Genomic DNA, 144,179 nt, shown 5'->3' with positions numbered 1-144,179 from the left:
AAACTGTTGGAGGGAATGCTGCGATTTTGAGATATTTTGTATTCTCAGTGAATACAATAGCAGACAGAATTGACAAATCTAAGGGGTGGAGATGAGAACGATGGAGCTCTGGGGCTGCAGTGTTTGAGATTTCAACCCACGAGTCCCAAACTCACACACTCCTCATTTACCAGCTCTTGACGTCCGTGCACTCACTGTTGGTTTAAACAGATGAAGACTCACCTCCATCGATCCAGCAGCCGCTTGGACAACAGGTAATTGTTAGGCTGGTTGTAATTCAATGTGCATCTTCCTTTTTCTGAGCTGATTTCTAGGTAATGTTACATAATCACTAATAATTCTGATGAAAACAGATATTGGTGAGTAACAAACATTTTCAGCCCAAGGTCTTGAATCTTGTTTCTCTTCCCGCTTGCACTCGAAAAAAAACCAAAATCAGGGTTTTTGCTTCTAATCATATTTAGCTTGTGGAAAACCACCTCATCATTAAAGTAGTTCTCTCAATCACCCTGAACATGGACGCAAATCAGTTTCCATGGTAACATTTTTTGAACCTTCAGATTGCATCAGTATAATTTCAGCCCCCTCGCTGTTTCCTGAAGAGGCAGCTGCGTGATGGGAGGGAGCTGCCGAGGATGAGGAGGCACACAGGCGCAGAAGGAGGATAATAGCAGGTCTTGAGTGGGGGTGCATGTGCCCTTATCAAAGTCTTGTCGCGTTTCGAGGAAGAAAGCGGTGGAGATGAAGCTCCAATGGTGCTGAGTGCTCCCCATGTGTCCGTTTCATCAGCCCCTTCCTTCTCCCAGTGGTCTGTGAGTAATGAGCCTTGGGCCAGTCTGGCTAATTGAACCTGACATCACACCACAACTCGCTCACCGTGGGTCCTCTACTCTTCTTGACCCATTTAGATATTCATTGACACACAAACACACATGCAGAGCCAAAGCATGCACACACAAGCACGTGTGCTCGCCTGTCCGCACACAGGTAACGCCAACACCTCCTCATGTTTCCGTGAGCGTGTCGGACCCCCAGCCCCTCAGAGCGCAGCTTTCATCTGAGTGTTAAACACGTGACTCTTTTCTCATCTCCCCGAACTGTCTTCAGTCGTAATGGGCGAGCCACCCGCAGAGGGCCAGGAGGAAGGGCGGGGGAGGCGAGTATCAGAACTCTGAGCTTAGAAAGAGCACAGCGTGTCTTGGAGCTGAGGAGTAGTCAACAATAACTAATTGGTGCAAATAAGTCAGAGGGTAAAACCCTTTTATAGCAGCTGTCAACACCAACATGTACAAAGATTGACCATTATAGAAACACATTTATGGGCGTTACCCAGCTCCTCTCTTGTGGAAAACAGGCATAATGTTGCACGTGTCTGTTCATATGAAAAGTGATGAAAGTAGCTATGTAAAGAATGAAAAGAGCTTTCAAAGCTGATTTTCTCACGTACCTGCTGAGTCGCGATGTGAGATCGTTGTTTTTGAAGAGTGACAGAAATCCTTGGATCTCAGTGCCTCCAGATGGTGACGCCTGAGTGGGCAAGATATCAGACTTCTTTTGGAACGTACTGGTACCGATGGCTATGTCCTGTATGATCACCATCATTAGAGCAGTGTCACCTTATTTTAGTTTGGCGACATTTTAGTGTGGACGTGCAGAAACAGAGAAGATTTTCGGAACGATAACTCAGTCGCCCATGTTATCTTCCTAACACCATGACCAGTGGTGAATGCAAAGCGTTGCTAACACTAACGCCTACTAACACTTTCTCATTCTTAGTATTTTCTGCAAACAAAAAACAAAGTGCGAATAGTCAATCTGCTTCCTGTTTCTCGTAAAAACCTTTGAAACTACAACGTACCAGCGTTGACGTAGCTTCAGTAGCTTCCCAGAGCTGCTGGCGTAGGCTGCAGCCTGTGCACTGAACTGAAGTCACCAAGAATGACGTCCATGTTTTCTGCATGCTGCCGTAATGCAGTTTAAAGCTATGCAGAGTGACACACCATCTGGTCGGAAGCGAGGAGGACACACCTTTTAGCGAGTTCGTCTTTGGGTGAGGGTAACTGAAATGTTTCGGCCTGCAGGGACTGTTGCCGAGTTGTTGTGACAGGTTGTGTGGAGGCTTGGAGCTTATTTGAATCAGCCGTTGCAGAGCTACTTAGACACGTGTTGTACACTGGAGACTTGACTGTTCAATTCCACGCATGGGGATCTGGAGCGCACGCATCTGTTTGAAACAGGTGATGTTCCATTAACCCATGAGTATGCTCCTTCTGTATATTACCTGATTTATTCTCCAATCCAAATGTTTACAATGGGGAAAAAGAGGATTAGTGAGGATTATTGGTAGGAAAAGGCTTCCGGGATTCTCTTCATTAAGACACTGATATAATTTAGTAGCAGTGCTGTAGGGATTTCATAATGTGGAGACTTTCATCACTGGTGTTACCGACTACAATGTACATTTTACCAATAAGATGTGTCGGCAGTGTTTCCTCCAGATTCACCTTCACCTTCATCAGACAAATTAACAAATCGTTAATGTAAATGATCGTTATTATTGACAGGCTCCCTGTTGGAATTTAGGTTGAATCAGGAAATGATGATGCCAAATAGATTTTCATTTTGTCACTAAATCCTCTTCCCTGCTGGTCGACTCTCCTCTCCTGCATGAAGACTCTCTACTGAGACAACGCTGTGATGGGATTGTGTCTGACTCCTAGACTTTATATAAAAATGGACGATGACTCTTCGTCCAACAAGTGAAGCCGATGTGGACGTGCCTGAAACCTGACTGACAGATGGCGACTCCACTGGTTGTAAAAATAAGTCAGTTTCTATAAAAGTCTATGAGAAAACGAAACCACTTCTCACTTGATTTATAACATCAGTTAACATTCTCATTTTAGGATCGAATTTAGAATAAAATGGGCTCTCAGTCAGGCTCAACCTCTCCTTCATATATGGCAACTTCTAGTTTCAATAAACCAAGATGACTCTGGACAAAACTACAAACTTAAGGCTTCTAAACATCATCTCAGAAACCAATGGGTGACGTCACAGTGGGTTGCTACTTGGTCCAACTGAGTGTTGGTAAACAGTATTTTACAAATTGGACTTTTGTTTTTATTGATACATTTTATCTCGATACACGAAAATGTACTGAATGGGTTCCAAGCCTATAAGAAAGGAAATAGTTGGCGGGGGCAAATTATGTAATGTCACAGCAACTCTACAATCCTGTAGGAAGTTCAGTGAACAAAGATAGACTGTAGAAAGATGGACGACATAACAGCTTCCCAAAAGTGAAGCCAAATAGCCTTGACTACAACCTGGTGGTTGGCTGCAGTATAGGTCATGAACCCCACATCGACTGTGTTATTGGATGGGACATGGACCAAACTAAAAAGTCATTTTAGTCAAATACATTTTTCAAAGATGGTTTTATAATCACTTATCACACATATCGATGGGAACTTGCTCTATTCCCTAAATGCTACAGCACAGACTCTGGCCCCAAATATATATTGGGACTATTTTAGCTTGACGTCTGGATAGTGGGAGGAAGTGGAGACATGTTGTCCGGCTCTTATTTACAGCTCCAGTCCACCGTTGAACCTTCAGCGAGAAGGCAGGTTGTTTTCCGTGTGAAAAAACAAGTCATCCCACACAGTACTCACACAACACTTAGTGCAAGGTCTGAAGTTAAACTGTGGAAAGGTGCTTTTTAAGGTCGGGTTTTCTGATTGGACTGAACCAGTTTGTACAACATGTGTTGTTCAGAACGACTTCACTCATCGGGCAGAGTGTAAAGCCGGCTGTTGTTTACATGAACTCTGGCAGAAATAGTGCTGTGAAAGAATGAATGAAAGCTGGAGAGAAAACCCTGGATTGTCTCTCAGCTGTGCACAATATTCCGTGACTAATGTCATAATAACTGAAGATCGTGTAAAATGAATTGAACTCTGCACTAGTGAACTCGGACCTCACCCTTCGCCTCAAAGCATGAAGAACGCAGCAGGAGATCGTGTAGGTCAGACACATTCACCATGATGGAAAAACAATTCTGGAACATTAGACAAGGATTCCGCTGCAGAAATAACAGGTTTTGGTTTAGAGCCCATCATCACTGCCTTTGGCCCAAAAGCTCTTGAATCTTATCGTCTTCCAAGTTCACATCTTTGTCTACATCTGCTATATGTCACCTCTTTTTTATCCTGAGATTTTCATATTCTTCAGGAAAACTCGTTGAGCATTCATGAGGCAGGATATGATACTTTCCTGCTCAGGATATTATCTAATTACCAAAAGCTTTTTGTGTTTCTTGGTAATCTCGGTTTCATTGATCACAAACAAGATCACAGACAGCAGCTTTACGGTCGTCATGAATACTGATCGCTGGCTTTTATTTTGCACTCTTAACTCTCTCGCTTGTTCACAAATTGATTGTGAAAAGTTGCACTCTCTTTACAGACCTCATCAAACAAAAGTTCTGGCTTCAGTAAGTCTGAATTTGAAATTGGGACTCGCTGTGATATTTTTTTTCCCTTTCATCAAGAATCAAGGCCTGACGGTGCCTGTGCCTCAGGACTGAGACGCTTGTGTTTTGAAAGTTATTTTCTATGTCTTGTGCTTCGAGCTGTTCCAGAGGTTATGTGGGGAATGTAGTCTCTCTGCTTACCAGGTGGTAAGCAGCCATGTCTAAGCCGAGCAATATGACAACTCTGAAGCATTACACTGTGGATTCCGCATGACATGAAGACCTGTCTCTGTAATATCTGTGACCTCCGTTCTGCCAGCTGCCACCCGCTGGATATTACAGCTATTGATTTATAAAGTACAGACTAAATCACTGGTGTGTCTCAGCATCTTGAACTCACCACCTCTGGAAGAACATACACTTACGGTAAAACAGCACATGAGGTTCTGGCTAATGAAGAGGGGAGGGCCAACACGTCTGTGGGAGATAATGTGTTGTCCTGGTGACTTTGCTCTTTGAGCGTCTCAGGATAATTGATCTGCACCGAGGAGCCGAGATGCAGTTCATTCTTCCATCAGAAAAGGGAATCTAATGACTGTGACAGTGGCCATCGCAGCGCCATTGATTTCTGCTGTGCTGTCTTCAAAGACCCAATCAAGAAGGCGAAGGGGGGGTGTGTGGAGAGGAGTCGTGGAGGAGACGCCTACGGGAGCATCAGCAGCTCCGGGACTCAGGCAGGAGGGAAGGAGGTCGGCTCAGGCAGGGAGAGAGGGGGGAGGTAAGGGGGAGGAGAGGAGGGAGGTTCTGCTCCCGGTGATAAAGGTGCAGCTCCTGTGGCCTGTATCTGTGAAGGAGGCTGGCACCTGGTGGAATAATGTGCTTGTTGTTGGTGGTGTTCCAGGCTGAGCTTCAGGGGATGTGGCAGTTCATGCACACGTTTGAATATTTCCATGTATCTACAACACAAAATGATAAAGAGGCGGTCTTGTGCTTGTTTGCATATCATGGTTTTGTTTGTGTGTATGTGTGTTTGTGTGTGTGTGTGTGTCTTGTGTGTGTGAGAGTTCTCGGCTCACCACTCTGAAGCATTTCCAAGCACAGCTCATCCGTGGTCATCGCTATAGCAACTCTCTGCTCCCGTCAGGACTCCTCGATATGCTGACTATAATTAAATTCTGGCATGAAGGAGGGGAAGACGCTCAAGTGTTTTTAAATGAAACTAAATGTTCTAATTGCGCCCTATGCTTTTAAACACAACAGGGGGACATTTAATTAGAGGGAGAGGCGTCCCGGCCTGTGCCATCCAGGGGGAACACGCTGTGGAACTTGAAAGCGATTTGCTCACGCTCTTCCTTCATTCCTCAACCCTGAAACGACTCTGATAGCGCAATGAAATTAACGTTTGGAATAAATGTTGGTGGAATTTAATAAAGACTACACCCCCCCCCCCCCCCACTACCACCACCACCTTTGTACTTTCCTCTTACATACACTTTCCATTAATTCCTCCTCACTACATCCCTCCCTCCCGTCCCTCGGTCAATAGTAAAGCTGTGACATTAGGTTTGTTGGTTCCTGCTTCACTTCGGAGATTAGTCTCTCCGCTGTGTGAATACGACAAGTCATTGTTCAGCATTTTTTTTTTTTGTGTGTGTGTGTGTGGCCGGGAGTGAAGATGAGTTTGGAGTTCCATTTTCATCAGCGCCAAACCCTGACATCTCACGGAGCTGTGAATGAGCTATAGTGGCCGAGGGGGGGGGGGGGGGGTTGCCAGGCGATGAGGGGCTGCAGTCTCCCGCCGTACATTTACAACAACAACAAAAGCGCCTGCATCCCGCTGCTTTTATTGAGAACTTTGAAGTTGAGATATAGTGGCTTATCAAATATGAATGTCACACGCCTGCTGCAGCAGAATTGCATTTTTCATTAGGAAATTAAAGTTAATTTACGGCGCGCCTCATTCGCTCAACTGGGACGTGACGCTGGGATTCGCTCCAGGAGAAACCGATCGACCGGCAAACATCTTAAACGGGAGAGAGGAGGAAAGAAAAACAGAAAGCAAAACAAAAGCGCACGTGGCTGCAGGGCTGAAGAGAAACACACTGCAAATGAAATGTTCCTGTTATCGTAACGCAATTACTTGACTGAATCCTCTGCTCCCAGTCAGAGCTGAGTTCGTTTCAGTTACTTCCCCATTAGACATTCTCATCATTTCACCGAGACAAATGTAATTAAAAAAGGATCCATCACCTTGTAATAGGAGCGGAGGAATTGAATCCAAACATTGGCAAAACCTTTTCCCATTGCACCACCGCAGAACACTAACAGAAGAACTGAATGTTTAATCTGATAACATGACAATTAATAAATATTAAATCCACATACTCAGATGTGCAGTCGATTAAAACCAGTTTTATCACATTTTAAAGTGTGATTCCATCACGATCAGTCTATTTTACTCACTGCACAAATGTTTGCAGATGATTATGTAACTATACTCTCTGTAGATTATTAATATTAATGTATTGCTTTTAAAAAAAAGCCGCAAATGCAGATTTCCTCGTGGGATACCACTTGTAGTTGGGTTGTCCTCATATCATCAGACAGCTTCACTCTCAATCTCTGGATCTCTCTCTCACAGGATTATTTGTAACAGTGCGACTTTATTATTTTGAGCCTTTGTGCAATGGACTTTTTGACATTTCATTTTTTTACCCTGTCACAGGCATATTTGACGAATTGTGGTTTTCTCTCAACCAAGTCAAAATTCTAGAGACGTATTTAGAGACGTATGAGCCATCACTGCTTGTATCAAAAGAAAGCTAAAGAAAAGGTTGCTCCATGATCTGTCATCACTTCATCAACTCGGGGGTTTCACTGTCTCATCCTGCTAAAGTTCATAGTCTTTTGTGATCTATAATAATTCAAGAAATCTCTGTCTGTCTGTAGAGGCTTTCACATCTTGACTGTTCATCTTGGAATGTGCTTGGAATGTGAACTGTTTAAGTCTCGAGGATGTGCAGTTTCTGCTTCTGGGTTGAGCTTTACCTGACTTTGACAAAACAGGTGAACAGTTTTTTGTGCGGCAGCTTCAGGGTTCTGTGGCGTGCGCTCTGCAGCCGGACTTCACTTGTCCTGCCTCAATTACTGCAGGTCACCTTTACATGAAAGAAAACTGCACCCTGCGTCGCCACAGGCCAAACAACCCGTTCCAAACAGACAGGTTCAGAACGGGAACTGCACGAGTTAGAATAACACATTCTTGGCCTTCATCCAACTTTCCCTTAAAAAAAAAAAAAATCAAGATGTTTTCCACCGGGTTACAAGGATGGCCCGCGGTGCCGGCTAATTCGTCAAATGCTGTATGTGTGATGGCTGAAAATGTCACCTTCAATGTTCTGCCTTCCCCGTCCCCTCCCCCTACACGGCCCTCCTCCTCACCCACACCCTCAGGTCATTGTGGCACCAGAAGCCCCTGCTAATGAACGAATCACGGCCCTGTGTGCAGTGTGCCGCAAAAAACAAAATAACGCATGAAAATATGAGAAAAAGAAAAAAACGTTGCTGCCGGGAGCTGTGAAAATGTAAGCTAAGTGCTGACCTTGGTGGCCTAATGGCTCTAAATAGCATCTGAATGTCAGCGTGGTCCAGAATAGGGCAGCTCCTGCCCAAGGGTAATGGTTAGAGCAGCGCTTTGAAGTTGTGAAAGGGAGGACAAGGCGGTGGGAGGTCGCTGTAGATGGATCAGGAAGAATGGAGCTGACTGTGGTGGTGGAGCCAGTAGGGTGGTGGTGCTGATGGTGATGGGAGAACTGGTTCTCTCCTACGGGAGAGCTACAGCTCCTCCGCTCTACCGCAGAGAAGAATCAAATCATAGCATTAAACCAACAGAAAGGCAGAAATAAAGTTTTTGTGGCTATAAATTCGACTTCGGCACAAAATCACTTGTTCCATTAACCCTGCTGTTATATTGGAAAGTGCTCAGCGATGGTTTATAGCACGACCGTATTTCTTTTATCCTGCCACATATTAAATTCTCCATCCTGCTGCTACTAAAGAAAAACAAATTTTTTCACCTGGGACTGCAGGAGAATTGAGTGAGTGGTAAGATTGTGGCAACACCATCACCATGAGTGCCCAGAGGCATCATGTTCACAGGGAGTTTATCCTCCTTCCTTTCCATTCCTTTAAACACGATATCTCAGGAACACCTTGAGGGAATTTCTTCAAATTTGGTACAATGCTCTTATCGAAGTGGTGATATTGAACATTTGTATTGTCCAAGCGTCAGAGGTAAAGGACCCTGTGATCCCAGAAAACATGTTTTTGCCCTTGTGAATACGATATCTCAGGATGAACTACAAGGATTTCATTCAAATTTTGTGCAAACATTCACTTCGATACACAGCTAAACTGATAAAATTTTGGGAGTCAATGGTCAAAGTTTAAGTGCAAGGTATCCTCGTGAAACCTATTTATGCCGCAAGAATACGCTTTATCTTGAGGAGACCTTTTAACTGATAGATTTCGTAGTCTGTGGTCAAAGGTCACGTGACTTTTTTGATGTTGGGAGTTAAACAAAGCTGATCTTCTTAATTAAGTTATGATCAGTCGATCAGTGTTCAGGTGAGGGGTTCAGTTCACAGAGGGAGGTCAGTACAAGATAAAAAGATTCCTCTCTTTACTCTGTTGTTGTATTCAGTGTTTACCTGCTTTAATGAGCCTTTGTCGGGATTTGGCTCGACACCTAAACTGGGCTTGGAGACGACTTCCCAAAGTGCCTTTTAATTAAACAACCTTTCTTATCAGTCCCGAGACAGCTAGCGAGGGAAACGGTCTACAAACCACCGCTTGTGAATTTATTCTGGGCTCCGGCAGTAAACATGATGCCTGCACTGGATACATGATGAGGTTTGCAGATGTGAAATCTCAATCAGCGGGAAGGCAGTTCAGGAAAACACAATGAGGTGGAGGCCTGGCGTGATATATGGGACTCTCTCTCAGTAATCCATCTCATTTTCCCCTCGCATGAGGCAGTAAAATCAAGCTTTTATTCCACAACAAAGAGCCTGAGTGAGACATGGAAATGAAGTGAGCCACCTTCATTGACAGCAATTGAGTGGGGTGTGCAGGGGAGAGCGACAGGTGCAGGGTTCTAGTGCCATTGTGCCAGATCCTCTTCACATCCTTAATAGACCCGATCACAAACAGTGCTCAGTAAAAGTGATGCTCACACGGTGCAAGCGATTCTTTTTTATTAAAGCCAGATAATCATTGGGGATTCAGCCGCCTATGCAGGCGGTTTGTTTGAAGTGTGTGTGGGTGTTTGATGCTGCAGCTCTTGTTTGGCATTTTCTGTTCCGCGGCTAGTTGGACTTGGTTTGTATTTGGGACATTGATGAAAAAGGATGGGGACAAAACGTGCCTCTTCCCCATCTGAAGGCATTGTCTGTGTCATTGGGCTTTCAAAGTGTTTTATCAGCAGAGCGCAAAATGGTTGTGTGAAATTTGCTGCGCAGGCTTTACTGAACAGGCCGTCCAAGAAGTCTATTCTTCTCCAGATGTCTGGCTCAGGGGCGTGGAATTCTCCCCAATCGCACTTTGCTTTGCTATGTATTTCATATTTAAATGAAAAAGCCTATTGATGTGGATCTCATTGGGCCTTCAGACATGGAAGACTTGTTTCATGCTTTGTGTCTATCTGACTTCTCACTGAGGACTTTGAAGTGTGACATTAATATGTAAATCGGCTGCCAGGACCTATTTATGAGCCAGATAGTTTCTCATGGTGAATTGCAAAGCCATATTACACGAGTATCACAGCGACTTTGAACAGGTGTAGTTGTTTAAGCCTGAGGATTAAGCTCGGCATTCTGGGAAACACGTACAATTGATATCAAACTGAAAGGCCATTGTCTATTAACCCAGTAAGACCAACGGTTTCTTCGCAGGAGATATTCTTAAATAGTTTAGAAACAACTTTCGAATACCTGCGGCTTTCCTGGAAAACCTGACATTCAGTAAAACCTTTATTTCTGAAATGAAATGAAAATCATTTCAGAGCTGAAACCTTCTGCCTTTATTGGATATTTTTGCCTCTGCCTTGGAGACTGGATATGGCTGAAAGCAACAAGCACATTTGCTGATACTTTCAATTTGATTGTTTTTTGACTTGCTGAACATTATACGGCAACAGAGGGAGTTGGGTTAAAACTTACAAATACATGTGTGTTCATGAGTTAAGACAAGATACAGAAATATAAAGATCTAAATAATGAGAAGGTAGTTTTTTCCCAGATGTTGAGCTTGTTTCTTAAAAGGTATCCGTTCCCCTGCAGGGAGAGGCATTCAAGTAAACATCTGTCAAACTCACCACAGGTGTGAACTCGGATGAACGCTAGAATTTTTCTTTGTAAACGTGATTCGGGTCCAATATTATTCCTCCATCTGGAACCTGCTTTATCTTTATGGAGGCGATAGATACATTTTCCCTCTAAGCGTTAATTTTCGGGCTGCTGTCCATTTCCATTTTTAATTGAATTCCAACTGGAAACCCAAACCTACCTTGAAATATGTACGACGTATGTGGAAACTACTGATAAGCAGGAGAACAACTTCCAACCACACACATTGATTGAGACGCATCAGACACAAACGTGCACTGAGAGGCAAGAGTGGCTGGTTTAGTATCTAGTTGGATATTTAGTCTGGATAAGAAGTATATATAGAAGTATATTGAATATATATTTATACATGTATAATATAAGCATATAGCCTACTACAGAAAGTGGTAGAAAATCTCCACACTGACAAATACCTTCCACCCAACTGGTCCCTATGGTAATAGGAGCATCGGGAAACAATATCTTGTCTCACCAACTCCATGTGAGAGGGCTGAGAAGGTTTTATTTTAGTATATAAGATAATATATAATGATGATTGAAAGCATAAAGTTGATTGTCCCTTTATGTGATAATTAAAGGAATTGCTTAATTAAGGCTGATGGCTCCAAGCTCCTCTATTTATGGTATTTTTTAAATGTTACAAATCAATATCTGCATTCCAATCTTAGTCCTGAAAATCCTTAATTTAAATTCTCAAACTAAAACTCCTTAATATGTTTCATGTTGAAATGTCTCTTGGTTTCGTGGGGGGTGTAGGTGGATCTCAGGGAGCCTCGTGCACTGTTTCTGTCAACATCACTCAGCCGCATTTAGCCCAACGCAGTCTGTTTCTTGGGTCCATTTCAAGGACCCAAGTGTAAAAGTGGAGGCATTGGGAAACATATGACGGGTTGCGAGGGGGAGATAACCTGGTGATTTGTGCAGGGAGCAGCCTGCAGGAAGTCTTGTAACATCAGTGCTTTGGTGATAGCGAGCACATTTAGCACAAGGACAAGGTGAGGCAACTATGTTTGTCCTGAGCCAGACTCCTGACAGGTTCCAGGTAGGAGGTGGTGGGAGGAGGTGCAGCGGCCTGATAAGGAGCCGCTCATTTCAGAGTCAACATGACAGCCGTGATTGGATTTAGACGTTAGAAAGTAAATGTAAGAGGAGGACTGTAAATCCCACATAGCAAGAATTCTATGTGTGTGTGAACAGTGTGTGTGTGCACGTGTGTGGGTGTTTAAAAATGAACCATGTGCTAAGATTGCCCCTGTTTCATTTCGTCGGCTTTTGAAGGAGAGCGGCTGAGGTTGATGGATGGAGGATTACTTTTTATTTGTAGTTCTTTCTCGTGAACACAGTCTGAGGATGTGACCAAAATCAGGAATATGTGATGAAAACGTAACTTTGCTTTCTAAAATAACAGCACCAAAGAAATGCTATGTCACCTGGCTAATATAGATCGTTAATGCAGTACCCCTGTTTAAAATGTTTAAAAAGATTACGTAGAAGGAATATCGTTGCTTTTAATTGACCATTTCTAGCATTTTTTCAGGGGAATAATAATCGTAAATAAAAACGTTAGCATTGTTTGCAGGTATTGTGTTTCAGTCTTTTGTCAAGGGGGCATACATTGGGTTTAAAAAGCCCCAAGCAGGGATGTTCCAACAGGGAAGCCAGGTTCCCCGAGTTGAGAACCCCCCCAGAGAATGGCTGATCCACAGAAACAACCTAAACTTAAATTCTATAGCTGTCTATGTACAGGAGACGGCATCGACTCTGTGGTCAGAAATCCCCAAATGAGGCACCATTCTGTTGGATTTCTTGCGCTGTTTTTTTTTAAGTTTGGTCGAATACTAGAATGTCTATCATGTAACATGTGTTTGTTTGAGCTCAGTTTGGTTTGAAGTAGGGCCCCCTGTAGGGTATTTTTGCCGGAGGCCCCAAACGTCCCTTGGAACACCCCTGCCCCAGAAGAACATCTTGATGTATTGCTCACTGTAAAGTTAACTCTGAAGCGTGTGTTATGTAGGAGGCTGTGGACGAGAGAATGACAGACCTAGATGCTGCTCCTTGAAGACTGAATTGCTTTGCGCATGAATATAATACAAACAGATTCATCATAAGGCATCAACAGCATAATTCTGCATACGTTTTAATATTTCTGCATTCCTGATGTGCATTACTAGGATTAACATACTGTTACTCAGAAATTATCGAGGACATTAGCGCTGTATGTGTGTGGTGGAGGGTGTTTAGTCTGATCAAATCTCTCGGACAGACATCACACCTGTGTGGTCAAAAGATGAAATGTGAAAAGATTTGAGGACTTTGACGGTTTTGAAGCTGCTTCTCTTTCCACAGTTTTCTCTGTAATACGACTGCATTATTTTACATCCCTCCTTCTGCCCTTGTCTGGTGAGGAGGAGGCAGTCTCTGCCCTGGATTCATCCAACTCAGTGCAACAACACTTCCTACATCTTGTTCTGTCATTTATTACATTCTGTGGAGGAGGAAGATGACTGATTTTCTGCATCTAATTCTTGGAATCAGGACAAGCTTTTCACACTGGCTTGTTTCCTCTCTCTGGGGTTGAGGAGTCTGTCTGTGTCCTGCATAAATCAGGCTCTTCTTCTTATTGCACGGTGACCATTATAATAAATTAACGTGGCCTGCTGGTTCGTAGCAAACACAAACAATGGACACAGTGAGGGAGCTCCCTTCCATTTTCAACAACAACTAATACCAACAGTAAGTGGGTCGCTGACATATTTCTGCTGCATCTGTGGGTAATGTGGCTATTAGCTGCAGTGGAGTGGTGCTAAGGCCAAGTGTGAAAACAAATAGGAACAGCACAGATGGTTTCGGTCGTAGCACCTGCTTGAATCCTGCTCTACACTTGTCAGGTGGTTAATGTTGTAGCTAATGATTCAGGTTGTGACACATAGCAGTTGTGTAAATGATGTGAATCGTGTGATATTTCGAAATAGTTTGGAGTAGCACCTATTGAAAAATAAGTTTATTTATTGTTTGTTTGGCCATCGGGAGAGTGCTGTGGTTGCTTTATAAGATTTTTAAGCAATCCTTTTACCAAATATGCAAGTTGATACTGGACAACTTTGCAAAATGTTGATTGTCATCGACAATTTCTCATTATTGCCCGGGGAAATTGGTGAAAAATGTCAGTGTTAAAGTTATACAACCAACCACATGGTCCTGCCAATGCTTGACCAATATTGTTTCTCTGCTCCTGGGAGAATTGAAGCCCCTTTTAGTGGGGTGATTTTGTTTTCCTGTCTGCAAAGTCCATTCTCTGACATTTCACCCTGTTTTCAAAGCATCAAATAACTGATAAGAACCAAATTTACTGAAAATATGAACACTTGAAGAAAACGTCAGTAAGATGAGAACAGAAACCATCTTTGAAACATTGCCCCGTCTCCGCTATGTCAGCAGAAATCTTTCAGGCTCCTTGGCAGCTATTTACTCTATTTGTCTGTCAGCTGTTTGCTACTGGGCAGGTAATGTCCAGTCATTTTAAAATGGATTTTCTTTTTTTTGCTGAAAACACTTCACCTGCCACAGTAAACTAGGTCGGAGAATGGACTGTGCAGACTGGAAAACCACATCACTCCTCTAAAAGTGGCTGCAATTCTCCCAAGAGCTGAGAAAGAATATTGGATGATTCTGCAAAAACCTGATTTACAATTTAAACTAGATTTCTTTATTTCTGATGCCAATGATTGTAAAGTACTCACTATATAAGTTATGGTTAGATATATAGTGGGGCCATGGAAAAACAGACTGTAGTTATTTTCTGTCCCCTTTATGAACGTCCATCACACAACATGACCTTGACAACTGTCTGACCTTGTATATTTAGGTCATGGACCTTCATCATTGAGCACTGAACCTTGGTAATGGACATAATTCATGAAGTGCAGAATCTGTCTGATGTGAAAGTACCTCCTAGATTTATATTGATTTGTACTTAGCTCTAAGTATCAAAAGGTGTATGTTCGTTTCTACTTTAGCTTCGGGGAAGAAGGTCATTTTGGTTTTGTTTGGATTTTTGCATATGACGAATTAATCCTCTTAAACCCTGAAGCTTGTTGCTTCAGAGGATCATAGTGTGGTCACTATACATGATAATTTATGTTATTTTTTTACTCCATTTGCCCTGGATTTGGGAAAATACAACAGAATACGTATTAACCACTGTCCTCTCAGGTCGATACAGCCTTGAGGTAGCACTGCACGTTGTAACCCATCAACCAGAGCGAGATAACAGTCTATCAGAGTCAACAGAAAGCCCATTACAGCAGCATGCTCGCTGATAATAAAAGAAGATAGGGGGTCTTAAAGAAAGGACTTCTCCTCCAGTTTCTGAGTGTGATCCCCCCGGGGCAGCGTGATGCTGACCTGTGGGGGTAATAGACCTGGACGACCCCCGGGGATGAGCGGGAGACGACCTCACACAAAGCCGGTGACTTCTCCTAAAACTGGAAACCTTCTCATTGATTAAACACTGCACGCTTATATATGAGCTTCATAAAAATACAATTACATCTAATGGCTTTTACGGTACAGGCATGAATTAGGCTGACATGGGCGGCTTATCTGTGTCAAGGTTTGTGTAGAGCACTGTTAGAACCTACCTCTAAACTGTTTTTCAGCTCATTTAAGGTGCATGGTAAGCGAGTCCATGTGTATAGAGCACAAAGGCCGGATGGGAGAACATAAAAGGCTCTCACTGATGGTTAATGAAGAGATGTAGGCGAGGTGAGCTGATACTGGAATGCCGCCTGAGGCCGACATCTTCCTGAGGCTCACGGTGGGGAGGGAGAGGATCCCCGTGTTGTTCAGGAGAAAACACATTGTTCAAGTGAAACCCATTATACCAGAGCTAAAAGAAGAGGTGACGAGAGGGATTCACTCCATGCTTTTAGCGAGCTCGGCAACATTAATATAAACCTGCCATTGGGGTACATTGTTATTCAGCTGCTGTGTATCAGGGGCCTTTTATTGTGGTTGAAAACAGATTTAACGGTCCTACTTATCGGCCAAGGTATCAGAGGTGGACTCTCAGTGGGTGCAATGACACATGGAGTCATCATAGTTATTCATGAGGAGCTGTAAAGTTTTGTGGTTGTGTGTCAGAAGTGGAATAAAAAATGTATTTGAGAGGGACAATCAGCATGAGGAAGCTTCCTGTGGATACTGCGCCCCTGGGGCCTGCTCGGTACTCAGACAGGGTTCATTACCAGAGAAGATGGCCTGCGAGTGATCTCTACACTTAACCCTCTGGAGAGCCCCAGTCGCCACACACTCAAGGGCAAAAACCTCATGTCTGAATGGACACATGCGCCGCATGCAATATCCTCACATTTGAAAGCTTAAAACGCTCAAGAGTTGAGGCACAGTGTCGCAGCAGAGCCAGGGCTCGGTCAACGTATTCCCAGAGGCTTGTGATACTGAGGCACATGTTAAATATTTCTACCTGTAGGCGCCATGTTCTCAATCACAAAAGCTCAGCACAAATACGTTCCTTTAGAGTTTATAGCAGTTGTCGGATATTAACATTTCTTTGTTGCTTTTCTCGCAGCAGGAGAGTATCCTTCTGTATGAGCACAGGGTTTTTGTTTATAGAACAATAACATCAGTGTTGGCACCTTTTTTTCATCCTGAGATATCGGTATTATTTTAGTTTTTTTCAGTTTGTGTCCGTTGTGGGTTAGACATGTCATCAACACGCCAATTCTCTCACGGTGAATCCTCTGGAGAGTCTCCTGCTGTATTCTCACATTCACTAGGGGGCTGGCAGGAGAAACTCTGTAGAATGTCCACAGCAGCTCACATGCAGCTCCTCCAGATACTTTCAGGAGATTATCTGGAATTCAGTTCATGTCTGAAAACGGTTTATGATCGGCTGTATAATTCCACTGCTCAAAACATCATTATCCAGAAATTGAGTTGTGCCGTCTTCTAAAATTTAGAGAAATCATCTCTAAGCCATCAAACCAGATGACTAGTTTCAAACATGAATTATCTGATGATTGTGTTGCTCCACTGCCAATTGAATATGTGACAATAGTACCAATGAGACATTTTAGAGAACGATTGAAACCAAGCTAAAAACAAAAAAATCTCAGAAGAAACTGGCTGACTGAGTCACCGGAGCTGAGGGTGGGTGGAAATACACATTCAACATTCCTTTCTCTATGTTCCTGCTATACCAACTTCCGCTGACGTCTCCCCATATACAGTCTAAAGAAACATTTTCCTCTTATTGCACCGAGAATGTGTTTTTGAATTTTTAAGATACCGGGCTCCTGAACACCAGACACTCACAGCGTCGCGGCTGGATTTAACTCTCTGCTGGTGAGCTTAATGTGTAAAGCCTAACGCCGAAGGTTGTGATTCTGAATCACACCGCGGCCATCCAAGCTGAAGTCTGTGCACCATATTCTGCCGTTATTCATCAGGCTCTGTAACCAGAGGGCAGCCCCCCCTTCCCCTCCTCCTATATGGCTTCAGCAGCACCGAGCAACTCTGAATCGTCTTGTCTTTTACCTTTGGATGACTTTAAGCCATGGAGTATGAATAATAGAGAGGCAGCAATGTGAGAGCAAGGTCACAGAAATGGAGAGGACGAGCTCAGAGATGGTCACTGCTGGGCACCAAGCTGTTAGACTGGTGGGGACAGATATTTATTAGATTCTCTGCCAGTGGTCTGAGCGCTCTGAGGAAGTGGTGCAGATATGTTGTGCTGTTGATAAGCTGCTTCATCGTGTTGAATAAATTCAGGAATTCCTATTATACACTTTACCTACTGTATGTTTCAGATAAAATGTTGATAGTAAACGTGGATTCTGCTCATGGGTGATGAGGTTACAGCTGTCTGTGATTACTCCAGATTTCTGCTGCCTGGCAGGACTGACGACTCGGCAACTGCAGAAATTGATTGACGCTGATAGCAGAGAAGGGAATTTCACATCTGAGTGCCATGAGAGAACAAAGCGTCCACAGCCCATCACTGGCTCTGTGCTGCTGTTTTTACGATGGTCGAATTCATGGTTTAGCGTGTGACTATTTTAACACGAAGCAGGAAGTACAAGAATGTCATCAGTTTAGGTAGTTGGCATTGATGAAATATGAAAATGAATGGGACATGGAACAAATTAAAAAGTCAAAGCACAAGTCTAATACATTTTTCTCAGCGATGGTTGTGGTCATTTCAGGTATAGTTCTTATCACACTGATGTATGTTGTTAACTTTTTAAGGTAATTTTGGTTTTAATTTGTTATTTGTTGCTATATAAACGGGGTGAAACTGAATAAGTAACAGATGATACCGACTCATGATTGGTTGTGTGTGTGCACTGGCAGAACCTTGACTCCACAACCCCACACCCCATCACCTCTGCACTGACTCAAAATGATGTTTAAAGTGCAAGATGTATCCAGGGTATTTTGGCTTCATTTTCGTTCAACAGGGGAAGTGGAATCGCGTTGTCCATCTTTATGAAGTGTATGATATTAGGTCATAAACCAAATTCTGAGCCACCAAACAATCGCTGCTGCTTTCATAAAATTAATTTCTATATGAAGAACTTTGAATTAACAAAAGTATGTCGCTCTTAAGTTGTTACTATGCAACTTACAGACTGTTTTGCCATGTAGACACGGAAATGCTGGGTATTGTTTTCCAAAACCAAAACTGCTGGAATGTTCGGCTCCGTCTCTCCAGGGGTGTGTGGTCTGCATAAACTCAGAAAACCATTTCTCTACAAACCGCGCTTTGTGTAGTGTTATCATATTAATAGAGCATTTTTGCTGCACACTTAAATATCTTAAAATACCATCATGAGAGCAACATTCATATTTTCTTTCATTAAAACTCGGGCTCATAAAAAACCAGCCCCAAACAAAAATTTAAATAAGTATATGGACTTAATGGCTTTTTTTTGTCTTCATCTCCTTATTGTATCAACTCACTGTATGCGTTTTATAGAGATTAGTGTTTCTGTGTTCAGCTTGCGTGCTTCTCTAAGTGGCCCCACTGGGGATGGAGAGATATTGAATTGTATTGAATTGAAGTGAAAATCTTCTTTAGAAAAACAATAATGTTGACAAGCCACCGGCGTTGACACAGTCCTGCACAACTGGCTCTATTAAGGCCTCCTTAGCAGCACAGGAACCTCAATACTAATACAACAATATTATCTTAACAATCAAATTACAGTGAAAGGAAGAAAAAAAAACATAGACCTTATGTTGAACTCAGCAGATTTTAATTTAGTATTTGTTTTGGTCATTGTGCTGTGTAACTCCACGTCTCAGAGTTAAGTTCCAGTGCTCCTGGGCCCAGCTGCTGGTTTATGGTAAAGATAGTTCTCATTCCAAGCAGCGGCTGCAGGGATCTGCTTTGGGATCGCTGACACACTTTTGAAATGAGCGAGAGTGACAGCGAGTCCTCCCAGCATTTCACTTCACATTCCACACACCTTCGCTTAATAGGAAGTGTTGGACCAAGACTGCTGCCATGTTCCTGGGATCTAATGTTGGATGTGCTCAGCAATTCTCTGTCTCTTATTCCTGCTCCAAGAATATAGGATATCCGGCCAATTCATTTAAAATGCTCTTTATCCCCGATTCTCCATTCCCTATTTCCACTTCCAGAAAAACGCCACCATTTCTCCCCCTCCTGCCCAAGTATGAAACTTTCTTTCTCTAGCATGTCATTGTCTTTTTGGATCGATCTCTTTATCATCCTCTGCACTGGGCTGCTCCAGCTGTGTGACAATTAATTTGAGTTGTATTGGAAATCTTAGAAATACACAATGTACATCTTTGGAGAGCACAGTTGGATTTATCTTTGTCCCAAAACTGAAAATAAAAGGAATTTAACTTTGGCATACGTGAATAAGAACAGCAGCAAACCCTCAGATCCAGAGAGTATTAAAAATGTCCCACCGCCTTAAAACTGTAGAAGTGTGCGATCGGTCCTGTCTAATTCAGTGTGTAAATGTATTTTCTGTATAGTTTCCTCAGAAATTCCACAGTGTATTGAAAAAGAGTAGTTTTCTTTCAACAAAACAACCCTACGTATAACTATATTGTAATGTATAACCTTTACAGGATATTATTAGTGTCTGAAATGCTAATTTCCTGCTGGAAAGTAATGAATGAGAGAGAGAGAGTGACTCATGTAACACAAGTGCCAAGAATAACAGCAAGAGGTCATCTGACCAATGAGTCCTATGTAACTGATGGTGTGACTGTATTTATTTACAGCAAATATACAGAATTAGGAAGAGGAGTGAGAATCAGATTAAACTGATACCAGTGGTAAATGTCGCTGCACATGCTTTGTAATTTCAGGTATATTGTTCTGCCCTGGTTTCATTATTAAAAAGCATATTTACAAACTGCTGTATCAGATATGTCAACCATGACTTGATTTTATCAAAAAAGACATTAGTTTTGTAATTAAAGTTACATCACATCTTTAATTGGTAATATTCAGAAAGAACTACTCTGCGTATCAGCTATTTTGTGTGGTGCCTGTAGTGACTTATGTAAAAAAGTTATCTTTGAACGTACAAACTGTAAATGCAAGCAACTCGTTGAACGTCTTTGTTTTAATTTTCTCTCCGTCCTCGACCTTTTGCTTTCCTTCCTCCCTCCTCTTCCTTCTGCTATCTACTACTTTAAATTCTGCTCTTTTCTGAGGGAAGAAAACATTTTGAGCTCTCAGCGTAAACACACTTTAACTGTGTGTGTCCATGATTACCCCCGTGTGTAGGTGGCTCTTCCTCCTTGAAGACAGGCTGCCCTCCCCCTCCCCCCGATTGCTTCGGACCAACAACCAGATCTTAATCTGTTGCCCATTTCCATACATTTCATTCAATTAAGCCAAACCAACCCAAAAAGCTATTTCATGCCTTCGAAACATTACTGAGACTTTTTCTGTATGAGTGCACACTCATTCCAAATGACAAAATGCTTCATTATCTGGCCAGCGTGAATGTGACAGAGAGGGGGGGGAACAGCAACTCTGTGGATGATGAATTGTGTTGTTGAAGTGCACTTCACTGTGCGGTCCTATTTCAATTGACAAGCAGCTGCTGCAGCTATATGACTAAACCTTTGTACCCATGTCCTGGGAGGGGAGAGCTGGAGGATGTATGAGAATTGCTCGGAGCGACGAGTGGCCTCTGAAGACGGAGACGCTTTGACAACCTGGTGTCCTCCTTGAAAAGCCTGGACAGACCCAGATCGCTTTTGAAATGTTGTTGTTTGAGGCTGCTAAACACTCAGGGTCACTCGGTGGCCACGGGGGAAGTGAGGAGGAAACAGAGGGAGAAAGTTGGTATTCAGTAACACTTCACGTTAGTGTCAGTGTTGTGTGTCGGTGAAGGAGTGACACAGCTGCACTTAAGGTCTCACCATGGTTCTGTGGGCCTGTCTGTCCGTCTCCCTGTCTGTCAACACAAATCTGTCAAGGACACAACAGTTGGCTCGCCCACGTTCCTGAGGCAAAAGGTTTTTATGGATTACAGAAAAATTATGAATAAACTTTCAGGAACTTTTTCCAGAAATAAGAGCAGTGATACTCACTTTCTGTAGAAGTGTGTTCTCCAGGATTCTGCTCATTTTGTGACGCTACTTTTTCAGAACAAAATACAATTCCATCCAAATTTAGTAGAAAAAAAACAAAAAGAAAAATTGGCAGGAAATGTTCATTAATATGTTTTCCCACCCACTGCTCATTGAGGTCACCAAGGTCGCACGCACACACATACACACAGACACACACACACACACACTTTGAGCCCTTTACATACTTTTCAACTTTAACAGTGTTCCATTTCCAAACTTATCTCCCACGATTCTACAAGACGAGGATTTTTTCTATTTTTACTATACAGCACATTAACACTGGAAAAGTTCAAGTGAGAAGAAGCAATGAAAACCATGTCGGAGCTGCAGCTGCTGAATAAACAAACATCATCGTGGATGGTTGATTGAAATGTCAAGATTACAGATCGCTACATAAATAGATACTCAATTAATTAGGGAAAGTAGCTTGAAGACACAGAGACATTCAGAAAACAAATCAGTTTGATTACCAAACAAACCAATGATCGTTCATGGGAAAACTGACTTTTAAAAGTTGTATCGCTGCAATAACTATATTTAAACAAGTATGAAGGAGTGGATCACTTTCAATCAAGGTAAAAATAATGAGTTAATTACTTATTTATGTAAATAACTCATCCATAAATCATGTTGATAAAAATCTAGCTTCCAAGTACTGAAAATTATATTAGACAAAGACGGCCAAACACATCAGAAACGTGCTCTAAACTGCAAACACTCTTTAGAAGGACGTGTCTGTACCAGGGACATGAGGTTAAGTGTCTAGTACAGTTTGAAACGGATCAAATCAGCTGTAGACGTGTATAAACCGGGAGGTGCTGCTTTAATCACTCTCTGGTGGATGATATGTTTTTGGCCCACCAGTCCTTCCCTATACGCCCATTACGCACGTTGCTTCTTCCTCGTGTCCGTCGAGGTTTTGATCAACTTTGAATAAAAGATGAAGCTGGATTATTCTTCAGGGCAGGTGAAGAGGACAAGAGACGCGGTGGGAGTGAGGTGTGCGGGGGGGGGGGGAAGCATCACTCAGGTAAACACGTGTCCTCTGCAGAGTGAAGAGCAGTCGTGTGAAGTGGATGCGTTAGTTTGCGGTGCACCTCTCCGGTGATGAGAACCTCCCTGAGGGTAAATGCACCTCCAGGCGAGTCGGTCGGTGTTTGCTGGCTTTGCTGCGCCTGTGAGCGTAAGAACAGACGCCACGAAGGGACGCCGTTACTTCTTATGGTTGCCAACCATTTCAAAACAAGACCACCGTCATCTGTTCAGTTTGAATCTAAAACGTTCACTAGCTGAGAATACTGGAAGTGTGTCTCTTAAAAACCTATTGGTAAAAAATACCCATCAACTATTCAGCCATTCTTAGTTGAGAAAGGAATGTGTTGGATTCTTTTTGATTTACAGATGCTGCGTTTCAGTTTGTAAGTAGAGGAGATGCTGGACCATGCAGGACTAGGCAATATCGCAAAAAGTGATCTTGATATGAAAAAACATTTTCATATTAATCAATACAAAAATTATTTGAAGTTTAAAGAATGAGATGAGTGAAGGTTGTGGTTTTACAAACAACAAAACATTCAAATCTGAGTTGGCTCAGTTATGTGTGATACTACCTCAATGTTTTTACACAGCGCATGAAATATAAATTTGGACTTTTGTTGTATTGCGGTTGATTATATTGTCGTAACTATTGATATTGATTTATCGCTGATTGGCCCCTGGTCTAAACAGACTTCATGAGAACTTTGTGCACAGATCCATGTATGGATGATTGACATGGCTCACTGGTTAGGAAGGGGGGCCCTCAGCAGAGTTCAGGGCCGGCTCTGAAGCCAGGTAAACAGTAGAGATGTATCAAGTATTAAGTGCTTTGGTGGATGAAAGTGGAGCCAGACGATCCAGAATTGTTTTCCTTGAGTCGCTGCACCAACAATCTGGCTCCATTCAAATGAATCCGAGAGCTGTTTTTTTGATGGAGGGCGTCTGTGAGTCTGAGCGCAGCGATTGTCTCTGAAAAACCTCGTATACACTATGAGTCAAAACTACGTGGTTGGTGATATAGGATCACCTGTTAATAGAATACAACAGGAAAAACCCATCAAACAAAATAAACAATTCAGTGCCTAGATGGAAGACTTGTTTGTGTTCAGTTTAATCTGTGTTTTTGTGAATTGTTTTTATATGAGAAACTACACATCTCAGTTTTTTAAATTAAACTCAACACAACACAACACTTTCCTTCACATTCGGATCAGCGCAGCGTATATACAAATCAGCCCGGCTGAAGATTTAAGTCCTCCCTGACTTTTTATACTTTTCTTGCTTTGGGATTTTTATTATTACGATCCAATCTCATCATGGAAGATACACAAATCAAATGTTAAACAAAAGCTATTTGCTGCCATCAGTGTATTATAATGGAAACCTCAGGGATCTCTTGTGGTTTTATTGTCCGATTCAGTAAAGTGGACATTGGGTCCACTTTACTGTTATTGCCTTTACCGTGGTTATGATTTAATGTTCCTGTTTTTATTTGAGACGAAGGGCGTAGCTTGAGATTCTCCGATCTGTGTTCTCACAAACAGACTCTCTGGACAATGTCAGGAGATGGTCGGAAGTTCAATGCAGATTTGTACTAACATTGGTTTTGTTACTTTGCATTGATAGATGCTTGTTGCATGATGTGTTTAAATCTGTGTGCCTATGAAATCTAGCAGATCATAGATATTTACCTCTGCCAATGGGATAATGTTTTTTTATCAGTGTTTCTTTGTTCATGGACGGGACAGATTACCACTAAACTTGTTGAATATGGTCCAGGATAGGACCCATTTAAATGTTTGGTTGGTGTCCGGATCGGACAGGGATGTTTTTTCACATTCTCTAATATTGCACGATTTTTCACCATTTTCCCTGTTTTCCCAGGGAATAATTCATGAACATAGAGTAAAAACATCAAGCTTATTAAGGGACCTGATGTCGTTTGGTCCAGCCTGTTTGAATTTTAAGCGACTGCTGGTATGAGCTCTAGTGATTTGTATTCAAGTTTCAGATTTGATCCATTTCTCTTTGTCTGGACATTTTTTGCATTTGAGACAAACGATGATGTAACGGCTCGGTTTATCTTCCTGTTTCTCACCTTGTCCGGCCGTATCTGTGTCTCACGTGTGCAGAACATCCTGATGCAACGCTTGATTTCACACTTGTCTTCTTTCTTTCTCCATGGCTTGTGCCCCCTGCTGTTTCCCCCCCGCTGGGTGGTCCGGCTTTAACTAAACGAATATCTATAGAAACCTTTGATCATGTTAATATCCCCACATTATTTCAGCTCTTTATTACCCGTGAACAAGAAGATTTAGTTCATTTAGATTGGGAGTCTGGAATAGTGGTGCTCGGTTTGTGTGTTTGGTTTTGGAAATGAAAAGCTTCTCACACTCTGTCTGCTGCTGTTGTCGCTGACGTAACGTCAGGCTGATTCATTTAGATTTCATTCTGAAACCCTCACAGGCTGCCGCTTGAAATTCTTGCATATTCAGTGTGTAAAATAAATGAAATATTCTGTCTTTCACAGAAATGTAAATACACACACACACACACTCACAGACACAGCTCAGCCGCCAGTGCTGCACATTGTCACAGGCAGTGTACAACACAGTGGAACAAGACAATGAGTAATAAGGAATCTTTTATTTGCTCATATAAAACTATAATGTGAATAATGAATGAAACTTACTCCTCTGAAAATAGTTCGGCTCATTCCCTTTCTGTCGGCGGCTTGCTGCTAGCTCGGCATTAAACTTTTATATCTGTTTTGAACTGTGAAGGAACTGCTCGCTTTTTTATTTTTCCTGCAAACCTCTGCACTGCACCCCCACCGGATTTATTGGAAGTGTAACAGATCTCTGAGCCAACCTGTTTGAGGACAAACTTTATATATTTCTAAGAGCCCTTGTTCCCCAGCTCCATCTGTGCTCGACCATCCGCTGCAGGCTGCCTGGCCGGGCTGTATCAAAACGCATCAATGTGGTTATTATTGGTGTTGGTTAATGGTCAGGATTACAAGCTGGGAACCAGAGAGTAGACTCCAGTTGCCTCTAACATGGCTATCGCACCAGAGGCCAGGAGGGAGACGCTTTGCAGGGGCAGTATTGTTCCGGAGTGGCACATGAAACCGGTGGGAGGAAAAAGGGGGACACTCATTGGCATTCATCCTGCATCGTCTCGCTCCCCCGATTCCTCCCAGCGGCCAGCACCCAGTGTGTCAGCAGTCCTATATTCCAGTGTGCTGTCTGTTGATAATAAACAGCCCAACAATCGGGGCCAGAGTCATAGAAGGTTTGCGGTTGGATTCTGGCCGCCGTGCTCTTGCTATCTGCCAGAAAGGTCTGGGCAAAACCTTTTTGCTTTATGCTCAAAGTCGGCGTGCTGGTACCACTCTGCTCCCGGGTCTGAATGTCACTGGGCTCGCTGGGAGGAAGAAGGGGAGCTGAGGAGGGACTGGGGTTTAATAAAGGATTAAACTCCAGAAGACATCTGTTAAACGCTGTGCCATTTTCAGCCTCTTATCAAATCTCACCAGGGAGGAGTCTCTGACCCTGTTCTCTCTATTGTAGGTACCCCCCCAACACTTTGAGGAGGTCGCCGCCGCTGCCGCCACGGTTCCTCCACATCCAGGCCTCCCCCGCCCCTCCTCCCCCTCCGGTGCAGGGCGGCCACAGACGCGTCGGCTCGATTCCAGGGAAGCTCTGATCCTGCAGCCACGTCAATCACGTCTTCACCGCTGGGTAACTATCAAGCTGCTGGCAAACACACGGCTCCTGCCTTTTGAATCTTTTTGAGTGTGAGACACGAAGGCCTTTGAGATTAGGCAATGTTTGTTTTTGGGAGAATTTTATGGTTTGTTTGTTACTTCTGGGGTCACTCATGTGTACGTATTCCATGTTAAAAGAGGCATTTTCTCCAGCCATGCATGCAGCACTTCTCTCTCTGTCTTCAACACACAGACACACACACACACACAGACACACACTCACACACGCACACACACACGCACGCACAGAGAGAGATGCTACAGGGCTCATGCAGGAGGAATCTCGAGAGGCTCGATCGGAGCTGCTGTGTCTTTGTCTTTTCATCGACGAGTTCGACTCCAGGTGTCATCCACTGAACTATGTCAAACTCTGCAGCTGCTTTTCAAATTACGGGTTGACTGAGGTGAAGAAAAGGAGAACACAAACCGACACGGCGTGTGAAATCTCACTCCGCCTGAAGAGAATATAAAGTAACGCCACAGACCTACAAGCCTCTTACACTGTTGAGCTGATGGACATGAAGTCTTCAAAGACGATCGATCAGTTGTCCATTTCCAGAGAAATTTCAACCCGACAGTTCAGCTCTACGGAGCAATTATAGGGTTTTTAGTGACTCTATTTTATATGACACTGGGCGACTGTGGCTCAGGATGTGGAGCGGGTTGTCCACTGTCAGGGGTTCAGTCCCTGCCTTCCCCATTCCGAATGCTGAAGTGTCCTTAGGCAAGATACTAACCCCCAAATTGGTCTTGACGGCTGTGCCTGCAGTGTATGAGTGATTTATGATAGAAAAGGTGCCCACAGATGCACGGTATGAATGTGTGGTGAATGTAAAATCTGTACTGTGAAGCACTATAAAAAATACAGACCATCTATAACGGTTACATTTTATATTTACTGTAATTCCGAACTTTAATTTACCTTGGATATAGCAAGTCCATGACTTTCTTGTAGAAAATCCTTGAAAGCAAAGCATCCAGTGACTTGTATTTTAACCTGCATAAGTTCTCACTGGCCTCAGACCATTGGGCCGTCATTTATATCAGACCTTGTGCTGAAAGGTAAAAATCTGTTTCAAACTTGTGCTTGTTCATTCCTAGACAAATTGAGTGCCATGTCCAGTGAAGACTGAAATGTCCTTCTGACCCTAATATCCGGACTCCTTAGCTCATTTCCACTGGAGGATGAGACACTGGACTCCAATTTCCATCTAGTATTTGAATGAAATTTCGTTCTCTATTTTTGTCTACCCTTTTTTACTACTTTTCCATCCACCTTTTGTCCGTCTCCTATTTCTAGGAAGACCTTAAATGACCTTGGTGACGTAATTGCCCCTGTGGGTTATTAAGTATTTTTAAGCTCACATGAGCTCAAAGAGTAATGCAGCCATGAGATCCTCTTGTTTCCCTCTGTGCTCTCCCCTCCGGCTATGGTGCATTTCATCATCAGGTCCGCCTACACTGAGCTGTTGCTGTTGGCCTGTCGTCCAAGGCTCCTCCGAGTTAAATAAAAGCGTCCTGGTTTTTCCGCCGAGTTGTCATTTAGGTGTGTTTGACCATCTGTAGTAAATTCAATCACTGTCTACCCACAAGTAATCTCCTCCGCCTGCCCTTATCTGTGGCTGCAAATTACTGAGCTTCAGGCCCGGTCTTTACATCAGAGCGCCGCTGAAGGAAGAGAGTGAATGAGGACAGAGCTGAGAGGAGGTCGTGAAAGGTAGACGTTGGCCAGAAAGAGAAGTCAGGCGCTCGTATATACATACGCAATGAGGCTGCAGCGATTCTGAGGTTGCAGGTCCAGCTCAGTGCGTTGAGTTGGCTAGGTCGGGATTATGCTGTACAGTGCTCACTCAGTCATTCAACTGGTGTGGCACGAGGGGAACTTTCCCTCGCTTCGACGGCTGCACATAAGAGATCGGGCTTTGGAGTTGCGGCCTTTTAAAATGTTTGTAGCTCTAAGTCATCTGAGGGTTCACTCTTTGTTGGCGGTATGGTATATTCTGGGCAGCCGAGAGGTCGATGTGGTTGTTGAAGTTGGTGATGATGTAGGAAACTCAGCGGACCTCGTTCTTGTTTGTATAATATGTTTATTACACAGAAGATTTGCAGGTCAGGACAGGCACCATGGTACCCCGGAGAAATCACACGCCAAAAGTGAAGTCTGACTTCCAGGGGTCGGACACACAGTATATATAGAGAGATTGGTTCCGCCCATGACTTCAGGTAAATGCCGTCCCCCACGGGATTTCTGACTAAAGAAAGACATGTTTTTGTGTCCGAACATGAAGACACATTGGTCAAGAACATTCCTTCTACACCCATCCATTAGCTAGTCAGAGGTCATTCCCAAAGTCAAGGATCATTTCGAAAAGGTAGAGAAATTCTAAGGTAAACATCTGGAGGACTCTCTGAGAATGTCTGAGAGTCCAGAAGACAGGTATCATAAACGTAAGCCTGTCATTATGTTTTGAACACCCACCAAAAGGATCTACTCTAACGTATATACGACAGCGGTGAGGGAGATTTTCTCAACTTTTCCCTCCTCTCTTATCAGCCGCTGCAAATGTACTCCACGCTCCTTTTTTAATATCTTGAAAGCGTTGCAGCGTCTGCACCACAGGCTTTACGCCCTGATGTGTTAATTTGTGTTCATCAGCCCCTCCCCTTGCTGCTGCTGCGCTCCTCTGTCACAGAACATCCCCGGCCGAGTGTGCACGACAATAAGCGAACGTGGCAGCACCCACGCCGCTCTATTCCTATATGCTAATCAACAACAGTGTAGCATGAACAGCAAACATCAACATGTGTCCCGGAGGTTTATCCCCCTTCAGAGCTCCCAGCCTCTAATTCCCCTGTCGGTGCTCATTCCCACGTTTTTACCATATAACCTTATTTTTTCTGCTTTGTAATCATAATCTGCGTGTTAATAACGTATAAACCACATATACAAGTGGCTAAATACATCACCGTCACATTAGTGCTTTAGGTTCATAAATCCCTCATGTGACTGTATAAGGAAGTCGGCGTCGCAGGGCTCAGTGTTCACATCCCCATCCTGTGGCTCGGCGCTGATCTTCGTTCCAGGCGGCTAAGCCTGCTCTCCCACCCTCAACATCCCTGACTGTGTCACAGTGTCAAAGACCCCACATGGTGGCTGCTGGGAGCAACATCTCCCACATCCCATGTTCTTCCTCCACTCCTCTCCCTTCTTCCTCCTCGGATTCTGTATTTCTCCTCCAGATATCGATTCCTTTAGCTGGACTTTGCTTATTGGCTGATGTTAGCTGTTTCTTAATTCAGGGGTAGGACGCTGCCCACCCAAACCCAAGTGTCCTTGGGCAAGATGCTGAACCCTCAATAGCCCCCCATAGAATAACAAAGTGCTGCAAGTAGATGCACTGTATGAATGTGTGTGTGTGAATGGGTGAATGTGAAACTGTACTGTAAAGCGCTTTTCTAGTCTTCATCAGACTAGAAAAGCGCTTTGAGTTTTCTTCATCAGACTAGAAAAGCGCTATATAAATACAAATCCATTTACCATTTACCATCCCAAGATCACTTCCTCCTTAATGGGTAGACCATGGAGGAATTAGACGATCTGGTCTGCTGAAACTTTCCCTAAACGGCTCTCCCAGCCCGGTCACACATATCTACATGCACAGCGGATATTGCGTGTCAGAGGTCCCCAAAGTTGAACTCCATGCAGAGCCATGTTAGGGTTTGTTTAACCACAGGAAGCAAAAGTCTTAGTTGCCTCCTCGTTCTCACTGATTGGATTTTAATGAAGGTTCGGCATTAAAACGTGTGTGTGACTGGACCCTTATCTCTGGGAAACTAGGGTACATACATTTAGGAAGTCACCGATGCAGAACCTTGTATTTTCACCACCTCTAATTCTATACTCCTAAACCCCAGTTTCAACTTTTCCTTCATTTGAGTCGTGTTTGTCCCTCTTTCATTTGTTGGGTTCTCCCTGCCTCCCTTGGTGTCCCGTGCTCTGTGCGCCTGCAACATGCTCGATGCTTCTGTGCACGTGTATTGTCCTCCAGAGGACGGGCTCCTGGTGTGTAGCAGGGCCTGAGGATGAGCCTCTCCTATCATCCTCTCCCTCTTTTCATTGTCACATCTCCCACTCCTCCTCACCTCCTTTATTTCCCATTTCACTTAGCATGTATGGCTCCCTCACTCTTTTTGCCTGTCACCTCTGAGAATGATGGGTGGTGCTCAGGGAACGCGGGTGGCGAAGGAACAGAGATGTAGCTTCTCGACGGAGTCAGCTTTACCATTTTGTTCTTCTTCTGATGTGTGTGTGTGTGTGTGTGTGTGTGTGTGTGTGTGCAGTTGTGTGTTTTACTGAAGTGTAAATGGGTAAATGGATGGTAGTTAGTATTTATGGCGGTGTGGGAATATGTGGGAGGTAAAGATGTGTTGTTGATGTTTGCTGCATCTCAATGATCCCATTTGAGGAAATGAGAATTTATGTTGTGTTTCCACGGGTTGAGTGATGAGCTGTGGGGTCATTGGTGTGTGAGGAGCGGGTTTTGCATATGTTTTCCTGCAGATGTGGCCCCGAGGTGAAAAGCACAACAACATCACAGAAAACCAAGTGCTTCAGATAATGTGTTTTGTTTTTTTTTATAGATTTTTCTAATGTCGTAACGAAAAGCTGTTGTCTCTACCATTTATTATATTTTTTTATTTGTGTTTCTTTTGTTTTGTATTTGTGGTTTAATTTTGTAATTTATGAACATCTTTTTTTTCTATTTCTTTATTGCCTTTTTTGTTTTTCTACAGATGCCATGGAGGTTGTTTTCACCCCTTTTTGTTTATTTGTTAGCAGTATTACATAAAAACTCTTGGACGGATTAACAAGACGAATGGTGGAAGGAAGCTTTACGAGTCAGGGAAGAACCCATTAAATTGTGGTGCTGAAGGAATTTATTTTCTTCTTTCTTTAACATCATATTTTCAGCTTTTCCTTGGATTTCTCAGAGAATAATTAAATTCTGGTTGAATGTGGTTTCATAAGGGCAGAGTTTGCAGAGATATGAGCTCGACTGAGTGTCATTCTATCTTTGGTTGTGTTTTCCTGTGAAAGGTTACGGCGTTTAACACTGCATGTGCTATAAATGTATATGCATGTGTGTGTACAGTCTGTCTGGTGCATGCTCACACAAGTCAGAGCGGCACTCGTGTAAAATTAAGTCCACGTCAGCAGGCAGCCGTTCAGATAAGATTAACAGGACCTGACGTCTCCTTGGTTGGAGAAAGATGCTTGCTCCAGTTCCTCACGACGTTTCTCCCTCTCTCCTCACCAGCCTCCATCCAAATAACATTTCATCTCTGTCCGAGGATGCCTCACCCCCCCCCCCCTGCCCACCGTTCATTAGATTTCTGATATTGTTATTACAGCCAGTGTGATTAGATGAGCATGAGTCAGATTAAAGGTTTGTTTTTATGCCATATCGGAGCCAATTAGCTCCGAGTTCACACTTTCACCTCAGTAGACCGCAAACGCTGATATTATGTGCTCGGGCTATCTCGCTGGTTTAGCAGATTTCTTTTCAGCTAAGGCCCGAGGGGAAGGTAGGTATCTTTGTCGTCGTATAAATGCAGTGTTTACACAAATCTCCATGAAGGTGGATGAGATTAAAACTCATCTGGCTGGTGCTTAATGGACGTCCCTGAGAATCACATGGTGCTTTGTCAGTTAACTCTGAAATTGCAATACTATTACCTCGGCCTTACTTGAAGTACAACCGTTATGATTGGATTTGAAAAATGGATTATGTTACTGTGCAAGAGACCCCTCGATGTAGGTATGATGAAATTACACACAAATATTAAATGCATGTGCATGTTTAGCGCTCTGTAAAGTGATAGAAAGATTTATGCAGAGATGCAGAACATGAGGAGGCCATACTGTGGCTTGATGAGTAACACTTAAATAGATGTGGACATAATTTATACATAAGCACAGTAGATGTCACAGGGATGTCACCAAGGGCCACAGTTAGGAAATGTGATTATCATTTATGCATAAGAACCATTATTGTGTGGGAGTAGCAAACAGGGGGGGGGAAGTAATAACATAAGTGTTTTAAAGCAGTCGGAGCAGGAACAGTTCCTTCATGTCTCTTCTGAAAAAGCTTCTTCAAACTATATATTTTGGACGTTTGCGTGTGTGTGAAGTTAAGCAAATGTTGCGAAGTGACTGGTAATCGTGTACATTAGTTGCTGTGCTCGTTATTTAATTGTAATCAGTTAATGATCTACACACAAAGCTGTCGAGCAGTCTGGTTGGTTATCGTTACTTTAAAACCTGAAGCCAGAATCTGAATTGACAGTCCGCGATAAAAATTGCTTTTTTATTGCGACGGGAAATTGTACGTTGAAATTCTGCTTATTGACTGGAAACAGTTAAAGTAAAATTGCAAAATTCTTCGCAAATTCACCTAAAAAAATCGCTTAATGAATAAAACCCAACCCAGCTACAATAAATAAACACTACATAACAGTTTCAGTGCTTAATAAAAAATATTCTCTCTGCTCCAAACTCTGCAAACACAGCTGTCCTCTGCTTTTTAGCATTTTGTTGTTGTGTTGACAACTTCTACTCGCTAACAGTAGGCTAACATTACCTTTGCCAGAGCCATGTAGAGGGTGTGTTCCCACCAGAGTTAACTTAACTGGGTTGAGTACATCCCTCTATAAATAGCCTACTGGTTATTATCAGTATTACTAAGGAGAAAAAGGTCCCTTACCATTGCTAAACAAGTCATTTGAACACAAGTCATATTTCTGTAAAACTCACGTCACTGCTGGTTCACACCTGAACCCGACCGAATCTTTGCCGTGGCATTGTCACATCAGGAAAAAACATATTTGTGGGTTCAGAAAATGGTTTTATGTCTTAATCAAAAGCGAGGTCACAAATGGTGAATTTTGTTGTTTACTTGACTTGTTGACTTAACCGATATTTCCCCAAATAAACAAAGATTAGAGTCATGCACAGAAAGTGAATACAAATTATTAGATTTCTCTTCTGTGCCCAGCGTTAATTCATGTATTATTTATGTGGCTGTGATTTTCTGTCTCCATACTGTCACTAGCCATTAGTGGGGCCATGAAACCGGAGCTCAGAGGAATCAGTAATTTTATGTATGTGTGTGTTTCTGTGTTTCATACATGTGCTCCTATAAGAAGACCCGTGCAGTTGTTTAACCTCTGCAGCTGTCAGGTTATATGATGGTGGGTGTTGCTCCGCCTGGTTGTACATGTGCATAGTCATTATCACACCGTCAGGGCTAATCCCGGAGCCCTGTAATTGTCAGGGTGAGGGACATTGGGTTTTCTTTTGGTCCTAATACCAGCAGTGAATTTCCCCGTCATTAGAAAGAAGTTAATCCCTGCTTACAGTGGTGGAGGCAGACGCAGACGAGCGCCCTGCGGAAGACAACACATTGATTACTGCCTAACCTCTGCTGCAGAAGGGCATTTCAATGAGGTGCTGAGTTCAACAGTGAGGTTTTTCATTCCAGAGGCGTAGCTCCTCTGTTTACGCTTCAGGTCAACAGTTTTTAAAACACCCTCATTTTTCCAAGTTGGAGTTGAGTGAATAACCTTAAATGGTACAAAGGTAAGTGTTAAACTGTCTGAGGTAAAAGGGGAAAAAGAAGATAAGTTCACAGGAAACTGATGAAAACAAAGCCCTGTTTTCATGGAAAATTACTAGTGAATTCAGCTCGGCTTTTTCCTGCTTTAACTCCAGCAGCTGAAGCTTTGAAAGATTATGCAAAAAATTCCTGCAGGAACTAAAACTATTGTTGATGACTTTGGTACAAAGGGGAGTGTGGTAACAAAACGTGTTACCACATCCTCTGATGCAATTAGGACAGTGTTGTACTACGGAACTTGTCTGGAGGGAATTTAGATAAACAGTCATCTGGACTCAAGAATAAACTGATTTAGAATTTGGTGGTTAAAGGTCGTCACTGTGACCTCACAAACTATGTTTGTGGGTTAGGGTTAGAATTTCCACACTAATTATTAAAAATTTCCTCCAAATCCTTTTTATTTTGTCATATTTTATATTCACAAGGCCAACGATCAGTTTCACCGGGACATCACTATTTTCTGAAAAAGATTGTGACCATATTTCACACTTGATTGAATATTGAATTAATGGAGCGACGCCTGCGAGCAGAGAGAAATTTCCCATCATCCCATTTGCTCGCACTGCTGCTGAAGTATTGCTGCCAGTTGCTTCAGCCCCTCCACCCCCCCAGCATCCACCTGTAGGCTCCGACGGGGGGGTTACAAGTATTTGCTCATCACTCCCATCATTCCTGTGTAATCATATGAGGGAGTGATTAAGTTGGAGCCTAGATGCCAAACACTAAACCTGTTCTACTTCTGCAATAAATGTTTGAACGCGAGTTGACTGACTGAAATGGTGACGGATTTGTAGCTTTTGGAATTAATTTTATTTAATTTGTAGCTTTCATATTGGAGGTGTTTTCTACCATCACGGCTACAACTTTGTGTTGAACCAGAATCAGCTCAACTGGCCAAACATGTGAACACATTTAAGGCAACACTGTGGAATATTCAGTTCCTTTACAACATATATTATGTGGGTCAGGTTCAGTGTGTATGTTAACCGCAGCCTCACTGGTAGAAGAAGCTACAACAATTGGTGAATTTAATCTCTTTATATATATTACATTGGGTTTTTTTTATGACATAAATACACCTGGTTGTCATCACCTACAAGGACCTTTCACACCTGGTATTCTGGTTTCGGACTAAAGTGAAAGATTTGAAGGTCCAGACCAAACGGAGAAGGTGTGAAACTGCACTGAAACTTTGTCTGATTTTCCTTTTCTCTTTTCCACGAGGCCTGAAGTCCAAAGCCTCTCTCAGCAGTGAAACACTGAAGGCTGCTTGCCACTTAATCACAGCGCTAATGCGCAACATAAAACATATTCACATTCATATCGTTCCTGTGGGTAAACCGGAGCCTCTAAACTGAACCTATAAACCTGAGAAAGCTCATATTTAAATTCCTGCAAACCCACACACACACACTGCTGTGCACAGATATAACAAACAGTGCAAACCTTCAGTAGCAATATATAAACTGAAAGGTTTAATAAGATGATGAACTCTGGCAGAAGATGCTTATGTGTCCTCATCAGGTTTTTACTCCAAACTCTCTCATCAGCTCCATTTGTGGGAGTTGGGAATTCAGTTTTTTTCCTTTATTGGTTTCCTTCATCTGTTTATATGGTCACAAAATCCCTCTGTCAGCACATAAACAACCAGGAAATAATGGACCTCTGCCAATTTAAAAACTAGAACAAAAATTTACTGTTAATTTCAGCACTTTCTGCAGGAAATTAGATGCTTATCTCTTTGTAACGCGTCAGCTCGAGCACCAGCAAAAAAATGGTGCAATAAAACATGGATGAATCTTCTACTTCCCCCAAAATTAGTCAGATGATTTGTCATGTCTTGTGATACAGAGAGGGATTTGTTGGTGTTCTAAAAGGCACTTACAGTCTGGGACCCCTTTGCACCATGTTACAGGAAGGAGAAGAAAATGTTTCCCACTCACAGGGGTTGGCAGGAGCGGAAAGAGATAATCAGCGATATCTGAATGCATTTAAGAGACATCCGGAAAACTACCCGTCTCCAAGTATCACTTAGAAAAAAGACATTCATCTCCTCATCACTAATTAATAAACTGCAGTTTTTCTCTTCAAAATTACAGAATATTATATTATAATAATATTTTTTTTCCCCTACAGTATCAGTGTCAGCCATTCTTTAGCACCACAGCTAAATTTCTCATTATGTTCACACAGATTATCCACCGCTGACTGGATAATTCGTGTCACACATTCAAGACAAAACTGTGGAATATTCAGTTCCTATACAACATATAGTATGTGGGTCAGGTTCAGTGTGTATGTTACCTTCAGCCTCACTGGTAGGAGAGGCTATAACAATTGGTGAATTTAATCTCTTTATTTATTTATATTTATCTATGGCACATTGTTTTTTATGACATAAATACATATGGTTGCCATCGAATACAATAACCTTTCACACCTGTTATTCTGGTTCGGACTAAACTAAAAACCGCTCTGAAACCTTTTTCTCCTCAAAATTACAGAATATAGCTTTTTTTCCCCCTACAGTATCAGTGTCAGCCATTCTTTAGCACCACAGCCAAATTTCTCATTATGTTCACACAGATCATCCACCGCTGACTGGATAATTCGAGTCACAGCGTTTTGTACCCGGCTCCAGCCCCAACGCCCAGTGAGGTAATACAGTAAGTCAATGATTTGAGTGGTATCACACTACAGGAGGAATGGAACTCACGTTACCCACATCATCAGAGAGGCAGAGTCATGAATAACCCAACATATGGTGAGTGACAGCTCTCTCTAACGTCTGATTAAACGGCGAGCGCTGGCGGTGGGGCAGCTGCGAGGGGTCACATGTTAATCCATCAGCCCCGGTTGCACCAGGTAAATAGCTTTGCAGAACTCTCCCCACTGTGTCAGCAGAACGCCGTCGCACTGGAATTTACTCGTGGCCTTGAAAGATGACGGGACACATCTGAGCGGCCGGGTGGAAACGCACACGTCCCCCCCCGCCCTCACAGGCTCTGCTGCTTTGAGGAGTCCTGTGTTCGTATGTGTGGTGGCGGCAGGAGTTATGTGGCTCTGTGAAATTGAACAAACAAGTTAATAAAATCCCCCGGCTATCTGTTACCCAGGAGTGTGCTGTGGGCTGACAGGCGTGAGCTGATATGTGTGGCACGGGTCGTTATTTGTGTGGCGGACGCCTCGGACCCTCCGGCTTTCATCCCGAGCGCAGAGCCGCCAAGGAGCAGGGACTCCCGGTGACTTAATGTTTGGATTAGCTGGTGAATGGATGCCTCACGTGGGCCTCATTCGGCTCCTGAGCCCAGTTGGACGGTTGGGTTTTGCCCGTGTCACGGTGGGGTCGGGGGAGCAGACGGCGCGGGCGGCTGTGATTGAGAGCGCTGTCACAGCACCTGCGGTCACGGCCTCTGACGAACTACGCCGGGGGGGCATGAATAATGTGCACCGTGGGCCTGAGTGATGGGCGCTGTAACAGTGCCAGGCAGAATAGCGTGACCGGAAACCCCAGCGACAGCCAACATCTTCACCAGCGAGCCAGCCAACACACACACACACACGCCCACCAGGGGAGAGATGTATTTAACTTGCAGTCTGCTCCTGCGCAGTCTCGAGAGTGTGCGGCTTTTAGAGTGAAACTGTTTTGCTTTCCTTTAACATCTGAAATTTTTATGATGGTTTAGAAACATAGCCAAGCTGCTCAGACGAGCTGGATCTTAGAGTTGTTAGGTTTGATGAAGTGGAACCCGGAAAAGCAAGACTCCCGGGAAGAGGCAGCTTTTGCAAAAGAAACGGGTCTTTTATCAAACGTTGGTCAGCGCAGGTAAACAAGTGTTATGAGGATAAAGGCACAAAAACCACAACACCAGGAAGTGTTACACGAGCTGCTGCAAACATTCAGGATTCACCACAACGGGGGGAAACAGACAATTTGGCAAAGAAAGCGGGAGACTGAAGGAGAGCTCAGAAGAAAACAGGTTCGTACGGTGCAGTCACCACATCTGAGGCAGGAATGTTTTTACAGCTGCTGTGCACGTCCTTGGTGGAGGTGGAGTGAAAAGCCTCAAGTCTCAGAGAAGGGCAAATACGCGTTGATGGTACAAACAGGGATGTGGTTAAAACAGCTTCTCTTCAAGGTCACTTCCAAAAGCAAAATACGTCTCTCCATCGCTCAGTCACACATTTTAAAACGGAGAAACACATTCAATCCAAAGACGTGTAAAGAAGACACAATGAGATGAAATCGTCAGATTCGTCTTAAGAGGGAAGGAGACTAAATATAAAAAATATAATTGGGTTGAATTGCAACGCATTTGCTAAAAACCTTCCTCTCGTAGGTGTTTTTAAGCATTTGGACATTTTGGCTCATGAAAGTAAAAGGAAAGCGTTGGCTCTGCTCTGCATGACCCTGAAACTGAGGTTGCTAAATGGAAATCCTTCATCGATTTTATTCTCACACCTGTGCTTTTCCTTATTTCATCAAAAATACCTTTGCTAAAGGCTAATTGACATGTTGGAATCTGCATCACATGACCTTGTTTTTCAGTGCTGAATGGGAAACTTTCCACCGGAGATATTTTACTTCAGCTGATATGAATAATAACACAAATGGTTAAAGCACTCCAGTTTCAAGACCCTGGTATTGAGCATGATGATGGTTTTTTAATGGCAGAGGCTTTGACAAGTTGAAGTGAGACCACAGTAATGTGTAATGTGGAAGAGTTGTGAAACCGGTGTGTCGGAGTATGACTCGAAATTAAACAAAAAATTTGGGAAAAATGCAAGATAAGCGAAACCAAGAAAAACGGAGACAGAGAAATTCTGTGACTGGCTGGAAAGAGGTGTGACTTCCTGTCTCAGAGCACTAAGGTTACAACATTGTTTTTGTAACCAAACTAAAACATGTGTTTTTCTTTGCTTAATTTTCATTCTCTCCTTCTTGTATCGTCGTAAGATCTCTTTCATTCTCCTCCTCCTTCTCCTCCTCTATCATCCTTATAAAAAAGACTTTGTCTAAGTGAGTCATTTTCCTGGATGTGTTGATCTGTTTCTTCAGAGACTGTGCATCCTCCAGTGGGGCTTGCTCTGGTTGATTACTGCTAAGCTCTTTTTGCTCAGTTCCTCGTCTCTCATCGACTGTTTCTCTGTCGTTTCCCCCCCTCTCCTCTCTCATCGACTCCCCCCATGTCCCTCTTCACCACGCGTTTCCCTGTCACTCATTGTCTCTGTGTCTTTTTTCCCCACTCTGTGCAGCAAACAGTTATGCTGGTGTCAGGTAGTTTGCGTCAACCCGAGGCTAATGGGAATAAAAAGGAATTTGAGAGAGAGAAGGAAACCGTCCTCCCTAACGTCTTCCATCTTCCTTGGCACTGAGTAAAAGATCAGGAGGTAACGAAGGAGAAGAAAAAAGGAAGTGGTGCAGATAACTGGAGGAAGGCGGTGTCTTTTTCTGGGGTGTTGATGGTGAAGGGAACACTTTGCTGCATGGCAGCAATGGGATCTTCAAAGCCTCCTCTCCTGCAGTCCCTCCTAACTCCCTTGCTCCCATGTTGTCTCTCTTGAGAGAGGCGATATATCTGCTGGCTGCAGGCGTCAAGCTGAAGCTTTACACTTGATCCTTTCATTACACCATAACCTTCACTGTGTTACTTTGTTAACAATGTACCTTTTCTCTTTTGCTTACTTTTGTTCCATAATAGTAACTGGGATACTTGGAGAGCCCACACCTCCACCAAGGCTGTGTGTTGAGATCAGATACATTTATCTACACCAAGATTTTCTGCAAACTGCCTCCAATTTCACTTGTTCATAGACATTAGCTCTGCATATGCCTGATGCCAGGGCTGGACTGGGAGAACAAAACGGCCCGGGCATTTTTTGGCTCAGACCGGCCCACATAATTAGCGGAGCACATCTGCCATTAAATTGACGTAACTTATGTCTTCTAAATGTACAAACGTTCTGGCCTAGTGGAAAAGGTGCACAATTTAACTAAAAAAACTCTCTTTCAGGTACCAAAAAAACACCAGGAAATGTGCAGTGACTTCACACTCAATTGTTTATTTAAAATGAATCTATAAATTTGTCATGATAGCTGGCAGAAAACCTGGACGTTGAGAGAAGAGAGCCCCTGGCAGCTGCCGATGAACTGGCCTTATCTGCTCAATAATGATTATAAATGATTAACAATGACAATGTGTGATAATATTAAATATTTCTCACCTTATCAGTGGAGCAGCTTTTTAAGCAGCTCACTCTTCTCTGCAAGTCTGTCTATCACCAAGTCAGAGTCCAAGGCCATGAGAATGTCTTTCTCTGTGGCCATCAAAATAAATGCCTCCAATTTGTCAGGTGAGAGGGTGCTTCTGAGCAGTGGTGTACAAAGTACTTGAAAGCCATACTTGAGTAAAAGTACAGATATCTTACCTGAAAGTGACTTCGGTAAAAGTAAAAGTCACCCGTCAGAAAATGACTTGAGTAAAAGTCTTAAAGTAGCTCATATTAAAAGTACTTAAGTATCAAAAGTATCTGGTGTTGAAATGTACTTAAGTATCAAAAGTAAAAGTACAAGTACTAAAATTAAAAATGCAAAGTGCTTTTTATAGTAGGCCTATACAGACACAAAACAACCCAAAATGTTTCTCCTCAAGATTTATCTCAACTGACTGAAAAATTACAACAACAATATGCATATAATGTATAATTTTACCAATTTTGAACCCTAGATGCTGAGGTTCAAATAGTAATGGACCAGTGCATCTAGAGACAACAAAGAATTAACTATAAACAAGTGCCTCTTGTGTCTGCCCAAGAACATTAATAAACCACAGTATAACCACTAAAACATTCTGTAAATATCACTAAACATGGACCTCTCATCAGTAGCAAGAGTGATACACAATGCCCCTTATGATAACTCAGCAAAGGGAAACCAGATCTAGGCACACAAAATAAGACACTATCTCTTATCCTATTCTAGAGGAAGTATAGACCAGAGGGATAGACCAACCCCCCCCCGACGGCAAACACACCACCGGGACCTGCACATCTCAGGAGGGAGGGGGCAGCGAGTGAGAGAGAGAGAGAGAGAGAGAGGTGCGCCGTGGGTAGAGGCGTGCGACGCCAACCTCCGCTGCTCAAGTAACGAGCCAGTTTGGAGAATGTATTGAAAATTGAAAATGCGCGCTCACATGTCTGCCTCCACTCGCTCATCACTGTCGAGTCCTCCTCGCTCGTCTCCCGGCGCACCTGCTGCTGCTGGGCTGGTGAACCCGGCACCACATAGGTCCGTCAGTTTGGCACATTTAGCAGCCTCCACCTCCAGAGACTTCAGCTTTTTTTCCCGATGCGTTTTTTACTCTTATTATCCATTTTAAGTTTCTGTCTCAGCAGCAGCCCGTCCCGCGACTCCCCCCGCCAATGCCATGAGGTCCCGCCCCACCCTGGTTTGTGTTGTGATTGACAGCACTGTCAGGGCTCTCTGAGCCTGTCAGCCCATGATTGATTGACAATGACAAGCAATAGACCAATAATATGTGTCGATGCTGGCAACACACTGCTAGCCCTCTGTAGCCAATTGGCCGGCCCAATTGGAGGGAATTTAGAGAGGAAGAAGAGAAAAAAAAAACAACAACAACATAGCGGACCAGACCGGCCCACATTGGGTCAACGGCCCACCGGGACTATGCCCGGTATGCCAGATGGCCAGTCCACCCCTGCCTGATGCTAATTTCTATATAGTTTGTTGAGAAATTTGGATAAAAGTGAGAAAAAAAAATCCTGGATTCCACTGTCTTAATGGAATCCACTGAAAATAGTTGATGGATTCTTTCTTGGCCCAACCCCACGATTCCACCAAGTTTCAAGACAATACTTTTGAGTAGTCTTTGCTTAATCCTGAAGGAGGTAACTAGAACGATAGTCAGTAGAGTGCATACTTCAGTCCTTGTCAATTCTGAACTGAATCTCCAAGGTTTGTTTGGCCAAAGTCCTAAAACGATTGGAGATATACGTATATATAAACTGATGCCCAAACTGCAATGTTAGAGAAAGTAATGAAAACATTTCTGGATCGGCCCTTTGTCCTGAGATCTGTGCCAAAATGCAATGGGTTCCGTTTTTGGCTTATGCCCCATCCTTCCACTAAGTTTTGTAGAAGAGTTCAGTCGGATTTGCGTGAACCAACCAACAAACAGACTGGAATTGCACTCAGCAGAGAACTCCTATGGTCCAATAGTGCCATTAAATTCAATCAAGCTGCACCAGATTGCAAACAGCCATGAAATCAGTTCCCTTAATGCTCCTGATCTGATCGATATCTCTGAACGATTCCCCTGGAAAACTTGTTAATGTAAGAAGGTGATACTAGACAATTCTAGAACTTTCTTTGTCCACATCTGTGCCAAAATTGAAGGGGTTCTTTCTTGGCCAATGTCCCGTCCTTTCACCAAATTTTATGAAAATTCGTTCAGATTTTGCGTAATCCTGCTGAGAATCAAACGAGTCGAACGGGGCTGAAAACACAACCTTAAACAATATCAAGGTCATGTTGTTTTTCTCCCAAGCACGATGTTGGCCTTTCCTGAAAAAGATAGAGTTTCATTCATTAATGTCTCCATGCCAACCGTCACAGCACGTTGCTCCCTCACTTCTTCATGGCTCAGACCTGTCTCCCACAGGCCAGCGCTTTAAAAAGAACGAGACATGTCTCCATGCACCGGCTCTCTTTTCACTTCTTCTTCACTGACGTCTGGCCCATGAAAGCCAGACGTGCCACTGTGGCCAATGCTCACATCGGAAGCAGGGCCACTGCCTCGGTTTTTCAGAGAGGAGCCAGGACTTGCTTTGAAGGCTGTTTTTCTATTTCTGTGCTCCGCAAATACCTTCCGTGTTCCGTTTTCAGCTTTTGAAAATCCCCTCTTTTTAATCCAGTTACCGCTCACTGCAGGGGGAACAAAAACAGGACGCAGCATTCCTCACAGAGGTGTCACTCAATATTTATTTAATCAAAATGAAATATTGTTCCAGGCCCATATACAAATGTTAATTGCATGCATGTGGTAATATCTTAATTCGGGATCTTGACGGAGTGATGGTATTGTTTACCCAGCAAGGTGCCTAAGGGAGTTCTCTCAGGATGTTTTATGAGTCTGCTTAGACACTTGATTAAGGACGTGCTTTCCACTGGGGCTCCCTTCCCAGTGAAACGCACAAAAGACCCAGTGAGATTAAAGTCCTTCATCCATCATTTGAGAGCGCAATAGTTACAGGACCTACATTTGCATGAAAAGGTGGGAAAGCACAGGATTCAGCCGCATAATCTGACAAGTGAAGAATGCATATGTGTCTATTGCTTACAGTCGGTATCCGTTAGGTGCTGGAGAGGAAGCACGGCGACGCAGTGAGCCACAGCTTAGTGTTTAAGCGATCTTTACAGGCGGGCAGTGTCTGTCATGTTTTCACTCTAAGAGCCACTAGTCAAAGTCGTAAACCTTTTATTCCTCCTCCCTCAGCGTGGAGAACCGTGATCTAACTCCAGAACAGAGCTCCTAACAGAATCCGTTTGCACCGCTGTTAAGACGCCGGAGTGGATAAATAAGAAAGTACCTGGGTGGATTCCATGTCCTGCTTGAGCTCTGTCTAGGTTTGGCCCGGGAATCGGAGCATAATTATTTCATGAGGACTTGTCAGTGTCGACCCTAATGTGCTCCGTGTGTGTTAAGACTTCAGGATGAGCTGGCACTAAGAGGGCAAAGTGTACTAGTCAGAGAGGAGCAGCGAGTGTATATGTATTTCAACAGTGATTGGTTCCTCACTGTCAGGTTGCATTTAAAAGAGCTCCTGTCACCGGCGTGGTGGTAACGAGCAGTGGGAGGTATAGATTAGAACTGGCACCTTAGTGCTGCACAGGTCATCTGGGCTGTCACCGGACACACTGTGCTTAATGTACCTGTGGATGTCGCTCCACACTGAAATACAGTATCTCAGCAGCTACTGGACGGATCGCCATTAAATGCCGTGCAGACGTTCATGGTTCCCAGAGGAAGAGTCTCACTGACTTGATTCTCTGACTCGTCCTTGAGGGAAGACGCGAGGTGGATATTTGTGGGTTTGGGTGAAATACCTCAACGGCTGCCGGTTGGACCGCTGTGACATTTACAGTAGCCGTAACTATGTTTTATGCCTGTTTGCAGTGTGCTTGTCGGAGCGTTGTTATTGGGGTAATGGGCTCATTTTTCAAATTCACAAAGCAACGGTCTGTGCGGCCACTGCGAAGTCATCCCGTCGTCAACCTGCCAGGTTTGAAGTCTGCTGGATGAGAGGTTGTCGAATGAAACTGAAGGACAGACGGACAGAAAGATGGAGATTTCTGGTTTCATCAGTCGTTTATCCAACTCAGAATCACAAGTCTTTTCTTGACTTTTCATCCCAGCCCTGCAAGATAATGTCTATTATCTCGGTTCATGTCCAAATTCCAGCAAATCTTTTGGGGAAGGAGACTCTGTTATTATCCGCTGCAAATTATTTTCACAGTTCCTACATCACTTGCAGTGGGTGCACATGGGGGGGAGAGCACTTGTTGTGACCCGTGGCTGCACTATGTTCTGTGCTGCCTGCTGATTGTGTTGATGTCTTTTTGTGAGTGATTCTTTGATGAATTGACAAGGTTGTGATGTCCTATTTTTAACTAATCGTTGTATTGTGGTCTGTGTCCATGGATTGCTGTTCCCTGTCTGCACAGCCAATTTACTCTCGGGTGCAAATAGAGAAACCTAACCTAACCTGACCTACTCACACAACAACATCACTCAAAGGAAGCAACTACTAATACAATCAGTCAGATAAATAATTGGTACAACTGGCCTGTTTACAACCCTTCTGATAGCCTTTTTGTGTCAGTTATATTATATTATATTTCAGGAACAAATGTTGTACTTTCTACTCTGCAACATCTAATTATTAATTTTATTCGTAAGGTTATTTATAAACGAGGTGAGACAGAGGAGAATCACAAAGAACTGTCAGTATCTTGAACTGCTTTGTTCATTAAACTTGTTTGTGTAACACAACTAACCATCTGATAACTAAGCCCAGAGAGGTGAGAGTCCGTGAATCCATTATTATTGGTAATAGCAGTTTCCTTGCGCTTTGAAATGCAAATGTTCAAAAAAGTAAAATGGTGAACCCACGTTGACTTCACTCACTAATGAGACCTTGTTAACATCTTACATTGTTTTCATCAGATATTACATGGCAGCGTACAGCACACATACAGTCCAGCTAAGAGTGAGTAAGAGAACGTGTTGGAAACGACAGTGGTCGCCCATCCCTTCACTTCATTGTGTTGTCGAACACAAAATCATGGCGGACCCGTTCACGCCTTTTATAGATTCTGAATACGAATGAGTTCCATCTGGTAGACGTTTCGGAGCCACTGTGTATAAAAGTAATCGCTTTAAGCTTTCCTCTCTCCCGACGTCCATTAAACGACTGAACAAACAACCAACTAATCCTTGTCTACATCAGCGTGTAATCTTATGGTTTAATCACTAGGTTTGGGTCTTTGATTTCTCAGGTCTGACCTCTTCTGGTTTGATGAAATCTTCCTGTGTTATGGTTTCATGACTTCTATTAGTTGCATTTTGAATAAATGTGCAGTTTTGTACTTTGCCGTCATACTTTCAATGTGTACAACTTCGAGTGTATGTCATCCATATACCATTTCTCTATGACTCCATTGTGGTGTGACTGAACAGTATGTACTATATGTATGAAGTGTCAGCGGCGATGGCCTGACATGCTGTTAACATTCGAGGACGTTCTCGGATGTTCTCAGATGAATCACACAATGAAAACTATTGATTTAGCAAAGGGGATAAACAGCGGTCTCCTCTGTGAATGTCCTGTGTTTTGTTGACCACTTAATGGCTCTTTATACTTCGTCAACTAACTCCGTCCTCTGCTCGGCTCGTACACGGCTGCTGGAGGTCACCCAACAATAAAACACAACTATGGGTCGTAATAAGCAGCTTGCACAGATGACCGGGTTTTTTTTTATAGGAGGACGACGTGTTTATGCACCAAACTTCTCTCAAATAGTGAGAAATAATTCTTTCCAGAGTTTAGTCCCTCTAGCAAGAGTATTTTCAATTGCTTTAAATGTCAGGTCAGTTGTCTCCAGTCCAGCTCTCTGCCTACTGCCCTTCACTGAAAGGACAGTTTGTTTAGGATCGCGTTTGCAAGGCCGGCTCAGCGTTTTTCTTTTTCCGACAATGATTTGCAATCCTGTCCCACGTGTGATGACATACCGCAGACGTTGTGTGGGTCTCAAACAGGGTTTACTCTCCTTGAAATGGACTCTCAGGAATAATCAGAGGAGTCCGTGTGAGTCGAACCTTGAGTCGAGGCCATAATGTGCAGGTATGTTAATGCAGGTCTCAGAGTAGCAGCACAGAGGAGTGCTACCTGAATATTTAAAACTCTCCTTTCATTAGCTTATCATAAGCTTCATTCAATGGAAAAAAAATCTTTCTGTTTTCCTTTCCACCCTACTTGCAATGTACTTCCAAATACTCATACAAGGCCTGGGCATTGATTTTTATTCACGTCTGACTTGTTTTCAGGGTTTAAAAAAGTACAAGATTCAGCTCTTTGGTCTTCACTGGTGTTTATTCGCTGTCCCAGTTTCATCACAGTGTTTTTTCCCGTTAGTTCGTCCAGTTTTTGTGCATGTAAATGATTTTTGAATCCTTTCCTTTTTTTCTGAATTTATTTGTGTTCACTGAGAGGAAAACAGACATGACCCTGTTTACAAAAACAGCTGCTTTCACGCTGGATTTGTGCCTGTTCCAATTACATAGTTAGTCAGCCATGGAGTTAATGTCCCAGTGTTTTGTGACACAGGCAAAGCATTAATGTTGCATTTTCTATTTCTGTTGTAATGTTTGTTGGCTTTGTTCGTCTCCTGTGTGCTTTGCGTCTCCTCCTCTGTTTGGCACTGTGCTACTCTTTCTTAGTCAAACTCTGATTTATGCTGTAGCTGCAGCTCATGCTGGAGACTGCAGATATTCTGTGGAATTCATTGTCACCTTTTTAATGGACAGCAAGCTGTCAAGCAGATTTCCCGTCTACTGGAACCTCTATGGCTCCCTCAGCAAATAGGAAGTGACAGGTTTGACAGCCCAGGGAAAGTGGACAGTTGAGCAGAGAGCCAAATGTCACACATTCCCTGTCAAACGCCTTTTTCTTGCTGTTATAATGAGATTTGTGCTTTCAAACGAGCCTCGGTGGAGTGTTGCATCCATTAAGGTGCCTTCCCTGTTGATTTGTGCTCTCTGCTGCTTTTATTTCCGCACATATTTATCATTAGCACTTACCAGCTTTCTGTGCACAGTTGCTGGTAAGTCTGCTTTATTATGACAACATAATTTTTAAAAATCATTTGTAATAATTTCACAGCTCTTGAAATGAGACGTTTTGCAATATCTCACACATTTATATCTGCTTCCCACCTGTCAATCTTTCTGCCTTCACTATACTAAACATGCAGGTGCCCATGCAGCCATTCAGGAAGCTGAACACACTCTATGAGTAAAAAGAAATAAAGTAAGAAGTAAAACATTGAAATAAAGGGGGAAATCCCTCCAGGGCCTCGCTCCACAGCACATATCCAACATACCTCCACCTCACATCCTGTCCAGGAAACTGAGCTCCTCTCACCATCCACAACACCTGATCTTGGACTTTAGGGGACAGAGCTTGTTCCCTCCCTCTGGAATACTCTGCCAACCAAGATTTGCAGTCCAACATCCATCTGGACATAAAAAAACCCTCCTATTTAAAACTGCATAAGACCTGACTTAATGCAATCTGTCCAGAATCACTCCCACTACTGTCCTCTACTATGCCTTCATCTTTGTCCCCTTTAATATGTCCTTGTCACTTGTGTGAAACGTCCATGGGACCCTTGAAATTTGCAATAAAAATGTTATTATCATTATTATTAATATATACAGCATGTTACCTAGATATCTGGCATGGAAACCTTTAACATTATTCTTCAGACTTTACTCTATCTAGCTCATTATAATATGTGTCACAATGTATTAATTGATATTTCCAAGCTGAAGCCCAGTTTGTATTACACCAAACAGAATCTGATTTATTGGCAAGTAGGTTTCTCAACAACAAGTCATTAGCGATAAGCGAGTACTGAAGTACAAAACTGAACAATCACACTAAATATCTAAAAATAAAAGCAAAAAACATAAAGTATGTTCACTGTGAAAATATGTGCAATATGTGTGAGTACGAACAAGTAAACAAAGCTGTTATCTGTGTTAACGTTGCAAATGCATTACTTGCAACTGGGGTCAGGTAAATGGTAGAGTGAGTTAAGACAAAGTCACCCTGTGATAATTAAATGAAAATATGTATTTCATCATCACCTTTACCGTGTATTTTGACATGTTTTCCTTCCTCTTAATTATTAAAAACTTGGTTTGGAAACTGCTCGCTTTGGTTGCCTCATTTCAAGAGAAGCGCAGCTGTGTTATACATGCGCTGTTAATCTCAAATGCTACACGAGGCTATTACAAAACCCTGGCTTTTAATTTCCATCATTTTTATGTGTTGCTGGCCGCCGTGCTGTCGCTAAACCAAATTACTTGTGACTGTTTTTGCGGATGGATGGAAGAGCGGATGGATGGACTGATAACTTTGCATCGGGTGTACGTTTTTCTGACCCATCCAAGTACAGAAGCATTTCATTCAGCCCACAGGTCACAGTGTGACTGCACTGAAAGCTCATGTCTGTGGAAGTGCAGAACTCAGTGTTTATCAATGGAGACTTGAAATAACTTACAAAGTGGTAAAATACACCGTTTCCATGGAATGATGATCATCTTGTTGTGAGGGCACCTCGGAAGAAAAGTGACTGATAAACCAGAAAAAAGGAATAAAGGAGAGAAACTAACAGAAAGAGGAAAGTAGCTCTTTCATTCCCAGCTGATTTTTTCATCTCGTTCATTTCTTTGCAGTGGAAGAATCTCGTCTTAATTAGCAGGGATTTTGACTGGGGTTTGGTAAATTACCTCTTCTCTGAACCAGGCGTTTCCTCTCCTCACATTACTGCGCGCTACGAAGCAGTGCCGGGGTTTGCTTTTAATCAGCACTGCTTACTCTGTAATTGAAAGGCCTGTGCGGGCGTTTCTTTCTGTTAATTGTCTTTAATTAAGTCCAAACAGATGCACTTGTTAGTAAAACACAAATCACTGATTTCAGTCATTGACTTTGTGGAATTTGTAACGTTTTTTTCTTTTCTTCCTGCGACACTCTCAAATGCAGCTGGGGCCACAATATGAACTCCTTTGAGATTAATCTTCTTCTCTTTTTTTTTGTCTCAGCTAATCCCTAAAATGCCTTTTGATATAGTTACAAAGGACTTACTAAATAATCTGTTTAAGATGCGGACTGATATGGTTTAAATCCTCTTTAGTGGTGCTAGGCTTTGTTGTTGTGCTTCAGTTCTTTGCCAGTCGCCTTGTCACATTCTGCATATATTACTCCACTGTAGACCACAGACTGCGAACATCCCTAGCACAACATGGCATTACTAAACACTTTCTTTTGCAGGAAAATTACATTTTAGGGCACTTAATTTTCGTTATGCGGTGGCTGGATATCACCAGTTCTGTTGTATTTAAAACGCACTGCAGGATCGGATTTCTGAGACTGCTCGGTCCCAGAGCTGTTTCCCCAAGTCTCTCAGTCCCATTTATTTTTCAGTCTGCTCTCTGGAAATTGCTGAGGGTGTACTGGAAGCCTTTCACCCGGGAAAATCGTATCCCAATCTGCAGAGTTAATCACCGTTTTTGCTTTTGCTTAAGTAATGAGCTTGAACGTCCCTAAAGTGAGCCGAGTTAATTTTTCTAATTTCTTCACTGGTAATTTCAAGCCCTGTGGTCTTCTGTTTTAATTTGTAACTTTGATGCACGTCTCCCTGCAATTCTCAGGAACTGGTTTACAGCAAAGGAGATGGTTGATGCAAAATGATAAATATCAGATGTCACTACTTCATAAAAATAGATTCAAGACTAGAAACAGCTCCTTAAATCTTAATTCCACTCTGTTCATTAGTTATTCACATAATTGAACGGATGACATATGAATCTCAAGGTGGATATACACACACACACACGGATTGGAATACATTACAGTTAAATAAGCTATACGTGAAATTGCAGCTTTCATTAAGGTTGCACAGCTTTAAATCCAATCTTCTTCAAACAAAAAACAGACAGACGGCAGCAGCGCCCGAATTGACTCTATGAAATAATAATGGAAAGTGTTTACAATAAGCTCATTAGGATTCTGTCTCTACCGGTGGCATCAACCAAACAGCTGAGTAAAGTGGACATTTGCTTGTGATGTATTTCTTGCCGGGGGATCTGTGATCTGTTTGAACAACAGGGACAATCAGAGAACACTGCAGATATATTTTCATCCTACCAAGACATCTTTGTTCGCTATCGAGTCCAGAAATACTTGATTTGACGCTGGTGAATTTTTTTTTTTTATGTTAGTGAATTGAAAATATTCGGGATGCGGGTCCTCTCCACGGAGGCTGCCATGTTTTTTACAGTAGCCCAAGCTGAACAAACTAAACATCTTTTGAGTTTTTATGACAACTGAAGGTTACCACACGTTCTCCTTCATGCTTGGAAGGGGAGGGTGAGGTGACATGAAACTTGATTCTACACACTGAACGTTTTAATCATCATTAGAAAATATTTGGAGGTTTAATGATAAGCCTAAAGCAATAGTCTGATTACGTGCAAAACTTAAAGCTGCTGTGTAAAATAGATTTGTGGATCAAATGGTTACGTTTAATGTGATTGATGTCCCATGTATTGTCAAACTGAGAGAATTATTATTTTGGTTTCATGGCTGTAACCGCTCTAAGCATTTATTTTCCGAAAAGTTTCCAAACGTATAAAACTAAACTACAGACAAACAAGTTAGCGACGAACTGGTGAACACGTTTGAGCATTTAGCAACGACAGAGCCAGATATTTACCTCCAGAGTCGGTGGAGACCATAAACGGAGCTAAAATCAGAAAGGATAGTGAGAATTACCTGGGAAGAAACTTGACTCCAAACAAATGTTCATGTTGTTCTATGTTAGTAAATATGAAGTTGTAGGTTATGCCTCATCAACTGTATAATATCTGAATAGATAATATAAATGAAATAGTGTGAGGCCAACTATTAGAATTTCAATATGAAACATCGAAACAACAAGGTTACAATTCTGTTTCATGCACCATATGAGTTTAATTCTCTTTGCAAAAACACAATAATTAATTCATCAGTTTAATTTCATATCACTTTGAGATAATGTGACTCTAGTGCAGTATTTATGCAATGACAAAGTTTTCTCCTGCTCTTTTTGCTTATCACAGTATTTTAATATTCTAAGTATAATTATGTGAAAACTCAATAATGTACAAAAAGAACCTAAATGAGATGGGGATTTTTCCTGTGCACATTTTCATGAAGGCTACTTGGCAACTGCAGGGCTCCTCCAGTCACACACTATCAACACTGGGCCGGGCCAAAGGATGACACAATGAGGACAGCACACAAACTGTAGCCTGCATGAATACACGCACACTCTGAAACAAACACACACACACGCACACGCACACACACACACACACACACACACACACAAGTAATATTAGTTAGTTGCTGCTTCACTGTTGCTTTAGAAGAACGGCCCTCATCATAAATATTATGAAAAGCATAAACCTTACTCACCTGATGCTACAATGAGCTTCCAATAGAGTGTTCAAATAACTCCTCACAACCTCCACCCCCAGGAATAATAATGTTAATGTCAGCTGCATGTATCCTCTTGAAAAAGAAAAAAAAGCAGAGAAAAAATAAACTCTGGCACCAAGTAAATATAAGTAAGTGCGCGGATAACATGTTTTCTCCAGAGGGAAATTACTTTGGCATTGAGAAGGTAATAAAGAAGGAAGGGTAATGAAATATCTGGTCGGAGGGCGAAACGCCGCGAGCATGACAATGCGCAGTCGTGATGGGAACACCGGAGGAATGTGTCAGGAGGAGTGAGAAGTCTCTCGGTGCTCCCGCTGTTTGAGGTGGGAGCTTCAAACAGCAAATCAGTGTTGCGCATATCTGCAGACAAAAGGAGTCGAGCTCGGGAAGTGAGTGGCGACGTTTCGGGGGGGAATAGAAACAGTTTGACAGCTGCCTGTGCCCAGCAGGGGTGGCAGGGTGTAGCTGGAAGTTTGTGTGTTTGCGCGACTATTTAATAGACAATATCGGATAGTGCCTATGAGAATACCTGTGTGTGTGTGTGTGTGTGTGTGTGTGTGTGTGTGTGTGTGTGTGTGTGTGTGTGTGTGTGTGTGTGTGTGTGTGTGTGTGTGTGTGTGTGTGTGTGTGTGTGTGTGTGTGTGTGTGTTTGCTGGGTCATGGGAGCTCCCCCGGGCTCTCCTGCAGTGTGTGACAGTCGCAGCTGTGGTGGGAAACTCAGATCCCTCATCCTGCATCTGCAGCAGAGGGACTGAGCACTGGCGTGTGGTGGTGTGGTGGTGTGTTGGTGTGTTAGTGTGTGTGTGTGTGTGTGTGTGTTTTCCTCTTTGCTGTCTAACTAGTGGCTGTTGAGGAGCTGCGGGACAGAGCAGCAAGGAGGCAATGGTCCAACCTCCGTTTGATCAGGCTCAAAGCCAGGAGCTTGCTGCTGAAACACACACACATCATAGGCACGCACGCACACACACACACACACACAAACATCCATCCATAGAAAGGCCCGAATTAACTTGCGCCGGCTTGTCTTCATTTACCAGCAGGCCTCATGGACACTGATGCTCTGAGTCATTGTTGGCTTGGCTTTTGTTTGTTGAAGTTAAATTGGTGTTTGACACATTCAGCGGAGCCCAGCCTGTGAGTTCTGGGCGTCTGTATCAGCGCTTGCCAGTTCTTTTAGACACTGCATAATAGCTTTATCACTTCTGCAGAGTGCTGTAATTGTGGGTGTAAAAGGACTACAAATTGTCGCTGGGTTTAGCCTGCTGACAGAATGATGTGTTCCCAATTACGGTATGGAATTATTTCCATTTCGGAACAATGACTGCGTCTGTCACAGCTTATGTACATTTTAATATGATTTAACTATGAGGATGAAAGGCTGTTGAGTAAACCTCCTTTGCCTCCTTTGATTCCCTCCGAACCATTTCTTCTTCATTTTAAACGGGTGTGGGGAACAGTCATCAGTTACACATTGGTTTTGGGACCTGTCCACAGGATCTCAAAATTAAGATGATGATGATTTAAGAGTTAAAATATGAAAGTAAGTTTATGTTTTTTAAGTTTACCCCTCTAAGCATCTCCACTCTTTTAACTGAAGCAACATAAAAAGGAAATTTTTCAAAATGCATTTGAATTCCTTACAAATCACTCAAGGCCATGACCTGTTGTCTGTGAACCACAGCGACTGATGGAAATCCTTCAGTTTCCCCTAACTTCTCTGAACCTGGCAAGGCCGAATTCCAAAGAAACATGTCTCGACTGGAGCTCTCCTCTTCCAGAGAATATTCCCGTATATTGATGGTAGTGGGTACAGCATCATCTGGCCCATCTGCTGAGCGTAAGGACCACAGAATTTGATCAATGTCATCAAACCTTTCAGTTACTCCATCTATGTTGGTATTGTCCCATTATGAAAGGAACATTGTATCACAGGGTCAAGGTCTGAAGAACTTTGTATTCATTTGTAGTTCAGACCCAAACAAAACCAGCAGAATGGCCCGACAGCACAACACAGCCACGGGATCCCCTCAGTGTAGAGGTCAAGCTTTCAGGCCTGAACCGTTCTTATTCACATGCAGCTGCACACTTGTTGAACGCATGGTGCAGAGTGACTCATCGACCAAATCTCATGACTGCTTCTGTGCTTTTCTATTGTACAGTAAACTTAAGCATTGTGATGCCTCAGTGCTGACGACCCTGGTGAGAGGCCTTCTGTGTTTGTTCATATCTCAGGGAATCCTTGAGGGAACTTTAGTGCAAACTTCCACATTGACCCAAGGGAGAACTCATTCGATTTTGGTGGTCAAATGTCAAAAGTCATGGCCGAAGACCTCGTAAAGCATTTATTTTACCCTTTAGTCAAGAATTAAAACAGATTAGGACACAAATATCAAACGGGATAGAAAATGACGACAGGATATTTTTGTTAACTTCACTGTGACATCTGTAAAAACAGTTTTCTACAATCATTCATCACCATAACTCGGGATCAGAAGGCGACATAGAGACCATATTCAATGTCCACCTTGAAACTGTGCTGACTGTGTGTATTGTCTGTGCTGCCAGGTTGAAGATGTGTGTGGTTGTGTATTGTCATGGCAACAAGTTTTAGCTTTAATACTCACATATGAACACATTTGACTTTGTTTCTCAGTTATCTTGCATGCATATGTCAATATAGTAAAGTTCAAATCTTTTAACATATTGTTTCCTCCCTTGCTGTTCTCCTTCACTTCTTTCTCTGACCCTTGCTCTTCTTTCCATTCATTATAAACAGTGGGAACATACTGTAGGAGCTAAAAGCCTCTGCTGTGGGAGTGTAAGAATTTATTTTGACTTCTTCTTATCCTCTGACTTGAGAATCTTTCCGATGCAGGTTGTTTTTGCTGTGGTCAGAGTGCATGTGTGGGTCGAAGGACATCGGGCAGATGGCCTTTCCTTTCCACTGGCCACGAGGAGTGGGGGCATGTAGGTGTGAGGAAGGAATGTGAAAGGACAGAGACGTCTTTGACCGAGAGAGAAGTCTCTGCTTATTAGGTCACACGTCTCTGCCCGTCGTCCCCTCCTCACCCTCCCCACCTCGGCCCCTGTTTATTTCCTCAGGCCCAACTTATCTCCTCATTCTCTGATAAGCCAGCCAGCAGACAGGATGAATACTATCAGCCCTCGTTTAGCCCTGTGTGACAGGTTTTAACAACATGACACTGAGACTGGAGTCGTAACGGCGCCGCGAGTCTGTATTATTAAGGTAGGCGCAGCGCTTTGTGTAAGAATTTGATTTGTCTGCACAGCCTCGGTAATGAATCTTCCTGCTTCTCAGGAATATCCGAGATGCAGTCCTGATTCCCTCAGATTAATATCAATGTGTAGACACGCTGCAGCGGCACAGAGGCTTTGATCGTCTGATGCTTTATCTGCTCAATTGAACTGTCTTTTCTCCTCTGCCTGTGAAATCCAGAAAGGCTTTGTGTGCCATCTTTCATAATCTTCAGACGCTTTGATTTAAAATTCACAACTCGTCTGAAAAATGTCTTTTTCGGGTTGCCTCTGCTTGAGCGGTCAGAAATAAGAGTGCATTAGAAAGACAAGAGTCAGATATTCTCTCTGTGCTGTTCATGTAATTGGGCCAAAGTGTTATGGCATGATTTCTGTAGGGAACCGAGTCATGAGCACGTGGAGGTGAGAGCTGTAGCCATAGCAGCGGAGAGGAATATCGTCTGTGTCCTTTTGTGGCATGTCAGTGGAATCTCTGCTGCATCTTGTCAGCATCTTCTCAGTTATGTATGCTTGACTGAGAAACGCCACATTCGATCAAGGCCGTGAATAATGAATGTTTAAAGCTTGACTCATGTTTTGGAGGTTTGAGGCGGGAGACGGACTCACCTAATGTCTCACACTGTGGGCTGATACATGCCCATGTGATGAAGACACGCGCCCACGAGACAGAAACGGGAGAGACATTTGCACGAAATGATGACAAGTGTCTAGCATTCAAAATGAGATCTTTAAAAAAATATATTTTTAAATATTTAAACAAGTATATAAATACATTTTTCCAGGTGCAGCGATGCTTGACTTTGTGTCTTTATGAGAAACCCTTTTATATCTGCAGGAAAAAGAGATTTAAGGTGGATGACAGAGCTGTCTGTCACCCGGTTCCCTCTTTGCTCCAGAAGCAAACCTTTCTTGGAGCTCTCGTTCAGCCACAGGGGATTCTCTTGGAATCTTAGCGCTGGTGCGGTTGATGGTTGTCATTGTTCAACACCATTTCACATCTTGAAGCGGCGGCTTTCCTAAGCAAGCAAACATCCAGTCTGCTTCAAAACTTCATTGCATCATGTGTTTCTTCTTCTGCTGCTTTGTTTGCATTCACTTCCATCTTTTGTCCACAAACACGGAACAGAAAAGTGACTCAAATCTAATACAGAATATGAAGGTGCGTATTCGCTTCTTTGTTCTGAGCTGTTTGAGCTCGGGTGACCTCTTATTACCAGCGAAGGTAAAGAAGACGGTGAGAGTGGGAGAGATGTGCAGGTTGTTGCTGATTCATAAAAGACCTACACTAACAGGCGCTGTCTGAGGGAGACGAGAGAGGGAAGGCAATGGAGAGATAACTGGAGACGGGAGCAGCAGCGAGACGATGATGATGATTCATGTGAATAAAAAATAAAAAAAGTAAAACATCAGGGCAATTTGAGGTGAGTTGGTCTACAGAACGAGTAAGGAAGGTATAGAGAAGAATGAATAGAGAGGGGGAGGACAGAGGAGGGTAAAGATAAAAGAAAAAGAGATGAGTGTGCTGAAAGCAAATCTCTTTCTCTCTCTGTCACCGTGGACGTTCACACAGATGTTGACACTGCACAAAAGGGTCCTTGTTCGTTCTGGGCTCAATTTGTTTTAGATAGACATGAGCTGAGGGAGAAGAACGTGAAAGGAAGTGATGTGTAGGACGCATTAACCTTTTTATGCCCCCGAACAGAAAGAGGTCTCTGCCCAATTTCTAAAGTTCCCTTTGGCACAAACTTTAAATAAAGACAACGCAGCCTATAAAACAGCTGGGTTGTCCTTTTATGGTAAATGTGCATCATGGTTATAGATTACACTCAAAGTTTGATGATTTTTTCATTTACATTCATCAGAATTCTTATTTGTGGTCAATGTGTAAAACTCCTGAAGTGAATGCAAACATAAGAAACCATTTTCTTTATTGATGCATCTTTTCATTATTTTCTTGGTTGATCAATAAACCATTTAGCCTGTCAAACATCAGAAAGAAGTGAAAAATAGAGATTCCTGTTTCCCCAAGGGTTTAATGTTGCATCTTCAACGGTCTTACATCGAAATTGACATCAGGCTGGAACCAGAGAGTGTTTGATCTGTTCTTGAATCAAGTGACTCAAAATTAATAATTGTTAATCACAACAGTTGACGTTCAAGTTTCTGATGATCACCTGATTGTCTAATTGTTGCAGCTATAATGAGCATGAAATAGTTTTCAAAGACTAGTACATCAAATTAAAATGCACCTCTTTATATGACATCGTGTTTATATATCAAAGCAGTAAATTGTCTGTATGATGGCTCTCGAGCACAGCACGTAACTCTTATGTGTCAGCCAGTGGCCAGAGGCTTTATGTTTCCAGGTCCTATCCTTGTGAAAAAGATGGTTCTTTTGTGCTTCATGTAACTCTGGTGAATCATTTGTACCAATCTCATCTGAATCACCATGGACTTACTGCTACATTGTGAAATCACACTGTCAGAATAACCTCACCAAATATATTTAATTAAAACTGCTGTGCACCCTGGGAGTTTTTTGGGTACACTTCAACAGAGAGTCCTAAATTTGGCTCAAGCAGGTTCCATCTCGACATGTGCTCGACTCTAACAATTTGATAGTGAAGGGCTTGTCTTTTAATAACTGTATTTGTGTGCGTGTGTGTGTCTGTATGTGTGTTTTGTGTGTGTGTTTGTTGCATTAGATGGATGATAGCTGCTGCAAAGGTTAGAGGTTGTGACCTACTGCCGAGAAGAATCGAATCGACCAGTTTAAGATCCGATTAGAGTCAAACACAAAGGGAAGCTCCTGGTTATGGTGTGTGTGTGTGCGTGTGTGTGCGTGCGTGTGCGTGTTTTTGTGTGTGTGTGTGTGCATGCTGAGCGTGTTAGCTGAGAGCCTATAGCTGCAGCTAAGGTAAAGGATGTGAAAGGAATAGAATAGACAGAAATCCACTCGCAGGCCAGTGGCCAAAGACAAGATTTATCATGGCCTGTGAACCTGGGAAAGCTTCTCCTGCCTGGAAGCCGCGTGTGTGTGTATGTGGCAGCGCTTAGTGTGTGTTGGCTGCCCCCCCCCCAGGGTTTTGCACCTCTTCAAGTGTGGCCTCACATGCCCCCTCTCTCAGGAGGTCTGTGGAAAAAAACAGGCTTTTTGTCTGCGTTTGTTTCCCTGGGTTTAATGGAACGGAATAACAGGATAAAAGTGCTCTTGTCTCATGATTTCTGTTTTCTGTCCCACACACAGGACAGCGTTACAGTTAAGGAATAAGGATAATCTGACTCTAAGATTTAACCCTTGGCTCCTTTATTGCTTAACTAATTGTGATTGATTAACTATCAGTCGCCTGCTGGCAGATGGGTTGGAGCTTCTGCCCTCAAAGCTCTATATAAATCTTCTGGTCTTACTTTAGATTATTAATATGCTCCAAGGCTTCCTCTCTCTCTCTCAGGTCTTGTCTTAAAGAGGCTCTGACTCATCTCTGTAGAGTTTTGCCCTCCACTTTTTTTAATCACAAGAATTCTTTTCATTTCCTTTCATTGTTATGTTTTATTTATTTTATTTTGAAAAAAATACATCCCTCTAGCTATCCTTAGTTTATGTCAAGTATAATAATCAATATGAAACATGAGTGTACTTCAGTCTGTTTCCATGGCTCTGTTTTACCGAGAAGTTTGCTGTTGACCCGACGTCTTATAAAAGAAATGTAAGTTCATACAAATGGGAACAGGGTTAACTGCACAGTATGTGCTGCTTTTATTTATTTGAAATCAGTGTCTGTTATCAGCCCTGGTGCTGTGTTTGGAGCATGTTGATACAGACAATGATGAAACAATACGTTTCAATAGTATATCCATGACTTTTATAGGCTTTAATCTGTTTGTAGCATTAAAACACAGAATTCAGAGTAACCTAAATACTCCTAGCGTGTATTTGATTGGCCGTTAGATCACCTGTCACTATGTTTACAGAGTGGTTTTATTGTAATCAATGAGGAGGAGGACGTGTGGGTTGTCAGTTTGGATGAAGTGTCCATACTAGGTTGGATGAAGTGTGGTAGTTGTGTTCGGTTGTCTGCCTCGCTGTCTATTTTTTCCTCTTTTCACTAGAAATCCTGCCCTGTGAGGGTTGAAACATCTAACAGCAACTAAGTATTATTCATCAGCAGTTGACCTTAATACTCGCTGTTGATTCTCTTTGTTGTCCCTGTGTGTTTGTGCTTCCAGCTGCGGGGCGGCCCTCGTGGCCGGGATGCCACTGTGTGCCGTGCCAGTCCACGGTGGACGGTGAGGGGCAGGACGAGGGGACAGAGTGCCCGCGGCTGAGAGGAGGTGGCCCGCACCAAACGGGAGAAATGAACCTCTGCTGGAACGAGATCAAACGCAAGTCCCACAACATCCGGTAAGAGGCCATTCGCCCTGGTGGTTTTTACAGGAGGACAAGACATTTTCGTAAATAAAAATCTGTAAGAGCCTGGAGGGATGGATGTTTTCAGTGCCGTGGAGCTGTCGGAATCAGAGAGATGCCAGTGGAAGGGTTTGAGGTGAAGGAAAGTTACTCGGCGCTATGGCAACACAACTGCTAATGGAATTTCTGAACCGACAATTTGGCTGTCAAAAAAGAGTTGGGATGATTTTCACAAAAAATTCGATCCATTATCTCAACCGCTTATTCTTTATAGGGTCGATGCGGGCTAGGGCTGAGTTAAGCCGGTTTTCAACTGGTCAAACAACCCACAAATATTAACGCCCACTTAGATCTGGCTTCCCTGCAATGGGAATAGTTAAAATCAGCATTTACTGCCGGGTTAAATGAAACTGCAATAGACTGGGATAGCCGGGTGAATGCTCTTGTTTGACAAGACAGTGAGGTGAGAGATCAGAAGACAAACTCCTAGTGTCCAAGGGAAGGGAGTCAATCGCCTTTTGTGTGTTTTACATGTGTTTAAAAAAAAACCTGCCTTTACCTGCTAATTTTAGTCTTAAAGAGATAAAAAAAGAGATAATCAACCGTTCACGCGACAGACTTTTGAACAATTTAGAGTTTCAAGTGAACATAACCCCAATCTCAATGCGTGTGGACCATGGAAGGAAGTCAGAGAACCCAACATGCCCCTGCCAAGTTGACAGCTGAACCAGGAAGTGCTAACCACTTCACCACCGTGCCGCCACACATTTGATCAGTCTCGGGTTTAATACAAAGTGTTGGTTTGTAGCAGCTCACTTTGCAGTGTTACTCAAAACAAATACTTTTTGACAACACTTTTTTAACCCAGCTGCTGTAAGTTTGCCCCCCCCCCCCCGAGGTGACTGCAGGCTGTAAATGTGTTATTGAACCAACAGAAGCCTTTTAACGTGTCTCTCATGTTAAAGTAGCCACTCTATACAGGCTCTTAATTGCCGTAATTAACTTTTAAATATTAAATAAGTAATTAACTGTGACAGTTGCCCCTCTGTGGGTGCAAACATTATGCTAATATGTGTTAGGTTTATGTCCAGCCAGTCACACAGTGGAATAGAGACTAATGATGTCTATATATAGTTTCTCTGTCGCCGTCTTTGTTTCTTTTTCATGTCCCTCCTAACGATTCGTCTTGCTGCCAATCACGGTCCGTTTTTCAGGCAATTTAAAGTTTTTTTTTCTTCCAAAGCGCAGTGAGGCAACCTTCTTAATTATTAATATAATATGGGTTAATACTGCCATTACGCTAGATACACTCCGGAGGTTTGCTGGTGCAAAACAGTTAGAGGGCATTCATGTTGTTCTTTGATGCTTAATTGGAAACTGTCCAGGCTCGCCGCATCGTCCCTTCAATTCAAAACGGCGTCCTGTTTAGACAAATGGCCCTTTAATTGCTTCCTTGACCCTGATGTATCTGGGAGGAGGGGGGGCTGGAGGGGCGGGGGTGTTAAGGGAGGCTGGTGGTGAAATTGCTTAAGACAGTTTCCCCTGCAGTCCTGTGTAATGAGATCACTATGGATGGCCCGCAGTGGCTCTTTGTACCCGGGCTGCACTCTGACTTCATCAAGCTGAGAGAGGCGGTTGGTGGGGAGGGGAGCGATGGAAAGGAGAGAGAGAGGGATGGAGAAAGAGGTAGAGAGAGAAAGGGAGCGAGCAGACAGCTAGTAAGAAATCATGGCAGAAGAAAGCAGGGATGCTGGGAAGTGGGAGGGGCGCCGGAAAAGAGGAAGGAGAAGAGCTTCAGTGGAAAGCTGTCTAACCTTGTGGGTGAGAGCTGTCCGGGGGAAACGTCTGGCTGCCTCCAGCGCCGGCGGCTGGACAAGAGCAGACGACCGGCTCTATAATGGCCTGCCTGGCAGTGATTGACAGGTGGCCGAGGCTCTGTTACAATGAAAGTCACGGCTGCTTTATTCCTATCCTTTAAAGTCCCTCATGCATTATCTCCTTTAACACACTGTGCCCTGACTGGAGTTAAATTGAACTTCTCATGTTGTATTTCCGTACCAATTACTAAATAAGTTTTGTAAGGGAAAACTTAATCTTTCATCCGTAGTCCTACATTTTTGTTGAAAGGCCCCTGATGTGCCATTTGAGTATAACTGTTCTCCATTCATGTCTCTGGGAGGCTGCACTGTGATGCTTTGAGGCTAAATCCGCTCTACCATACCATTCCTCACTACTCCAGAGTCTTTGAGCTGCAAAAAGTTTTGGAAACGCAGCTCTCCCCTTTTTAGCTTGAAAACTCTGGCACTGTGTTTTAGTGCGGACAGGGAGAGGCAGGTTGGGTTTAGCAACCACTTGCTGATTGGCTCTTTTTTGCCATGAGCAGTCGCTGATTCGTCCGGCTCCTATCACATGACCCTCTGAATCTGAAGAAAACAACCAGCATGAATCTCAGCTACCAGTGTAGAACGCAACTTTGACCATCAATACAAATGTCGTTGACCTTGTTGTCTTTGCTAACAGCTGTTGTGCTGTTACCTTCTGCTTTTTTACAACTGCTCACATGTGCAGGATATGGATTGTATGGACAGTAATCAAAACTGATACGGAGCCAAAGTGCTCATGTGGACAGAGATCATTTTAGATAAGCCGACAGTGACAATACTAACATGTTGCTGTGTCTTATAGCATGCTAGCATTTGCTAATTGGCCATGAAAATAAACTATGACTGCGGCTGAAAGGAATGTCATGATGAAAGATGTGTGAAACCCAGAGATTCTATTCTTTATCCCGTCGTCTGGGTCACCAAATTGTTAAAGCATGTTCGTTTATCCTTTAAGAGAAGATTAGCCGAACTCAGTTTAGTCAAACAAAATATTTATTTAGGAGAGCAATGAACAGGTTATAGCAAAAACAATGGGTTTCCAGTACACTAGTTGTATCAGAGCGCCACAAACATCCGGCATCTGTCCATTTTATAATAGTAAATCTTCGTTCCTCCTCCTCGGAAACGCGCAGGCGTAATCCATCCTCCTGGCATTTGGAATACGGAAGTAGACAGGGAGACACTCCCAATGACGCTATAGTTGCTCGGCAACCTGTTTACTTCATCAAAGGCCTTGACTCAGCAAATGCCATGACGGGCCAAAACTGTTGTCCAGCGAAGCAAAGAATATTATGTTTCAGCTATATCAAAACAAACCTGACTGTGTAAACATTCGCAACAACTGAACCCAAAAATGTCCCAAAATGAAGTCAACAGAGTCGCTCTGTCCGACCTCCAGACTTATCAGACAGCTGTTCGAAATCTACGCTTTAATACAGAACGAGAAATGAGAACAAGTGAAACATTCATTCTCAATTTGTAGATTAAACCCTAGGAAGGAAAAGGTTATTATTAAATCATTTGTACCAAGGCCTTATATCTAACTAAAAATACTTCTATATTTATTGTTAAGAGTTCTGTCAGCAAAGACTATAGTTAAAAAATTTGAAATCCTAACAGATGACAAATCAGATGATAACCAGAATCACTACAGACCATTCTGTCTGAGTCTGAAACCGATTGTATGATATTAAACAGCAGTTGTGATATTTTGAAAATGTAGCTAAAGCATCACAACCTCATGTTGGCACTAATGGCTGCTGCCCACTAGAGGATTATTGGCACGATTTAAGGTCTGATTCAAGCCTCCAGGCGATCGGGGGGGCGTTGCATGATCCTGTAGTATGAGGGGTTTACAAACACTATTACAATGTCACAGACTGAATAAGAGCTCCTCCGAGTACAGCACCAGCAGATGTTGTGTATTTGTGTATAGAACGGAAACATGGCTGCCTACAGCGTAAATAAGACTTTAGTTCCCCTGTGCCAGGTGGACGGTTGACGAGGTTAAACTTGTTTAATTGGCGGCTGTTTGTTTAATGTGTTCTGTTGTGTGTAATGCAAAACATGAAACACACAAGAACAACCAGCGGACTAGACCAGCAGTATTTTGGATTTCCCATGTCTCAAAAATCGTCTCACATAAATAATTTTGTTTGAGTGGTCTGGCGTCTCGACTGGATCTTCTAGCGTGTGAATGCTCATGTTACATCCGTTGTTATGTATCTGGTCTCCCACATATTTAACCTTTTCAGGTAAGATTTGAAAATCCTCTCGTGTGCAGCAGGCATAAAGGAAAAGTCAGGAGGATAGCCGTGGAACAAAGATTTCTGTACAAAATTCCAGAGACATCCATTGGTCACTGAGATATTTCAGTTTGGAACCAAAATGGTGGACTGAGCGACACTGCCCTCCCTAGAGCCAAAGAAAAAAAAACGTGAAGACGTGAAAGCACCTGTGTGCCCTCGTTCCCGAAAAACAAATTAAGATAAGGAGTAAACAGCAAAGCAAAATGCTTTCTGCCGAACATTCACAGATGGCAGCGGCCCAGAGGATTTATCAGTGTGACACAGTGTCACTCAGCTAATTGCTCTTGCCCTTGATAACATTAGGTTAGAGGTTTTCTTTTTCACTTTTCTTGAAGCAGGCAAAATCATAACACTTTGAGTCGCTCCACGCAGACACACACACACACACACACCCAGTGGCTGTTTGTGCTGTATTGACACGCGAACAGCACCTTGACGACAACTGGCAGGAAATGTAGACACGCTGTTCTCGTCTTACATCAACTTGTGGTTTAATGTCTTTCGCAAGATTGAGCTAACGACCCCAGACAAGTGGACCACGGCAGAGCACTGTGCTGTGTCATGGTAATCACCAATGAATGATTATGAATTTATATATTAAAGTGACAGTTATTACCAGGAGCATATTGCTGAGGCCGTTCAGCCATCTGCAACTAAAATACAGTGCGAGTGTGTGGGAGGTTTCAGTGAATCTCGCTCTGTGGAGACGCTATTATGGAGGAGGATGGTTTATCCTTCTAGCAGCGGTGTAATTGATTCAAAGGACGGTCAGGTAATGATCTGGCAGTCCTTCCACTCTCCTTCATTTGTGTCCATTTACCTGAACTGAAAATACCTTCAGCTCGACTGCAAAGTGAGAAAATGAAGCGACGTCTTCAACTCCTCGACTTGTGAGAGTGAAGCTTCTCTTTTAGCTTTTGGATAAGAAAAGAAAACACGTGAAGCTCGGTTGTCGCGTTCCATTCTTCCTTTTGTCAGACAATTGAAAGGAAGAATGAAAGGAAGAGTGCTTTTAATCTGTCAAGCTGTGTGTAACTTCCAGAATCAGACAAACTGAGATTCGCGCCCACTTAACACAACTATTTTTGTCACTTTTCATGTGCTCAGTGGTACACTATGAATTTACTTGTAGAAAAAGTTTTTCCTTTTGTTACTCCCCCCCCTGTTAAGGGTTATTATTAAACTTGGCTAGAACAATGGAAATTCACTCGGCACAGAATGATATCTACAATTATTATGTCCTAACAATCTATCTACATGTAATTTCTCACATGATTACACATCCTATGGTAATATTTTTCATCGAAAATTAGTAATAGTGACCAAAGTTCTAATTACAACAACAAAAAGCAAGTAGGCTAATGGAAAGATGATTCAAAGTCACCTAAATTAAGCATTTTGTAGAAATAGTAACTGTATCAAGAATTTTCTCATGTGTTTATATGCAAATCTGTGATTGGAAAACAACACATTTACATTTTGATGAGACATTTAGATGGAATAAGGCACAATTTCCAGCTTTGAAATGCTATTCCACAGATTGATCATTTAAAAAGTTTCTATGCATGACAATTTTTGTTTCAGACTAGGAAATTGGACGAGACGAAGGTACATTCGTAGTTTTACGCTTTTGATTCCCGACGTGGTCAGGCCGCTGCCTAAAGTCGTTCTGTCAACCTGCCTGTCTTGTTTTACGTTAGTATTAGAAATGTGATTAGCTTCCGCAATAACACCAGCTTTAATGCATCCTATTCCTGCTCTGACATATGCTGTGAATGTTGGAAACTAAACTGTGTGCGGCTGAATCATCACAAATCTCATCCTGTGTGGAATCAAAACACAGAATTTTAGGTTGCGGTTATGAACTTTCTTCCTTTCAACAGAGCTTTCATATAAGATATCTAATCCCAGTATCATTCACACCAGGATATAATGCAGTCTTTGTTGAGGTGTGGGCTGTTCCACATAGGGAGGTTCCTGCTGTTTTGCTCTGCAGGGGCCCGGTGTGGGTGTCTCGTGGCATGCCATGAATTTATTTGCCACATGGCTCGGATAACTGCGGAGAGCCAAGCCACCCACGTGCAGCATCTGTCTGAGGGCAGGGGCAGTCTGTTTTTGAGTCGGCTCACTTCTGTCATTATTCAATTCACAAAGCTTCTGCACTAGTTCTCATTCAAGGTCTCCTCCGTTCCTGTTTACCCTTCCATTCAGTCTTTGCCCTTTCCCTCTTCCTCCTCTTCCTCCTCTTCTCTGCCCTTGCTCTTCTTATCTTGTCCTGTTGTATTTCTTCTCTTTTCCATCTCCTCTCCTCCTCACTAGTGCCGTTCACAGAGTTTCCCAGGTTCAGTGCGATGCCCCTTGGTGATTCTGTGCCCCACTTTCCCCACGGAGCCTTCGCGCACGTTACTGTTCACCGCCTGCAGAACTAACCCAGCGCCAATTACACGTTAATGATAATTCTATTGTTCAAGGTCAGGGATGGAAACCTGCTGCTGCTGCAGGGGTTGGTGATGCGATGGCAGGTGGGTGAGACCCAACCATCGATCATTCTCTGTGAGGGAACAGGTTTTTCTGGATGGATGTGTTTGATTTGAGTCTTGACGTGATTTGGATTTGATGGATGGGATTTTTACCTGCTGGGTCAAATATCAAATACGACCTACAATTCCAGTTTTTGATTCAACCTGACACAACATTAGTCAGCGGGTGACATTTTTGATGTCTAAATCATTTCCTTCAGACTTGTAATAATTCATACAGCCCTCACACAAAGCCACATTGTCTTTTCCTTGAGGGACGGCCTCTGACGTCATGTGTATCACGCTTGGTAAAGGCTGGTAAACCAGGGAATGGAGAATTACCGTAGAAGGAATCACAGCTTCAAGACATTTGGGACAGACACCGTATCTGTTGGCGGGGCTGACGAAAACAAACTCTGACACACTTTAATGATAAAACAAACCACTCAGGATTTAGGAGCCCCATGAATAATTTGAATTACCGCTTTGTGTGTGCGGGTGAGTGTATGTAGAGCTTGAAATTAAACAAGAGTGAAGCTGTGAGGAGAGCACTGAACTGTTCCGTCCCACCCATCATCTAGTGCAGAACAAATCAGAGGTGGTCTAACAGAAATTAGAGACAGCGTTGGACTTTTTGGACGCTACAGTGTGTCTGCTTGACAGGTCACGTCCCCAAAGGACTGAAAACATTGTGCTGTTGGAGCCGTGAGAACAATGAGGGCTTGAATAATGTAGACACGTCGCACAATGCGCATTAGTGCGGTTTCCTTGGTCGACCTGCAAGTTATTAATGAAATATCAGCTTTTTTTCTGTTTGTCACTCGATCTTAATTTAACTTTCCAGAACAAATGCACAAGCAGATAAACGGAAATAACATAAACAACAGTTTGACCATGGCTACACACTTCTTCACCAGAGATTGTAGCCGCTCAAACCAAGTTCCATAGGGCAAGACAGTTGCTGGGGAATCATATTGGACATTTAAGTGGCAACATTTTCCTTATTACAAGTCGTTTCAGGTAAATTTGTTGCATAATGTTGTTTTAAATCTACTCAAGTCGAGAGTTGCTTTTCAAATGACAGTTTAATAGACTAGCAATGGAGAAGACTGTGTTCCACTCTAACTGAACACTGGTAAATTAGTTTTTTTTAATGGGATTTGGAGCTTCAAAGTTCTTCCAGTGACTTTTAAATATCTCTGAATGAACTAACACTCAAAGGAAAGCTGGATTTGCCAATGTAAGATAATTAGTCTGGAGCCTGTGAAGTTTAGTTGTAGGAGATGTTTCCAGACCAGCCAGATTAAAAACAAGCCCTGTTAACACTTCCCTGATTTTACACCACGCAATTTGGGGTACTGGTGTTTACTTCTGAATTCCTGATTTATATATTCTGATAAATCTTATTTCCTCACCTCATTTGGAACCACAAGCATGCAAACTTCTCCGTTCTGAAGTTGTAAAGAATTCGTCACATGAGTGTGTTCCCCATGGGCGTGAGATGTTATAAATCATAAAACGTGCACTGTATTTCCAGCTGTGGGAAACCTCCCCAGTGGCTGGCCTCCTCTTCTCGCTCATTACATATGTTTCACTCGAACTTCACTTAAATGGCTGTTGGGAGAAACGCTTTAGGCGAGGCATCAAAAAAAAAAAACACCCCCCAAGTCCCTAAAAGCATCACATGCGACAGGAAATCCAAAAGGGACACGGACAGACGGGGAGGTTGACAAACATGAATACTCCATTTGCAGTTCACAGCCATTACACTGTGTAGTTTACTGATATTGAAGTTGGATTTATAACTTATTTACTGCTTTCACCTGGGACCATTTGCATCCGGGCTACATTAATTCAGTCCACACAGCGTTCTTTGTCCAGGTGACAGATGGCAGCGGCTCCAATTGACAGCGATCAGGTCTCTGGGGTCTGATGTTGACTTTTCATTTACACAGGGATAAGAGCAGTGTATATGCAGTACAGAAACTGGGCTCAGAGCATGTGGTGTGTGTCAATAATAAGTAAAGGTTAAGGTAACCAGAGGATATATAGTTCGGGTTCAGCCCCAAGGTAAAGAGGTTAAAGGAGTGTTGAATAATTCAGGCAATCATTCACTTATCTTATTTCAAACAGTTCAAGGCAACAGTCTAATCATCTGACTTTTCTCTGCATTTGACTTTTTTTACTGTGTAGTTGTTCATCTCACATCATTTGGAACTGATCCGCAAACAAGAAAACAAACGAAAAGGACAAAAAATTCGCTCTGTGTAACTGAGAATGAACATTTACAGCATAATACCATTTATAACATTTCTGGATCGTAAAAACAAATATATATTGAATTATATACAAGATGTTTTTACTTTTTTTGCAAGGTGAAAGAATAGTACTCTGTTTCCCTCTTCTTTGCTTTTGTGGTTTGTCGTCCAATGATCGAGTGCACAATGACTGAAATTATACAAACAATGTTGTAAAAAAATAAGTGCGTGATAGGTCCTATGTTTTCTTTAAACAAATTGAATTAGCTGAGTCAAAAGATCATGGGCCCTAAAAACACACAATCATTATAAGCTACATATAAACTGAGAACGTGCAGCCACATATGATGACGCATTAAAATATCCATATCCATATTTACTTTGCAGAGAAAAGGAGAAACTGTTTATTTGACATTGGTTCATAACATGCTGCTACAGTCATTTCTTATACACAGCATCGTCTGTTATTCCTTTCTCATCTGTTTGAAAAAAGAAAAAGCCCTTGACATTAACGGTTCTCTACAAGGCTGAAGGAAGCTGACCGTGAGCGAGCACTGTTTGCGGAGGGTACATGACGTCTCACTCATTCTCTTGTCCTCGACCTTTGCTGCTGGTGAGTGACAAACCCTGGCAGACAGGGAGCTGCTGCCTGACAAAGGTGAAGGGAAGCTCATCATTTTTGTCATGGCGAAAGAATCCGTGGTAGAAAGACCCTGTGACCCTTGTTTGTGCCTCATCTCATACTAATCCACAGATCCTGGTGGAGGCTCAGCTCAGGACCTGCTCATGGGTTTCTAAGCAGCATGATTCCAAATAGATCTCTATTAAATGACATGTTGAGGTTACGCACTCCCCAGGATGTCGGTGGGTAGAAGAAGCAGTGGGTTCTTGTAGCTGTCCTCCAGAGCCGAGTTACCCAGAAACTAGATCCTTTCTTTTCTAGGGTTACAGCAAAACACGTCATAGACGACTTTGATATCGTTGTTCAGACCAAGGCAAATTCCTGTATGTGCAAATATACTTGGCAAATAAAAGAATTCTGATTCTGATTCTGATTCTGAGATGAGTGTATGTAGCTTTTAAGAGAATTGTCTCTGGCAACGCATCTTTAGTGGAGGTCACAGAAAGTCTCAGAAATAAGAGATTCAAGTATTCTGATGGGATCAGGAGCTGAAGTTAACTTTCCTCATGTTTTTGTTTCCCCAGTATTTAAAGAGAAAGTGTGTTTTGCTCCAACATCAGTTGAGTTTCTGTTCACCACCTCACAAATTGTAACAGTATACTAAATAATTATTCTGTGACTTGATATTTGGTATATTGATTATGCTTTTGTCATCTTAACGTATTGTCAACTGTGTTAAACCTTGAGCCTGGTCACAGTATTAGCTACCATTTATTACAGCATATAAACCAAGGGAAAATAACAAATTGATTTACCAGGAACAAGATAATGAGAATAAAGAACAATAATCAATTTCTAGCATCGTACGTCCAACATAAGCCAATGCTACTTCCATAGTAATCCAAAAGATTACAGTGCTTTATTGTAAAATATACAGATAAACCAGAGATTAGCTTTGCTTTACACCATATGTATGTACGCGTGATTAGCTTCATGTACATGAGATACATTAATCCTCATACAGTTTTATGTGTTCACAAAATCTATGTTTCAGAGTCTCTGTGCAATGCACTGCAACCATTATACAACACATCACACCAGAAATCAGTTCAATGCAAATCAACACAGACAGGGCAGGTTCTACTTCTTTCCTTTTCAGAATAATGCACAAATTCCCAAATCTGAATCTAATCTTAACAAACTAAGAGAGAGAGACAACATGACACTGTAAATATGTCACTTCTCATTCTACTTTGATTTCCTGCTTCCACAGTTAGATTCCTGGGAGATTTGGATAAAAGAAAAAAATACATGGACCTTTTGTACACGTACCGTTTTAACCGACCGCAGTGCTGCTGTGCCATTGTGGCCCATCACACACACCCTGGCACATTCTTTTCAGCCCATCGTTTCCACATTTGAGAGAGAAAAAGATCTAGAGAGAATAGTGGGGAGAAAGGAGATGTGGGCTGTGCTCAAAGCTTCTCTGGGCCCCGAGGCAACGCGCTCGCTCGCTCGCTCCTCCATCCTAAAACGGCAGAAACGCTGCTCCTATCTCCTCTGCATTAATTAATCATTGAACCGAGCTCTAAGCTTCTCTCTGTAATCTCTCTGACTGATTGGGGAGTTGGATTTCTATTTGACAATGTTATTTATTTTGCATGTTTAACTGTCAAGAAATGAGGGGATACAGGGCTAATTAGCATGCATCAGAGTTCCCATTGAGTTATGCCGAATGGAAAACTCAAGGTTTGCTCAACAGACGCACAGGTTTGTTTTTACACCGGAAACATTGTGATTAGAATTCTAATCCACGGCTGCCAACAGCGATGAGCCGATAGCAGTTTAGTGTCGTCGTCAAGGACGCGTGGATGTTGATTGTTGCCTCGGCTCTCGCAGCACGACTCTTGTGTATTCACATTCATAACAAAGGTTAGTGTCTGAAATGTCGGGCTGCATATTTGATCTCCTCTGAATTCTTTGCGTGAAACCGAATCCAGGCAGCGAAAAGGTGCCACGATCTTTCCCACAACACCTCTTATTTTGGCAGCTGGCGTCTGGTTAGAGTGTCTCGTTACGTGTTCCCCGGTGAGATTGGTTGTCTCTCCATCTCGAAATTGCTGTCTGTGATGGCGAATTGATGACTCCATATGTTGAGTGCGTCCCGTGTTGAGGACGAGCCGGAAACGAAGTCTGCCGTGCACTCCAGCCACTCAGGATCCCATAAACCCATTTATATTGATTATAGCCGGGGTTATCATCATGCCCTTAGGGTAGGGTGTTATCGAGCAGCCTGGGATGCACACATATATACACACTTGGCATCACACACACACAGCACATTTAACACAAACACAACATACACAGTCTGTTTGAGGTGAGTACTTTACTTTACTTTACAGTCCATGCCTTTGTGTCAAAGCTTTATGACACCAAAGGGCACTTGTAAAAATAAACCTGCCTCTTAATAAAGTGAAGGTGTGATGGTGAGTCATTCCCCAACACACACAACACACATGTTGGTATTTCTAGTCTTGTAAAAAGAGTGGTATTGACATATTTCATTCCCTAGCCTCTAACCCCAATCTCAAAGAATGAATCTGGTGATCATCTGTATTTTTTTATTGCCAACAAATCCCAAGATAAGAGCAAAACCAACAACACGTTGATACGAAGTATTTCTTCTTCTGTTTCCAAACCCTGTCTTATAACGCACTGTAAACACTCACTTCTCTGCAGCTGCAAATAATCCCCAACAAAAAGTCCACTTTGTCTACGGTTGAGTAGTTTTTGTAAAAAACACAAGATGACCCACTTTTTAAAGATTTACATCTGCAGCCGGGACAAATGGGCTAACGGCCTTAGACAGGCCATGGAGGACAGACATTATTGAGGGATGGACTGACGTGCTTTTGGCTTTCTGTGCGATTTATTTGGCATCTGCCTTACATGCATATCCCAGCCCTAAAGTAATCGTAAACCAAATTTGAACCCAAAACATCACAGTGAAGTGAGGACTAACTCAAATGTCTTACTGCAATAGTCATTATTTCTTATTTGATAGTTTGTAACTTGAATGTATCAAGGGAAATTTCTCCTTAACTTTCTTAAACATTTTTGCATCCCTCAGCTCTTTAGTTTGATTTTGTACTTATTTTATAAAATCCAATAGATCGGCTGAGTGGGTTTGATTGGGACTGCAGACAAGAGACCAGTAATGGCATTACAACGAGTGCATGGAAAATTATGGCAGAAACATTATTTTCTCAACCATCAAGCAGCTTATGATTTTTTGGGACCTCCAACTCCAGGCGGTAGATGTGAGCAAGCAAACTTGCAAACCACACGTACAGCCCTAATAATAGCTGGTTTTAAGTTGAAGTTTAACTCAAAAAAGGGATAAAACCTGAATTTTAAGTCAACAATCAGTAGAAGAATAACGTTAAAGAGACTAAAGGATGATCTGGTGGTTTGAGTCGTCGAACAAAACTTTAAAAGGTGCCTTAAATAAAGATTTTAAATAAAATGAACCATACTTCAGGTGAACACAGAGAGAAGTCAAATTCTCTTAGGTTGGTGGGCAGTGCTGGGGCCGTGACTGACAGGGAAAGTAAGGGGAATCTTGACAGCTTGTTTTAAAGTACAGTTCTTGAATAGAGGCTGTCTGGGTCTATTTAAGGACTGAGTGCTTCTGTACTTCCACAGTATTTAGATAGTACCCAGACCTGCTATATAAAACCACCTCTACAGTATGTGACCTTAAAGGTGTAAGTCTTTTTTGCATTTATGGACTTACTCAAAATCCCTGGTATCGCCTAATGAATGCTGCAGAAAATGGTCCTTAAATAGCACCTCAATTAATACCACAGTGTTTCCACTGGAGATAAAGTGGGTTGAGTCAGCCCGACTGGCAGACCTTTAGCCTGACCCAGCTTAGCAAGGCAGGAGTTTTTCTTGGCAGCGCCCGCCATGTGACGGCTGTTCCATTACAGCACAGGCAGGGCTCCATTTGTCTCACCCTCAGTGTGTGTAATGACAGCAGCAGAGATGGGGCCGTGTGTTGTAAGCTGTGTGTGCGTGTGTTTGTCTGTGAATGTCTCTGCACGAGTGTGTGAATGTCTGCTATGTTTTGAAGCCTTTCCGCAATTTTCCAGGGTCGTCCTTGAATGGATGACCTCGCCAGGACATATCTGAGGCCCGGGCTCGCTCCATTTCAAAGGAAGCATTACTCCATTCACTCTTTTTGTGTGTGTTGTGTGCACGAGTGTGTATTCAAAACTATTACAGATTCACAGCGTATGCTGTTGGAGCCACAGGAAAAAAAGCAGTTGCTCTCCTATTCAATTACCACGGTGAGCAGAGCCGACGAGGGCGACAAGAGGCGAGGGGCCAGCGTGGTCTGCCTCACGCAGGTCTCCTGAAACAGCGTCGAACAAAGAGGCTTATCAATTCTGAAATGTGCTCACACAAGGTTGATTTCACCTTTTCCCGTCTTTTCACCCTTAAAGTCTCGGAGCTTTTAGCACATGCCCTCCTGTATCGGGCCTCCCTGAAGTGATACCTAATCCCTCATGTGTCAGAACTCGTCTGTGCCAAATTCAGTTTGCAGAAAATTGCCTTACATTTCTTCTGACATGACATTGCCGACGGCGGGCCTGCTGATGGCACAGGACCACACACACTGGAGGAGTTTAGTCATTTATAGGTTAACGCTATATTTTTACGCAGAGTTGCATCATTGCATGATTACTCTGACTCCAGTGAGACTCTGAAATCTGAAACTGTTCCTCTGGCTTTACTCTCGTTTCTTAACATCAGTCCAGTCACATTTTTCTTTTTGCAGCATTCCCTCTTGTTTACAGTTGTGAGCAGCGAACACTCCCTCTGCTTCTGCTCCCACTCATCATGTCTGATGCGACAGTGCTGGCAAATTGTGATGTGCAGGCATAATGATATTTGAGTGCTGGCTCCTGGTGTGTAATTGAAACAGTGGGACGCTTTCACACAAGCCCCAGCAGCCAGCACACTAGTGCCAGCTGGGCCACTGATATAAGAGCGGTGCTTTTTCCTCAGACTCATCTCATGATGCTGGCAGGTGGCGAGCTGATACGTGCTCTTTGAGTTGTTCCTGGTTTACCCGGAACAAACCTGGGACTCTGTGTTTCTCTTATCATGCTATAAGCAGACAACGTAAACACGGTCTGTCTGCTTGTTGTGACTGACGATATGAATAAAGCTCAGATTAAGTTCAATCAGGAAGACTGTCCCATTCATCTCTCCCACTCCACGCCCCCTCTGATCAGCTGACTGTTTCAGTGTTTCCCACAGAATTGATTCAGTCGGTGCACGTGCATGCAGTTTGCTTTTTGAGCGCAGAAGAGCCCGAGTGACTCGTACACAAGCTAGAGAGTGAAGGATGTGTTCTCCCATGGGAGAGAACTGCATTGAATGCTGCAGACAAGAACTCAATGGAACTAAATCGAGATCTCATCATCTTATTATGATTTTTTGGTTCATTATGAAACAGTGGGGGGACACGTTAGAAAATGACTGGCTGCAACAGTCTGGATGATTAATTGAAAGCACTGGGTCGGGTGTTTACAGGGATCCAATTAGATTTTGCCAAGATCTCAATCAGCCTATTGTGTCGTTGCTGCCTGAAATCTGTTCTCCTCTCTCTCGCTGTCAGCTGTCATTTCAGTCATTCGCTCCTCCTAGCAGATCACCTCCAGTCTACATATCCAGTGTACATTCAATCAACAATTTCTTGATCCAATCAGCCATTATTGTCTAGACCTATGCAACAGCATCACCACCCTTTCAATCTTAATAACATAGAGAGGGGTCTGAGCACCAGATAGTCTCATTTATATCACATCAAATTTTCATCCTATTGTGCACAGATTTCGTTTGTTTTTCAATTTAAATTTTTTCCGATTTTAATATGTAATAAGTGTGAGTACACACTTCGTGCACCACTGTATGTATATATGAAACAGTATTGGAGGTAGATAGATGCTGTATTCTGGTGTTTTTGGGATCATGGATCATGACTCAGCTCTGCTGCATATATTTACACACACATAACAAAACACCCACCACAGATGTCATTTTCAGACCCAATCTCCTCAGACGCTGTCAAGCTTTTCTTTCCTTGCACAGCCCATATGCAATTTATCGGGATAACGGCGACAGATTTCCATTTATCAGAATGCTTTATTCTTTTTTTTTTAAAAACAATGTTTCTGTGATTTCAGATGGAAGTGGACAAAAGCAGCTTCTCATTTGCAGTCTGCCACAGTTGATTTCTGCTGCTCCAGTTACAAGGTTTTGCTGATAACATTTATCAACTCTAGCCAGATAATTAAGCTTACATTAGCTCCATGACTTGTTTGATTGATTTTTATAATGAGAACCCTGCAGAAAAAGGTAGATGATTTATAGATGTGGAGATGAAGAGCAGAGCAGGTGTGTGAGCTGTGTGGCGGTGGTCCAGGTAAAGGCGATGAGGAAACATGTGGGATCACACTGTGATTTCATTCCCTGTTCGGATGCTTAGCTTTAATACTTGGAAAAGCATGGCAGCCTGCTTTATTATTCATATTCTCAAACAGCTTGTTTCAGTTTTAATGAGGAAATTATTTTAGGACGTGAACAAACCGATGTGTGTTTTGCAAACTTAAGGTGCCCTGCAGAGTTTCCTTGTAAACAAACAGAAGTCCTGTTTGCGTTCTCTGCGACCAAAATGCTGTGTGTATCCTGGAGCTCTTACAAACATGTTAAATGCACTTCTCTCCACATTAATCTTGGCAGCTGATCTTTTAAAGCATTTCAAAGCCACGGTTGTTTGGCTACACGTTTGTGCTTGGCAGACGTCTTCTTCTTCCCCATCTTTGATGGTGTCGTGCCTTGAATCTTAACACCACCTGTTGATCAGTGGAAATATAGTCAAACAATTAAATATAACTGGGTGCCACTCAGTAGTAATACCCGTTCTTACTACCAAAAGCCAAACGTATATATGATATCATATGACTTGTATGTACAGTGTGCATACTGATGTAAACAGGAAGCAGATTATAACCCTGCAGGTGGTTGCAGACTAACAAATACCATAAATAGGAAACATCAATAGTGGAAAGTAAAATGAGGGTTTTATTTTCTTGGATGAACAATGAGGTGAAACACTTACTAACAATAGGTGTTAACAACGATTTGCCTTCACTGCTGGTAGTCGAATGGTGACTTATTAAAGCCAATCAGAACGGGAATGAGGGTCACTTCGTCATCTACAACGCAGCTGCAGAGGTTTTAAACTAAGAGTCAGCAGTGTCTCCAGTGTGTGCTTTTGAACTTAAACGTGATTGTGTGTGATTAAACGTGTTAAAGGTCAGCTATAGTACCGGCCTTCTCAAATGTAATGGTTAATTGATTGACCATAGTTATCACCGGCACATCCACTTTAATGAGCGATTAGATTAAATTTAAATCCAGTAAACCGCTGACCTTCTTACAGCCGGGTGCACAGAAACCCAGCAAATGTGAATCCAGAGAGTTTGACTTGAGAAGAGTCGCTGCCCCGGATCATTTCGCCCTGAAGAAGTGGCTCTGCTTAGAGGGTGTATTAGAACTTAGAGTGGCTGAGACTCTTGGCAACTCACCATTATTAGCAGGAAAATGTAAATATAGCTCGTTTTGGAAGTTCACGTGTTGCCAAGTGGGAGACAGTGACCAAATGCCAGGTGCAGTATTTAGATTGTGTTAAGGGGAATGTTACCGTTTGCTGACTTGAGTGTGTGTGTGTGTTGGCAGGGTGCGGCTAGAGGCGTTCTCTGACAACAGCGGGAAGCTGCAGCTCTCGCTACAGGAGATCATAGAATGGCTGACAGCCAAGGATGAGGAGCTGTCGGAGCAGCTGCCCATTGGAGGCGACGTGGGGGCCGTCCAGCACCAGAGGGAGTTCCACCAGGTAAAGTGGATGAGTGCAAATATAACCCATTCAAGTATCCATGGGAGAGATTTTAATCATCATTACACATCCCAAGAGGTAATTAGTTACCACAGAATGTCTTCTCACTAAAGACACACACACACACACACACACACACACACACACACCCGCACACAGACACACACAAATACAAATGCACCACATGTACGGATTGAGGCTGTAGATACAAGCTGTATTCGCAGGAGTATTCTGTTTTGTATTGTGAGTGGCAGAAGGGAATTCTTCAGTTCCCTTCTCGACTTTAAAGTCCTGTGCTGTCCTCCACGTGGGCGCACTGGGAGAAATGGATCGAGGGTGTGCCCAGGGTCATGTGCTGTGATCTGTGCAGAGCGTGTGATGGCTCTGTCATCGCGGTCTGAGCGGCTGGCGGCTGGAAGGACGGGGGTTTTGTTTGTACAGTGGTTGAATCTGTTTACGTGGTAGAGAAACATGTGGAGCAGTGTGGTATTGTAAATGTTTATGCTTGCAGAGCAGGAATGAAAAAAGGAAAGGAACAAAACAAAGCTGGCAACTGTAAATATCAGAGACGTTGATCAAGGCAGAATTTATTGTCGAGTCTGAGTCAACAGCAGAGAGATGAAACTGTCTTGAAGATCGGCTGTCACAGATACCGATGATGAAGGTGGGGCTTGTGTTGGGGGTGCCACAGATTAGTTTTTACAAGCAGCTCAAACATTTCACTGCTGTTAAAGGTTGGTTTATTGAACATTTAAATAAACAGTAACAACATTCTCTTTTTCCTTGTTTGGAAATATTATAATATTTATGTGGATCATCCAGAGGGCTTGTATTCATAATTTCAACCACAGACGTCTTTACTACACCAATCCCACATATTCCATTTGACTGTGGAGACATTTTGCAGCTGATTATTTTTCGCCACCTGCTCAGTTGATCGGTCAGGGACAGAACAATGCTTTATAGCGACACAAAAAGTCACTCAGTTCAAATTTGAAAGGCTCTGCTTTATGATATAAACTATAAATGATTCCGAGCATTGATGTGGATTCTACTGGGAGAGTTAATCCCTCATAGCTCAATGTGAACTGCTTTATCAATTGTATTTATAAGTCCAATACTCACTCGTTTTAGCTCCGCCTTTGGGCTCTACCTACTGACAGGTAGGCTACAGCTGGCTTAAGGAATCTAGGAATGAGTTTAGACTGAAGATGAACCAGGGCTGCAAATAAAGATGTTCTTTCATCAGCTAGAAATTTTCTTTTCTCATGAATATTTTAAAAATAGATATTTTGTTGATGTGCTGTGTTTGATTGATGGATTGATCCGCACATTTTTGCAGTACATCAAAGCATACGTAAGCAGACCTTTTTTATATAACGAGACAATTAACTGAAGTTTGTGTTTTTATATTTTGTGATTTATTGAATTTTCTTGCTATTTGAGCAGACATGTTGGCTACACACTTATTCACAGTATTGTCTGGAGGTGTTCATACACACACAATCTGCACAGTGCAACCATACTTCTCAAGCTATTAAGGGAAAAATAAAGTCTTTGATTAACACTGAGCCACATGAGGATCAGCGGTTTCACCTCAGTTTCTCACCCCATAGACTCGATCCAAGACAAACTGCGATGTTCTCTTCACCCGACTGTAACCAGATGGAACTGGTTGCCACATTTATTTATTTTTTCCAGTATGAAGGTTTAGGGCTTTAGAGAACATCAGTTAGAGCTGCTGACAGAGGAGCAAGCCACCTCTTCCCCCTTTCAGATAACTCCTCCACGGTTCAGTGATTTGAACTGGCCTTTAAATCCCTTCAAGGGCGTGCAGGGGAAAGAGGCGCACAACAGCTCACAAAACTCACTGACTGACACTTCATTGATCGTGGCAAAAAATCTGCACTCGTTTTAATTTCAAATAAATATATTCATCTTCACTCTAAAGGCAGCAAAGCCACTCTGCGCTAGAATCATAATTTGACGTATATTACTGGATGTCAGCTGATTCTGCACGACATAGTTGCGAGGGGGAGTGACAGGAGCGCAACAGAAATATTAATTTCTCTCTTTCAGCGTCACATACCAAATAATATTTATAACCATACAGCAGAATTCTTCAGGTCCTGTAGCACACACACACACACACGCACACGTTTCATTTAATTTGTTTCCATCTGTCTCCTCAGGTCTGTGTTGGCGTGACTGTCTGGCTTGATGGATTGTGTTTTGGTTGCACCCATTATAGCAAGACAAAATAGACCTTTAACAACATGTTCAAAAAATACATTGAATCTCACCAGGAGCTGTCGCTGAAGTCTGTGGCAAAAATCTTCAGGCAAGTTTTTCTCCCAGAATAAGTTAAGTTAGTATAAAACTTTATTTGATTCCCAAAATGAAATTAATGGTGATACCAGAGGTCACCCAGAGAAGAAACAACACTGTGAATTAATATTTTGCTGACAAGTTATTTTATAATTTAATGCAAACCAGTGTTCTTCATTTTGGTTCGATGCCACAGATTTAAAACTAAATTCACATTTATTTCATACTTTTTGTCCCTGAGGTGCAATCGACGTCACAGTAGACCAGAAGTGTGGGGAACATAAATTCTGCATCCTCCTTTAAAGCTCTGCTAAAAACTCACTTGCAAATATTGAATGTATTATTTGTTTTTACTGTAAAGCACTTCGTAAACTTTTTTAAAGGTGCTATAATAATACATTTACTTTTAATGGTCGTCTTCAGGGTAAAAAAACATATCTTTTTCATTTTTATGTTTTCTGTATGCATTGTGCAGAGATCAGTTGACTCATCTTGAACCGGTCTATTCTTATGAGTAATAAACACAGACAGTCTGCAGATAACTATCTATGTGCACGACCTTGAACCGCTCGGCTCATATCTCATTACCGCTGTCTCCTTAAGTCTCTTACCCATCTTCATTGCTCAACAAATACACGTTTGCTTGAGATACTTTTGTCTCAGGGGCTTCTCCCGTTCTCTTTGAAGCTCCTGCACATGAGTGTATTTCATTACTTCTCCTGATTAAACCAGTTTTGATGTTGAGTGTCGGTGAACGTGTGATAAGAGGTTGTTAAAGTACAAATTGGCTCAACCTGACGGAGCCCACATAGCTAAAACCTGAGGAGTGTTCGTCAAGGCCTGGTCTCATTCAAACCACGGAATTTAATTTTGATTAGTTCCATTGACATTGCAAAATCAATAGATACATTCACAGCGATGAGGCGAGTCTGTGCACGTCTTCCTCTTTGAGTTTTTCATGTTTGCTCCACAGGAAAGTAATGGATAGCAGAGTCGGGTTGATGGTACAAATGTGTCTTGAACAAACTACATTGACTTACTGACAGGTTAATGAGGAATCTGTTCCTCCGTCTCTAAACCTTTTTCTTCATTTTCCTTTGAGGGTTGCTGGAGAAGCTGGAGCCAATTCCAGATGACATTTAACAAGAAGCAGGCTACACCCTGAACAGGTTGCAAGTGTATCGCAGTGCCAACATATAGAGACAAACAACCATTCACTCTCAAATTCACACCATCGGGCAATTTCGAGTCTCAAATAAACCTAAGCTGCATGTCTTTGATCTGTGGGAGGAAGCTGGCGTACCCAGAAACAATATGGCCATAGTGAGATCATGCAAATCCCCACAGAAAGGCCTGAACCCAGTTTTGAACCCAGTCTCTAACCACTGAACCACTGTGCCACTCATAAACCTTCTGAGCTCGTCGATTGTTAGCTAGAAAGCTTGCCAGCTCATAGAGCTTTTTCTCCTCTCAAGGAAGCCTTTATGGAATGAAATGATAATCCAGAGAACGAAATGTAAGGTCGGATACAGGCTGCTGTGACTCAGAAGAGTTACCAACTTCCTGGCTTCCTTATTTCAGAGGCTCCAGTATTTCATTTGTCACCAGGCTCCTGGAGCTACATATTTCTGGAAGAAACCCAGATGAGTTTTGCTGTGCTCATGCTTTTATGTACTGGAAATAAGTGAATACCTGATTGGGTGGACCAGACCAGCCTCTGGTCACTTATAACATTACCACATTCATACATTATATTTGCAGGCGGTTGTAATTTAGCATGCCGACAGAATAATTGGAGAGATATTAAATGTCAGTAGCATTTGTTTTATGGGAAGGAAAATAAAATGAATGGCTTTCCTGTGTGTCAAAGATACCCGCTGGTGGGACCAGAACAAAAAATCCCAGGATTTCCTTAAGGGAAGAAAGTCTCCCAACTTTTTAATTGACATGCATGCTATATAGCCCTGTGAGTGCTGAGTGTCTTAAAGTTGGTACAGACAGGAATTTCCCAGCAGGCATGTTTGTGTGTGAGTGTGTGTGTTTATTTGTGCGAGTGTGTGTGTCTTACTTGCTCAAAAATATCTCAGACAAAAAAGCCGAATATGATGCATGGCTACATCATAGAGGTGAAGACGCTTAGGATGAAACGGTGTTGAGCTGGCATGATTTCTGTGTCAAGAGAACATTAAAGGTGTGTGGGTGATGGTAAGAACCATTACAAAATGTCATCTTTGGATTCTACCCTCTGTGTGACAGAACGTTTTTGGACGAAAGCTACTTTTATATTCCGGTAAATAAACTCAGTTGTGGCTGAAGCGAGCGAATCACAAACTGCAGCTTGCATAGATGTTCAGAAGCACACACCCATCCTGTGGTCTGTCTTCATGCAACACCCATGATCGGTTTCTGAAAGTACAGCTCAGATTTCTTTTTTCTACCCTCCCTGCAATTTACCTTCTTGTCAGTTTGTGCAGAATCTTTGTGAAGCGACTGGTATTGACAGTGAGAGGTTTGTGGCTCCCATTAAACCTCAGTCGAAAACTCCCACCTCAGCCGCTGCACTGTGAAATCATCCGTCCAATTAGCAGGAGAATGAGAAAACACATGTACTTCACGCCAGCCTGCAGTGGCTTCTCTTTTGTCTCCTCTTCATCAAATTGCAGTTTCCTTTTTCCAGAGTCGACGATGATATTGAGTGATGCACAAATTGGCACCTTTACAACATTAATAGTCTGCCAAACTAGCTATTAAATTACTCGGAGGATCTCTGAATGGATATAAGGTCATGTGTTGGAAATTGTTAATTGTTAATAATTGCATTTAAGTGGGGTTGGCCCAAATCAAACCAAAAGCAAGAATTTACTGATTCCCTCCACCAAGGAGGTTCTGTTTTCATACCTATCCAATTTTTATTTTGTGGGTTTGTTTATACCAGGTTTATGAAAAAGTAACTCCTGAAAGGATTTCAAGGGAACTTGATGAAAGGAGCTGACAAACATAAATATTTGGGGTTAGATGTGGACATAGAGGCAGATGCAGGATTTTTTTTCCCTTTGCAAGATGTAGCGTTCAATGTTTACAATTTGGTGCCACTTGATTATTGAATTGAATGTCAGACCTTGGCAGAGGAATGTGCTTTACTGGGGGCCATTCCAGTTTGTTTGTGTTTCATCAGTGGTGGCCCTTGACCCAAACAAAAATCCAACAGACTTAGGAGCTGTTTGTCACTTTCTCTGGTATGGCGTAATAGGGTTTTAGTCTTGGTGCAGGTTTGTGCTTCTTGAGCATTCTTCTAGTTTCTTGTTGTTTTCATAACTTCCACATGCATCTGCCCTTTTCACCTCAAACAGTCCTTTTCATTCACGCCTCCCCTCCGTCCTCAACATTCACTGGGATTCCCATCTGAGCATCACCGAGCCTCCTTTCCACCCCGCGCTCAAATGTCCCATTTTACAGCACAGCACTCCTTCATGATCTGAGATGACTCTGCTTCCCAAGCGTCGGGTTGCTCTAAAACTTTTCCGACAAAGCAGAGAGGGAAATGCATCCCGGTTTTCTATAGAGGATTAAAGCATTTTAAAAAACGTGAATTATTGATCTTGAGTGGATTCTTTCTGATGTTGTTTCTGTGTGTGGGTGTACCAGCTCCCTCTGGGCCACACTCTTTTCTCTGTGAGCTCATCTGCAATGTTGGGGAACATGTTTCCAGTTTGCAATTTTTGGGGTTGTGACGGCGGAAGGTAGGTGGGAAGATGTGTTAAGGTCTTGTTAGTGTTTGCGTGTTGGGACAAATTAGTATTTCAGGAAGGGCATGGAAAAATCTGTGCCACATGCAAGCGGGAAAACCAAATGAGAATGTATCCCCCTCTCTCTTGTCAGAAGCATGTTGAGAGGGGGGGGCGTCTGAAGGGAGGGGTAAATGGAATGCCATCAACATGTTTAGACGAAGTCAATGAAGTCCTTTCCTCCCTGACGTTCTCCTCTCCATGCATAATGTAGCTTAATCTGATCTGAAGGCTTCGCTCTTAATGTTCCCTCAACCAAAGATGAAGCCTCTGAGTGTGAAATTTAGCTGGAATTAAAGTTTTAACATGACAGCTGGCTCAGGGAATCCATGGCTGAGCTCCTCTTTGGGCGGCAAAGCAGCTAAACAGAGGATGGAGAGAATAGAGAGCTGAAGAGGACGGAAAGAGGGTTAAGGAAAAGGCGAGGAGGATGTGAGGATGTGAGGCTGAGGAGGAAAAGCGAGGAAAGACAGACAGCAGGTTTTCTTCATGCCTCAGCTCCTCTACCTTAACACACTTTTGCGTGTTTGCTCGCTGCCGGCTGATGTTTGCTGTTTCATGTGGGCTTTCTGTTTAACTGATGTGTTATCAGACCGGCCCGGCTCGCTGAAACACTGTCACAGCTGCAGCCGCACAACCCCGGCTAATTCCAACCGGCGACGTAGATTTTCAGCTGGAATTGTAATCTCGTCACAGCGTAAGAGGATTGAGGACGTTGGATTCACCCTAAATAAATTACTTTCGAGAGGTGGGAATAACGAGCATTAGCTCTCACACACCTGCAGTGTGTTTTCTACAGAAGAAAAAGAGTGTAGAAGAATGAAGGAGGTTGACACACTGGCTTTCTTAGAGTCCCCGGGGGGGGGGCTCTGGGTATCTGCTCGGTTTCTGAGTTAAGGCGGAGTAAGTGTGTCTTCACACACGCTGAGGCCCTCAGCTGTGATTTGCATAGGGAGTGTTTGCTCAATGTGGACCAGTGGAGCCGGCCTCTCCAGCTAATTGGGTCTTCTGTGCTCGCAGGCCGGCAGACCAGTACTCCCAGTAAATATGGTCTCCTATTGTGCCCTGGGCTCAGCACAAGCGGACAGCCATGTCATCGTATGTGGTCCTGCCAGTAGATCAGTGCGAGAGTGTGTGTGTGTGTGTTTTAAAACTCATGTATTCAAACACGCCAATTATCTCATGGTGTTTCATGTATACTGTACATGAGTGTTTGATCTTTAGCCTGTGAAGCCCGGTGTCATTTCAGCACGAGTCTATGTTACATTTCAGAAGAGAAATCTACATTTCTCCTCCTTCAATTTTAAGGCTAAACATACAGTCAAGAGTTGTGACGCTAAAGCCGGTTGGCAGTCATTTCTGTTACCATGGAAACTTGGCTCTTAGGTAACCTATTGAGCTTAAAATAAGTATAACGAGTATTTTATGAAACTGTCAAATGTACATCAGACTAATATAAGAAGAAAATTGATACTGGAACAACATAACAGACCAAGGGTTATATTTGTTCTTTTAATTACATAGCCTGTCACTGTTTGACATTACGGTTTCAGTTTTCTGACTTTGTGTATAAATACTTAAGCTATTGTTACCTCGTCTTTCCATCCCTGTCTGATTGTTTCTTGATTTCTTTGATAGTTTATTTGTCTGCAGGATTGTGTGAAAACTGCTTAGCAGATTTCCACAAAACTAGATGGAAGGGACATGAGCCAAGAAAGAATCAATCGAGTATTGAAGTGGATCCGGACAAAGGGGAGGGTGATTGACATTTTCACCAATTTCACAGAGATTAATTAATTGATCTTGATGGAAAAAATCTAGCATTTTTGTGGGTAGGATTTTTTTCAGTCGATGGACGGTGACAAACAAGGTGACAAACCTTTTATCTAACACCAATGTGGAGCTGAGACCATGTGGATTCAGCAGAGACTTTCTATGCATTTTCAATAGTTGTAGAACTATGTCCAAATGAACACAGTTGATTTTGGGTGGAACTGTTGGGCCTCTGCAGAGGTGTGATCTGTGTGAACCCCTCTTGTTACACTTGGTTTTATCCTTTAACAACTTGGCTCTTCAGTGTCTTCTTTTCCCTCAATTCCAACTTCACTCTATTACTCTATCTACTCTACTGTGGAGTTGTGACAATGAGCTGACAAAGACCATTTGTAAAGCTCCTCCAACCTGTTGCTTATTGTTCAGTCAATCCCCCTCAACTGTGAAGACTCTGAAAACATGTTTCCGTTCATTGTTCACCAGGTATTTTCTCTCCGATGGTCATTCTCGGTCACTGGTGATACATCACTTGAACCAGACAAATGAAAATGTCTCAGGCAGGATGTGAATAATGGAAGTCAGACATACACTCATTTGTTCTTGTTAGCAGCCCGGGCATGTTGTGAATCACAGGGATTTGCTGTTAAACGGAAGTCAAGCCAGATTTATTTCTACAGCTCAAAAACAAATTGTTAGTCTTATAGACTTTACACTGTGTTTAGTGTTTATTACATCAAACGTGATCTTTAGAGCGTAGATGCAGATCAGGAAAATCACTTCAGAACACTTGATCTAATTCATATAATCCAATTAATCTAATTATTGTGAATCAGTTTTTAATGAATATGCAGTATGTAATATCTATCTATTTATTTGACAGTCATGTGATCAAACCCAGCTACAGCTCATGCAACACATCCTCTATCACCCATTATCTACTTATTACACGTTGCTGTTTCCGGGGGCTTGTAAATTGTGTTGGCAACGATCCACTGATTGTTTTTCGCATCTACATAACCCCCTCTGCTCGCTTGTCAGTGTGTTCTCATTTCTTCCTTCTGCATGTGAATACTAGAATGGACTCAGTAGAGCGCAAACCTCCACCACAGTCCCCTTAAATTCAATCAAGCCACATCAAATTGCACACACTCACATCGCAGTCCCTTAAATGTGCCCGATTTTCTTTTTCCATCGAGATCCATGAATCGTTTCTGGGGAAAACAGTGAAAATGCCCCATCTTCCAATATTAAATAAAGTGATTGTGTCCCATCCTTCTACCAGTTCAAAACATCCCAACACCTATAGTAATTTAGGGCTGCTGTAGATAAAGCTGAAGTTGATAAAGACGACTTATTGTCAGCTAACTTGTTGGTCAGTTTTTTTTAATGTGTGTGATTAGTCAGTGCCAGAAAGTAGTGATAAATGTCAAAGTTCCGCAAAGCCCAAGGCCATGTCTTCACTGATCTGGTTTGTCTAACCAGCGGTGCCAAATTCCAACAATATTCAATTTGAAAGTATAAGCAGCAGCTAGAACCATGTACTGATGTTTGTGAATGGCAATAAATTAATTTTTCTTACATTATCAGTTGCTTACCCAACATTTTTAGCACTAAAATGCATCAATCCTTTTTGTCTGTTTTCGTTCAGGTTGTGTCATTGTTCATCGTCGTCTCCATGACTCATCTTCCTCGGCCCCTCCTTTGGGGAGAAACCAGCACCAGACTTGATATAGACCTTTTGTTTTTCATTCTCTTTCCACTTAGAAACACTTTCCTCTCTTCTGTCCTCCGCCCCACCCCCCGCACCCCCGGCAGGCGTTCATGGAGGATGTCAAGTCCCGCGGGCCGTTCATCTACTCGGTGTTGGAGTCCGCCCAGGCCTTTCTGGCTCAGCACCCCTTCCAGGAGCCGGAGGAGACCCTGGCCGATGGAAAAGGTCTGCTCCCCTTCGTACTCGGTGCCAAATGCTGCGCCAGCCAAAATACCCTACACTCACGAGCCCCTCCTCGGCTGAGTCCCACACTTCATTTGTTTGGACGCATGCAGGTGAAATCATCCATTAATAGTTTCCAGCAGTGATCCGTCCTACGCTGTAACGATGCGATAGGAAGCGTTTCCGGGTCGGGACCAATTAGCTCTAGCTCAGCGGCTCTACAGTACCGGCAATAGATCAATAATACAGTAAGCTCCAGTGTTTCTCAGGCCACGCGCCCTACTTCGAGTTGTTTGTCTCGCACCACTGGAGGCTCACCTTGGGGATATTAAAGCAGTCAACCTCACTGTGTTCAGCTCACTGTTTGCTTCATCTTCTTTGCACCGTCCACCTCCAATCATTGCTTCTCTCTGACCTTTAACCCCGTCTCTCTTCAACACTCCATTATTTCCTCATCCTCTCTGTATTTCCACTCCCTTCTTTCCACCATTAACCTCTTACCCCGGCGTGGCCCTGACTTACCTCGTTCACCCCCAGCAGAGCTCTCTCCCAGCCGGCGGATCTTGAATGTGAGCCGCTCAGTATGGAAGCAAGCGAACGTGGCCAGTGACCTGTGGGAGAAACTGACGGCACGCTGTGTGGACCGCCACAGGTCAGACGCTTCTCTTTACTGTGTGTGTAACCTGCTCACTTTATGCATGTGGTTCCTGCAGGTACATTTACTTTCATCTATTTCAAATATGTTTCTCTTTTACAATTATTTAGCTTTATTTTACATTAAAAGAAGAAATATCATAGTCTCATAAAATATTACTTAGTTAAAGATTAATCAAGTGGTTCCAAGATGAGCATGAGTCTTTCATCAGAGAGACATTTCCTATTCCCATTGGTGTTATTTTAGGTTCACAGTAATCAAAAATAAAAACATTAGAGGAAAAGCCAACACATTAGTGCAATCATCCGAATTACAGTATCTCACATCCCCTCAGATTTATTCTGTGACCATTCGGAGCAGCCCCTCAAATAAGTTACTCAACTCTATATAAAGTAGTTGAAATTAGTTTTAAATCTAGCAGCTAAAATGGTAAAGTCTGCATAAAGAGTATTATTATTTTGGATAGATAGATATTTTAAATCCAGGACTCGGGTATTGGATTATTTTTTAACATTGTAGCATTGACACTTTTACTTTGGGAAAGAATCTGAGAAATATACTTTTCACCATGTCTCTTAAGTCAAAAGTAGCATAGAAGGATTTGGTGAAAAGATTTCTGTAAAATGGAAGCAAACTTTCAGTCGGATCTGAAACCTTGCAGTTCAAGTTTGAGTGACTATGCGTCTGTTCAGTGAAGTTCATGGTCATGTCTCCAAAACTTTCTTTCAAATGTCATAATATTGAGGTTATTATATTATTTTTCATGGCTCAGGAACTGTAATACAGAATCCAGATGTTATGTACTGCACTTTTTACATCTTTAAATCTCTATAAATAATTCAACCATATAAAACAGGTGAATAAAGTAGCCAACAAATGTTCTTTTAAAGATTTCTAATAGAAACAAAATCATCTATATTTGTCGGAAAATTAAATAATAAAAGGTTTAGTACAACAACAATAATCAAAGAAGTGTTTACCGACAGGTAAATGCCCGTAACTTTTATAGCTATAAAGACCTGAGTGTTATTACTCCCTGTGACTGTTGTTGTGTAGCAAAGGTTATGCAGCAATACATTAAACATAATATAATTACCATAACATGATTACAAACTGTGGCATGTATAATCCATTATGGAGGCCATTAGGAACAACATATCCATCAAGAGTTAGATAATTAAAACTCAGAATAAAAAAATCATCTAGGTAGTGAAATGTTTGTACATACTCCTCCTGAAATGAAGTATTGCCGTGGTGCATTATATTCTCATCTTGATTGCAGACACATGGAGCGGACCTTAGAGCGTCTCCTCCAGGTCCAGGCAGCGATGGAGGAGCTGGCCGTGGCCCTGGAGCAGGCCGAGGGCGTGAGAGACGCCTGGGAGCCTGTGGGAGACCTCTTCATAGATTCTCTGCAGGACCACATAGACGCCACCAAGGTAGACCCACCGCACCACACTCATTCTTCATTATCTCTCTTCGGCATCGTCATGAATCCTAAACATTCGGTCGGTTTTGCCTGTGCAACAACTTAATTGTCCCCTTTGAGATAGTTGCCCACGGCTATCCCTGGAAAAGTGAACATTGTGACACTCTGACACATCATTAACCAACATCAAAATAGGGACATCTGTTTTTTTTACATCACAGGAACAGAGCTGGAATACGTTACTTATGAATCAATGAGAGATCTGAATAAGGCTTTTTTTCTTTTTTTAAATGTTTGTTTGGGTCGCGTCCACACATGTCTCTGTTAGAGAGGCTGTGATCTGACAGATGTCGAGAGGGACGTGTCGCTTCAGACTGACGCGGTGAGACGGCCGGGTCATCGTCCCCGGCTGAATGGATGTTGTTATACAAATGGCAGGTCGTCGGTGGAGTCATTATTGTGTGCTGAACGCCGCCGCCGCCTGTAATTGCGTGGCACTATTCATTAGAGACCAGGGCACTTCACAATAATCGTGTCACTGTTTGGACTCCTGTCACATTCAGCACATGTTCAGCTCAGTCCTCAGGGCGGGCTCGTCACTCCGCTGCCTCTCTCCTCGTCTGTCCAACACACACGCACACACGCACACACAAACACACACACACACACACACAAACACACACACACACACACACACTAACACACACAAACACACACACACACACACACACACACACACACACACACACACACACACACACACACACACACACACACAAACACACACACACACACACACACACACACACTCAGACACTAGAGCAGACACATGAATGTTAGCAATTAAGAGACATTCATTTACACATTATGCACACTGGCATACACACGCATGCTAACAATTGCTTGTCAAAACAATTGCAGATTCAATTTCTCTTGATTGACACCTACAATATCGTGTTTGGTTAAGATGATGATAAGATTTCATGATTAATTGTTTAAGCTCATACACTGACCCTCACTGTTCACTTCCAGACAAGGTTTCATACTTGCTCCTCTGATGAAGACGTTTCTTCACATTTTTGAGTCTGAGGTCCAGGCATGAGACAATAAAAAATGAAAGGACGATGGGGTTTCTTTTCTTTTGAATTTCAAGATTGAAAGGGGAAATGTGCAGAATAAAGTGGACTCATGTCAGTCAGAGCAGGGACTGACAGCTGTGTGAGCGGCTTTCTTTCATAGCTTGTCCTAAAAAGATAAAGACTTTCCTTGTAACTAAAAATTATCAGGCAGAACCATTTTCACAAATTCATCTTCATGAGACATTTTTTAGAGGCAGTCATTTGTTCTAATGTAAGAAATTTGATTGAAAGATGTTTATACTCGCACATTTCGAATCTATTCTCCTTATTCAAAAGTTTCGACATTATTTCTGCTGGTGCCCGTGTCTGTAGATATCAGGAATGAATTCTGTCGTCAAAAGAAGTTTCCCCTCTGTAGAGAGGAGCTTCCACAAAGTTACAGTACATCATGGAAAACATGAAACCTTAATTAGATTTCAGTGCTGGAGTTGATTTCTTTATTTTGGTCACATTGAAATTTGCCCTCTGAGGAGCAGATGCAGGGAAGTAATCCCTTAAAGAACAAGTATCTTCAGGCTGCCCCAGGGCTGAGTCTGCTACCATGCGGTTCACTGCTATTGAATGTAGCTTAGTACGCCTCATTTCCAATCTCTCACTTATGTCTCTAGCGTGAACTGTCATGAGTTTCTATAAATATTATCTTAAAAACATGTCAATCAGGCAATAATCTTTGGGTGTATTTTATAATTAAATATGAGTTAATTAGATTAAAAGTGTTTTTTAAGACAACAGCTTTTCACACGTTAAAAGAAAGACTGCTCTCCATCATTGTCACAACGTATCCTTTTGCACTGTTTCCTCTGTATCTTTCTTTCTCTCTATCTCTCATTTCCATCATTGTTCACATTTAAAATCTACTATGAACACAGGCTGGTGCTTCTCCAATAACATGTTCTTCTCACCTTTATTTAGGACATTAATACATATTTGCGGCTTAATACTTTCTAAAGTGGAGTTGAAAGCTTCTGTAATGGCTTACATCTCATTTGATTTATGTTATTAATTGGGGTGTTACACTGGAATTGGTCCAGATGTTTGTGCTCCTCTCTCCTTTCGCCTGTGCAAGACACCTTTCTGTATTTAATATCTCCTGTGACTAATGTTTTCCTTATTTAATCCATTTCTCTCTTTTTCTCTATCTTCCCCTGCACTCAGTTATTTAAGGAGGAGCTCACCCAGGTGAAGGAGGGCATGAAGCACATCAATGATCTGGCTCACCAGCTGGCCATCGCCGATGTTCATTTGTCGATGGAGAACGCCCGCGCCCTGGAGCATCTCAACAGCAGATGGAAAGTGCTGCAGGTGGGGTTCACTGCCGGCTCGGTGTCGTCTGTGTGACATTGTCAGCTGCAGCGTCTGCAGCAGTCGAATTCAAGAGACACGTACCAAAGTCATTCTATGTTTCTCTTAGTGGAAGTTAAAGGTTTATGTGAGGCTCATGTGCTTCTCACACTAAAGGCTTACAACTGCTTTAAGTGTTTTTTTCAGCTTGTTTTGTTTTTCTCCATCTTTGGGATTCAGACTCTGCAGCTTTAGTGTATTTTTGGACATTTTTGCCGTCGTCATGGATAATAGAACAAACATTCCTGGCATCTCTTCCAATTACATCTTCAGCCTCTTAAGTCTTCACAAGGACACAGTGTTTTGGTTTTAGTTTTCCCACAGTTCAAGGGCAGTTGTTTTTCTCTCTTCATCTCAGTTTATTTCAAATCAATAAAGAGGCTGTTGAATTATAAACCGTCACAGTGAACAGAAATAAAAAAGAAAAAGAAAATCATACCAACATAAATTAATTATCAAGCATTTCTTCAACACCACAGCAACCTAGTTTCTTAATACTTAATTCCTTTAACAAATTTATAAAATAATAAGTAATTGATTTTGTTCCAGTTGGTCCCAAAATATATACAGACATCAACAATTATAATAAATACAAATTTGAAATATAAATAAGTAAATATGAAAAAGAAGATTAATATGTAAAAATTTGTTAATTTTACAAATAGGAATATAACAGAACCAGAATAACAATACGTATAATACTCGATATACAACAGTTGAAACATGTATATAAAAAACAAGTTTTAAGTAGGTTAAGATGCAACTATTATAGATAAGCGATGTAGTAAACATAAAGTGCTGCTGAATAAGCGTTAGATTCCCTCACCAGTGTCTCCTGCTCGTCCTGCAGCTGCTTCATGGTAATCACTGTGAGTCTGCATTAATATTGTATTAACAAAATGTCAGGCAGCTAATTCCAAGTATGGACCCGTTTTCTATCAACTGTTGTTTTCTGAGCGGCACTTCATTCCCTGCGATGAGTTCGGCTCAATCTTTTTTAATGAACTCACTTAAAGGGGATGAGGAGGAAATTAGACGATGCTCATTAGTTATGGAGTCAGACTATCGGCACCAAGCAGATCTTTGCACATTTAAAGTTAGAAATGAGCAGAATAGCGAATGACGGAAATGAAATGAGTCATGTTTTCTAAACCAATGCGCCTACATGTAAAGTCTTCAATGAATCCAAGGCACTTTCCTCCTAAAGCCTTTTAAAAATTCCAAGAATAAAGTGCCCGAGATTCATTGAACTGCGTTTGCCCTCCTCTTGATGCTTTACTGAATGTATGGATGCATTATCCAGTGAGCATTACTGCGACTCTGAAGTGTGCAGTGCTCCAGCTAATGCTGAGTTCTCCATCACAAACCTCTGCACTGCTCCTACAAGCACAACAAAACCCACTCAGCCTTCACGTCAGCTCATGAGTGAACAACCAGCTCCTGCAGGATAACCTTCATGACACCTCTTCCTCCGCTGCTTGGCCGATGAGGTTTTAATTGCCACTCCAGCCTCTCCTGTTCTCTCTCTCTCGGTGACTCTCTAAACGTGATGATTATAAGATCCCACAATTAGCTTCCAGTATCCACTTTACACACTCGGTGCTCCCTGAGTTCTTCGTGTTGCAGCTGAGTCCTTGAAGCAGTTGGGGGGGGACAGGGAGAACAGACTGTAAGCACAGAAGATCAGTGTGGACACGCTGTTGGATTTGTGAGCCAGTGTTTTTCTGTGACCGCTCCTCTGAATGAAATCTCCTCATTCAGCTGAAGCCTCTGTTTTCTGAGTGAAACCTACTGGACTGTTTGTAGCAAATAATCACAAGGAGACAGAGTCGCCGCTGCCGTCCACGTCTCGGCTCGGGTTATGATATCGCAGGAGGCAGTTAATGGAAGGACTTGGGTTGTTGTTAGCAGCGTGGCTCTGTGGGGACAGCGATGTCGTTCTGTCAGTTCACTGCTTTTGATTGGACTTCTGTGACATTCATGGTGTTGTTAGAGTCTCAATGACTTTGGTGATTGCCTGGTGTTTCTTCTGCCACGATGAGAGGAGCACACAGTATTTGGAGTGAAAGTAAAATGTCTCAACCGTTGGCTGGATTTTTCACATTGCAACAAATTAGCTTTGCGTTTCAGCCTAAGATGCAGACAACAAAAACTGCAATTCTCCACAGTCTGGGCTCAGTTGTGAAAGGCCATCGAGCTAAAATAAATTAGCAAAAGGCTCAGACGTAAGTACTCGATCTGAGAGTGAGGCACACACATTTAAACAATCGATGGCCTCAAAACAAAGAGCCGACCAGATACGCAGAGCACATTCATCACATCTTTCCAGAGAAGTCCTGCAGGATTGTAACGACTCCCTGACTTTTTACTAGAAAGTCCTAGCATGTTGTCATACTCTAACACTGTACAAACACCTCCCTCTATACTAAAAGTGTTATGGGGTGTGTTCATGAAAGAAAGTACCATTCAACTGCTAATCATGCTAAATACAGTCATCATGTGTGCTGTGGACAAAAGTAATTTGAGAAGAAGCTTGCAGCTGAAAATTATAATCAGATACATTGTAGGTGGACAAATACCTCCTGGAAAACACAAAATTAATTAAAAAAAGTAAAACAAAAGGGTTACATTTTAGGAAAAATAAATAGAGTTCTATACAGTACATACCGTGTGGATTAGGGATGCAGCTTGTTCGAAGGCAGTGTATGCGTTGATCTTTTTTTAGGACACTTGTTCGGCGAAGTGCTCTTTGCTCAAAGAGCGGTGAAGAACTGTTCTTCTTATCCTGCAAATGCAGCCATTACTGCATAACAGAATTTCAGCCCCTTTTTTTCTGTGTAGGATGGAATGAGCTTGCATATAAATAGAAACATCTGTTAGTCGTATTTTTATGTTAGTCGCCTACCTTCCTTCTGTTTGAATGAATTTTTTTTTCTTTCTTCCGCAAGCTCCTCGGTGCATAGGGGAGTCCAAGCGATCGTTAAAAGCACAAGTTTTAACTAACTTTATGAATCCGGAATTATCAAGGGGACATCTGGTACAAATTGTCGCCACAGTCCCATGTATTTTAGGAAAGGATTGTAGGGGCTCATTACACATTCTTTTTGAGAGAGCGCCACGCAGGAAGAACAGAAATTGGGACTCATTGATGTCCCTTCGCATTAGAGGTAAAAAAGAGTCTTCATGCAAAAGTTCTTTTTACAGGATAATTTCTGCTGAATCTTTGATGCACTGTGTGCTTCAGTGGGCAGCGCGTCCTCTGCTCTTTGATTCAGAGACCATGTCAGAGTCTGTAATCCCCTCGCCGATGATCAGCGTTGTTACGGAGGCTTTTAGTATCCACCGACACCAGCCGATATTCATCTTCCACATCTCGGAGTGGTCCGGGGTTTCTGTGACATCGGCGGAGCCAGAGTGATGAATTAAGAGACAGGTGTGGCAAATGGTTTCAGATGCGGCAAAAAGAAACAATCTCTCTTGCACATTCCAGCCGCCTTACACATCGATCGGTCGGCCGTCTCCATCGTCCACATCAATAATTTCAATACGAAGATGCAGAAAAACGCAGAGAAAAATGTCTTTCATTGTCTCTCTCTCTCTCTCTCGCTCTCTCTCTCTCTCTCTCTCTCTCTCTCTCTCTCTCTCTCTCTCTCTCTCTCTCTCTCTCTCTCTCTTTCCTCTCCCTCTCTCTCTGTCCCATTTTCCTCTTAATTAAAATGATAAATGCTGAGTCCCAGAAACGTCCTGTGCCCTGTTGATTTTGGCTGTTGTGACTGCAGCGAAAATGTATTTCCAAATTTGATTTGCTTATATTTGCCGATCATGGATATTTCTGTCGTTTGTCTTCCTTATGGCAGCACAAATTGCCCGTACAACAAATAGATTGTACAACACGGCACAGTTGGCAGCGGCATCTCCACGGCACATTGATAATGCTCTATATTAGTCCCCACCAATTTAAATCACTGTAGCTGTAGATTATATTGTCTTACAACCGTGACGTGTAAACACAGCCGTGACGTGTAGACACTGAAGAATGCTGACTTGATATTTCTTTCCACATAATGACTCATTTCCTGTGCGTTTCTTTTTTTCCCCCTTCCATTCTCTTTCTCTCTCAATTCGTCTCTCTACCTCAACGCAAGTGGATTTGCCTCCAATTGTTTGAGGACGTGTTTCAAACATCCAGCCGACAATGATCCATGTGCCCAATCCAATACATTTCAAATAAACCAGGATTAGATGGACTAAATCCCATTTGACGCGAAATAAAAGTGATGTGAAATGCTTTTGCAAACTTAATTTCTTCAACTCAGTCTCCATGGTTATTGACGCAGCACACGTGAGGCTTTGTAGCCCCCCCACCCCCACCCAACCCCACCAGCTCCTCTTTCCTCTGTCTCATTTCATCTCATTTTCCTCCAGCTCTGTTCCAGGAGAACCGCTGTCCTCATTTTCAAAATATATTGTTTTGCTATCTCCGTCTACATTTCAGACCTGTTGCTCTTCAAAGGCTTTCGAAAGTCTTTCAAGAGGGGCAGCAGAGGAAAAGACATACTTTGTATTCCGCAGTTAACTAATGGAGGAGAAGCAGGTGGCCTGAGTGCGTGCATCTCTATTGTTGGGATTTGACGAGGAGTGGGCTGAACAGCATGAGTCTCTTTGATTTAACTCTCTCTCTTTTTTCTGTGTGTGTGTGTGTGTGTGTGTGTGTGTGCGCGTGTGTGTGTGTGTGTGTGTGTGTGTGTGTGTGTGTGTGTGTGTGTGTGTGTGTGTGTGTTTGTGTGTTTCCGTCCTCAGGGCTCCATAGAGGAGAGGCTGAAGCAGCTCCAGGATGCACACAGAGACTTTGGCCCCGGATCGCAGCACTTCCTCTCCAGTAAGAGTCCTCTTCTCCCATTTCAAGTCCGTGTCCCACCATTCTGTGCAATGCTGCGCCAAGGCACCATCTCACAGTGTGTGGGGATGAAAAGGGGGTTAGGTGTATAACAGTTTTGTTTGTGATGAGGCTTTAAAACGCTCCCTGTGTGCGTACATGTGAGTTTGTGTGCGTATTTGGGTGAGAGGTGGAGCTGGCAGGCTTTGTGCGTCTGTCTTCATCAGAACCAGCGCACCGTTACGATGAGCCTCCCTAGTGATTCTCATCACAACAGCCACTGCTCTCATTTGAAGAGTGATATACATATTTGTGAATTCTGTCTCTTCTTCTACCTGCTGCTCTTCAAAGGCCACACAGCAGAAGCAGGGGCCCTGAAAATGTGATTTATGTAGTTTAACCTGATGAAGAGGTGGAAATGCTGCGTGTTGCAGGGCATTCCGAGCGAGCGAACCTGAAGTGGCTCTGTGTACTCGTGTGTCCTCACTAACCCCATCCAGTTTTACTGCTGTCACGCTGCACACAGGGGCTTATCGAGCACTACTCCACTGCCAGCACAGCCCACTACACCCTGCAGGAACATACTGTGGATTTCTATGCACCAACATCCCTATATCTCAGTATGCTATAGTAAACTTGTTATGGCGCATATGGTGTTTATTGTAAATGTTTAAGTGGAATATCATTTAGTACAGGTATTTTACTTCATTATCTGTAAAAGCTGTTACTTTACCTTCATATTTCAATTAATTGCTTCTTCACCCGACAAGTGGGATAATCTTTTGAAATATGATGCACTCTTAAAGATTAAACAAATGGTTCCCAACATTCCCAAATGTAAGATATAGGTGAGGCTCTTTGGAATGTCCCAGGTGTCTATGAGTTGTTAACAGTTCCATCAAAGAGACATTTCTGCTGTACACTTCTGAAATGATTTCATTTAGATTGGATGTTTGAGGCCCAGAGGAGGTAAAACTCTTTTAACGACTCGACTGTACCACCAAATTGTATCTAAATTAGTCAACAAAGTTCCATCTTCAGCCCATGCAAAAGTAAAAATGTTATGTATGTATTGATCGTAGGCTGTTAATAACGGACTTGCCATATTGTGCCCTTGATGTTTGCACATAAGTGATCTTGACGTGAAGCTGAAATATCGAGATCACGCACTTGACCAATCACGAGTCAGTCTCTGGAGATTTCAGCTGATTTTTACAACATCAAATAACAGCAGTTTGACAATAGCTACTTACAATGACATGTTTTAGTTTGGTCTGTGTCCCATCCACTAACATGGAGGTGGCAGGGTTAATGCCAATACTGCAGCTTTTGTTTATCTTCATGCATAGTCTATACATTGATGCATATAACTAAAATCTAGTAATATGATATGTCAGCTGCACCTCTTGGTTTGGAGTTAAACCCTCCACTCGTGCACTCGCCCTGTCACCTCCTCTGTCCTCCTGTATTCTATTACATAAACGCAACACAAAAACCATCACTCTGTGGAAACCAGACACAATACGTCCCTTTGGCTCCACTGCAGCTGCTCTGCTGAGACGATCCGAATGGACACTGAGCCTGGACATGCCATGACATGCCTGTTTTGAATTTGATTTTGTTTGTGCGTGTGTTTGTGCAGGTTCAGTGCAGATACCATGGGAGCGTGCCATCTCGCCCAACAAAGTACCCTACTACATCAAGTAAGTGCAAACGTCAGGGTCAGCCTCTGCACTGTGGGCATTCGTGCAAGTTTCCCACGGCAGGTTAGGAAGCCGTATCAAAACAAGGGAGTTATGTGAGGAATGGCATGATCATTGTGTTACTGAAACGCACACCGATGATGTTGTTCTCAGCAAAGATTGAGGTGAACCATATTTTCCAGTTTGTAGTAATATTCAGAACTATGATTTACTGCCGTATGTTATTTTTCCAGTTGTGACCTCCCGATGAGAAGCGATTCAAAACAGCTTCAAGTGCCGTTTCATCTCCAATAAATGTTGGTAAAATACTCCTGCTTCACACTGCAAGAGCACTTAAATAAAGCATCAGTGTCAGATTTGTTCATTCTGCTCATTGAGCTACTATGGGCGAAAAAATGCAATTTCTGATCGAGGGTTTCTTCTATGAGTCTTTCTGAAAAGTAGTTCCCGGTGTTTCGCATCTATAAACTGAGATAAATGAGGCTCTACTACAGCAGGACCTTTCGAATTGAAACCATTTGTATTGGTGACAATCAGACATAGATTATTTGTGAGCGTCTGACATTCTGCAGCTGCAATGAAATCTCAAAGTTGAGCCGTGATCTTGCTGTCGCGGCCGTTATCCCCATAGCCCACGACCTGACTGATCTCAGCCTGTAAAGCAGCAGTTTTGCATTTGTGTCATTTGGTTCGACCCAATTGACCGAAAGTAGAATTGACCCTCGTCCTCTTGGCTTTAAGCACAGATTGACTCCTCTTTCCACAGATCCCTCCGCTCCCCAAACACTCGTACAAAAGTTTCCGATAGAAAACGACTCGGAGAGGAACTCTATCGAGCTTCTCTGAGCCGCTGAGCATTCATCTGTTTATCTACTCGCCTCATCAATGCTAGTTTACCTTTCCAGGGCCGTTGTTTTCATCAATGAACTGTGCGAGCGTCACCACAGTGTGTTTCTCCGCAGACGGAGGTTATTGCTTTCCTGAATCATCTGCACCAGAGCCTCGTGGTTCTCGTTTGCTTCTGCCAGTCAGTTCTTTATGTGCTGTATTATTGTACCGATGGGAGGTGGAGTCGTATCTGAGACTCACTCCACTGGGTTCCAATCAATGAGCACTCGCACAGTGCTGCGCCCTGAAAGGCCCCCGAGTCCTGACTTCCTGCTTCGAGGTTTCTCATTATTTTTGCTGCAAATGTGATGTTTTATGGGACCTTGTTTTTTTAGGGGAGGGTTTCACGATACATTTTGTTTGGTCACATTGTGACAGGAAGGTTGTGTAAACGTTTGGATTTCTGCCTTTTTGAAGCTACCAACATTGTACATCCAGAGCAGCAGCAGCGGGACCTAACATCAGTGTTTGAACCCGACACCTTCATCATGTTGGACGTGTGCCTGCACTTCACAGGCCTGAGCTCCCTGGCAGCCGCCCAATCTTGCCCTCTCGATTTCTACCTCCCTTTCTCACTCACCACCCTCAGATCTTGCTCCTTTTACCATCTGCCCCACCTGCCCCGGTCCCAGCTCCCTCGTCTCGGCTCCTGCTCCGTCGCCTCATCCTTTAATTGTCTCTTGTCTTCTCTCAGCCATCAGGCCCAGACCACGTGCTGGGACCATCCAAAGATGACAGAGCTGTACCAAGCGCTGGGTGAGTGAGGAGACCATTAAAGCAAACCTCCGACTCGTGCTCGTGCGACCGGGACCCCCGACCGCGCCTCCACTGACGGCTCGACTCCGCCGGGGTTGTGCTTTGAAGGCCCTGTCATGCAGCTCATTAAGTCTTTCAGACACCTCAGGGACTACATCACTACTGCCATTAACCTACGAGGCCCAATTTGCCGGCACTGTGATTGCTTTTCGTTTAGCCTTTAATTAATTGTGATCGAACGACATCATGTGTTTTAGTGTTAATCTGATCTGACACGCAGAGCCTGCAGGGGAGAAAGACGCGCTGTCACATGCCACACACACACACACACACACACACACACATTCATGGGACCAGACACATACACAGATTGTATTAGCAACACATTACACCGCTAATGACCTCTGCAGTGGTGTGATAAACAGGGGGACAGATAGGGACGTCTCATTCTCTGAAGGCAGGGCGGATTGGTGCAGGGGAGAGGGGGGGTTGTTTTCCCTCATATTTTCATTTACTCTAATCTCTCTATCGCTCTCTCTCTCCCTCCATTAGCGGACCTGAACAACATCAAGTTCTCAGCCTACAGAACAGCCATGAAGCTGCGACGGGTTCAGAAGGCTCTGAGACGTACGTACGCCTTTTCCATCAGCGCTGCTTTCTGTCTGCAGCCCCCGGAGTGTCTGGTTAAGTGATATATACCGTTATCCTGCACCATCAGTAATCCACCATGACAAGCTCCTTTTGGGGAATGAGATATAACGATCAGCCGCGGCGCATTCCTCCATTCAGTTGTCGGAAGGAATCGTCGCTTCACTGTGAAATATTCTCCGCGTCCTCCATTACCGTTGGATTTATAATACAGAAAGCTGAAGTATTGATATACTCGAGAGTCGTTAGAACTAGTCGGGCACCGGGTTCCTTCCTCGTTTTCATCAGCTCCTGGATCGTTGGCATGTGAGATAATTAGAGATATTAATTGGTCCATTACAGATACAAAAGAGGGAGCAATTAGTTTTTGCCGCATGGATGGAGTGGTAATGTGTGCCGCCATCAGGGTCACAGCACTTCTTAGATCCTACATGGCCCCACACACTCTCACTTTTATGCCTATTATTATAAATCTTCCGTATTGTTCCAGTGTTTCCCCTAATGATGAGTTTGTGTTTCTAAAGGCACTACATTCTGAGCTCTTTCTGTTTTTCTCTACATCCGCCCCGTCCCTCTCTTCACGCTCTCAACCCTTTAGTTTCATCCATCTTCCATTGTCTGCACTGCTCTAACTCCCGTTGACCCCAGATTTGCCACAGCCACTTAATCATGTTCAGCCCCTGTTCTTCTCTTTCTCTTGCCATCTTCCTCCCTCCCCTCCCCTCCCCTCCCATCTTTCCTTCCATTTAAGTGGCTGTGGTAGAAATCCAGCATATTTCGACCAGTGTAAAAAGAAAAAAAAAGCTTTCAAAAGCTCCCCATTAGTTATTTTTCCCCCATGCTTTCTTATCTCACCCTCCTCTGGTCTGCTAGTTGATATCATGACAGAATTTAATTGCCAGGCTGCCGTGATAACTTGCAGACTTCTCACTCTTTTCTCTTTGCACACTTTGAGAGTGATTGAGCAGCCCTGCATGAAAAAGCCCATCAGAAATACATTTTTAGGTGATTCACTCCCCGTCCCTTAGAATACTCCCTGTTATCTCCTCTCACTGTTCTACCTCATCATCCTGCTATCCAATTATACCTGGCATCACCGGACACCCTCTCAGCTCCACTTTAAAGTATGGGCCATCAAATTAGTTTAGAAGAGGGAAATCAAATTTATGTCACTGCTCTTGAAATAACTGGTCGGGCTTAAGTGGGCAAAAAGAGTGAATAAGCGCCTGTGCCACTTGTGCTCTCGTTTGCTGAGGAGGGGATGATGATCGCGCAGTGTGCGTCTTTTGGAAATGAATGAATGTGAAGTCATGTATGTGTGAACAAGTGTTAATAAGGTTTAACCGTTGTAAATGTACAATCAAATTACTTTAATTGGGACCGTGCTAAAACGATTCAGTTTCAAATACTGAAAAACGTACACATGCACATCACACACAAGGTGCATCGCATCAGGAAGTACACGCATATAGTCACAATATAAAGCATCATAATTTACATACTTGCCTGTGTCGCTACTTCTCATTACATTACAAATTCTCCAGGTGCACAGCTGAATAGAGATGAGTCTGTTGTTTCCAGGTATCTGTCTCCCATTGATATCCTTCTACGTGTGTCTCCAGTGGATTTAGTGGCGCTGAGCGGCCTTGTGGAGGTGTTCCGGGACCAGGAGTTACAGCAAGCGGAGCACGTGATGGACGTGGTGGAGGTGATTCACGGGCTGACGGCTCTGTACGAGAGGCTGGAGGAGGAGAGGTCCATCGTGGTCAACATTCCCCTGTGCGTTGACATGTGTCTTAACTGGCTGCTCAACGTCTACGACAGGTGGGTTCAATGCTGTGAGACGTATTAAAGAAAATCTACTTACTTTTTTAAAACAACAGCTTATCAAATGTGGAAAGGAAAGTTGTATCAAGCATGTTTTGGCTCCAGTGGGAGCTTTGCTAAGGCTGATAAATTATCAGCATCAGTTGGGGCTGATGTTTTACAGTTTGGAGACAAAGTGGACGAGTGAAGAACTCAATTAATTTACCAGACATCTGTGGCAGCTCCTCTCTGCAGCTTGAGGCCACATTAGCCACTAATATCAAAACATGTTTAAATCGACCGAATAGTTATTTGCAATTGTGCTTATATTGGTAATGTATTATAATGTAAACACCAGCTTTTGACAAGGGAGAATATTGAAGAGGAATGTGTGGAAGAAAAGACGATATCTCAAAACACTGCATTAATATTGATAGGTTTAAATAATTGTCAATACTCATAAAGTCATGTGACAAACCAATCACTAAACAGTGCAATTGCTGACCAATCAGAGCAGAGAGAGGCGGGCCAAGAGATAAATCTGAAATTTATATATACAGAGGATGAAAAGAGGCAATAAAGCAATGAAAGGTAAGAGACAGATAATGTTTCTTTGGAACACTTTATAGCATATAAACGAGTAGAGCACCAAAATGAAATTGTAAACCTGTAAATATGTGTATTTAAAGTAACACACTCCTCCTCTCTGTTTATATAACGCTCATCAAGTTTCATAGTAACACAACTTCACTGAAGATTTTGTACCAATGCAAGGCACACATATACAATATAAAGTTCTTATTACAGTATATAACATGCCCTTATCTTTAGCTTGTAGCTCACACTGAGCAGCACCTTCATCTGTGATGAGAAGGGAAGTTTAGATTTTACATTGATTGTATTGTCTTTAATGGAATTCACCTGCAGTGCATCAGCGTTAGTCTGTTTTTATCACTGAGGATATGACTGACATCATGAATCTGGACTGTAACCTTCCCTCCACTTGATTCCTATTTTTAATCCGATACTGAAAGAGCAATAAATCTGCCAACAGCCCCATTAAATGACAGAAATGGGTGTGTCACGCAGCGGCAACTATGAATGTGATTTATTACGTGACGGCGGTGAATGAGGTTTAGAAATGCTGCAGAGTCAGGTCCAGCACGACTCAGGACTCTTGGTATCATCAGTTAAATACGTATCACATGCACATAATGGATATCATGACTCAATAGTTGTGATCTCATGCTACTGAAACGATTAAAAGCTATTTGGAACAAATAGTCCTAGAACAGAGGTCTGTCTTCAGATTGATGTAACCGTTTCAATGGCTTGTTGTACAGAAATCTATAAAGAACCACAGCCTAGCTAAAGGCCCGATAGGCTAGCGATGTCTCTAGGCTGAGGGCCAATCGTCCCTTCTGAGACACAACAGAATAAAATCCTTTTTCACACCAACATTCTCTCCACCTTTTGTTTCTTATTGACCGTGTTGTCGTTTCCAAAAAAGAAAGCACAGGCACAGAAAAGGAAATCGAGGAATAGCCCCGCGAGTGCTGTAAATTTGGTCGGTGGCTCTTAACTACACGGTGCTAATGAGACACAATCAGAGTCTCTACCCTCTGCATAAATTCCAGTAATTGCTTTTTGTTTTCCAATAAATAGCAGCAGTGGGTCTGAATGAGGTGCTCGTATGCTCGTTCGGTAATTTCCATGTGTGGGTTTGTTTGTGTTTGTGCCAGTGAATGGGTATCGCAGTGTATCGCCATGCGTGTGTGTATATACGTGTGTGTGTGTGTGTGTGTCCTGCCGAGGCATGTCACACTAGCCGGGTATACAGGAGTGACGTGTCCCCTGGGGAGCAGCACAGGGGTGCATATTGAAGATGGCATGCGGCACAAAGTAGAGAGTGTGTGTGAAAGGTGCTGACAGCCAGTCGTCCCCATGTGCTCTCCAGCTCCTCTGGACCCGCTGCAGCCGGGAGTATTATAGAGGAGCCACAGTAACGACCTCCTCAAGACTTCTCATGTTTCTCCACTTGCCCGAGTTATGTTTCATTTAATTGTGTTTCGAACGCGTTAAAAAACAGTGAATCTACTTTACTGCAGAACTCACTCGGAGCGAAACCAAGCTCGAACGATTTTACTCGCCCTTTAATTTGATTTTATACTTAATTGATCCGAAGCTCTCTGATGAATGTGATGTTCTTGATTTTCTCACTTAATGATTTCGATGTTAATTCAATAAGCCGGCGGTTTCTGCCAATGCCGCTCGGCTCGACACTAAATTTGTCCGGAATGTTTTGGCACCGGCGCTGTGAAATCTTGACGGGGACTCAGTGATGGCTGTGTTTGCTTCTCAAATCCATTCCTTCCACAGTTGCTCCCCCACATGAGCCTTTTTTATTTAAAGCTGAAAAAAAAAACTTCTCTTTTTAGCTCAGGTCAGGGCAGGACAGCGTCCATGTCACTGTCCTAGTCATTGGCGAGTAATCAGACGTTTTATTTCCGCAGGGTAAACTCGTAAATGCTGGAAACATGTGTGTAAATCATGACAGTGTATTGAGGTGTCTGTGTGTTGTTTTGAATCCATGTATATTTGTCTTGAAGAAACACTGGGAGAAAGTCGTGTATGTGAGCTTATTATTGCTCTTCTGGGCATAAACCCATTGAAACCACACTCCATCCCTGTGGTGCCTTTGCTTACAGTGGATGTGCTCTAATACAATTTCACAGTGTCGCACTGACCCTCTCTGTCCTGCGCTGACCCATGTAATGCCTCCACACTTTGTCCATCCCAGGAGGGCTCAGCCCATGTAGGAATGTACCACAATGCCCCCATTTTAGTGTAATTCACTCTTAAACAGTTCTAACCCTTTTTCTCCCTCTGTTCTTCTTTCTTCTTTCTAGTGCTCGAAACGGCAAAATGCGAGTGCTCAGCTTCAAGATGGGATTAGTGAGCTTATGCAACGCCGACGTCCAGGAGAAGTACAAATGTGCGTCTGATGCCGGCTCATGTGCCTAATGCGTCGCCTCGCCTGCAAACAATGGGCCAAAACAAAATGGCAGTGATTGCCAGTATTACATAAAGACATCCACTTAGTCTAATGGAGGAAATGACTCCGCTGCCACTATAGAGAAAGCTTTCTTTACTTCTACCAAAGACACCAGGGGCCCTTTTAAAAGGATTGCTTGCCAAAAACACCATTTATGAACACTCTCATTCTTTTGACTCAAGCTCTCCTCTTTCATCACAGGTCAACTAGCAAATAGCAAAGCCCTTTCCCTTTCTCCTTTGTCTATTATAAATTATGCCGAGATATTGTATTAGTGCAATGCTCCAGACTGAGGTTTTACTGTTCCACTGTAATTCCAGTTAACGAGTCTGGCCTGTCACTGACAGACCAATACGCATTTGCGAATGGGTCTGGAATGTCCCCGTTGGTTTTTAATTCTCAGAGAGGTGTTATCAACAGAACAGACCTGCGACCAATCAGAGCAATGAAGCAAGAGAAACAGAATAAGACAAAAGCTGCTGTTTGTTTTACAGAGAATATAGCGTTCACTTCAATTAAAGGGGAAAGACTTTTAGCAAAGACCCAGAATGACAGTTTGAAATTGGAAAAGATCCGAATTTTCATCTGAATGAGTGAATAAACATGAGCTTACTTGATTTTGAGGCTATAGAGTCAACCTGTACAGGTAAAACGAGAGTGAACATTTGAGCTGCATATAGTTGGATCTGGAAACCGGATCTGAGGAAACACAAATTCATCCTTGGCAAACCATCTGTGTCATCTCCTAAACACTGAACGATAACAGATTTGTCTTCAATCAAATGGTCCCTGAGTGAGTCAGGCCTCTTTCTCTGTGTCCAGGTGGTGGCTTCAAAAGTTTTCTCTGAATGAGTCTATTTCTGTCAGCTCCAGACGTCACATCATCAATATTCTCAAATAAACCCAAAGCGGTTGCATCAACCTGCTCTGAGATACAGATGGTGGGTGTTTGTTCCATCAGCAGAAGTCTGGACCTGTGATTGACAAAACACATGTTGGTCATTATTTATCATTACTACTATAAAAGTAGTTTAATTGCTTTACTTGGTAAGAGTAGCTGTGATCCTAATATACTATTTAACATTTCTCTCTGCACAAGTAGGCAGCAATGTTTACCGTCCAGTATTTGCTGTTGTTTCCTCTGCGGATGCTACTTGAAAAACATGTTCAGACCTGTTTTTGGAGGCAATCTATTCTGTGCAGTCGCAGTGGATTACTCGATGTTTGCTTTGTTTAAATAGTTCATGAAGTTGTGATAGCTCTAAGAGACTGGTGAATCATTAAGCAAACTAAACCGACTGAAATCATGCTATGAAAACTGAGCTTACTGGATTTGCAACTTTAAACCTACTTAATCTTTAAAAGCTGGGCAAACTCGATCATGTCATGTTTGTAATGTGTAAGAGATGCTGCCAGTCCGATTTGGTCCACACAGAAATTTCTCATATCTGACCAACCACCTGCAGCATTAATGACATATCCATCAACCTCATACTTTGGTGCTAGAAAATTAGGATGCTAACATGCTATAGTGACTATGGTAAATATAATACATCATGAATATTATAGACTGTATGTAAATATGGTCAACATGAGACCTTACCAAAAGTGAAGCCCAAGAATCTCAGTCGCTGTGGCTGCTGTATATGTCATAAATCCTGCCTCCTCCATGTTAGTGGACTAAAACGTCAAAGTTAACATTAAATAAAAAATTTTGAAAGGTTGTTCTGCACAGAATCTGGCTCCGGAGGTTAAACTTTTAAATTTAAGTTCTGCATAGTACGAGGAACTGGAGATGTGTCGTCATTTTTCTATATAATCCATGGTTAACATGAGCACGTTAGTATTTTCATTTTGTCATGTTTGCATGTTTACTTTTGCATTTAGCTCAATACACCGCGTTGCATAAGTGAAAAACATAATTAGTGTTTTAGTAAATACGTAGATCAATACCAGCTGGTTACTGAAAAGCCTTCACTTACAATATAATAGTAACGGTTGCTCAGAAGGCGTGTGTCTGTGCAGCCAAATCCAGGAACATGATTGAACTGCAGAGTTTCCAACATCGCCATCTGCATGTTTCAGATGTAATAGGGCTGTATACTGTGTCTCCATAAAAACATGTTGAAACCTCATCTCTATCAAACAGCTCAATGTAAATGTTTAAAATGTCAGACATGCTTCAGCTCTGGTTATGAGGACTATGCAGAGGAGGCTGTTAAACATCCGGGTGTTAAAGTGTTGCCCCTGTCTGGCTGAATAAGTGCACAGGGGGGGGGGGGGGGGGGGTACATGGGATGTGTAAAATGCCATTGTGCAGCACCCTCACACGCCTGTCAGCATTCATCTCCTCAGTGACAGGCGGAGTTCCAGCCGCCTTGTTAAAGGCCTCATTCAGAACCTGATAGGACTCCACATACACAGCTTTTTATCTCCAAGCAAAACCGTCCAAACGCTACTACTGTATTGACAGGCTCAGCATATAGTTCTTATCTTAGGGTAAAACCATTATTTTGCTTTGCCATATTTTCTTAATTGTTGCTGCTTTGCTTGAATGTTTGAAATGAAACTCATGAAAAAAATCCTCAGTCAGAAAAGCCCAGATAATTCAGTTCAGTATACAAACGCTGTAAATCAACAGATGTAAACATGTAAGAAAAATGCAGATATTATGATAATACAAATTCAAATAACTGTTTTTCATGCATACAAATGAAGTGCACAATATATTCTGTTACACTCGTATGATCAGATATGTTCCTGCATAATTGATGCACACTTTACACTGTGTTTGTGTAGACTTGTTCCGTCAGGTGTCTGGTCCTGGAGGTCTGACCGACCAGCGGCACCTCAGCCTGCTGCTGCACGAAGCCATCCAGATCCCGCGCCAGTTGGGCGAAGTTGCCGCTTTTGGGGGCAGCAACGTGGAGCCCAGCGTCCGTAGCTGCTTCCGCGTGGTGAGGGCAGAGTCGCATGCATGCATGTCACGCATACACACATTCACAGACAGGCAATGGTGCATGCGGATTTTTTGCTGCACACATGCACACACATACGATTAAACAATCTGTCTGGAATATGCTGTGAGTTCACCCTACCTTATTTGACCTGGTAAACAATGTTCTGCTTGTTGACTCATCTGCTACTGGGAAGTCTGCACTGTTATTCGTGGCCCAGTGTCCTTGTTGGATTAGATTTTCCACGCTTGAAGCCAGTGAGCAGTGTTGAAGACACAATCAGGGTTTTTTTCTGTTCTTGAATCAACAACCTGATCATTTATTAATGCTGTTACAGTATAATAATGTACATTGCGGTCCAAATGTTGCAGACCACATGAATCCCTCTGTATCTCAAACCTCCGAATCTATATATTAATGTGTGGGAAAGAAATAGGGTTGCAAACTTCCGGGAATATTCAAAGTTGGAAACTTTCCATGGGAATTAACGGGAATTAACGGGAATATACGGGAATTAACGGGAAAAAAACGGGAATATACGGGAATATACGGGAATTAAGGGGAATAAACTGGAAATGTTGTGGGTAATTTATACTAACTGTATTTACCTTTTCATATACAGACATGAATATAAACATTTTGTTTTGTCATAGGCTGGTTTGAGTCCTGAGGAAACTTTGGGCACTTGACTATATGCTTCTGCATCGTTGTGTCATTCTTAACATAGGTCTTTGCACGGTATTTTCAAATGTACACAGCCTTTCCTTCTACATTGGATGGGGAGAAATGCCTCCACACATGAGATAGTGCACGTGGCATTGTTCTGTAGAATAAGATGAGAAAAAAGTTTGTAAAAAAACGCTAATGCAATGCCAGAGATATAAATAGTTAGCCAAACAATTGGAATCGTCTGTAAACATATTTTACAATTGATGGATAAATGAATGGAAATAGGCTAGATGAACAGATGAACAATCCTCAATCAGCATGCTAATATGTTTTCCCCAGTAATATCATCGAAACTTACCTGACTAGTCCTGCACACTACAGCAGGCCTCAATAGTGCTGTAGAGTGAAGGATGCTGGGAGTTATCTGTGCATGTGATGGAAGAATGCACAGTGGAGGGTTGAAACTCAACGTGCAGCGTGTGCTGCAGTCCATGCATCTTTAAAATAGAGTTTTGAATGATGTTTTTATTGCTCAGCGTTTAATTTGAGTATTTTTATTTTTTTTTTCAAAATTCCCCAAATTCCCGAGCTAAACTACCCATGGAAAGTTTCCGGAAAGTTTCCGGAAATTTACCGGAAACTTTCCGCCCCTTTGCAACCCTAGAAAGATATGACTGAGCTCCAGATATTCAGAACAGACGTTATCTGTACCAAGACCCTATTTCAGAAAGAGTATTTTAAAGGCCAAACCGTGAAAAAAGAATGTCTTAATCAAACATTTGTCTGTGGATGCTTTCCGTCTATGTATGAAAAAGGATGTAGTCGCACCAGGAAGCAGCTTTTTGAATCCTGTTGTGTTTTACTGACATCAGCAAAGTCGGACTCTTTCTCGAGAGGAAGCCGTTAAACCCACCATCTCAGGAAATGGAGAAGTTATAAATATTCTTCCTTAGGAGCGTTGCCTCACAAACATTACATCTCATTAATATTGCATCTCATTGCTTTTAATGGACATAAAAAACAGTCAGTGGTAGATAATGCATGATGCTCCTGACAATACATAGACTGTAGGTGAACTTCAGGAAAGTTTTATTAGGAAAGTTGAGTATATAATAAGAATATTGGAATAATGATATGAAGCAGAGTCCATTAGTAAAGTGCAACATCTAATGAGGAGACATGTCTTAATTACTTTGTCTTTTCTTGTTCTAAAAGTGTCGCCGCAGGTTTCCTGAACTTTATCCTCATGACATTCAACACCAGATAATTACTGAGTTGTTAGGAGCAGGGGAAGATGGCCTCTGCAAAGTCTGTTTAATTCCCTCATTTTCAAGGCGGATCCTAATTATATACACTCTATTCTGGTCCATGCTTACTGTATCAGCTACGGCCGATTAAAACCAATTCCTCTCTAAGTTTGCTCCATGTCTGGGCGTTTAGTTGTAGATGAAATATCCATGTAATGGGAATTGAGCAGGGGTTGACCCATTTGCCCATTTATCCCTTGGAAGTGAGTGACATCAGTTTTTTGGGGATGTGCACATGGAGTCACTTGACTATAGAGATATTGACTGTTGGACTCTGCTGGGAGAGGAGAACATGAAGTTGACCTGATACAGATTATGCAAAGAAGTAGTTGTACAGATCAATGTAATATTGCCGAAGGTGATTTATATGCACAGAGGTTATTGGGGCAAATTCAACTGGCAGAATAACTACAAATTCTGCAAATACTTTTAAAAGTTTTGTTCATTGACTCTTGGTTTACAAACGTGCTGTTCAGGGGATTTATAGTTCACAAAGCGCAGAGTTTGATGGATAACTGAATGTTTATCACCCTACTTTCCCAGTGATGTTTAAAGTGTGCCATCTGCTCAGTGTTCTGCTTTGTGATGCAGCGGCACGCTCAGCTTAGTCAGAGCCAATCCCAGGTGCTCGGTATGCAAGGGGCTGCGTTTTGACCTCCCACACGGAGTGAAACTGGCTACTCTGCCATAGAGGAGCTCCTCCGTCCCCGGGACATTCTACATCTCTGTACAACTAACACACACACACACACACATGCACATTTATTATGCTACTCAGCTTGAACGCTGGAGGAAGCCCCAGGGAAATCAACCTCTTAATGCATCTCTGATGCAGACTTAATGAGAATTTAGCACATCACGGATTGTCAGCACTTGGCGAGTCCTTCTTTTATTATGTTGACTTCCTTCTTATGCCACTTTCTTGAATTCTCTAAAACTGCTTGTAAACACAAACAGATGTACAGTAAACACACAAACACACGTACAGTAAACACACAGACACAGGGTTCATGTCTGCTGTGAATAAGCTATATAATTAAGTGTATTTTACATTAAGCAGGTTTTACGAATAATAAAGTGTATTACAGTGTAGCATAGTTTCATAAAAGCAAAAAATTCCCCACGGTGTACTCACCTCTTCTGCTCAGTTTGTTCTCTTCTCTCATCTCCTCTCCTCTATTCCCTTTGATACCTTTCTTCCACACCCGCTCACTGCAGGACCACCTTTGAAGAGGAAGCACAGCTTCTTCTCTTAATACTCTTATGTATCTGGCCTGCTGCTGGTCTATATTTTGCTTGTTTACAGTTTACTCTTCTTTCCTCACTCCCAATGTCTTTTTCCAGGCCCCAGGGAAACCTTCCATTGAGGTGTCTCATTTCTTGGAGTGGATGAGCCTTGAACCCCAGTCGATGGTTTGGCTTCCTGTCCTCCACCGTGTGACTGCTGCAGAGTCGACCAAGCACCAAGCCAAATGCTATGTATGCAAACAGTGTCCCATCAAGGGCTTCAGGTCGGTATGCCAGTGTAGGCAAACTGACATTCATGCAGATGTTCAATGAGGAATATTACAAAGAATCATGAAAAGCATCTGAGGAGCAATGTATAGTAGGCATGTGTTGTATATACCACATTTATATACACTACATATACTACTAAATAAGTGTTCAGTGGTCTTTGTCCCAGTGCTTCTTTCACTTGGTCTAAATTTCCCTCGCACAAATACTTTATCCGTCTTTCACAGTGACTGATCATTGGCAGCACAAGCAGAGATCTTTCCTGTGTTGGTGGCCCATTAAAACATCCATAAAATGTTTAATGTCCTCTGTAGACAGGCAGGATTCTGCATAAACTTGGTAGAAACTGCTTTGGCTGTGGTTATCAGTACGTCTCTGAGTTGTTACCCTGCTCCCGCTCATGCCAGCGCACAGGGTGACAGCAAATAAACTGAATTAGTTAACTTAATCACAATGAAGGATTAATGTACACACATTATGTAAGAAAATAACAAATACTTTTTTTGTATTTTGCATCATAATTACAGCCTGTTGAATAAAAGAATGTGAACATTAAGTCTGGGAATATAAAAAAAAAGAGAAGCAAAGAAATCCTTTTAAAAGAGCAGCTGGTGTTTTCAGATTGAGGCGTGTTGACTCAGAAAACATGTGGCTTATGTGGACTAAATCTCTTTCTGGAGCGGAGGGATGTGTGAAAACAGCCTGCATGTCGACAGGCATACCTATAATTTCAGTACACATGCATGCACCAACTCTTTACTCTGCAAACAAACACACACACACACACACACACACACACACACACACACACACACACGCACCGCTGCCTGTTCTCCTGCAAACATCACTTCAGCCTCTGTGTTATATTGATCTTGACAGGTATCGCAGTCTGAAGCAGTTCAATGTGGACATCTGCCAGACATGTTTTCTAACCGGCCGCACTACCAAGGGAAAGAAGCTGCACTACCCCATCATGGAGTACTACACGCCAGTAAGACAAACATTATGTTTTAGCTGGAAACAAATAAACCCTTTGCTGCTTAAAGAAATACTGCTATTTCCTTATTCCTGCTACCAGGCATAGATTGGTCACCAGTCCAGTATAAGATGTCCATCATCTCTGCCTCATCCACATCTACAGTAGGCATACATTGAATCCCACCTAGCAGTGACATCACTCTGGGCTCACCTGGTGCACACATTGGACACTAAACCCAGAGAAAACCTGAGTCTTAGGTGATCGCACACAGTCTCTGAAGTCGAGTTAATTCCGAAGCAGTAGCTCAGGCACAGTAGCTTGAGCGCTGGAATGTACTGAGACGGAGCCAGATTTAATCTCTAATCAATTCCGAGCTGTAAAATATGGCAAAGGGCCAGCTGTACAATGATTTTCTTTTCACTGGACAATTTTTTAATGCGAGCCAGATACAGTTTTTCACGACGGCGAGGCAAACGGCGCCCATAGATTTCTGCTGTGATAGAGAGAGACAGAGAGAGAGAGAGAGAAAAGTGTTGAGGTTGGAAACAACATAGAAATTAAAGGATGCACAAGAGAGAGGAGCAGAAATTGAAAGAGAGAGAACAGATGGAGAAATAGTGAAAGTTAGACAAACCGGTCTAGAGACAGTGGACAAATTTCTCATGGGGTCATTTGGGGTAAAACAAAAATTCAGAGAGTTCTCAAGCAGTGCAATTTGTAATTTGTCTCCCACCTGTCCACTCCCATTGCCTTCGCCCCCGTCTACCCCCCCACCCCCGCCCCACTCATACATCACTCTCCAGACAACCTCGGGGGAGAAGATGAGGGACTTTGCCAAGACTCTGAAGAATAAGTTCAGGTCAAAGCAGTACTTCACCAAACACCCGCAGAGAGGTTACCTGCCGGTGCAGTCGGTGCTGGAAGCCGAGAGCTCGGAGACGTGAGTCCCTCACACACACACAGTCATCTCTCCATCACTGCTTTACTGTGCCACACATGTCTCACCTTCTCTCACTAACACACATGCAAAGCTCTGCTGTTGTCGGGTCATTGTCGTGCTCTGACGATTTCGGGCACTCTGCCTCGCTGACGAAGGTTAAAGGGTTCCGTCTGTGTTCAGAATCAACATGGCGCAAATCATGTGGTGTCAGTTCAGGTCAGACGCTGTGTTCACATGAGCGAGTCTCACCCAAAGGGAGAAGAATGCGCAACAAGACTAAAATGCATCAGATCATCAAGAAGCGTAGCTCGTAGCTATGGAAATTTATGATGATTATGGGTCAGATTGTGTCACGAAGGTCAACTTTTATAACCTCGAACAAATATTATACGAGTCCAAAGCCATTTTCAGACATGTCCTGCGGGGGAGCTCTGTAGATTTGGGTCTGGATTTTTTGTTTCACACATTCACACTGAGAGGGGGGGTTCTCTGTTCAGACTCGTTCACAACAGACGTCGGCTCTTATCGCCAAAAGCTCTCTTGGCATCTTCGTCTGTCACTCCTACGTGTGTGACATCGCTTTTCCACTCGCAGATATTTGATATCATTTTGTGTTTTATATATTATTTTTATTTTTGCCTCTGTCGCGTGTTAGAAGTGTCATCAACCCCCTCACTCGCTCGCAGTGAATCCAGTAAGGGATCCCCACACTGACTCCTTTGGAGGAGGCCAGGCGTGAAAAGGTTCTCTGGAGCTCAGTGCATGTCTGAAAGCAGCTTAAGAGTTCATCCTTCCATCTACTGAAGCGGAACAGACATGAAAGTCCAGAGCTGGAAAAAGTTAGACCCTTTATTCAAGTAGATGTGGCAATAAATCAATATTTAAGAAAACCTCAGCATTACCAAAATGTAAGAAGTATCAAACTTGAAAGTTCTTTCTAAACAGAAGTGGTTTTCCTCAGGCATTAATGCAAGAGGGACTAGAACATCATACAGACTGCACACCTCTGCAGAGGCCTTGTAAAGGGTCAGAGGGTCGTGAACCAGGAGTTTGATTAGAAAATTACATCTTGATTTAAGAGCATTATATGTTTTTGTGCAAAATCCTAATCTGAAAAGTAACCACAGTAACTTCCCTCAGACGAGGCAAATGTAGCAAATAGAAAACACAGTATTTTCCTCTGAATTGTAGATTAGAAGTTTACATCGGCATCAAATGGAATAACACTTTTAAAATATACATCCTTTATTTGTCCTTCACTTTGAAATAAATCAAATTTTTGTTTTTCATAACAAGAAAGTTTTCTCTTCTTCCGACTATAGCAGCAGGTGTGAGTTGTAGTCTTCCTGTGACCCACACAGTCACACTTGCAGAGTGTTAAAATTCCTTGGTGCAGTATTGATGTTGGTTTTCTTGTCGTTCGCAGGCCGTGCTCCTCTCCCAAGCTGCCCCATGCAGACACACACAGCCGAATTGAACATTTCGCCAGCAGGTACGTGGCTCACTGCACTTTCACACTCTATCAAGTAACCACAACAAAAGCTTTCCCTCCTCACTTTGCTCTTTCCAAAATCAGCCTCCATCTCCTTGATATTCCCCTCACCCCTGTGCCCACCCCCACCCTCCCTGCTCCCTCACCCTTTAGTCTTCACCACACATTGATTGAAGTATTGATTTGGCTGCGTGGTGCTCTGTACTCCGTCCTGGGTAGGGACTATATTGCCCAGCAGTTTCCGTCACTCCTGTTCTCCACGGGAACACGCTGGCACTCAGAAGCAGAGCAGTTTGTGGTTGTTATTGTGTGTGTGTGTGTGTGTGTGTGTGTGTGTGTGTGTGTGTGTGTGTGTGTGTGTGTGTGTGTGTGTGTGTGTGTGTGTGTGTGTGTGTGTGTGTGTGTGTGTGTGTCTGTGTTGTGTGTGGGGGTCAGCGGGCCTTGCGGACTGTCACTTGCTCGGGCAATGAGCCCATTGGTCACATGGGAGCTGTCGGTGTAGATTAGAGTCTGTCTGACAGGTTATAAACAGGGCACAGCACTGGAGTCCCACAGTCCCACACTCCTGGCAGCTCTGCCCATAGAGCTGCAGAGTGTGTGTGGCACTGTGTGTGAGTGTGTGTGTGTATGTGTGTGTGTGGCATTGTGTATTTCCTCCCTGAGGCCCCTATACACAACTGTTTTACATCCTGCCAAAATTGAGGGAATAAACTCCAAAAAGCGAGCGAGCACAATTGTCCTCTTTACCCGTCTTATCTCTCCCTTTTTCCCCTTCCTCCTGTTTTTCTGTTTGCCTTCATATCTTTGATCCCGCTCTCCTATTGTGTCCCACCCACACATTTATTTTTCCCTCTTATCTCTCTCTGGCTCCCTCTCTCTGAGCCCTTTCTTCTTCTCCCTCCTTAAATATCTTTTGCTGTTATGTTCCCTCACATTTTCTCCCTTTTTGCCAATTACAGTAAAATTAGCTTCAAACTGCTCTTGAGTCCCTCAGAAAAATCGTAATCTGCACAATACGCTACGAGTGAGGCAGCCAACTTGCCTTCAACCAAATAAAACCAGAAGAAGAGAAATGGAGAAGTGTTCACGGTTGAAAAGTGATGAGACGGAGAAAGATTGTCGGCCTTCTTTGACCTGCTGAGAGAAAAATGTTTCCCACGGTTAAAGATAATAAAGTGTCGACTGTATCTGTATCTTGCTCTGCAGCTTCAGTCACAGCAAACTTCTCTTTTTGCAACTCAGGCATCTTTCTCTCTCTTTAATCAAGCAATTAGTCTTAGGTTAAGAAAAGGACATATGACTGAGTCTGCCCTACACTTTCAGACAGTGTCCTAACATGGTAACACTCAATATTTATCTTTTATAAGCTCCATACAGTTAATTATTAAAATGATAAAAGAAGTTTTTTAATCACTATAATATAGATGTTAAAACGTTAAGAGGATAGTAAAAGTGAAATCACTTACTTCCAACTCATATGAAGCATCTGTTATTAATGCTTGATAAAATAACATGTATTCTCTTTATGGTATATCTCAATGAACACAATTAGTCCAGCTTAAAGTATAATGTATTATGAAATATATATTTTATGAGTAGGGTGTTTAAGTATGTATTGGCCAATTACAAACATGAATAAATCAATAAAGGATAAGTCTGGTTTAACATTTTAAATTACATAAGAAAGACTCAAACAAACTTAACTTCTCAAACCTTTGTTCCTGCAGAAGTCCTAAATCTTCAAAACTATGAGAAAAAATATTTATGTTTGTTTAAGAAAAGATCTGGATACTGTTGATTTGATCACTTAATAGTCAAACTACAACCAGAACAGACTGATGTCAGTAGTGGATTGAGTCACATTTTGTGCTCCATTGAAGATTTATGGCAGAATGATGGTTACAAACGACCACAGCTGAGCTTTAGTATGTTATCTTGCATCCATCGACTGTGTCTACACCATTTGTGAATGTTTCATAGAAGTAGTTACAGACACATTAATTAAACTTTAAAATGTGCATCTGGCGTCCTTATTGTGCTGCACATTGCCACACATGGTACAAGAACTCAAGGATGTTGCATGCCATGAGGGAGCGTTGAACATTAACATATATATATATACAGTTCCTTTTTCATAGTTAGTATAGTTTTTCATCTGTGTACAGATTCACAATTCAATATAACAGCGCTGGGATGCTCATTAAATTAACATTGTATTGTTTTATTTCCATTGTGTTTGCGTTAGATTACTCCATGTGTAATTGGTTGACCAGTATGACAGTGGCCTAGTGGCTATAAACACATGGAACTGGCTGAAAATAAATGAGCAGCAGCACATTCCGACACAAGGGGAACATTGAACAGTGCGAGCACGCTCCTCTTATTTCCAGCTTGATCTGAGCACTATCCTAATAAGAGGAGACAGTCCTTATAATGGAAGTGGCCACTATTTTATCTGTACCCCGGCGGTACGCAGAACTGACACGAGTTACTTTCCTTCTCTCTCTCTCGTTCTTTCCTTCTTTCTTCCTGTCCTATATAATATAAAGGGAGAAATCACATTTCTCATTTGAATTGATCATGGCTCACTGTGAGCACGGACAGAAAGTCAAGCTGACATTGAAATATTGAATGTCAATGCTGGCTGAAATTCTCTCCCAGACACTTAGGTGTGTGTGTGTGTGTGTGTGTGTGTGTGTGTGTGTGTGTGTGTGTGTGTGTGTGTGTGTGTGTGTGTGTGTGTGTGTGTGTGTGTGTGTGTGTGTGTGTGTGTGTGTGTGTGTGTGTGTGTGTGTGTGTGTGTGTGTGTGTGTGTGTGTGTGTGTGTGTGTGCATGCGTGTGCGCGCCCCTCTGCAAATGATGGATATGTATGTACATTTTTGGCTATAAGGGGGTGTCTGTGGACATGTCAAACACGGGGACAGCATCAGTCCCTTCCCCCTCTCTCTGAACCCCCCTCACCCCCCAGGATATCGATGCAGGAGTAGAATTGATCATTCCTTTCATCATCAGCGCTGCTTCGCCATCATATCGAGGATGAATTGGAGGGAGATCATGTAAAAAACCTTTTAGAACTCTCCCGCTTCTCACTTCATCTTTCTTCCATTTACATTCAGACATGAAGCGACATGTATGCACGAGACAGCCGCACACACACACACACACACACACACACACACCCACACACACACACACACACACACACACACACACACACGTGCTACACTAGTTCCTTTAACTAGCTGCCTGTTCCAGTGGCTCTGGGTTTGTGGAGTGCTTTCTGATGAATAGTGTCACCGATTGAATTATGAGCGGTCAGGTGCACAGGCCGGGCCTCCTGTAACAGGACATGGATAAATCCTGAATTTCTCAGTGTTATGGTCTCATTGGACACCGGAGAGAAATAGAATGTGATCTGGATGTCCCTGACAGCCGCTACATCACTCACCCCTCCTCCTCCCTCTAACCCCTCACTCGCTTAGCTGACGACACTCTGCGAAAGATGATGCAGCACGGAGTGTGTCAGTGTGTAAGGGGGACGCCGGAGAGGCTATTTAAGAACGCTTTCCTGTGCCACATGCAAGTGAATGTACATACTTGGGCAACCACAAGGCTCATAGCACGTTCGCGTCAGTGGGTTGATTCTCTGTCTTGGTTAATTGCCTGACTTGAAGGAGAAACCCACCGTTTGATCATCGTTCACTGTTATGTATCATTAACATGATATCTCGAGAACTGCAGCAGTTTGTGTTGTGAATTAATTTTGTGTTGAGCCCACTTTTATTCAACCGGTCATAGCCTACATCGTGATCATGTCTCCCTACTTTGAGGAGCCAGAGAATGTAGGTGGAGGAGGCGAATGTGATTGTGATGAGCGGCGAGTCCAGGTTTTAAAACAAGTTTGTGGGCTGTTACTGTTTGTTGTCTTTGTGCAATAAGTGATGAACCCCAAAACACAGCTAAGTTTTTTAAATTTGATAGGCAAAGCCATAGACTGTTACTAAGAATGGATAACATGAAAGTATCCTTAAAGTGAAGCCAAATTATCTCTATTGCCCCCTTGTTGCTGCAGCACAGGTCATATCTTCAATGTTAGCAAATGGGTCATGGACAACACAAAAAATTAAAAGTACACGTCAAATAAACAAATATACAAAGACAGTTTCTGTCATTGTTGCTAGATTTTGTTTGTTGTTTTTGTTGATGTGCATCTAAGACTCAGTTTTCCTGTTAGTTTGGTTTTAATTATTTATTAAAAAGACAAGATGTAGGGAGGAGGTCTTTATATCATCATATATTCAGTCTTATATTCATCTGTATGCACATCCTTATATACAGTCTTGTTCTTTATATACAGTCAGTGGGCCAGGCAGGCAGTCCCCAGCCTGCTTCTAGTGTTGTAGATTATTAGCATATCAGCCATGAAACACCAAGAGTTTTAACCTGAAACCAACATGAGCTACATCCAGATCCATGTGAGTTTTGTATGAAGATGGACGTTAAAATATTTACCAGTTCTTTATTATGCAGAATCCTGTATGCTACCTCCGTGCATGCATCACCATTACTGCTTCTTTTTTACACAGCAGGTCTTTTGCTCCAGCTGCGATTTTCTTTTTTCCATCAAACATCAGAAACTATAAGTACCCTTTATTTTTTCCAAACACTTAAAAAATTCACCTAGTGCAGCATTTTTGGTTTGATGTAGTGAAAGCGCTTACAGAGCGTGTTCAGTGCATCTGTCCACGGACTGCAGGACATAATGCAGAACCAGAGGCGCTGTCCTTGGTCCTGAAGACTCCACACAGCAGCTGCTTTCTCTCACACACACACACTCTAGTCTCTGTCCATGGTGCTGGACAGCAACACTTTTCTAGAAGTGTCCAGTATTTCATCCGGATTTTACTCTCCCTCTTTGTGGACATCTTTATGGTTGCTGCACATTGGTAGTTAGAATTTCTGCCACTCTGCAATCTTGTCAGTCACATGTTTCTGGGCAGCTTGCTGTTCATTTGCAGTCCATGCTACTAAAAGGCCAGAGGTCTAATCTATGCTACTTAAAAGCGAAACTCTTCTCCCTGTTGTTGTTTTTTTTTCATCTTGTATCCAGTGAAACATATTTCCCCAGCGTTGGATATTATCTGTAACTTCAGCTTTTTATGCCTCTGATCCGGCAGCAGCCAAACATTCTCTTGGTCTCAAAGGTGAACTGATTAGATTTTGGTAGACTGAAGTCAAAGGGGAAGTTCACAGTGGCCTCACAAATTTCAAACAAACATTCACTTGTACACAAAGATTAATTATTTAGATTTCAGCGATCAAAGGTAAAGGTCATGGTGACCTTCTACTTATCTGGTAAACAACCACAGAGCGGTATTTCTAGATTTGCTCTAACATTACACTCTTCTGTTTCCTTTTTTCTGATTTTGTGTGTCCGTCTGTACATATGTGTGTTGAATCCCCCTCCCCTGTGTGTGTGTTTGTGTGTAGACTGGCAGAGATGGAGAGCCAGAATTGTTCATTCTTCACGGATAGCCTGTCTCCTGATGAAAGTCTGTGAGTATACCGCCGCCAACTCCACAGTACAAACCCCGTCATTACAGCCATGGCCTATCATGGGGATTCTGTGTGTGTTTTCTGTGCACGCCCCTTTCCCCCTGATACACTGTTTGTTTCTGTGTCTGTGTGTGTGTGTGTGTGTGCGCGCTCAGGCTTGTTCATGTATGTTCAACAGTTATGGTAAGATTGGGTAATCACATAAATAATCAGCCACATAATAAAAAACGGCCCACAGCGAGCGGCGTGCACACGGCCTCCCTTCATCATGCACATGCCTACTGTGATTAAAGTCTGCTGCTGTGGGTGGGTACACAAACCCCCGCCGCTAGTGAGAGAGAGGCTTGTTGTGTGTTTGTATAAGATGAGTGAGTGGCAGGGTGGTGAGGGAGGATAGGGAAGTGTGAGGTGAGTTACAGAGCCAGTTAGGTGGTGAGTTCTTTTTGTGGAAAGCTGAGAGAGCCTCAGGTAGAGAAAGAGGTTTATGGTTGTATCAGATCATTTATTTTTGAGTGTCTGTGTCTTATTCTGTTGACTGTATGTTGCTGTATGTGAGTTGTTGACCGTTTCCTCCTCCTCTGGATTGAGCGTCATGGATGCATGCCCAGCAGCTCCGTGCAAAGTGCTCATTGGACTTTTCGGGCTCCAGGTGTGTGTGTGTGTGTGTGTGTGTGTGTGTGTGTGTGTGCAGTGTGAAGTTAACTTATTATTTCTTTTCTTTTTAATGTTTTTGGCTCTGAGAGAAAACTGTGATTGACACCACATTAAAAGCCAGTTTCATGCTCAGACACAACTACACTACCTCTCAGCAGTGCAACACTTTTGCGTGTGAAGGATTTTTCGTGTAGCATTGCACCCAAGGTGGTAGCACAGACCCTCAGCTTTGTATGGATATAAATTGAAGCTGCTTTCAGATGTGTACAGACCTCTGGGGAATCTCCTGACATTCTCCAGAGGGGCTGGATGTGAGTTTCTGAGGTCAGTCCCCTTTAGAGAACCTCTAGAGAATGTCAAAATGAACCAATCCTCCGCAGGATTCACTGCAGTTTGATGACATTTCTATGCTCTATGTACAATGATGTTACTTAAAAATAGTTGGTAGAATCTTCACATATGTATGGATGGGTGTTATTGTCCCCTGGAGATTATCCTGTTGTTCTTTAAGAGTTCAAATCTGCCCTGCAGGGAAACTCACCTTCAGAATCCGGTGTCTTTACACAGTGTCAACTTATATTGCTGATCTCTGTTCTCTTCAGTGCTTTAAGCTTCGGTTAGTGTTTCTGCTCTAGATATGTGGGTCTCCTGAAACTTCTTCAAGAGCTCACAAGATGTTCCATCACACTACTGACATCTGTGCTCCTCAAGCCGGCTCCTGATGTTTTTGTTTCCATGTGCACGTTTCCAGAGAGTTGCCTGGAGGGAAGCTTTGTCACAAACATGTGTGTATGTCAGTGCATGTACACATGGTGCATGCATCAGCGTCCGTGTATAATTCCAGGCCTGAGCGCGTGTTTGTATGCATGACACTTTCCCTCCTGTCCGTCATGTGTAGCAACGTGGTTTTCTGCTTTTGTGCCCTTGTGTCGTGTTGTTTCGGATTCTTTGAACCAGACCTTCTGTCTGTCAGCGCCTCTCTGTGTCTCCTGCTGCATGGCTCTGTACATGCTGCTATGCTATCTGTGCCTCCAGCTGCTGTTCGGCTGGCATCAAACTGTTTTCTGTCCTGAACCACATTGCCTCTGTTTGCCTCTGTGCACCACCTGTATACATTGCGCTGTGTTCTACAAAGCTGCCTATTGCCAGGTAATGGGAATAAAGATAATTAGAGCCAGGTCTTCCATAAGCTGCTCAAAGAGGATGAGTATTAAAATTGTTTCAATGCAATAATTCAATTTTAATAATTCAACTAAAACTTCCTGGGGGTATTTCAAACCAGCATTTTTAAGTGTGTTGTCAATATTTATTTGCAAATATAATAATATATAGTAATGTACATTTCCACGGTTATTCTCTACTCGGCTACTTCAACTAATCTTCAAATTAGGGGGAAGTAAAAGTAATTCTTGACTCGGATTCTCAAGAATATTCCTTCATAACATCCGTCGTACTTGACGTATTGGTCTTAAATTGTATTCATTATTGTTTTGAAAAGGTCTTAAATTTCTTAAATCTAACTTGTTGAAAACTACAGAAGCCGTGTAACAGCAGATATAATATAATAAACAACAGATAAAATATTATAAAATCTATGTAAAACAGCATTTTCTGAGGAAGAACAGTATACGATAGCTTATATTTAATGTAAAATTGTGTAAATACATAAAACTGTATAACTGTATATAATTTAATGAATGGACCTTGGCATCTTTATACAAAACCAGCCTGCTTGTATATAATAGATTACCCTTTGATGTACGATATGACATTACAATGCAAATCTTTAAATTGTTTTAAACTTTGGATCAGTTTAAGTGCTGCGTAGCTCACAGCCTTACTGCACAATAAAAATGGACAAACAGCTGTCTGTGCAATAAAACAACTTCAAAACATTTATAGATGTAGTTATAGTTTTACAGCCGTATGTCTTCTATCATAGATCTACGCATAAACTTTTATCTTCCATTATCAATAAAGTTTATCTGTTATTGTTTGGGAAATTAAATTGTCTTGTAGCTTAAGATCCTCTTTCCAATATTAATAAATCTGAGTAGGTTTTTTAATGGTGTGATGAGCCAAGTTTATTACAGAACATTTCATTTTTGGAATGTAAACCTGGCGCAGCGTGATGTCTCTGTCAGTGTCCCATCGCGTCCTGTCCTGGGCTGTAGAACTGCCCCTCCTCTTGCTTTGCGTGCCCCTCTCTTCGGGGGTTTGTGCTCTCCCATGCCCGCCATGGCTCTGCTTTGTGCTGCTGTTGGCTGTGTGCTGGTGGCTCAGTGTGCTGTCTCCTGTGTGGGGGACTCAGGGATGAAGATCAGTACCTCCTGCGTCACTCCAGCCCCGCCCTGGACCCTGACTCCCCCTGCGGACAACACATGATGCTGGTTCACCTGGACCACCAGGACAAGGAGCAGCTCCAGTGCACCCTGGCCCGTCTGGAGAACGAGAACAGGTCTGTGGAACGTGCACCAACACCACAACATCTGTGAAACACAAGCATTGACGTCTGTGTTGAATTTGATTTGGTTAAAGCTTTGAATTGGGTTTATATTATACTTGTAGCAGCAATTGGAAGAGATATATCCATTGGTAAATCTCCGGAGAAGCATAAAAACACAAATATGTGTGTTTGTCTCTAGGCATCAAACTGTTTTCGTATCTGTCTGCTGCCATGTGCACATCTCCTGGAGAGAGTAAACACTTTCACACTCTAGATCCTTTGAACAGCCGTGAGAGAACACGAAGCATTTCTTGTGTGCTCATACCTGACAGTAAAGACTATGGGGGGGTGGGAGCATTTCTAAACCGTTCTTTGCATCATTAAAGGTGTCCTGAAAGGAATCCTCCATTATAGAGTGACCGCTGTGATAGAAGCAGCTCAGAAACACACTGGCTCAGATGTTAATGCTTTGAATTTGAATTTTTTGTGTCCCAGTTGCCAAGAGGCTCAGATATTTTCCATAAACGAGGCAAATTCATATTCTCTGTCCACTTAATTGGTTACTGGAGGCAACCTTTATGCGAATGATTCACATGAATTATTTCTCTTGTCTTCTGCTTGGTCATGACCTTTCTAGTCACGCAAACACACACACACACACACACACACACACACACACACACACACACACACACACACACACACACACGTATCCTCTGGGTGTCTGAAACCTTGACCCAGTTAATTTTTTCTGCAAAGTCTGCCTCCTGTTATGACACTGCACCGTGCTTTGCTGTGCATATTTATGACAGGAGTAGAAGAGAAGCTCGGTTTATATCCTGTCGCTCATACCTCAACAATAAATCTCTCAGGGGTCCTGAGGTTAAAAGTATATCTAACATCTTTTTATTGAAACAGAAAAGGAGTTGTCTCAGATATTCTGCTTTAAAACGTGGTTAAATACAATGATTTATTGCTGTTAAGACGTTTAACTTCTTATTATGTATCTTATTTACCCAAAACACTAGAAACATAGACTTCTTTAAATATGAATGAGTTTTCGATAGGATAAGATACAACTTTGCTGGAAAATGATGGTGCAGAACACGCTGGTCTATTTCGATTTCAATTTAGTTGAAATCGAAATAGACTATTTCGATTTCAAATTGAAATCGAAATAGACCAGCGTGTTCTGCACCATCATTTTCCAGCACCCAAATAAATTGGAGCACCTTTAGTGATGCTTCACAGCACAGTGTGCAATCAGTTAATGGCCTCAGTGTCACACACGGAGCCTAAAAACAGAAGGAACTTGTTTAGTGCAGCCTATTAAAGCCTGATTTATTGTTGTAATGTGTTGTTGTTTAGGAAGCTAGAGAAATAATTTAGATTATGTAATGTATAAGAAAAAGCAATTCTGTGTCAGGTGAGCATCTCTAGATGTGTGTGTGTGGATGTATTTTCCATGTTGACGGACTGTTTCCCTCCGTCTGGGGTCCTCAGGGTGCTGCAGGGCGAGTACAGGCGGCTCAAGTGGAAGCACGAAGAAGCAGCGTCAGTCCCCATGCTGACGGAGGCTGGGGAGGACGGCCCGGGTTCACCCACGGCAGACGGGCAGCAGGACGAGGAGCTCCTGGCCGAGGCTCGGGTCCTCCGGCAACACAAGACGCGCCTCGAGACCCGCATGCAGATCCTGGAGGACCACAACAAACAGCTGGAGTCGCAGCTGCACCGGCTCAGGGAGCTACTGCTACAGGTACATCCTCTGTGGGGGCGCAGAGGAGATAATGATGAGGATTTCCAGAGACATGTCCAGTAAAAGAACTGCCTCATTTAAACCCGTTATTTATTACCTCCATCCCGGAAGTTATACATCAACCCCTTTGTTTATGTTGTTTGCTTACTAGTCATCTGGATTATGAAAAATGTAATGAACTGATTTGGACCAAATTTGGTAGAAAGATGGGGAAGAGGCCAGGGAAGAACCAAATTAAATGTGGTATTAGTTCAATCAAAGGGGAGCGTCCGGGGATGTTTTTATAATTTTTCTTAGTATTACAGGAAATAATCTATGGATCTTAGTGCAAAAAAGGACAGCTAATTAAAAAAAAAACTCCCAGTCCCTACTGTATGCGTAGGAGTGTGAATGTACACTGCAAAACATTTCAAGTCAGTTAAACTTGCAAATGAAAGTTCACCTGCTGCCTTAAGAACACGTGTTAACTCAACTTGAGGTTTATCGTTGTTTCAACCCAGAAATTAAAGTTTAAAAAGTTGATTGTACTTCATTGTTGTAGTTGACTCAACTTTGTTTTATAAGTTGTCAAAGTTGATTTAACGTTTTATCACTTGCTGTCTCAAATTAATACTTTGAGTTAAAAGAACTTTCCTTAGCTAGTTGAACAAACACACATTTCTGCATTATTGTAACTTACAGTTTTGAGTTAAAATAACTTACTATGTTTATACAACTTCCCATTTCAAGTTAAGAGGATTTAAATTTTAAATTTGTTATAACTTTTATGGTACATGATAGAACACACAGAATTCTTCCATTTGTCCAAAAATACAACATTTATTATATATATATATAAGCTCATACATTGGGTTCTCAAACAGATAACATGCCATCCAACTAGCAGTTAACCACAGTGTCAAAGTCAGACAATGACACAATCTGAGATAACAGGTTCATTAAAACCTCAATATGGTGAAAAATGCTGAACACTACCAACTAGCTGTTTACCAGTTTCAAACTCAGACAAGTGTGTGTGTGTGTGTGTGTGTGTGTGTGTGTGTGTGTGTGTATGTGTGTGTGTGTGTAGGGGGGGGGGGCAGAGAGAGAGACAGAGAGAGACACAGAGACACAGAGAGACAGACAGCCAGACAGAGAGAGAGACAAAGAGAGAGAGAGACGGAGAGAGAGAGTACAATAAGGCAAATGTGAGACATGTTATACAATGACACAATCTGAGACAACAGGTTCATTAAAACCTCAATATGAAGAAAAAATGCTGAACACTGAACATCCACAACACATGTGTTAATTGAACACACTTTTCATATCTTTTTTTTCACAGGCGATATCTAAGCAGTTTATTTCTAAGTCCATGGACTCTTGCTGAGCATTGGTCTGGTTTAATGCTCATGATGACCTTCTGAAGGAACTCAAACGTGTACCTCATATTTCGCGGGTACTCAAGATTAAGGCAGTAGATGGCTCCAAGTAGCATAGCAAAGGCAGTGGGCACATCTCTGATGTCATGTAGGATGATCTTCTCCTCTGCTACCACAGCCACATTAAAGACATCCAAAGGAAATGCACCCTGTAGAGGACCTTCATGCCCAATCAGTAGTCCAACTTCCATTCCTGCCATTATCACATCGAGGGTTTCGCCATGAGCCTGAAGACATAAAGACATACACATCTTAACTTACATGTCCAAGTTTAAAACATCATGGCTATTCTAATAAATAAAGGCTATAACTGTCTAGTGAGTGAGTGAGAAAATAATGGGACTGAAAGGCTGTGATATCAACCAATGATAAATAAAATAACTCCTGCAAATGTAATAAAACCCAATAATGTCAGAACTTGACCAATAATGTAATAAAATGTCCTGGCTGATACCGTAATCCAATAATGTATTTTCAACAATGAAATACCGCCTGACAGTGTTATAGTTTGTGTTTTAAGAATTAAATGTTATATACATTGGATTTGAAATGAAAGAACATTGTGAGGAAAATGATGCTTGCTTTGGGTATGGTAAAACCTCTTATGAACAAGACAAATGTTGCCTTAGCCACATTTAGAACTAAATCTAAAGAGTGTGCTATAAAATGTGTGAATATAGTGTCTTACATCACACATCCTGATGATGTTGGAGGAATCATCTGAAAGGGAGTGCGGGAGACCAAGTAGGGCAGCTGTTCTTTGGTTTTGGTTTGTGTCCTAAAAAAAAACAGGTAATAGTAGGTGAATGCAATACACAAGATAGAATCCTAATCTCTTAATATCTTAGTACTCTTTGATAGGAAATATTTATCTACACAGTACATACCTCCTTTTGAAGACAATTCAGAATGCTGCTCAGGGCCAACCTCCTGCCCGATGCAGCAGCTGCTTTGTACAGTTGTAGAAGACTGGGCACCAACTCATCGAGTCCACCCAGAAAGGACTCCAGCAGGTCTTTGGCAACAATTCTGCGGAACTCTGTGATTAACTGAAGCAGATAGACAACAAAAAAACAGAGAAAAGGGCATGAGTGAGGGAAAAATAAGAGCAGTATAGAGCTGTAGGAATAAAAACACAAAGAAATAAATATTATTGCAACAAAGAGAACATGCTTTATGACTACATCAGTGCTCGAATAACAAATTATAGGATTTCTATGCTGTACTCAGTTGGCACATAATTACCTGTCTCTCACAGAAAAAAACTTTACATTTATTTTTATTTGACGATCGTCTTCAGTTAATTCGCTCCGCATGTCTGTGCAAAACATACTGAGTTGACTGGAGGGAGCGGGCTCTGTTGCCTGTTTAACAGGAGTTTTAACAATTCTTTGTACCGTCTCTGGATAAACTTTGTTACTCCTGTCTGACATTAACATATTATTTTAACATGACCAAGTCTGCCTCTGCTCTGATATCGGCTCTGAGTGCAAACACGCAGCACACTATTTGGGATAAATAAAGTTGTTTGAACTTGAACCTCCAGAGTAATGCCAGAGTTACCCTGACAAGACAGGAGTTAGCTAGTTAGCTACTAGCTAGCCATTTTCAGTCCAAGGCTTGGACTAAAAGTGGCTAGCTAGTAGCTAACTAGTCCAAGGTTTGGACTGAAAGTGGCTAGCTAGTAGCCACCTAGCTAACTCCTGTTCGGCTTGAAGGGTGGAGGGGAACTCCAGCGGAAAAACTCAGCGGCACTTGAAAGACACACCGAATATTACGGTCACATCAAACACTACACCAGCTAGTTATATATTTAACTTTTTACACGTTTTAACCAAAGGGGCCCGTTTAAATTTGTCATCGATGCCACAAATTTAGCTTTTCCAGGCTATTAAAAAGCACAACCTACATACTTACTGTGTTTACGTTACTGCACCTACGATTAATAAAAAAAAAATAGAGATTAACTCAATTAAAATATAGATGAACTCACCTTGCAAGGCTCTGTCCACCGGTCTCCTCCATGCAGAGTAAAGTGTAGTATTGCTCCGCCTCCGTTAACAGGCCGTGAACAGGCTGAAATAGTCTCGTTCCGCTGGTGGAAGTAGTCCTTTCTTGTTTGCTGCAAAATGTGTATATTTTGAATGGAATTCGATGTGTAACCTAGCTGCAATGTTTAAATGATTATTCCCATGCTTAAACCTTGCCTTGGTTTAAGGAAGACATTCTAACTAAAAAGTCACAGCAAATAGATCTTTCTGTGTCACTCCCGCTTTTTTTCCTCTCCTTTTTTCCCCCATCTGATGATTTACAAACCCAAGTTCAATCAACACATACAAATCAGTCAAAATTATTAGATAGTCAACAGAATGTGTTACTGTAAGTTTTACTTTCCCGCCTTTTTCCTCATCTTTACTTTTTAAACTGATGACTTACAAACCCAAGTTCAATCAAAACATACAAATCTGACAACATTCTCAAAGAGTCAACACAATGAATAACTGTAGGTTTTACTTTCTAAAACTTGGAAAGTTGCGTTCAAAATCCAAAACTTGTAAGAGCTCTTTGTGTTAAAGAAAGGTAGAAAGTGGACATAACTAAACGAGGCTGCAATGTTTTACAGTGTACGTGTGTAATTAGAATAATATATAAAAAGAGGATAATAACATAGAAAATCTGCCCATTCACACATAAATGGGTCAAGACAGTAAGTGGCAGGGACTATTTTCCGTGAACCCACAGTGGTAGAAGCAGCAGCTTTATTGGAGCGAAGCATCCAGAAGACGGTTGAGCCAGGGTTTTAAAGATGAAAGTTTTTGGGAGATTTCCCGAGTTTAGCTTCTTGGCTCCTGAAATGCCACCCAGACAGATCTTACGTGCCTTTTCCTGAGAGCAGCAACTCAGAGGAGTCATGAAGGAGCTGAATCCACGGCTGGAACATTTCTATTTGTCAAGGTGGAGATGGAGCATAGTTTCCTGCCCAAAGGAGTGATACTTTTGGGCCAATCTCATTTCCTCTGTATGAAGATAAGTCGTTTTCCAGGTGGGCAGGATGATAAGGGCAGGAAGATAAACCCATGACGTCCTGCGGTATATCACAGTGTGATTGGGGTTATGTGAAGTTGAAATACGTCTCAATTTATACATATCCTTATGTGAGACATGTTTCTCAGTCTTTCTGATACTTTATAGTCAGATATTTATTAACTCTACATAAAGGTCGGGTAAATAGTGTTTTTAATATTGCATCTGAGTTCTTATTTCACCATTGGTGTGGAAGAAGTATGAAGTTTAGTCTTAAGAATAAGTATCCGTCTGCTGGGATGAGGGGCCTTGGTTAACTGCAGCTTCATTCACTCACTATACATAACTGTGTAGCTGCTGTTTGAATGAAGAGCTCAGAGTTAAGTTTAATGGTTTTCAAGATTTCTGGTCATGAAATTACAAACATCAAGGAACACAGTGCGTCACATACTTTCATTAAGTGCAAACAGTCAAAGAAGGTTCATGTAAAAAACTACTTCTATGCAAATGTCAACTCTGACGAAATGAGGAAAGATGAGGAGAACCTGTAGTGGGAATACTGTTGTGCGAGTTAAGAGAAAGGATAAGCCTTAAGACACCGTGGAGTGTAATATAAAAGGAATTACTGCAGTCGGGAGGAAAGGTGTGAGGAGGAGATCTGTGAAGAGATGACACACACAGTCACTGGGTCGTAAGAAGGGAATAGTTAGCAGCCGCTGTACAGTACAGATGCAAACTGCACATGTAGGTCACTGATTAGAGAGAAAGAAAAGGGAGTGATTGACAACAGGAGAGAGCGTCTGAGAAAGAGGGATCAGATACATGTTCAGGTTAAAGACTGAGGATTGAGATTGAGAATGAAGGCGAAATAGAGTGTGGCAGTGATGGTTGCACAGAGACAGAAGGTATATACCTGCATATAAAAATACAATTCAAATTCATATAATCCTTCTCTGCCCGAACCAATATCACAGTTTCATTTCCTCAAAACATAAAATCTCCACAATCTGCTGTTGTTGTCTGAGGAAGTGTGCGAACGAATTCCTCCCGGTCTCTGCAGACGTTTCTCGGCAACCACTGAACTTGCTCAACCCCCTGAGTGTTGTTGCATTGTTTCTAAAAACAGCATAAAAATATTCTCGTGTGTCACATTATGCATCTGTGATTGGGATTCTAAGGGCTCCCCTCTGTCGTCTGGGCGGCTGGGCATCTTATTATGGGTCTAAAAAAGGGACAAATCACAGTAACCTGATGGCTCAATCAAACAGCTGCTGGATGATATTTCCTTTTTTTTTTTAATAATTATTATTATCATTCTGCTCCGAGACGTCAGTTGAGGGCCGCTGTCTGAGTGCCATTAACCAGAACCTTCATTACCGTGTGAAAGGCTAAACGCCTCGGAGGTCTGAAGCATGATGGATACGAGCAATTATTTGGACTGAAGGATAATCAGTCTCTCTTCAAAACAGCCCAAAGATGATTCCGAGGCCAACGGATCAGAGCCGTCCACCCTGTCGTCCCCCGTGTCGGGGGGGGGCCGCCACGTGGAGCCGGCCAGCAGAGAGACCACCGACACTGAAGCAGCAGGTCAGCGACAAATGCATGCATGTTAAATGTGAAACCTTTCTTCCTTCCCTTTCATACCAGTCCATAAACATATTTCCTGTGCATGAGTGTACCTCAGTCTGCCCTCCATCACTTTAGTGGCTATACTAGCCCCATGCAAAGACTTTACATATTCTCTTTTATACTATATTTAAAATATATATTTTAGTTTTTTTGTTTGTTTTTAATATATATTTTTGTGTACTATCCACTCCAGCAGCACAAGAACACTTTCATACTGACACTGACACAATCACTGTATTCTTTACCATAGGATCAGACCCATTCTTGTGTCTGTAATACGTTGTCCCTATGTTCTGGGATTTATGTATGTATGTCGGTGAGGTGTATAAGTGTATACATGTATAAGCTACTGGATGACCTAACTTTCCCAAGGGAACACTAATAAAGTATCCATCTATCAATCTATCAATCTATCTATCTATCTATCTATCTATCTATCTATCTATCTATCTATCTATCTATCTATCTATCTATCTATCTATCTATCTATCTATCTATCTATCTATCTATCTATCTATCTATCTATCTATCTATCTATCTATCTATCTATCTATCTATCTATCTATCTATCTATCTATCTATCTATCTATCTATCTATCTATCTATCTATCTATCTATCTATCTATCTATCTATCTATCTATCTATCTATCTATCTATCTATCTATCTATCTATCTATCTATCTATCTATCTATCTATCTATCTATCTATCTATCTATCTATCTATCTATCTATCTATCTATCTATCTATCTATCTATCTATCTATCTATCTATCTATCTATCTATCTATCTATCTATCTATCTATCTATCTATCTATCTATCTATCTATCTATCTATCTAGGAGACGAACTGGAGCAGGACACGGTGCTGCAGCTCCAGGAAGTCATCGAGCAGTTGAGAAACGTCTTCCCCTCGGAACCGGGTGAGTTGGTCCGGCTCGCACGGATCTTCGCCGCAGAAGCAGCTCAGACTCTGGGCTCCAGTGGAGAGTGAGAGATGGAGAGGAGAGCGAATATGAGCTGCATGCGTGTTGATTGTCTTGAGTGGAGGCGCAGGGAGATCAGATGGCAGAGAAGGGGGGGGGGGGGGAAGATGAAGAGAGACAGAAACAGTTGCACGGAGAGAAAGAGCATCCGTGCCGGTTCGTCTCAAGCTTGGAAATTCATCCCAGAGAGATATTATCACTACAGCTGCTTAGTTAAATGTTCAATTTGTAACTCCTTTCCTTTTCTTGTGTTTCTCATCTCAGGCACCACCTCACACATTTAAACCCTGAGTGGGCCTGGAGGAGCAAAGAGACAGCCTGATGGCAGCCGGGCGGGCGGGGGGGGAGCTCCACACAGCTGAGGTCAGGCCCCTGCGACCACAGCAGCAGCAGCAGCAGCTATGACACCCAGAGCTAACCCTCCACTGGAACTCACTGCACTAAAAAGCCTTTTCCACGCGAACAATGCTAAAGGGCCGGGCTGATCCGTCCACCCGGCCGGGCCGAGCTCAGCGGCGCCGCCTGACACCGCGTCCACGAGCCAGAGGAAACTGGGAAAGGTCAACGGCAGGTCAGGGGGAGACTGGAGTTAAGGACACTGTGCTAACCAGTATCTGTGTAGTCGTCGGGAGGTGTGAAGCTTTATCTCAGTCCACAGCACAAATTGGACCTTTCATTTAAAAAGAACTTGAAAAACAAATGCAAAAAGAAACAAGGAGGATTTCACCTTTTGTTTTGTCAGAATGCCTGTATCTTCAGCTGTCCCCCCCCTCACCTCTTCCATGAATGTGTTATCATGCTTGTTATTTTTGTGTTTTCTTTTGAAGGGAGGTGGTGTGTTGAAGCTCGCCGGTGTAAACTAGATCCGGAGCTGAGTGTATTTCACGCGGCTGCATGGCGGAGGTTGACAGCACCCACAACGAGCTTATTTACTTTGTGAGAATGACACATCATCAGTTAAATCCGTGATTTATTTAAGACAGCCAAAGTGCCCGCTGGCACACAGCGCCTCTGTATGCACACACTGTGTTCCTCTAATCCTCTCCGACTGCTTGTCCATCTCACTGCTCGCCTGCTCCGAGTGAGAACTGTACGCTCACAGAGAACCACTCCTGCACACAGACGGATGCTGCTACGTCCACGCCCCCCCACTTATAAAGCACCCGTCCCTCATTGTGCTCGAATGCACAAGCCCCTCTCTGCATGATCAATACAATGTGCTGAGCTGCATCACGGAAAAAACACAGACCACATACAGTACACCATCGTAAAAATGAAGATCCATTTGATCTCCTCGGCGTGTGGGATTCAGACAAGCGCCCGGCTTTGGAGCCAATTTGTATTGTGACTGAAATTGGGCTTTTGTTGAGGAAGTGTCTGCCCGATAAATATCAGCATGCCAGCGTTTGCTTCTGGGATTCTTGGCCGTTCTCCTGCTGCGTGCGGAGAAAGACGAGCAAGGAGCTCCAGGCGACGCGCTGCCAGGCTGAGGCTCCCTCTCCCTCGTCCGGGCCCATCCCAGACACCGCAGGGGGCCGCCAGGCGCCACCGCTGCACAATCCGACGCTGGGTTCATCCCTAATAATCCCTCCTCTCGTGTCGATTTGAAAAGAACAGTAGCTATCGACTATACATGCCTCATTTTCCCCCTGCTAATGCCGATTTAATTGCTTTCAGATTAACAAAGAAAACGGCGAGAGCTTGCGATGGCTCCGCCTCATCATATCAGGGTCACGGGGTGTGTTCTGTTCTAAACATAGCACAGTCATTTAATGCCTTAAATCCAAAGTGAATTCATATAGAGAGGTTCTGGACTTTTTGCTTTTTGCTCTTTCTCATCCCTGAACCGGCCGGTGGTTCATTTCTAGTAAAGTGTGGACGCAGCACGTTAGCTTCCACATGTTGAAAGCAGCTGGATCAGGCTTTCAGGAGTGAGCCCATGATGCTTGGAGGGACTAAAAGATCTGAGAGACAAGAGGAAAAAGCGGAAATAAAGAAAACAATCTATTTATTGCTGAAGGGCTGGTGAGAGCGATCCACTTTGATGTGCCTGCCACCGACAAATCTCCAGAAGCAGACGAGAGGCTGCCTGAAACCAAGCAGCTCCGGCTGTTTTCTCAGCATTCATTCCGCCTCACTCACACACGACACACACACAGATACACACCTCTAAGAATTCATCCGATACCTTAACACGACACTCGTATCACCGCGGTTCTAACTATATGATCTGAACTCATTACGGGCCCACCTGTAGGCAGACTGTAGATCCTCGGCCCTCGCCGCCTGTTCTTTTTGACGCTGTTGCCAGGAAACTGTCCCCAAGGCTGAGTTCCACAGGTTTGTGAGTTGATGCGGTTTTTGTTTTTTGTTTTTCTATACAAATGCTAATAGCATCTTGTTTTCCAAATGCAGCCCTCCTCTTCATCACCTCATCCTCCTCTGATGCCTGCCACTGCTCGGCTGCTGAAAACAGTCATTATCATTTGTGGAATCCATCTGTGCACCGGCGACGCTTCACACTTTGTTTTGTTAAAGATCTCACAAGTCTGAACAAAGAGCAGCGGCTCAGCTCGTGGTAGAGAAGAGAAGAAAAAAAACAAGAAGCCATGATGAGCTATGTTTAGTCATAGACTTTTTATTTGTATGGAATTCACAGGTCTTGCTACACATTAACGATCACCCAGTGCCCGCACACGCTTTACCTCCGTACACGAGATAATGTGACAGTGATAGTGTTTGAATAAAGCAGATCCAGGTGGAATGAGATGAATTCACCACCAGGGGGTTTAATGGCAGCGCGTTACATTTCCATACCCGCGCCTCTCACTCTGCTGCTCACCATGGTCGTTCGGCCGCATTTCTGTGTAACTGTGTGATCATCTTCAGGTCTGACTTGAGTACAAACTTAGCAGACTAACCCCCCCCCCCCCCCCGCCCCCCCGCTCCCTGTGGCGTGACTGAAGCTGTGTGATTGAAGAATGGAGCCTCTCCAAAGAGAAGAGAGGTCACCGCTGCCGTTCTCCACACACGTGTTCCTCCACCATGTTAACAAGCCTTGTCATTACTCTCCTGCCTTTACGTCTGACCACCCCCCCCCTCTGTGTGTCCACCGTCTTGCGTCTTGAGAATCCAATAAGAGCGAGTGCGCGTGTGTGTCACCTCACCTACGACTTGAGAACACTAACACACACACAGTATACACACACTCATACATTACTGATGAACTGAGGTGTACTTTTCTTTGTTTTTAAACCACCATTAATATACCTCATGACTCATTCAAAGTTTTAATTGTCTAATGGGTTTTTTGATTTGTGGTTTTTTGTCCAGCACTCAAACACGTCTCGCTGTCTTTTCTCTGGAGTTTTTAATCTGTATAAAAAGTTTTCTGAAGAAAGGCTTTTTACTGTATTAACATGTGGGTTACTGGCTGCTTTCTACTCTTTGTGTACAGAAATAAAAAACTTTGTATTTGCCAAACCCCCCGTCTGCCTGGGTTTTTATTTGTATTTGTATGTGCTTGCAGTCATCCCTCTGAGAGCTGAATAATGAAACTCAAGTCAGAACGGTGCCACAAACAGATTGTTTATATAAGTTTTTCTTCTGGTGTTTATATTTGTATTTGTGGCCGAATCAATCATTTTCCCGTTGAGAGTTGGGAGTTAATCACTTGTCTTTCCTCATATTTCACCTCCTGCGCGTCCATGTCGCTTTTCTTTCTCCAGTTTTTTCGTTCTCTTAATCTCTCCGCCCGCTCGCTTCGCCTGCAGCCGTCGGCTCTGCTCGAGACAATCTCAGCCCATTGGTCTATTCTGATTGAGTGCAAGCGTTTCCTGTCTTATCACTGGTGGCTTTGTTCCCTTGGCTTGTTTCGCTTGGGCTGGCCTCAGCACTTGATTGGCATTTGACCTTCTTTCCGTCCTTATCACACGATGATCTCCTGCTCACTACATTATCTTGGCCTGTGCTGGTGGCCGCAGGATCACTATCTTCATCTGGGGCTCGATTATCTGCCGCACCCTGCCCATACTCCTGATCCACAGCACTCTCTATATTTTCATTATCTAACTCCTCCTCACTCAATCTCCCACTGTCTAACTCTTTATTACTCCGCTCTGCTTTCACATCTGGGCTTTTCTCTGTTTCTGCATCATCCCCTCCCTCTGGCTCGGCAGGGGCGGGTTTCTCTGAGCTTTCCCTCTCTTCTGCCTTCTTATCTACTTCAGCGTTTTCTTCTGTGGCTTTCGGTGCAAATGTGACGTTCTTCTCGTTTGCCGCTCTGTTGCTCTGGCTTCCACTAGGCCCCCACTTCTCCTGCATCGTGTCCCAGTAGGTCTTCTTCTGGCCGGCGTGCATGGAGCGGAGGCGCTCGCCCAGCTTTTTCAGCTCTAGGCGGACAAAGGGTTTGAAGGTCGGGTCCAACTTCTCCACCGTCTCAAAGTCCCTTCGAGCTTTGTCCTCATTGCACAAAGCTGCGTGCGCCTGAGCCCGTTGGTACACCGCCTTAAAGTTACCTATGAAGAGCAAGATGTGAAGACCACAGGAGGTCAGCCGGGTGAGCAGTAAAACTTGAAGTCAGATAAAAAACACCAGAGGGGGGGGGGGGGGGTGAAGTAGCTGCACGGAACAGCAGCGGAGAGGCAGGAGACGGGGGGGAGTCGGGAAAGGGAAGTAAATGAAGGGAAAGGGGAAAGCATAAGAACAACAATTTCACATCAGCCTTCGCTATAAATAATTCAGACGTAGCAGAAACAAAAGGAAAACAATGAATTCATTTTGACTGTGATGTCCACGGGTGGGTGCCGCGGGAGCGAAAGAGAGACTCAGCACTGTGGCTGTGAATGTTTGGTTTTCTTCTTTTTCCGTGGCAAACAGCAAGATCAAGGATTGTTGCAGGCGTTTGCTGAGGGCCCGACATTTGTATCAGCAGCAAATCAGATATTTTGAAACTTCAAGAAACAAGGTGTGTAAGAGGGGGCGGAAAAAACTAAACCTGAGCATGTCTATCCAAACATCTGAGACCTTCTTTGATTCCTCCTGACTAGGGTTGCAAAATTCCGGGAATATTCAAAGTTGGAAACTTTCAATGGGAATATACGGGAATTAACGGGAATAAATTGGAAATGTTGTGGGTAATTTATACTAACTGTATTTACCTTGTCATATACAGACATAAATATCAATATTTTGTTTTGTCATAGGCTGATTTGAGTCCTGAGGAAACTTTGGACACTTGACCATATGCTTCTGCATCGTTGTGTCATTCTTAACATAGGTCTTTGCACAGTATTTGCAAATGTACACAGCCTTTCCTTCTACATTGGATGGGGTGATATGTCTCCACACATGAGATAGTGCACGTGGCATTGTTCTGTAGAATAAGATGAGATTTTTACAAAAAAAGTTTGTAAAAAAACACTTAATGCAATGCCAGAGATATAAATAGTTAGCCAAACAATTGGAATCGTCTGTAAAAATATTTTACAATTGATGGATAAATGAATGGAAATAGGCTAGATGAACAGATGAACAATCCTCAATCAGCATGCTAATATATTTTCCCCAGTAATATCATAGAAACGTACCTGACTAGTCCTGCACACTACAGCAGGCCTCAATAGTGCTGTAGTGTGAAGGATGCTGGGAATTATCCCAGCACTTATTATGATGGAAGAATGCACAGTGGAGGGTTGAAATTCAACGTGCAGCGTGTTCTGCATTCCATACATCTTTAAAATAGAGTTTTGAATGATGTTTTTATTGCTCAGCGTTTAATTTGCTCAGTTTATTTTTTTTTTCAAAATTCCCCAAATTCCCGAGCTTAACTTCCCATGGAAAGTTTCCGGAAAGTTTCCAGAAATTTACCGTAAACTTTCCAACCCTTTGCAACCCTACTCCTGACGTACATTACCTTTATGCTTCTTCAGCAGCTTGTTGGTGAGCTCCACCACGCGCTGGTGCTCCTTCAGCTCCAGCAGGCACTGGCTGAGGTTGAGCGTCAGCGGCAGACGCACTTTCTCCAGTGACTCCAGGTCCTCGCCCCGTTGCTCCACCTGCCGAGCACACGGAGAGAGAGAGGCGCTGAAGGAGGGTGGGCGGATGAGAGGACGGTGGTCGTGTTGGTGGTGATGGACGGGGGAGGAAATGTTGAAAAGATGAAAGAGTGTGACAACGCTGACAGAAAGAGGAGGTGTGGGTGGAGGAATGTTAGAGGAGGATGAGGAGGAGGAGGCGAATTGACGAGGAGAGGGAGTTTATTGTGTGTGAAAGGTGTGAGTGGGGGGGTTAGACAGCGAGGTGTGGCAGAGGAGGGGGAGTTTAAGGAAGAGGAAAGAAGCACAGGCGAGCGCTGTCACCGTTATTTCTCTGTGGAGAGAGCTGTTATTTTTAGCTCTTTCTCTGCTCCTCACTTCCCCGGCACACCTACAAGCCACAGCTGCTCTTCAGTAAAGAAACAATGAGGATGATTACAGTTTACGATGGCAGCTAACTATTGTATTCTTTTGTGTGCGACTGCTTCCCGGCACGTCCAATCAATCATGGTGCTCAAGTGGAGGCTGTAAATATGACAGAGAATCTGGCGTCGGTCGTCACATCAGAAGATTTTACTCTTTGTTTCATTTGTCAGAAAAGGCAACATCACTTTACTGCATTACCCGTGAGGCTCACCTTATTCTGGAGGATGTCCACGTATTCGATGGCCTCCTGGAACTTCTCACCGGCCTCCTGGAATTGGCTTTGTTTCACGAGGAAGTTTCCTTCGTTCTGCAGCATCATGACGAGTCGTAGCATCTGCTGCCAGTCTTTACCCTCAGAGGAGCTGGTTTCCTCTTCGTCACCTGCACCCTCAGCCGGTTTAATCTTCTCCGGGCATTCATCTCCTCCTGTAGTCGCGCTTTCACCATCTTCTTGCTTCGTGTCTTCCCTCTCCTTTTCCTCCTCATACCCCTCTTTCCCCTCCTCGTCTTCATGTTTGCCCTCCTTTGTCTCCAGCATGTTCCAGTACTGATCCTTCTCCTCCCAGTACTTCTCCTTCATGCGCTCTGACAGGTTCTTCAGCTCCCTGTGGACCAGAGAGGCCAGCGTGACGTCCAGGTGGGACACCATGTTGAAGTCTCGGCGAGCCTCCTTCTCGTTCCACACGGCTGTGTGGGCCTTGGCTCTCTTGTAGTAGCCCTTCACACAGTCTGAGGTGCGGGAAAACAACACAACAATAAGGGGAAACAGTTGTTAATGATGTCAAACTAGAAATGTTCAATATAAAAGCTGCTCTACCTCATGAGGGGGCAGTTTATTTATTCTATTTTTGACAGTTTTATCTATCAGGAGTCAGGACTGAGTTAAAGCAAAAATTAACATGTGTTGCATCATGCTTGTGACTAACGGGTTTTATCAGATCATCATTATTTTGGGATATAACCCACGCAGATACAGGAAGTACATGCAATCTAACCAAAAGGGGATTCAAACCAATAACGATCTTGCTAACCACTGCACCACCGTGCCGTCCTTTTGTCCCATAGTCACAAAAGTGGTGCACCACCTTCAAAGCTCACTAATGGACAAATTAACATTTTCTTGTTTTGTTTGTGTTTTTGAAAGTGTACAAAAAGTCAATTCTCCGCCAAGACAATGCTGAATTAATCCTTTAAATCGCATGTGGACACACACACACACACACACACACACACACACACACACACACACACACACACACACACACACACACACACACACACACACACACACACACACACACACACACACACACACACACACACACACACACACACACACACAAACACACACACACACACACACTGTGCCTCTGTTTTTAGCAGATTAAGCCCATGTGCTTGGTTCAGATATCCACTGATGGTTCCACTTCTCTGTTCCTCTGCATTTAATTTGCCTCTGCACTTAATCTTCATTCAGCCAACAGTTAAACAGATTTATTCATCACCTCGGGCGAAAGCAGAGACACACCAGCGGGCGGTTTGCTGAAGAACAACTGGGTAAAAGGGGATGAAACAGCGGTGGAGTGGCTGATTCCAGCTGATACAGGCAACGTGAAATTGATGACGAGAGGAAAATGCAAGTGGAATTAAAGAAAATAAAGAAAAGGAGACGAAAGTGTGAAAATGAAATGGCTGGAAAAGGGAAATAACAAGAGGTTGAAGAGGAGGAGAGGAAACGGAGGAGGGATGCTGCTGGTGTGGGACGGATCGTTCTCGTGAGCAGCTGCTTCGAACTGGGCCAGTGGAGCTCAGAAAACTCCTGCCCACCCTTCTCCATGATGCCACTCCCGGTCACTCGCAAGCAAGTTTACATCCTCCTGCTACATAAGCCCTGAGCACACACACATTCATGACAGAACACACACACAGAGACAGAAAAATGTGAAAGTGGGAATTCGGGCTGAGGGACAGGGAGTAAAATAAAGACTGCCTCAGTGGAACCTGTCTCTGGGTGAGGGGCATAATTCATAAGGCTCTGAAGTGGAGACTGGGCCAACATGCAAGCTCCTCCAGGATTATTTGAGTAGCCCAGGGTCTGACAGTGACTCTCCCAGAGCTGCTTCAACTGTAAAACCTGCAGTGACGTCAACACAGCTCCAACATGCAAGAGCCGCTGCAGTAAACCCAGCTCAGATACAGGACCCTGACCTGTCATGCAGCTTTTTCAAAATGATTGTTTTTAATATTGCCCAGAGGTGGAGTTTACTCTGTGCAGGCTTTTCTTTTACTCTCTAGTGAGCAGCGTTTCATGTGTTCAAAAATTCAACATGATGGGACCTGTCATTATTTGTATAACCTGACTGAGGGTCGGATAAGAAAATGGTATTAAATGACATTGCAGAAAGAGCAGAAGTGTGGCTGATCTTCTTATTTAGGCTTTTCCTAAGTGATAAATCTTCCTGTATATCGCTTATACGGATGAAGATTTGTGTTCAGCTTCATCTAAAATTTCCTTAATTGTGGTGCAACTATTCATGCTGATATTCTGTGTATCTCTGATTTAATCTTCTGGCTCTAATCTTTCCGGAAAAAAAAACCCAACCAAGATCTCTACATTACAAGCATCTCTTATTGGCCTTCTTTTCAAACACTTCTTAAACTTTTACAGCTCCATAAAGAGTGAATATACGGTTTCAAAGACATGCACACATTTTAAATAGTAATGACAGTCATGCATAAATTACACTGGCTTGGCCAACACATAGCCGTTAGCAACATGATGCTTTTTTTTCCTCCTCTCAGATTTTGGGCACGGCTGCACCCTCCAGGTCACATAGTATGTTTGCTGGTTGAAATCCCCGCAGGGCAAGTGGGTGATTAACATCCTGCACCGCTGAACTGCTACAGGATTAACCCCGGTAGCTCCTGTGAAGCTGGGCCGGATAGAGCCACGGGTGAGTATGTGAATACGCTCAGTGTAATTCACCTGTGAAATAATGATTAAACGTGTTTCAGTGCCAGAAAATGAGGATTTATAAGCAATCATGGAACCTCCTCACATGTGTATCTCTTTATCTTTACCTTTGTGTTTCTCCAGCAGCTCGGTGGTGTGCTCGATCGTCTCGTAATACTCCTCCAGCTCCATCATGCACTGGCAGTAGTTCAGCTCCAGAGGGATAATCATTCGACCCAAGTTAATGTAGTCTACATCGCCCGGCATCTCCTAAACACACAGATGCACAGATGAGAGAACAAGAACACGATAAGCGCTGTTCTGTTGCTTGACAGTTCCTACACATATTTTAATGATTTATGAGAATCCAGAAGTTTAAATATTTTCTCAGGGAAAACCGAGATTTGCTGTTTGCATATGGGCCAGCTATCTGCGAGCCTTCCAACATCCGTCTGGTGAATCCGCCTACAGCTGCCAGGAGAATCAAGAATGCTCTCTTATAAAACATCTCATATACAACGTGTCCTCCCTCCAGTATTCCTCCGTCCTTACATCCCCCCCCCTCATCCCAGACAGTCCTCCAACATCTCTCTCTCTCTCTCCCCTTTCCTTTGCCAGGAATCACACTCTATTGCCTGTAATGAGGGAAACAGTGATGCAGAGCAAAGCAGGAAAACAGGAATCTCCCACTGGTAAACAGGGGGAGTTGCATGTCCCATAAACCTCAAATCCTGGGAAAACGTCAAAACTAATTTGCAACATCATTCACTTCCTCCCGCCCCCCCCCCCCTGCTCACTTTGGACTGGACAGTTTTCAGCAGCAGCACCGCCTCTTTGTACTTGCTGGCAGCATCCCGGAATTCTCCCTGCTTGACCAGCGCGTTGCCCTGCATGTGGAGGATTGGCACCATCTGCAGCTTCTCGTCCTTTTCCATCATCCACGACTCTCGGTGGTAGGACATGGGGTCTCCGACCTGGAAGCAGCAGGGGCAGGAGTGGAGCACAACAGGGCCAAAAAGGTCAAGAGGAGGAAAACTCCACTGATTGAAAGGAAGGATTGCTGTTTTGGGGGGAAAAACACAAAGTACTAAAGTACTCCGACTCGAGGAATGCACTTGGAAGCAGTTTTGAGGTAATTGTACTTTACTGTTTCAAGATTGTAATACTTCTGCTCCACTATTTTATTCCACAGCTATAATTAAGAGTTTTTAACGGAGCATTTGATGAACTTATAAAACATAATACCATTAAGGCCCTGAATACCCTCACGATTATTTCCCATTACGCGGCTGATTAGGCTGGATTTATGGGAGAGCACTAATCACAAAGATAAAGTTAACTTTATAAACAAACAGAGCTGTTCACTTAGCTCTATTTCTTATGTTTAAACAAAAAAAACATCACTATTCAGGACTTTGGAATCTCCATTATTTAACACCCTGACAGGGCAATTATGCCAAATTAGCACTTATATTTTAGAAAGCAAACTGTGCTGGTAATACCTACTGTGCTATTCCTGAGAATTTAGAATCCAGGACTTTTACCGAAGTGTTTATTTTTTGCAATGTGGTACTGCCACTTTTACTTGAGTAGCCGAGCAGAGCAGCTGTCAGCTCGTGCACAGACAAGAACAGTGAATGGGGAGGATGTTAATTTGGTGCCACCACTGCTGGACCTCCTGGTGAGTTTCAAGCTTGTTTGGGATGATATATTATTTGGAACTGAATGTTTTCGGGAGAGAGGGACTTGGGTTTTCTCTTTTCTGTCAGTTGATTTGAGAACATTGTCGGCACAAGTGACTCGGATCTGGAGGAGGGATGATGCCTCGTCTCACTGACAGCCTGTGTTTACCGATGCTAAAATATTTATTTTTTTGAAGAATTAGAAAACAGCAGATTGTTTTACACAGTTTTCTATACAGTATTCTACCACTTACCTGCAGCAGCTCCATGATAAATATAAGTGGTTGAGGGGTTCTCATCAGCTCATCCAGCTCTGGGAAACCAGTGGAGTGATAGTGGAACACGTTCCCCATGCCGCACATGTGTCTCTGGCCCTCCAGGGGGTCTTTCCCTTGAGCGATCAGCCTCATTCCCTTAGACACAATCGGATACAACCCTGTGTGCTGCAAAATGAAAACATCAACAGAGACATAAACAAAAGGACTACAATAAGACATGGAAGCACTTGATCATGCTAACCCCCCCGCTGCTGCC

The 144,179-nt window shown here is 42.8% G+C and overlaps 1 protein-coding gene across 1 annotated transcript; it reads left to right on the top strand.

Moving 5' to 3' along the window:
- Nucleotides 1-37,285: 37,285 nt before the first annotated feature.
- On the top strand, nucleotides 37,286-132,871 carry drp2 (dystrophin related protein 2). The gene is made up of 24 exons (XM_061079187.1): nucleotides 37,286-37,463; nucleotides 59,362-59,536; nucleotides 76,946-77,102; nucleotides 86,804-86,924; nucleotides 87,462-87,573; nucleotides 88,859-89,015; nucleotides 91,300-91,446; nucleotides 96,286-96,364; nucleotides 98,004-98,064; nucleotides 99,647-99,708; nucleotides 100,261-100,335; nucleotides 101,979-102,180; nucleotides 105,072-105,157; nucleotides 108,017-108,174; nucleotides 111,495-111,661; nucleotides 112,545-112,656; nucleotides 113,448-113,584; nucleotides 115,011-115,076; nucleotides 120,568-120,633; nucleotides 123,599-123,745; nucleotides 125,237-125,489; nucleotides 131,404-131,521; nucleotides 132,406-132,486; nucleotides 132,814-132,871. Exons 1-24 carry the CDS (start codon nucleotides 37,286-37,288, stop codon nucleotides 132,831-132,833), a joined length of 2,937 nt encoding a protein of 978 aa, XP_060935170.1. The 3' UTR covers nucleotides 132,834-132,871.
- The last annotated feature ends 11,308 nt before the right edge of the window (nucleotides 132,872-144,179 follow it).

The sequence above is a fragment of the Limanda limanda genome, chromosome 10 (assembly GCF_963576545.1).
Source record: "Limanda limanda chromosome 10, fLimLim1.1, whole genome shotgun sequence".
Lineage (NCBI taxonomy): Eukaryota > Metazoa > Chordata > Actinopteri > Pleuronectiformes > Pleuronectidae > Limanda > Limanda limanda.
This window is presented reverse-complemented; position numbering and strand designations above follow the sequence as displayed.

What these genes read in the sequence shown, in the direction of transcription:
- drp2 (XM_061079187.1), top strand. Translation starts at nt 37,286, where the DNA reads ATGCCTCACGTGGGCCTCATTCGGCTCCTGAGCCCAGTTGGACGGTTG. An exon ending in ATCGCAGCACTTCCTCTCCA is followed by an intron (nt 96,365 to 98,003) that starts GTAAGAGTCCTC and finishes GTGTTTGTGCAG; the next exon opens with GTTCAGTGCAGATACCATGG. An exon ending in TCATGGAGTACTACACGCCA is followed by an intron (nt 112,657 to 113,447) that starts GTAAGACAAACA and finishes ATCACTCTCCAG; the next exon opens with ACAACCTCGGGGGAGAAGAT.